Source organism: Corvus kubaryi, unplaced genomic scaffold (assembly GCF_017639235.1).
Source record: "Corvus kubaryi isolate FWS band 111438036 unplaced genomic scaffold, C.kubaryi_AGA036_p1.0 37130, whole genome shotgun sequence".
Classification (NCBI taxonomy): domain Eukaryota; kingdom Metazoa; phylum Chordata; class Aves; order Passeriformes; family Corvidae; genus Corvus; species Corvus kubaryi.
Window position 1 is genome coordinate 471,241 of NW_024581033.1, and position 111,481 is coordinate 582,721.

At 50.2% G+C, this 111,481-nt stretch overlaps 5 protein-coding genes across 11 annotated transcripts; 3 read left to right on the forward strand and 2 right to left on the reverse strand.

The window, feature by feature from the left end:
* Positions 1 to 4,337: 4,337 nt before the first annotated feature.
* On the reverse strand, positions 4,338 to 18,083 carry CDHR5 (cadherin related family member 5). The gene is made up of 14 exons (XM_042021289.1): positions 16,674 to 18,083; positions 16,309 to 16,484; positions 15,290 to 15,340; positions 14,878 to 14,970; positions 14,652 to 14,750; positions 13,414 to 13,524; positions 12,908 to 13,084; positions 12,455 to 12,545; positions 11,176 to 11,273; positions 10,635 to 10,841; positions 10,010 to 10,126; positions 9,420 to 9,492; positions 7,272 to 7,432; positions 4,338 to 6,421 (listed from the first exon to the last, which is right to left on the reverse strand). Exons 1-14 carry the CDS (start codon positions 16,750 to 16,752, stop codon positions 5,837 to 5,839), a joined length of 2,118 nt encoding a protein of 705 aa, XP_041877223.1. The 5' UTR covers positions 16,753 to 18,083; the 3' UTR covers positions 4,338 to 5,836.
* Positions 18,084 to 31,955: 13,872 nt separating this feature from the next.
* Positions 31,956 to 40,455, forward strand: DRD4 (dopamine receptor D4). The gene is made up of 4 exons (XM_042021293.1): positions 31,956 to 32,259; positions 38,747 to 38,859; positions 39,204 to 39,751; positions 40,167 to 40,455. The coding sequence occupies exons 1-4, from the start codon at positions 32,029 to 32,031 to the stop codon at positions 40,367 to 40,369; spliced, it is 1,095 nt and encodes a 364-aa protein (XP_041877227.1). The 5' UTR covers positions 31,956 to 32,028; the 3' UTR covers positions 40,370 to 40,455.
* A 2,104-nt stretch (positions 40,456 to 42,559) lies between these two features.
* Positions 42,560 to 62,305, reverse strand: DEAF1 (DEAF1 transcription factor). 7 transcript variants are annotated; one of them, XR_006014900.1, is made up of 15 exons: positions 61,728 to 61,989; positions 60,849 to 60,946; positions 60,364 to 60,493; positions 59,362 to 59,508; positions 58,428 to 58,567; positions 57,750 to 57,815; positions 56,747 to 56,873; positions 54,723 to 54,851; positions 53,834 to 53,962; positions 51,815 to 52,065; positions 49,936 to 50,014; positions 49,351 to 49,399; positions 46,635 to 49,014; positions 46,027 to 46,092; positions 44,315 to 44,330 (listed from the first exon to the last, which is right to left on the reverse strand). XR_006014900.1 is itself a non-coding variant. In XM_042021292.1 (13 exons), exons 5-13 carry the CDS (start codon positions 58,503 to 58,505, stop codon positions 43,130 to 43,132), a joined length of 1,041 nt encoding a protein of 346 aa, XP_041877226.1. In that variant the 5' UTR covers positions 58,506 to 58,567; positions 59,362 to 59,508; positions 60,364 to 60,493; positions 60,849 to 60,946; positions 62,221 to 62,305; the 3' UTR covers positions 42,560 to 43,129. The 7 variants fall into 7 exon arrangements, 3 of the variants coding, with proteins under 3 accessions (XP_041877226.1, XP_041877224.1, XP_041877225.1); XR_006014901.1 differs by lacking the exon at positions 49,351 to 49,399; XM_042021292.1 differs by lacking the exons at positions 46,635 to 49,014; positions 49,351 to 49,399; positions 49,936 to 50,014; positions 61,728 to 61,989 and adding exons at positions 42,560 to 43,234; positions 62,221 to 62,305 and having other exon boundaries at positions 44,241 to 44,330.
* TMEM80 (transmembrane protein 80) lies at positions 62,178 to 68,416 on the forward strand. Its single transcript, XM_042021294.1, is given in 7 exon segments — positions 62,178 to 62,492; positions 62,494 to 62,550; positions 62,552 to 62,582; positions 64,862 to 64,878; positions 66,076 to 66,169; positions 66,271 to 66,363; positions 67,294 to 68,416. Coding segments are annotated over 7 exon segments (813 nt in total). The 3' UTR covers positions 67,500 to 68,416.
* A 4,043-nt stretch (positions 68,417 to 72,459) lies between these two features.
* EPS8L2 (EPS8 like 2) lies at positions 72,460 to 110,638 on the forward strand (the record flags this gene model as incomplete). The annotated part of the gene is made up of 12 exons (XM_042021208.1): positions 72,460 to 72,772; positions 91,132 to 91,196; positions 92,259 to 92,314; positions 102,495 to 102,559; positions 106,591 to 106,752; positions 107,040 to 107,189; positions 107,316 to 107,395; positions 107,528 to 107,667; positions 109,095 to 109,174; positions 109,648 to 109,774; positions 110,105 to 110,247; positions 110,546 to 110,638. Coding segments are annotated over exons 2-12 (1,140 nt in total), but the record flags the coding sequence as incomplete, so codon positions are not given.
* Between the last annotated feature and the right edge of the window lie 843 nt (positions 110,639 to 111,481).

The following is a 111,481-nucleotide window of genomic DNA, read 5'->3' on the forward strand; positions in this document are numbered from 1 at the left end:
CCCGGGACCGCCCCAGAGCCCCGGCCCCGCCCGGCCCCGGGGCCCGCCCTGCCCGGCACGGGGGCGGCTCCATCGCTCGGGGCCCCGCCCCTCTCTCCCGGGCCGGACCCGCCCCGCGCACCGGGGCCGCACCGGGGCCGCTCCCGGGACGGGGACGGGGAGGAGTCGCTCCGGGACGGGCGCTGGGGCCGAGTCCGCGGCTGCCGCTCCTGCTCCGGCTGCGGCCCCGCCGCGGCCCCGGAACCCCCAAACCCCACCGGTCCTCGCAGCGCCAGCGCAATTTTTTTGGAATTTTTTTGTCCAGCGTAGGCAGGGAATTCTGATGGAGAAACCCCAAAGCTAAAGGATATGGGGTCTGTGGGGGGGAGGGGGGGTGGGTGGGAGATGGTGTGGGTCGGGTCTGGCTTGAATTAAAAACGCATTGGGAAAAATAAATCTGTGGAACAACTCATTTCCTCTTCCAGACTGGCTTCTGTGTGACCGGCTGGGATTCCAACTGCTCCCATGGGATTTGCAACCTGTGGGGCTCTAATGAGCTGAACATAATGGGAAAACTCTGGATCGGGCAGTGTCCCAAAGGTCTGGCAGTACCCAGCATTCCTGGCTGGAATTTGGGGGTCCCAGCACAGCCCCTCTGTAGTGTCCCTGTGGACCTGGCACTGCCTGCCATCCCTGACCAGGGCTTGGGGGTTCCAGCACAGCCCCCCCAGCACATCCTGCTGCTTCCTCAAGTCCTCTTTAACCAGGATAATTTTTTGGGGTGGGGGCACCCAAATCCATCAGAATTGACTTTAACCAATTTGGGGGGAATCTTCCCTCTCCCTTCCTTACTGAATTCCCGCTGCCAAAATGCAGCCTGAGGCTCAGCTCCCCATTTCCTCAATCTCTCCAAGGAATTGCACTTGGATTTCCTAATCCAGCAGGGCAGCAATGCTGTTCTCCTCACTATATATCTTAATTGCAGTAATTGCTTAAGAAATAATTGAAAGAAATTAAAATAATGAAGGGAAAATAAAGAAGAGCTGCCAGCTCCAACCAAGGAGTGCTCAAGCCCCTTCTCAATGATTTGCTTTAATTAACCAATGTAAATGAACCAATTAAAACCACATTGACATGGTTTTATTCTTTTTAATCAGGTTCTAGAGGAAATATTGCAGAATAGTGTCGTGGTTTAGCACAGAAAAAAAAAAACCCAAACCCAACAAATAGAAAAGAACCTTTTTAACCCCAAAACTCTTCTAGGAGATCCACAGGGCTGGGCTGCACTGCACCCCCAAACCGAGGAGAACTGGGAGCAAAGACAAACCCAGACTGAGAGTCCCAGGAGATTAGTGCAGTTTCTGCCAGCCAAAACAATCCTCGGTCTGAACAGACACCTGTGAATCCCAGGAACCTGGGATGTCATCAATATCCTTAGGGACCTTGTTATTAAAAGCAGATTTCCATGGAGAATTAACGAAATACAGAAAATTAAATGGAAATGTAAAGGAACAGCTCTCCCAAGCCAGTAGGTTGCATCATCCAAAAGAAAATGAACAGAAGATTATGGATTGGGACCATCAGCAATCCCAAATCCCTCATGTGGAACACCACTCTGCTTTGGTTTATCAATCACCACTTCTCTTAGTGGACAAGCCCTTCAGCTTTGCTTCCAATTCACCGATTTCCCAGCTGTGGACACTGAGATTCTACTGCACCGTGTCCACGGCGGGTTCCAGGAAAACACGCAGGGTATGCTCCTCTGGGAATGCTGCCCAGGAAGCACACTGACCTCATCTGTGCCTGCAGCCCAGAGGGAATCTCTTCCCAACAGCTCCAGCTGTGCTTGGTGTGTCCTGATGGTTTCCACGCTGACACACCACAGCTTCCTCCGCCTGCTGCCTTAGGAAGTATCCCTAAGGTGACACCAAGAAAGGACTCTCTTATGAACACAGAGTCTTGGGATGCAGGGGAAGAAAAGGAGCTTTCAGTCTTTAGCATCTCCCACCCCGTCGACACTGACAGCAAACACGGCTTCAGCCTTGGCCAGACACGGAGAGCCAGAGGTTTTACAGATCCTGGTCTTATCTCGGCCCTTCCACAGGTACAATCTGACAGGGAGAGGGAAGGAACAGGTCAGGATGGACAGCCTGCTCCCAGAAAATCATCCTAATCCATAAAAGATTAAACAGAGCTGTACGAATTGCCCGGGATGTTCATTTCCCTGCGGACTGAGGGCTCGGAGTGGCACTGAGCTGAAGCACAGGCTGGGCCTGCCATGGACAGACTATGGAAGCCCAAGAAGTAAAAGCTACTCGGCCAATTCCATAAAACATTCCAAAACCAGCCTCCTGGGATATGACCATCTCTTGTCTCACCTGGTGGTGGAAGCACAAGCGATGATCTCCCCTTCAACGGGTTTTTGGGATCTGCAGCGACACGTTAGCTGCCTGCTGTTATTGGGAATGTGATCAATAACAGAGATATTTCTCGTAAAGAAAACTGGATGAGCAAAAAGTGATGTTGTTTCCTCACAACTGCCCTTAACTCACAGAATCTGAAGGCCTTTGTGATGCCTGTGACTCATGAAGCTCATGATGGACCTAGAAGGGATATATGGCCTATATATGGCCTTGTATCTCCCTAAGAAATCTGTTACTTTTACACTGGAACAGTTAGCATACTTATCCTACTATAAAATGCATAACACATGCATAAAGATGTATAAATCCAAGCAGAACCCAAGTATAATATGATGTCTTACATTTTTCAGCTATTCCATTAAGGCTTCTCCCAGAAGTGTTTATCTCAACTTACACAAATCAAGGGGAAACCCAACACTCCAATCTCTGTCCTTCATTACAGCAACCTCTCTGTGCAAAAAGAGCACAGGAATACAATTCCTATCCAAGTATTACTACTGGGCCATTTCTGCAGCCTCAGTCCTTATAGCTCAAAATTTGTTCCTTTCAGTTCGATGGCAAACTGCTGTTACTGTTGATTGGATAAAATATCTATTTATAAAAAGGAAAGACCATAATTTGCTTAAAACCTGTGTGACGGAGTTGCTCCTGTTTCTTTAAAATTCCATTTACTGCTGAGGTCAGCTTTATTTTCATGAAGACTCAGCAATCAACTCATGAAAAAATAAATTGCACCAACTAGAATAAAATCGAATTGACTTTTTTTTTGGAAGGAAAAGGAATCCCTTTTAGAGCTAAGGCTGCTCAATATCCAAGGGGAATCAGGTTAAAACAGATCTTTTGTTTCTGACCATTTATCATTTGGAAGTTTATAAATGCTAGATCATTCTGCTATCCTACATACAAAGAGAAAGGTCTCCAATTCTCTTCCATCCCCTCAAAACTAAACCAACGAGTATCCTCTGCACTCTGGCAAGCCATGTGCCAAAAGCATTTTTCTCTCAGAAGCAAAAAAACCCAAAAGGATGCATTTGCTGTCAGTTATGCCAATGAGACTTGATGAAATCCATGAGGTTATTCAGTTCTAAATGGGAACAGAATTTGAGCAGAAATTAATTTCCAGACACCTGGGAATTTTTCAGTCTGTTTCTGTTACTTCCTGCAGGTAAAATGTCTGTATTTACTTGATTTTTCCAATTCCCTGCTTGCACCTGCTGGTTTCAATTCAGCTTTAGAGTTTCCCCTGGCAGCTGAGAGGGGATTTGGCTTCTTTTCCTTGTAGAGGCCAAAATGAAGGTGAAACAGGCACATGCCAGGTCTGTGTTACATCAGGAGAGGGTGCTCCAAGCTGGAAAGCCGTGAGGATCCTCTCCCTTGGCAACTGTGCGACTCCCACCTGTAAAACCTCAAATCCACACTTACCACGGCCACTCCGAAACTGCTCTTTCTCCCCCTGCAGATTTGTTAGCCAGCAGTTTATAGCTCTGCACCACAAGTATTAAAAAAGTATCATTCTAAGCTGATACAGAAATAAAAACCAGCTTGACTGGGGATGGGGTGAAAGAGATTTCTTAAATCTACCTGCAGAGTTGAACTTCCAAAAGCACTTGAATGTCTTTGGAGTGTAAGGATGAGATTTTCAAGGTGCTTTGATATTTATTTGCCATCAAAAACCACTTAAGCCGATCCAATTTTCTAAAAGCATTTCTAGCCATACATTTTTCTTTCTTATGCAGATGTTTATAAATGAACATGATTGTTGTACAATGATGCAAAAAGTCTGTCACCTGTCCCAGCCTCAGCAGACAAACCAACCCAAACAGATGGAGTGCAAGCTCACATGGACTTGAACTTAAGAGGTTAAATTTTCTTCTTGTTCCTTACATATTTTTCTTCATTTCTTTCCAAAAAGAGAGGAATCAAGAACACAGGATCTGGAGGCTTTAACAGGCAATAGCTGGAAACAGCTGAGCTCTGCCTGCTGCCAAGTTTTATTAGTTCTCCTCACAGCAACAACCACTTCCACAGACACAATATTTACCAAACATCATCTCTGTTGAAATTAAACACCCATAACGCTGAAAACCACCAAATACTGTGGCTGTGTGCACTGAGAAGACCTGGGAGAAAACAAAGACTGGTTTGATGGGACCAGTCCCATTCCAACAGCATGGGAAGCACACTGGTGAGGGGAAGGAAAGCACCACAAGCTGAGCACAGATGGCAGCTGCAGGGAGCTCATAAATCAGTGTGCCAGCAGAAACCCAGAGTACACAGCAGCAGAGGGAAGGCAGACAGACAGCAGAGCACTGACAGGAATGGACCACACACGGCACAGCCACCAAGGAAACCGAGCAGAGGAGAAGCACTCCAGCCTCTCCCCCATCAGCAGCATCAGCACGGGGGGCAGGCAGGCTCGGCCTTGCTGGTGGCCAGAGGGTTGGCAGTGAGCAGCTGCTGGAGAGTTCTCAGAGTCCTGTGGGAAATGCTTCCTGGAGATACCCCAAAGCTGCTGGAAGGACTCTGTTTACACGGCAAACACAGGGCGTGCTCCCCGCCCTCCGTTATCGCACTGTAATTCCCGGGCAAACAGCTTTGCTGCAGGAAGTAGGGAAGCTTCCCAGGTCCTGGGCTTGATCTTCGGCACAAACACAGCTCCTGAAGTCCAGGCAGCCAGGGCAGCATTCCTCAGAGACAGGAGAGCAGGACTGAGCATGGGAGCACTGGGACAGGTATGGCCCAAGAGGATAAAAGCCTCTTTTGCCTGACAGCAGATAGACAGCTAAAGTACTGCACAATTAGTGGGTTTATGACATAGAAAATTGATGACAAAGTCCTTCAGTAAAGAACATGTGATCAGTCCTTGTTTAGCAGTGACAAAGGAAACAGCGGGTCCTGAGCGTGGAACCTCCTGGCTGGCAGGACAAGGACCTGGTGGCACATTCCAGCTGCTTGTGCTGGGAGCACAGGACGGAGCTGAGCCCTGAAGTCAGCTCCTGCATAGTCACAGGAGCACCTGCAGGCTCAGAGGGACTTGCTGACACCCAGCTGCAGCACCCTAAAGGGAAGAGCCAAACAACGCTGGACTGTGCAGCTCAGCTGCTCCTGGTGAGCTGGGCTCGCTGCTGCCAGGCCAGGTCAGTGGCACCTGCAGCCAGTTTGGGAAAGGTGATGTCAAGGGGCCCAGGGGGCACAGGCAGGAAGGTGGAAAGATGAAACGCTTCACCCTGAAAATCCTAAGTGATAGTCCAAGGTCTCACGAAAGGGTTAAATTAGCTGTAATCTCTTCAGGCCTTATTTGCTGCATTCAGACAAGCAGGACAGACAACCTCACCCTTCTGCATTCCAGTTTTCCCCCTGAGCAGAAAGATGGGCTTCATGTCAACAAAGAAGCTGAGATTGTCCCCTTTTTGGGGGTATGTTCCCAATTTCCATTATATCTCAGAATCATCTGTCCCTGCACCGGTGTGAGACGTGTTGACTGTCACCTCTGCTGCAGCGGGTGATGAGCTCTCTGAGGCAAAGGACACTCCCAGCCCCCAGTGGTGACCACCTGTGTCAGAACCTTCTTCCTCCTCCTCCTCATTCTTCTGCAGATCTTGGTCACTCTCATCACCACCATCATCATCTGCTGCATTGTTCTCAATCACTTCAACCCTCTCTCCAGCCTCGGGGTCCACATCAGTCTTAAACCACACAGCTTTGTAGCCATCATCTGCCATGTGCCTGTCTGTCTTGAGGATTGACTTCACTTCTTTCTCCTGTCCAGCCTCTTCTTCCTTTTCTTCCTCTTTCTCTTCCTGGTCGAAGATGACAGTGGAAGCTATGGAGCCTTTTGGGAGACTCTCCATTTCCTCTGCACTGGAGGAGGGCAAGGAAAGTGCTGGCTGCTCTGGCACAGGAGTCTCTGCCTGGACACTGCTGGTTTCTGACGTCTCACACTGCTTGGTGCTCACATCTGGCTGTTCATCTTCCTGGTAATATTTGTTCTGGTGACCCCCAGAGATTTCCTTGGAGAGCTGCAGGAGGAGAGACACACTGTGATTGTAGTGACAGGAAAAGAGATGGGGGGCAGGAGGGGAGGGGCGGCTCCAGTGACTGAGCTCCTGCTCAGGAAAGTTCAGCTTGGTTTGCAGTTAGACCTATTCGAAGCCAGGGAAGATGCAGATCCCTGGAACAGACATTTTTTATTGGCTCCATTTCTGGAGTTTTCTCAGATAAGCGGGCTTGTTCTCCGGGAGGGCTGAGCACCAGCACCACACACTGATCCGTACGCTCCCCACTCTGCAATGGGATTTCCCTCCCTCAGGGTGAAGGATTTTTGTTACCCACCTGAGCTATGTGCTCTGGACTTATGTCCAGGCTCCTGGCAGGCCCAGCCGATGGCACAGACCAACATCTGCTCAGATGAATTACACCCTAAACTTCCCAGTGACTGATCTGCCAGGGACCTGAGAGGTCCAAAATTAAATAGCTCAGGTGCAGACGAGTGTCTGAGCCCAGGCTTTGGGATCAGGTATGAAGGGACTCTCCTCTCCTTTGACTATGGAGGATGAACAGTGGTTTATACCACAGACAGGTGTTTTTCAGAGACCACCCCTAATGTGTACCACATTCATCCCAGCTTTTGTGCTCCGTGGAGCTGTGGTGCTCTCTTTGCCATCATCCACCATTTAGGTCCAGCCTCAGGGGCACAAAGAACAGCAGCAAACACCACCAAAGTGATGCCACCTCTGCAAACTTCATCTCGGGAGTGATTCACCACCTTCACACAAACGTGCAGTACTTGGACAGCCCATCCATACTTTAAACCCTCCTCAGATCCCACTTTCTAACTCTTAGAAGTTCAGGTACAAGCAAGGCACTTACCTTTTTCTTCACCATGTATTTGACAGGTTTTCCATAGCATCTACTGGATTTCCATACCAGCACTCCAAGGAAGACTAAGGCAACTAACAGCAGTGCTGCTAACGTGCCCCCTAAGATAGCCATGTCCTGAGCAGAGTACATCTTGTCAGAGGGAGTTACAGCTGTGAGGAGAACAAACCAGTGTTACAAAGCCTAAAACTGGCAGGCAGCATTTTCCAACACAACCCTTCACTGTGGGAGAAGCTCCGACCGATGTTTGAAGGGCAAGGAAGCATCCTGTGCTGCAGAATGTGACAGTGATATATCTGATACCACAGAAAACCTTCTTTTTTTGCTGTTCTAAAAGCAGAGGACTTCTTTTTTATTGCACAGAAGAGTGCCATTTCCAATAAATTCCATGAAATGGAAATAGCAGCGATTTACAGGACAGTGACTTTTACCCTGTGATTTAACTAAGTTAATAAATACCCGACTGCATCAGGCAAGCAGATGCTACATGGAGTAAAGCTATTTAGGTCTTTGACTTTCCCACTTCACCCTCATACAGCAGAATGCAAAAATGAGGTTTGTTTGTCCATCTGTGTGTGAAAATGCAAAGCTTCCTTTCATCTGGAACATCCCCTCCAATACAGATGAGCACATCAAAATAAGAAACAAAAAAGCAGAAGAGGAAATAGGAAAAGCATTAGAAAGTCCCAGGACAAGGAAAGCTTTCCTTCCCTTTTTGTAGCTGTAACAATATTGTCCAGCCTGCTCAGGGGCAGCTTCTGCTTCCAGCCACTGGTCAGTGTCAGGTATTTGTACAGAGGTTGACACCAGAGTGGGAAGACAGTACCATTCTCAGCTTTGCTTGGTGGTGGTGGGATTCTTTAAGTTTTCCAGCCTCGTTTTGTAGTGTAAGTGACTCTCGTTAATGATTAATGAAACAAGGTTTTTTTCTCCTGCTGCCCTGTTCATGATAATGAAATGGGAGTATTCCCTCCTTCAGTTTATCATTAACACCTTGGAGAGGATTTAGGAGCTCAGCGAATTTTTGCTGCTTAATCCTGTCTCCTGGGGAGCCAGAGCCCACAGAGAGTCACAGAGCTGTGTAATTCTGCACATTCAAAAGCACCATTGCTTTGTGTAGCTTGGGCAGCAAGGGCAACATTTCAAAATTGTCCCGAAGTGTTGGTACATGCTAGGAGCATTTTCAGCTCTGTGTGCTGACACCAGGACTAGTTTTATGCTGAGCGGGGCTGTCCCCTTAAATGGAGTTTAGGTGGTTTTTAGCTGTGAAGTGACACTACCTTTAGGGAATCTGAATTTACACCCAGGAGCCCACTTGTTTTTCCCACCCCATGAGGGTGGTGATAAGAGGGTGAAGCGATGGAATCACTTCAATCACACATCATTGTGTAGAATCCAGTGGAGCCTGGGCATTGTCTGCCTATCCTGAGATGATATTGGTTCATCTTAATCCAAAGCATTAGAAGCTTCATGAACTTCCAACCCAATTTCTTTATAAGACCAATTTAAGAGTCGTTTCTCAGCAGCGTGGAAGTGTGAGCTGTTTTTACACTGACAAGGTTAAACAGTAGCTGGAGGGGTACATAGGAAGCCTCATGTCTATCTTATTACTCATGGGCTGTTTCTCCTGTAAGACCATAAAATCCTGGTGTAAAAGAGCCTGACCTGACCTGAGCAGAAAATGCCTTGGCTCATAGGCAAGCCTGGCTTTGGGGTGTGCCAGCTGCCCTCTGCTCTGCCTAAGACAGGCAAGAACCTTGCAGTTTTCTCTGTGCTTGGCTAAAAAGGAGCAATGATGTACTGAGGTCTCCTTTGCCATGATAAGACATCCTGGGTTATTTCCCAGCATGAACCAACCCCAGACTTGGCTTTGGAACAACAAGAAAAGACACTACAACACACAGCACCACTTAAAGTCTCAGGAGGCTCCTTGAGGCGTGTGGTGACTGAGCTGTGAGGATATTGTTGGGGTGTTTTCTCTCTTAAAGCCACCACGGAACCTCCTATAGGTACGGCGCTGGCCTCAGCCCAGGCCCACAGACTTCAGCAGGTGACCCATCATGGCCAGTTTGCCTCAGAAGTAGAAAAGACTCCCAGTCAACTCCACAGAGCAGAAAACAGGGACTCCCCCCAGCCTACCTGTGGCAAGGATGACCTCCACGACAATTATGGTGCTTGCCTCCTGCAGGCTCAACACATCTTTTCCAACAGCCTATGGGAAGAGGGGAGAGAAATGGCTCAGGGACTTCCAGATCTCCAGCTCACTCTCAAAGTCTGTGGGGGCCCTTGGAGGACAAAGTACCTTGTCCCTGTCCTCACCACAGCCCTTCGCTGCAGCGGTACAGCCTGGTCACAGGGGAACAAGAGCTCTGAAGATTCCCTGCCCTGGGAATGGATGAGCTGAGCCACGTCCCTGCTGTGTGTTCAGCTCCCAGCACAGTGCAGAGCACAGGTTCTGAGGCGGCGTGGGGCAGGAGCAGCAGGTGTTGGTACCTCGCTGTGCCCTGCCCGTGGAGCTCCGGCAGTGCTGTGGGCACGCTGGCTCAGGCAGCTCCACAGGGCTCGGCACTGTGCCAGGCAAGCCTCGGGCAGCACGTGGGCAAAGGGAACATCCAGCTTCTTACAAGTCTAAAGTTATTGACTGCTTTCTTTGACCCAAGCAAAAAGAGGATTTGAATTCCTCCTTCTTTTCCACGCCCCTGCCAAAATACCCAGGAAAGCTGCCCTACCTGGATGGTCACGGTTCCTGGGGACTCCAGCACCCTGTTGGTCAGGATGAGCCCATCCCTCGTTGCGGTGAAATTGGTGCTGTTTTTGAGATAGTACTCGATGTTGGGGTTGACTTTCTGAAAAGCCAGAGAGTGGGTGATCAAACCACACTGTGCTTTACGTGCATCTTCCCAACAACCCCTTGGCAGGACTTGTCCAAAACACCTGAGGTATGAGCGGGTGTGGAGAGCAATAAATAAACCTGGGCTGAGCAGGTGAGAAAGGCTGAACTCAGCTGTGTTCACCCTGTTGCTCAGAGGTCAAGAATGTATCACAAAAACATTTTAAAAATCCCAAGTCTTAACCCAGCTTGTGTTGGTAGCTTTAGTACTTGTCCAAGCAAAACACACCTATGCAAGTGATCTGTGTGGGATTGGCTTTGGAAGAGGGGAGTCCAGCAGCTTCTCCCCATTACATCACACCATAAGAGGTTCTGATCTCTGTGGAATTTCCAAGGGAATATAACACAGAACACTAGAGGACAGCGTGTGTTTGCCTCTCCCCATCGCCCCTCCCTTGTGTTTCCCAAACCTGCTTTAAGCCTGAAGCAGTGAGACAGAACACAGAGCACTTCTAATTTCTTACATCAGGGAAATCGTTATCCATTGCTGTTATCACCAGAGGGGTGGAAGGATCCCCAGCTTGGTAGACGAAGCTTCTCTGGGGCAGCCCAACAAACACTGTCCCGTTGTAGACCCCCTTCTCGAAGTAGGGTGGATAATCACTTTTATTGATGACCTTGATCTCTACAGTGGCTACAGAGTATTTCCTTATGTTGCTGATCTGGGTGGCCTGGAGGGAAAAAGAGAGAGATGCCAGACTTCTCCTGCCCCTGATGAGACATGAAAGGACAGGCTCCATCCCAAGCCCGTTGCAATTCCCAACTCAGCAGAATGTCCCCAGGGTTAATTCCTTTGCTGTCACCACCCACACCTGAGGGGAAACTCTCAACTGCTGCAGGAGCTTTGCATGTGGGTTGGTGTAAGACACAGGTCAAACACTGGGCCCTTCAAAAGAAGGGGAGTCACCGAGTTATTGCTGAGGTCATTGACTCCCATTGAACCCAGGCTGCTGCTCCCTAGAAATCCAGCTGTGCTGGGGGGCTGGCCGTAATGTCATAACTTACCATCACTTGCAACAGAAAGGAATCTGGGGAAGTCACTATCTTGTTCATGGTTAGATTCCCTGTGTCTGCACCCACTGAGAACACTTCGTCTTTATTCCCTAGAGAAAATGCAAAGACCGTTCACCATCAGATTCTTCCATGAAGTGACCTGGAGCTCACAGACTCATTCTTCCACGTCTCAGTGAAAATACCCTCAAAGTATTTCCCTTGGGTAAATACCATTTACCCAAGAAAAAAAGCTGTTTTCCTTGCCTGCCTGGCTGCTCCAAAGGCTGGGAATGCTGGCCAGAGATGCAGAGGGACACATTAGAGGTGTGTGAACCCAATTAAATGAGGTAGGACAACAAAGCTTTGCATTTCCAATGCCTAGGCCCACATATTGTCAGTCTAAGGTACGATAAATGCCCAGAGCTTCTGGTGCAGTTTGAGGACAGAAAATCTCCATCCAGTTCCCACTTAGCTCTGGGAATGCTTATTTCTCTCTACTGAGTATAAGGGGAGCCTAGAGACAAGCCTTGTATTTATGTACAGGTAGAAAGCAGATTCCTACATCTGTGTGAGAATCCTAAAGGCACCTATGTAGGATACATGTTGTAACATAAGCAGAATTTTTAGTTCTCTTCCTCACCCTGAGACATCGTGGGCTCTCTTTTGACAAGGATCTGAGTCATTGACTGTGGGGAGGGAGGCCACGCTCCTTCCAAATGCCAGTGGAATTTCAGGTTCTTTAATACATTTGATATCAGGAGGATATTCACAGCTGAGGTGCCATGAGGCATAATAGGTAAAAGGAGAGGAACACTCCACTTGGCCAATATGATCTTTGCCTTGATCCTTTTGGAATCAAGACTGAAACAGGGCAGATGAGGTAGTGGCAATGTGCTGGGGAATAAAAACATAATTCTGGGCAATGAATGGAAACAAGGCTGATAATGTGGGAATTTTAGGTTCGGCTCAAAGACTGCATGAAAGTAGCATGACCAGGTTGACAAAATCACTTCTAAAAGCTTAAAGATAAAACACGTCTCATCTCGCAAAAAAGCCAAAGTCTTTTTGAAACAGATTTCATTGAGATCAGTTTGTGGGACTGTAAATCTTTTTTTTCTTCCTCTCTGTACAGTCTGTTTCTTCTACTTAATCCACAATGTTCTGTGGATCTAGTTATGTTTCTGTAACAGAAACAGAGGGGCAAATCCCAGGCCTTCCCTCAAGTGCTCTCGGCAGGTACCAGAGGAGACATGAGCCATGTCCCTTGCGGAAGGTGACGAGGTCTACTCACCCCCGACAATACTGTACATGATCTTGTCATTGATGGTGTAGTCAGGGTCAACAGCATAGAGGGGTCCTGGCTCCAGGAGGAGCGGGTCTGTCTGCAACAGCAAGGCAAACAATCACACACCACAAGCCAGCACCAGATCAGCAACTGGAGCTCTCCCATCCCAGCGTGGATCCAGTGGCTCTGCCTGGGCAGAACGGGATTAGCTGCTGAGAGGGGTCTGTGACAGGGTGGAGGTGAGACAGCCTGGAGCTGGTGTTCCAGCTCCTGCCTCTCCTGCGATGTGCTGTAGGAGCTGAGAGAAGCAGTGCTGCTCGGGGCGGGGGCGTGATGAAGGCTCCCTGTTCTGCTGAACCATCTGCATTACAGCTGGAGACCGGCATGAGCTCATGGAAATTATTCAGTGCTTCCCACTGGGAACAGCACCAGGGGCACTGTCTGAGCCCTCCTGCTCACCGACATCTCGGAGATGTTGACCCTGCCGGAGTAGGGGCTGCTGATGCAGACGCTGGTGTCATTGTGGACATGGTTGCAGGGCAGGAACCAGGGTGCCCGGGTGTCACTCTGCTTGATGACGATGGTTATTGTCGCAGTGGCCGTGTTGGTGTGGTCGGGGCTGGTCACAGGCCTGTCCTGCCCGCAAGGCAAAGCACACCGGTGAGACACAAGTTTCACTGCCTAAACAAGGGCTCATCTGCCAAAAGCAGTGGCCTGGTGCCATTTAGCCATTGTCACTCCATTCTGTTTAATTAGCAATCTGTGTGGGGGTAGCTAAAGCAGTGGCTTATCTTGTTCTGCTGACAAAGGTGGGCTGACTGCAGGTCTGTCACTGGAATGATGGAAAGCCTGCTTCAAATGCACACCCCCCCCTCCTGCTATCCCAGAGATCTCCCATCCAGACTCACCCTTCAGGTAAGAGGGACCAGGCAAACGAGGCGTTCTGTTCTTCCCAAACTACTTACCCTCGCATACAGGAGCAACGTTGTTGAATTAAATTTGTCATAGTCCAATGCTTTTTGTAAATAAATTTCTGGGTTATTAACTCCTCTTATGGCAAAATAACCGTCTGTGTCCTGGCAAGGGAAAAGGAAAAATCCTATAGCAGACTCAATCACAGGCACATTCCAAATCCTGCTCATTGCTGTGTTTGTCATCCCAACAGGACCTTTAATCCTGGGGACCTGGATGAGGGGCAGTGTGGGAGTGTCTGAACTACTTAATCTTTGGTACTGCACACTGCAGAAAGGTTTGTTCTTGTGAATTTCCTCTCCCAGACCCCCAGCTTTTCCTGCCCACCTGCTCGGCAGCTTCTGGATGAAGTCAATCACCTCATTTATTTCCTACATTTAGCCAGTTGCCAACAATCCTTGATTTTGGGTCCCTAACAGCCAAGCAATCTCACTTCCATGCACAAAAAAGGTCCAGGATGGCTCAGCCTTTGAGAGCTGGCACGATCACCCACCTTAGCCTAACACAGCTGGACTTTGAAAGAAACTGTAAAGCCAAGTTGAAGTATCATGCGCTGCATTTCACTCTATAACCTTCCTCACCTTGGTTCTCTTTTAATCTTATGCCTCTGAATTTCTAAATCCCTCTGGATTTACACCAATGTGAATGCAAAGTCTGACTCTAGAGCTGAAAAACTGGTGGTTTCTGTTCACAGACACTTAAATTCCCTGGGGATGTAGAGATAACACAGGCACTGTCTGCTCTTGCCACAATGCTTTTCAAAAATGCAAACATACATTTGGTTCTTCTCTTGAATTTCCTTTTGATTTTCGTTTACAGCCAGCCCTTGCACTCTAGGCTGGCATTAGTTTAACTGTGTGCACAATCCATTTCCTGTGCTGCTGTTGCCAGTTAGGGCAAGGACTCCTTTCCCCGTCAGACTCAGCACAATTCTGAGCTCCCTGAGGTACAGAGGTCTCCTGTTATGTTTACAGATTATGCCAACAAGACTTCCCTGAGTCATATGGCTCTGAATATCCTAGATGAAAATTTAATCTATACAGTGCATTAAAAGTGTGAACAATAAAAGAATTCTATACCTGCAGCATTGATGGCTCTGTTCTGCTGACCAAATAAATGTTTGGGTTTTGTAAAAGATGAGAGAGCTAAATGCAGTGACCTTCTCCTGAAAGCTGGGGTTCTTCTGAATCCAGCTTCTCCAGAGCTACTGTTTGTCCCCAGAGATGCTCACCTGCACTGTGGTAGTGAGTTCATAGTAGATGGTGTCCAGGTCAGCATCAGTAGCACTTAATTCTTCACGGGTTACAATGGTTGTGTCCACTTTTGTATCCTGAGAAAACATGTTGTTGTGGCTATTGTCTGTGTGAAATGGATTGAAGTCCTCTCCCTGCTGACCCTTCCTCAGTCCCACAGCACTCAGTGAGGCAGTGCCCTCTTCCCTTCCAAAAACCCCTTACCTCTGGAACGTCCCTGGCGAGGTTTGGCTGTGCAAACACAGGGCTGTTGTCGTTCTCGTTCAGAATGGTGACCAGGATTTCCAAGGAATCACTCTGCAGAATGGGCAAATCAAAGAATCAAACCCAAAAATAGACTGTTGGGGCTGATCCTGCTTTGCAGAGTGACCAGAGGGGATGGTGTAAGGACGGGGGCTGGATGTGGCTGGGGTTTGCAGACAGCCCACATCCTGGGGTGGGATTGTGGGCTTGCTCCCACCTCCCCTCCACTGGCAGAGCCTTGGCGCTCTCTGTGACTATGAGAGCAGCGTGTCTGTCCACAAGGAGAAGGACATCTGCCCATCCCAGCATGGGGATTAGGAAGAGCAGAGGGAAGCAGGTGTATCTCAGGGCTCAGCACTGGGAGAGCACTCACCTGGCCAGCAGGGTCCTTGCAGATCAGGTACACCAGCAGTGCGGGGTCTTCCTGCGTGAAAAACAAACCCACCCACTGTAGGAACAGCCCAGGAGTGCAAACTCTGGCTAAAGCAAATGAGCCAAATTCACACTGTGCTGATTCAGAAATGCTGCTGGGCTTTATCGTATTTTCAGGTGTATCTAGCTTTTCCTTTCTTTCCTTAATGCTTGGATCTTGTTTATGATGACATCAAAGCAGCCCCATCTTCCAGGCTCTCTCCCTGCAATTCCTGTAAGATGTTGGCAGAGCTCATCTGCCATTCCCTGTCACCTCAGGTGAATTCAAACAGATTTCTTTTAAATTTGAATAAATCAGAAACATTCTATGGCAGCAAGTACAGTGGCACCTGCAGGGTGTTAACTCTGGCTGTTGCTCTTTGCTCAAGTAAATGTGGGTTTTTACATTGAAAGGGAACTTAAGGATGCCTGTGGCTGAAACAGAGCACTCCAGGGAGCTAAAATAATTTAGCAGCAACCTAAGTGAACACAATGACCTTTTATACCGCCTTTCTGCTTCACACAAGATGACAGAATCCCAGAATGATTTGGGTTGGAAAGGACCTTAAAGCTCATCTCATTCCAGCCCCCTGCTGTGGGCAGGGACACCTTTCACTATCCCAGGTTGCACCAAGCCCAGTCCAGCCTGGCCTTGGACACTTCCAGGGATGGGGCAGCCACAGCTGCTCTGGGCACCCTGTGCCAGGGCCTGCCCACCCTCACAGGGAAGGATTTCTTCCTGATATCCCACCTAACCCTGCTCTCTGTCAGTTTGAAGTCACTCCCCCTTATCCTGTCATTCCAGGCCCTTATAAATGGTCTCTCTCCATCTTTTTTTGTAGGCTCCCAAGCTCACACAACTGACATAAAACTTATTTCCTTTAGAAACAGGTTAAGAATCACTGGAAGACTACAGGTTAAAACTCATTGCATCCCAGCATTATCCATCCCAACCTTACAGCCTGCCAGTTAAAGGCTTACCTCATAGTCCACACACTTTGTCAGCCACAGCTCGGAGCCCTCAATGGTGAAGAATTGGCCATCGGGGAAATTGGGATCAATTGTTAGGGTGAACCCTGGCTCCATGTGGATGGTGGTCACCACGTAAGGACATGCATTTTCAGGAACGCTTGGTTTGCTGTTACTGACAGAACATCCTGGAAAAACACACAAGTAAGATGCAAAATTGCCCAAGGATTCACATTGTGAAGGAGTTGGGTGAGAGCTGTGGTCACGAGTTGTGGAGCGAAGCTGTCTCGGAGCCTAGCAACCTCCCACCTGTAACAGGGCCACCCCCTCCCAGGGGAGACTTTCCTCGGAGACCAGGACCTCGTGAAAGAGCTTACCTGGTTCCTGTGCCGAAACCTGTGCCAAGAGGGGCAGCAGGAGGAACGCAGACAGGAGGAGCCAGTGAGGAATAGCCATGGTGAGCTGCCAGCTGCTGAAAAATCCCCTTTTCCAACTAAGCTGATCTTCTCCGTGTTCTGCCCTGTGCCCTTGTCTGAGTTCACCACTTTATGGCATCGAAAAACACCAGCTGGCTGTGGATTGCCGTGGTTCAACCTTTGCCTCTTTGCCCCATTGGATGACTTATTGAAGGATTTACCAGTCATGGAACACGATGACGCATAAATCCTTGCCGGGTCTTTCCTAAACCCTAAACTCTCTGCAGAAACAAGGATATCTTTGAAGCAGTTCAGAGCTCACAGTCGAGCCCCTGCCCAGCTGAGCATGAAGGACAAGGGCTGGTACCTCAGAAGCTGCCTGTGTACTCCAGCCCCTCCCACTGGGAAGGGGGCAAATTTGGTTTCTGATGTGCCAGAGATGGGGCCTGTATCCCACAAGTGGATCCCAGCAGTGACAAGGCTCAGCTGCAGCCCAGGGAACGCCCAGCAACTCTGTAGGGAAAACATATCTCCTTCTACCAGTGGCTGCTCCTCGCAGAGATGCTTCCCAGAATCTCCCTCCAGGAGATTCCACACCTGGAAATCTTCAACTATTTGAATCTCAGCAGCTTCCTGAAGTTTTCAGGGGACCTCTGCTCTCACTGATCTTTTCAGGTTCTTTCTGATTTCAGGATGCTGCACCTCAGCCAGGTGGTTATTAGAGGCTTAATGAAATCCAGGTTGTCAACACTCCTTCCAAAACTATTCCAAAAGGAAACTTTCCTAGCAGAGACTTCCTATGGACCAAAATGAACAACTGCCAAGGTTTGTTCAGCTCCTCAGTAAGGGAATGGTGCTTAGGTGAGCATTTGAGTGGGAACGGCTCCTTTTGCAGGTGCCAGGTCCATCACAGATGGTGAAAACTGCTGGAGCAGCATGGGCTGGGCAGGACTGCATTCAGCACAGGATCGCAGGCGAAGATCCTTATTTTAGAATTGCTCTCCAAAATCCATTGGTTTTACAGGAAAGCTGGAGTGGCTGTTCCATCAAAGGGGGGCAATCTGCCTATGTGGCATGGGGACAGCACATAAAACTCATTAAGTGGTGGGAACAAATGATTCCTTGTGGAGCTTTGTCTTTAGTGGCTCTGACAAAGCCGGGCCATCAGCTCCAGGGGCAGAATGGAGCAGAAACAAAGTTTACAGGGAGCATCTCTGTTGTGTAGCTCTCAGAACATTTCTTTGCCATAAAACCTAACATCTGGCTCTGTTCTTGCTACATGGAGCCCTGATTCTGACCTCTGTGCACAGCTGGACTGTAGGCACTCCCCACTCCCAGCCACGTGTCCCACCATGCCTCATGTAGGGGAATCCTGGCAGAATGCTCCTCCCCAGCATTTCTAATGATCCAAGGCCTCGTAATGGAACCACCCTTATTCCCAAAGAGCAGCCAAGGCACAGGCACAGCTAACCATCTTTATTTGGGATCAGCAGCAGGCAGCCAGATGCCAGCACAGAGTGGAAGGGATGTGCTTTACCCAGGCTCCATCTACTGACAGCAGTTCACACCCACGTACATTTAACTTCGGATAATCTCAGAGGTTTCATCGGCTTTTGACTGCTTTCCAGGATTATTTTTATTTATTTGCCTATCTCAAGAGTTTTTCCTAAGCAAGAGCTTCCCTGTTTATTTTCAAGGCCATACATGTGCAAAGCTGTCTCCTTGGCTGTTTCTTTCCCTTCACCTTCACTCAGAACCATCTGTTTCTTCCTTCGTGTCTGCAACCAGCTGCTTAGCGAAAGGGCAAACGTACTGGCTGGTAATGGCAGCAGCCTCCCTGGCATCTCTGGCCGAGCAGCTGTGGGAAGGGAAAAATGAAGGATAGTTCATTATTCCCAGGAGCATGGACTGCAGGAAGTGTGACAAGGCCACCTTGTGACATTCAGAGATGACTCCAAGGAGCAGGTGTATGATAGAGGGATCGTGGCTGCCTGCTGCCAGGCACTCCACAAATGCACAGTGGTGTTTCACCCCCACTGTGGACACAAGAGGTACTAAGGGCCAGGTTATTCCTCCTAATTATAGTGATTTAAGAGTTCGATGTCTAAGGGAAAGTTGTTGGGCACTGGAAAAGACAATACCCAGGTGTGGGACGACCCATCCTGAGGTGTGTGTTTGAATCAGCAGCTGAATCCAGACAGGGTAGCAAAGGCTTTCTTTCAATTTTAACCATCAGATCACATTTCCTAATGGGACGAATAATTGCTTCAATCCAGAATGACAACTCTTAGGAAATGATTAGGAAAAGATATTATTTTGCTTCCCTGGGTTTTACTATTTTTAACGACTGACTTTTCTATGGCCGCTCATGAAAGTCCTCTTTTGGCTCCAGCATTGTGGGGCTCAGGGCCACAGAGGTGACCAATCTCTCCCACCTACCTGGTGTTCAGAAAGCTCTGGTACAACCAGAGAAAGCAGAGTTCCTCAGGGTTGTTTACTCCCTCTCCCCCCTGCACATCTGTGTTGACCGGGCCAGGAGAGCTGGTTTAGATAAAGAAAATTAAAAATAATTAAAACCTCCAAAACACCAATAGTGTAACCATAAACACTTCAGAGCAGCATTTGCACCTTGTGTTGTATCTGCTGCTGTGCTCGCAGACGTGGCCTCGGCGGGGGCTGCTGGCCCAGTGTGGCAGTGAGAGCCACGCCTGGGGACCGGGACACCTGAGGTTTCCTCTCACCTGCGCTTGCGACCCATGAGGTTCTGGATGAACTTCTGAACCTGGGCGTTGCCTCTCATCTTGCTGTACTCGCTGGTGAACAGCCCATCCGAGTGCCTCTGGGACCTGTGTGGGGACAACACGGGACAGTGGCTGCTCCTCCCAGCCACGGCACAGCCATGCCTCTCCTCCCACCTCTACGGGCCCTGTACCCCTGCCCTTCTCCTCCTCATCTTGGGCCGCCGGCGCCGGGGAGGCTCTGCAGCTGGGGAGCTCAGCGCCACGGGCAGCCCCTCAGTGCAGCATGTCCCGCTGGAGACTTCCCTGCCCCAGGAGGGTGGATGTGGCTGCTCCTCACCTGTCCTTGAGGCCCACCAGGTTCTTGACCAGCTGCCGCACGTAGGCGTTGTCGTTCATCTTGCTGAGCTCGCTGTGGAAGAGCCCGTCTGCGCGGCGCTCCGACCTGCCCGGTGGAACAGCGAAGGGGGGTCAGAAGGTATGGCTTAGAACCGCCCAAGAAAAGGCATTAAACACTCCTGCCTCAAGACAAGAGAGTCCCAAACGCACACGGGCAAAGTTCCACAAAACAAGGAAAAACCTTACAGGAGTTTAAAATGTATCTTTGTTAAACATCACACAGGAAAACGACCTGCTCTTGATTTGACTGATGTAATCACCTTGCCACAGGGATGTGGGAATGTGGGGTTATTGCTGACTCAGCACGAAAGAGTAGGGCGAGAGGCTGGAGCGGTAACAAACGAACACCCAGAGACACAAAGCTGAGGAGCACTTAGATAAGGGCTTAGATAAGTCACCTTGCAGGTGACTCCCTTGGTGAACTTACAGGGTTGGCTATTTCCGGTCATGTTTTCATGGGACCGGGCTACTGGAAACAGAAACTTTCACCTCTCTCAGGCTGTGTAAGTGCACAGCAGAAAAACAGACTCAAAAGTGTCTTTGTTTTGGGGTCACAAATCTTCTCCTGAATTAAGTCAAATTAACGTTCCCATTCTTAAGCAAGAAAAAAACATTTCCAGTATTTGGATTCATTTAACTCAATCTGTTTAGGGAAGAAGAAGATCCACAAGCAAGCAGATGCAAGTTCAGGAAGGCAGCTAAAAGGCTGGGTTTACAGCTAGCAGGCTCTTTGAACAAAAACCGTGGAGAAAAGGGAGGCAGAGTCCCAAGAATTGCTTACCTCTCCCAGGATGGCAAAGATGCTGAGAAGTGGGACAGGACAATCATGGGAATAATTACTTGCCACAGAGTTGTCATCATGGAAACCATGTTCTCTCCTGAAATAAAGCGCAAGGTTTTGTGAGCAGCAGGACAAATGACGTTGGTGTGTGCCTGGTGCAGTTCATGTGCCCCACAGAGACAGGGCTGTGGAAACACCACCACTGTAATTAAATGAGGCAGGAATTTCTGCCAGCAGAGATAAACACCTGGAGATATCTGCAAGGGGCTTTCAGACAAAAAAAATTACGTGTGCTAAATAAAATTCATCCGCACACAGAGGAAGGGAAGGGCTCATATGTGTGCTCATATCTACCTATCCTCCAGTCCTTCAAGAAGGAAAATCGAAATAACACACATTTGCAGTCGCAGCACACCCTCCTATTTTGTTCTCTTACTGAAATAAAAAGAAAAGTACATTTCATTTATCACAAGCCATTGCGTGTTTTCCCCCTTTATTCCCAGGTTGTTTCCCCCTTTATTTCCAGGTGCTCACCCTTCCTCAAGGATCACGCAGCAGCTCTTCCTGTAATTTATAATACACTACTTTATTTTTTGCCTTCCTCCTGCAAAAAAGCAAACCTTCATCCCTGTCCTGCAAACTCTCAGACGGCGCTTGCTAACCCCAAATCAAAGTCCTCCCCTTTGGCTTTTACTTTATTCTGAAGCTAAACAGTACAAAGAACATGACAGGACTGTCACAGAATTCTGAACACTTTCTAGCCACCCTTCTGGGACTGTTTGCTGCTCTGGAGGTGCTGCAAGATAAGAAGAGGCACAAGGAGAAAGAACAAGAGCGGGAATTTATACAGAAATTTGTTCACTGTAAACCACAGGGCAAATATTTAAGGGGGCTGCAGAGCAAACAGATGAGAGGATGAAGGAGTCATAAGCTTCATCTCACACACACTTTGAGCTTTAGTGTTGTGTTACCCCTGCCTGATCCAGCTTTGAGGGGACGGAATAGTAAAACAAGAAGGACATTTCAAAGACCAGACTCTTTCTGGAGTTCAAACAAGGCAGACTCCACAGTCCTGGGATGCAGGAGGAGCTGAAAACAGCCACCAAAACCAGAGCATCCTTGGCCAAGGGGAACCTGGATCCTGAGCCTGTCCTTCCATCTGCCCAACAGCTGTCACACACTGCCTTGACCCCAGGATCTCACCTCAGCATTTGGCCTCCCCTGGGCTGGCATTTCTCTGAGAGCACCACATTTAAGAGACCATTTTAAAGCCCATCCCTGGCTCCAGAGTTTCCCCTCTCTTCATAACCTTTCTAGCTGCTAATCTGGTGATCAACTTCTCTTTTCTCTTTCTGGACATAATTTTGTCTCCCCTGGGTAGACCATATTTGCTTGCTGAAGTTCCCAGAAGCAGTGATGGTTGTTGGGGAACTTCTCCTGCCTATCAATAATGATTGCATTGTTTTTTAAATTAGTCAGACCACAAGGAGCAGGTAGATCCCCCGTGTCATCAAAGAAGGGCTGTTTAACCTTCTTAAGATACTTCCAAGCTTTTCATTTCCTCCCCATTGATGCTGGTTTTCGATGACCGCAAACTCTTTGGCCAGCTGGGACCTTCAGCTGAAAGAACTACGCCCCAAGCCAGCCTGGGAGCCCTGAGGAGGGAAATCCAATCCCCCATATTCCAGCCCTGCAGCTCAGAACATGGATGGCCTCGTGGCAGTGGCTCAGTGAGGCATCACGGAGGTCTGAAATCCAGCCCCACAAAGTGAAAGGGGGGAAGGCAGCACGTGCAGCCCCCCTACCCCAGCTGGGACTCACCAGCCCTGGTCGCTCCTGGCTCGCAGCTGATGCTCCACTGCCTGCTCCTCTCGGGGACCCCTATAAATCTGCAGCCTTATCAGCAGCAATTATTTGGATAAAGATATGGATATGAGCAATCATGATTAACAGCAAATAATGCAGCGGGGTTGGAATGTCCTTTTAATTACCTGATCGGGTCATTCAAAGCAATTTGATGGAATATTTCTGCTGATGGATAATAATTCCTGTTTCTGCCTATAATGACATTTGTTGGGCAAACATCCCTGTACCAATTGATTTGCTACGATTGTCATCGTTATTTCCTGGCTTTAATTACCTCTTGATAGGAGCTTAATCTTCTGTTCTTGTCTTTTCATCCTGGCTCGGGCTGTGTTTGCAATTGCCAGGATCTGTCGGTGAGTCCCTGTGTGTACCAGTGATTTGGCTGAACGACGTGTCGCTTTTTAGGGCAAGCATTGCCTGATCAGTAGCATCAGGGCTGACTTTTCCATGAGGGAACAACACCTTCTGAGCTGTGGTTCCACCTGGGAAGGGTCTGCCAAGTACAAATTTTGTCACAGCATCTAAAAAACCAGCATACTTATGCATGCATGGAAAACATCCTGAATATATTCCCTGCCATTGCTGGGGTTTGGAACTGGTTGGTCTCAAGTACTGCAGCTAAAGGTGACATGGAAATGGAGGAAGAAAATAGGATCACCCTTTCTCTCCTTCTTTATATTGTATAAAGTAGCTTAGAAGGAATAATCACCATAAATAATTTTTTAAATCTTCCAACTGGAGAAATTGGAGCTGTATTACACTTTTTATCTACTTATCTTTCCTTTTCTCTCAAAAGCAGAGGGTGTCCCCATGACAAGAGGACAGGGAGGGACAAGATTTTCCCTGTACCTTTCCCTTGGAAGAACACCCCAGGCCCTGATGAGCAGAACCTCAGCCTGTGAATGCAGGCTGCAGCCGGAGCCCTGCAGCAGGGAGGGGGAAAAGAGCAGGGACACTCCAGGTCTCGCTCCAGGGCTGGAGCACTGAGATGTGCCATGGGCAGCACTAGGACAGGGGAGCCCAATTCCTCCTCTGGGACAGCGCAGGTCAGTCCTGTACTGGTCCAGGCATTTCCCAGCCACTTTCCTCTCCTCTCTGTACCTGCTTTCTCCAGCTGCAGCCTTGTGCCTCTGCTTCTGCCTGCAGTGGTGGTGGCAGCTTCGGGTTCATAAAAGAGGCTGAACAACATGGAGGGAGCTGAAAATTACTAAAGTGATTTTCCTTCCTTTGCAAACAACCTCAGCGGGTGTGAAATGCCCCCAAACTCTGGGTAATCTCAGATTGCCATGAGAATCTGGACGAGGACAGAGAAGAGGTTGGAATGACAAAGTGGCCCCACGATGGCAGCAGAGGGTGAATAACAGGACTCTAAAAGCTTCTGGAGATTGTAAGAACATGAAATAAGCAACGCGATCAACCACTTTGTGACAACAAACGGGGTTTGCCTGCAGCAGCAAGGGCAGAGTGAAAAGGTGATGGGGTAAAAAACGGTGTGGCTACGTCCAGCACTGCTGCAACTTGGGGCAGGTGCCAGCCATGGGCTCGAGCTCCAATGCAGCTCTGATGGGAGGCCCCTGATGAGGAAATTCAGGGCCACAAAGAGAATGCAAAAGCATTTGCAAGCTGAAATTTATAATGGAGCAAACCAGAGTCCAACCCAAATCCTCAGTCCTGAAACAACATCTGATTCTCCTTAACCAGAATTAACACCAAACTCTCATCATTATGGAGACACTATGGAAACAGGAGTAATAAAGAATCCTGTTTAACAATATCAGCCGAAAGGAGCTTTGTGAATTTGCACCTTGCTTCTTCCACTCTCCGTTTGTGTGAACACTCCAAGCCCCAGCAGGGGAGTGGAGATTCCCCTTGCCCCCATCCAGCAGGCACAAAGCAGGATTAAATTTAAACCCATTTAGATGGAATCGAACCCATCATCTCTGTGCAGCAACACCACAGAGAAAAGGTTTCAGCTTTTTTCTGGCTCTAAGAATGATACAGAAAATGAGTGGCCTCACCTGATCCCCATGGCTCCTGTACCACTGCCATGCCTGTGGGTGCAGGAAGTCAGGGCTGGACTGATCCCAGCCCCGAGCTCCCTGACTGACCTGCCCACGGCACTTAAGTGTTGTACAGGATTTTAGCAAAGGGCCACAAACGGGTGACACTGAGGAGTGCTGAGGCTATGCAACCACACTCCTTGAAGACAGCAGGGAGAAATGCCCCAGGACAGGATGGAGAAGGGATTGGTGAGCTTTGGGGCCATCCCTGAGCTGCCCTGGGGACGCTGCCAGGTGTAAAGCCAGCAGGATCTTTGTGAAGTCTCTTGTGCTTAGGCTTGACACCGACTGACGTGCCCAGCGTGGAGAGACCTGTGATGGGATGCCTTAAGTAAATCCAGTTGCCATGGGTGCCAGGGCTATTCCCAGTAGCCACGCTGATGGCTGGGGACACCCTTGTGCCGACAGAGAGCAAAGATTATGAAACACAGGGGCCACCCCCCTTCAACACCCAGGTTCTGGTCACTGCTCTGTCTCAAAGGCGTCAGAGCCGAGCCGAGAATAGAATTGAGGAAGGTCTTTTTCCTCCTCTTTACAGTGGGAGGGGTCACCAAATCTGCAGTGTGAAAGGCAGCATCTTAGAACCATGTTGAATGCTTTAGCCCCAAATTTGGCAATACTTGAGAGAGCATGTGAGCCTGGCTTTTTATGACGTTGGAGGTAAAGACAAGAAACTGCATTTTGGAAAAGAGAGGATTTCATCACAGAGCTACCTATCCTGGCCCACAGCACAGGGAGGATGCAGGCACTCTCCAAAACCAGCACTCAGAGCTCTGAGGGGTCATTCTGAGTTCTGAAGGGGAGAAATTCCCTAACCCCTCAAAGTAATTGATACAGGAGATCAGAAAAGAATTTTCCCTGGAGAAGCAGTGTGGATGCATTCAGTGTCCCCCTCCAGAGAGCATTAAGAACAGGCTGGATAAATGCTGCTATTGTCACGTGGACATCGTTGCTCCTGCCTTGGACAAGGAAAGCCCATCCAGACTTTGGGGCTGCTGTTTATTCAGGGCAGTCCTTACAAAGTTTGCCCCGTCCTTGCCAGCCTGTCCAGAATCCAGACCCCAGGATCTGCTGGAGCTGCTTTTCTTCATGGAGACACCTTAGCTGGCCAAAACACATCCCAAAATCTTACAGCCTCTGCTCCATGACTTTGGGATGGCAAAGTGCACAAGGGTCAAGCCAGGCCGAAAAGGCTGTGGAAGGACTATGTCATGCCCCACACGTCCAGCAATGGTGTCCCAAGTCCTGATGGAGCGGTCCAGGTGCAGCTGACCTTTGGGGAGCCCAGCACAGGCTGTGCCCCATGCAATGGCAGGAGCAGCCCATGGCAGGGGAGTTTATTGAGGTCAGATGGTACTAGGAACTGCATGGCTAAATCCTTCCTACGTAAAATACCTTTTAATCAGCTTACGGGGTGTTCAGGAACTTCTACCTCCCCCATTCTTTTTCCCCCTTCCTGTGTCTGTGTGAGGCCATGTGGCAGTGGGGATTGTCTCTGGTGTGTTTGCAGGTGAGCCTGGCCCACACCACGCGATGACGGTGACGCCACTCCTGAGAGCAGATTGGAGGCGATTCCTTGCATCACTCCCAGGTCCCTAAGAGAAAGGACCCTAATTGGAATAAGGGGATTGCAGGATTTAGCCTTCTAAATGCTCCTTTCTTGCACAGGATGCTTTCAGGAGTTGTTTTAATCTTTACCACCTGATTTCCTTATTTTGGCTGCAAGAGTGAAGAGTGGGATGGAAGGAAGAGGCAAGCAGGGCAGCCCAGGTGGGCTTGGGAGAAGAAGGAAAATCACAGTCCCATATGGTCATGGAACCTCAGAAAAACACTTACCCAGTCTCAAAGGGGCAAATTAAGCAAATAAGATGTGTAGATCCAGGATATGTTTGTCTCTCTACCTACCTCAGGAGCTCAGCTCCTGAGCTGCTCCTGAGGTGGCTTGGATTGCCTGTCTCTCCCTTGCTTTGTTTGACTGAAACATGTGGCACCTTTCTGGATTTGCACAAGTTTAAAATGAAAACCAGATGTGAGGGACAAAAGCACTAAGTGTCACATACCTGGAGTTGTGCCTGCTTGCTCTGAAATCAGGAGGCAAGGTGCTGGACACGCTGGTGACATCCATGGCTGGCAGCATTATCCAGGGGCAAGGACAGCGAAACATATGTCAGGAGCTCTGGGTTGTGCTGGAGCAGACCTCAGTCATTTTGGTCAAAGTTGTATCTGCTTCCTGCCAAACCCTTGGCAAACCCTGCAGTAAACCCCACCTCCTTGGAAGGAAAAGATTAAATATTAGGTGTTTGGCTCATATTGGAAAAAAAAGCATCCCCAAATGCTTAAAACATTCTGCTAAGAGTTGGGAAGAACAAGGGGAAAAGTATCCTGTTGGCGCAGGAGTGGTTCCTTGGCTGCTGGCACGGTGCCTTTGGCTCTCCTGAGTACGGGATGAGAGGTGCTTTGCAAGGGAGAACATCCCTTATCCCCCTGCTCTGAAGCAGGGATAGGTGCTAAGCCCCAGGGTCCCCTGGGGTGCCTCCCTAGGGATGCTCTCCCTGGGGATGCTGGATGAGGCAGGCCCATCCTGCAGCAGGAACACCTGTGGCAAGCCTTGAATCTGGACGGGCTGCCATGAGGCACTTCCCTCCTTCAAGCAAGCCACAGAATCATGGAATCATTGAGGTTGGAAAGGACCTCCAAGACCACTCAGTCCAACTGAACATCTCCACATCCAACCTGTGCCCGACCCCCTCCTTGTCACCCAGCCCAGAGCACCGAGTGCCACGTCCGGTCGTTCCTTGGGCACCTCCAGGGGTGGGGACTCCACCACCTCCCAGGGCAGCCCCTTCCATTGCCTGACCACCTTTTCCATGAGGAAATTCTTCCTGAGAAAAAATTCTCCCTGCCTGCTTGGGAATGGTTATTGTAGGGGGAAAGAAGGGTTGGTTTCACTGTGGCTGGCACTGTGATCCAGAAAAGGAAAAGCCAGGCTCAGGGCACGGTCTTTTTACAGGAAGAAGGGAACTCTGTTTTCCCAGCCTGTGAGTGCATCATGGCTGTCTCCCTGTCACCAAGGAAGCCCAAAGGATTTTTAAAGACAAGCTCTCACCCCCATCAATCACCTGCTGGAATTTTACACCCTATGGAACTTCTTACAAAGCTCCCCTGGTTTTCCCTGGGCTGGTTTTTCCGCCCAAGTGGGGAAAAAAATTGCCTGCCCCCAGTAATGTTCCCAGGGTGGAACAACACGTCCCAGTGCAGGTGTCACCAAAACCGCGGGAAAAACAAAGAACTCTCCAACAACATTTTTAGTGTTTAGAGAATCAAGGCATTACTTTATTCTGGCCAGGATGTGCAACAGAAATAATTTCATCCACACATTGCCTGGGTTGTGCAGACAAAATCATGCCTTGATTCTCTAACACAGGGACACAACCACGCAGGACTGGGTGGCTTCCTCCCCAGGCCTGCTCTGGCCATCCTTGCCCTGCTGGCCCAGCACTGCTCCCTGCCCAGCTGGAAGCTCTGAGTGCCCCCACATGTGTCTGGCCTCAACAGGGCTCTGATTGGCATCAGCGCTGTAATCTCAGCCTCCAGCTGTTTGCTGTGTCTGGGGAAGAGGAGAAAGCACTTCGGGGAATTAATTTGAATTAGAAGAACGATGTGCTCTGTGTCCTGGCTGGCAGCACCAAGCACAGAAGCTCCTGACACAGCTGCTCAGGCTGCATTTCGGCTCATCAGGGACCTGAAGGGACTCCGCTTCCAGTGAACGGGAACAGGCTTTGTCAAGATGAGCGTGGAGGGAGGTGCATTTAGGGGTGCTTGCTGCTCCCAGTCACGCCTTTCCTTGCCTTTCCTGCTTGTGTTGTCTTCCACTTCTCCCCCTGCCCAGGAGGTTTTGCCCAACAAGTTGCTCTAATAAGCTCACTGATGTTTTAAACCCAGTAGGAGCTCTTAAGTTATATTATTTTGATCTGTCCTGTGCCACAAGCCCTTGTATGAGATCAATTAAGTGGTTAAGATGAAACCAGGCATCCACAGAAACATCTAGTTTTGACTCCAAGCCAACAGATATGGAAAATCCAGCCATTTTCTCCATAGTTTCACCCCCACAGCTAACTACTAGCCTTAGTTTTAACATCTTACATGGATTTATCATAACTTACTAGAATGGTAAATATCAAGAGATCCATTCAGGGTGTAAATAAATCCCTGCAGCTTCTCAGAGTGGACTGGGAGAGCCTGGAAAGCCCATAGAGCCGTGCCATCCTCTGCCCTCTCTTGCAAAAGTTCACCTGAGAGGGGGGAGGCTGCCTCTGCCTCTTTTCTGAGAAATGCATTACAAGAGATTGGAAAGCAGGATGGCTTTGTTGCCGATGAGTCTCTCGCAGAGAATTGCCCGGCTGAATATGGCAAATGAAAGGAACACGATTGGCCTTGAAAGCTCTTTGTTTTCCTCCCTTTGTCCTGAACCTGAAGGCAGCTGGGAGAGCTGATGCTATCAGGGCACTATTCATGAGTTTGGCATATCTGCCCTGAAACTTTGGCAGCCACATTGTTCCCCTTTTCTCTTTAAATTTGTAGTGCCTCAGATGTGAAAAATTATGGCGATAAAAGCTCCATCTCTTTGTGGAGACTCTGACAGATGTCTCACTTCGCAAACTTCCTGATCCTTTGAACTGGCTGGGAATCAAATGCTCCATTAATTTATCCTGGGGGAGTCTCTGGAGGACTCCTCCTGGCTCTTTGGCAGCTTCTCTTGGTCGGGGACCAGCTCCACCATAGCCACAAACCGCACTGCTTATCTCCCTGAGTTTCTTTTCCAAACACTCCAAAACACTCTGGAAATGCAGATCTCCCACTGGTTTGCTGGTATGGGTGTTTTCCTGGTGCTGCTGTTTCCTGACACAGGGAGCAGCTGTGATGCTTCCACAGCTCCTGTCACAGCGGGATGGGGAATGAGGACACTTTTTTGGCCGTGCATCCAAAAAAGGGTTGTTCCAAAACACCAACCACATCAGGCTCTCTCCAAAAGTGCTCTAAGCATTCCCAGTCCGTCGCTCTGGCATAACTCCTGCTTTCCATGAGGGTGATACATGACTCTGTCCTTTGTCATCTGTTTTTTCGTGCAGTGACGTTACGTGATTTCTTTGGATTTGCTGATGTATGACAGACTTTCCTTCTCCTCTGCTACGAGGGCATTTCCTCTTATCCAAGAAAGGAATTGTGTTTAATGTCTGTAGCCTGTTTGCCATGGAAGCACTGTCCTAATTAGTGGTTTGCGTGGCTACTCACTGTTGGAAGTCAAAAGCATTATTTCACGTTAGTTTAATCCACTCCAGGATTAAACTAGTTTAGGATTAAGGCTCTGTTAGTCTGGAATATGGGTTTCCACACTGAGAATTAAGTCATTCAGCACTAACTCACAGGAAAAATGGAGATAATGAATGTAAATTAACTGTTAAAGGGGATTAGAGGAATGGCACTAATCCCTGTGGGAAGGCAGGATGACAACAGTCACGTTTCCATCCTGCTCTCTTGGCCGCTCAGGTGGTTTAAACATAAAAAAGTTAATAGTATTCTGTCTGCACAGTGTCATTAATGCACTTCAGGGCCTTCTTTGACTAATTTGAGTTGATTTCTCAGAATAAAAAGGGCTCTAGTGAAAGTGGTTCTGCTATCCCAGCTCCTCCCTGAGTGAGGGCTGTGTCAGGGGTCAGGCTTTAGGGACCAAACCCAGATAGGAAAAGCTGTGACCAGATGATGGAAACCATCTCCCTTGTCTGAACTTCCCAGCAGATGAGGTAGCACCAAGCTCCGGACCTGACAGATGTGCAACCATGTTTGTGTTCTCCTGAGTCCAACACAAACCATTCCCAAAAGGAATGTAGAGAAACAGCTTTGTGAGTACCCACTCGAGTGCTGGTGACAGACAGATCTAGAGCAAGACCTGGTCCCACTCAGGCCAGGTGAAATTGTCTCTCCTGTCTTTGCACACAAGAAGAGGGAGATGACTGGAAAAACAAATCCATGGGTATTGGGATCAGCATGAGGATGGGCAACCTTCACTGGGATGGGAGAGAAGAGTGGTACAACTCCGTAGCTACTGAAGACACGGCATTCTTGCTGGCTTTAGAAAAGACCTGGAAGCCGCACCTCTGGAGACAGAATTTAGCCAGCCAGACTGGCATCCGAGTGCTTAAACCGAGGGCACTTTCTCCTACTCGTGTATGAAATTGCAGAGCCCCAGCAGCTGGGCAAAACAGGCTGTGTGGATCAGCTCTGTTGGTCCAGTCCAAGGGAAGGACGGTGCCTGGATCTGTATCCCGTGGCTGACACCAGGGCTGTGCCCTTTCTGTGCTGCACATGCTGAGGGGTAACCATGACCCTTTCCAAAAAAGAGTCAAGGAACTGGAGGCAGCAAGGGCAGGGTTTGAAGAGAGGATTTCTCCCACAGTTCTCAATAGTTTGGATGAAACTCTGATAGCTGCAGCCTATGAACAGACTTTAGAAGCAATTTGTCTCATAAAAAGCTTCCAATTATGTAATTTCCCCCCTCCATTCAGTATAAATGTCCCTTTTCTGCCATGCCTTCTCCTCCCACTGCCTTCCACAAACACCAGCGTGACCTGAATGCTTACCTGGCATTAACATCTGGGCTGAGGTTTGGTGGCACAGCTGCAGAGATGCCCACAGAGTCTGGATCAGCTTTCACATCTCCCAAGTCATCTGGGCTAGAAATGAGAGGTCACACCTCCCTGTCCTTCCTGATCCTCCAGGTGCACAGGTACCCCTAAACCAGCATTTTTCTCTCATTTTCCTCAGTAAGACACCCCAGCCCCTGTGTTCAGCTCATGATCTGCCACCACATCTTTGCTCCCACATTTGCTGCCTATCTGGTTTCTTCCTGCATCCTGCATTTCTGCAGTTGGTTATTGCAGCCCAAGCATGGGTAAAGTGCAAAATTCCTTTTGAGGTACATCCTGCATTTGCCAACTAACCAAGAACATTTTGAATCCCTACTCTGTGCCCCAAGACGCTTGCAGCATCCTGTCTTGGCAGTATCTTCAAATTTCATTATGGACTGTCTGGATCCTCACTCAGTTTAATTACAAACTCCTAAACATTACCAGATTCTACACACATCTTGGAATACAATTTCCCAGTTATTCACTCTGTCTGTACTAATTCCATTTCTCTCCTCTAACATTCCTTAAGAGAACAGCCCCATGTGAGAACACGGCAAGACCTCTGCAGCGCTCGGGACACCGGGACACCGGGACACCGGGAGCCGGGGCACCGGGAGCCTGCCCCCCTCCCGCCACCGCTTTAAGCCGCTTGGTGACCCAGTTGTCCCCGCGGGGCCGGGGCCGGGGCCGGGCGGGGCGGCGGCGGAGGCTCCTCCCGCGGCTGGCGGAGGCTCCCGGCGGCCGGCCCGGCTCCGTGCGGGGGCTGCGGGGCAGCGCCGCGGGGCCATGGGCAACGGCACCGCCGGACCCCCGCCCGCCGCACCCGGCCACAGCATCGCCGCCCTGGTGCTCGGCATCCTCCTCATCCTCCTCATCGTCGGCGGCAACGGGCTCGTCTGTCTGAGCGTCTGCACGGAGCGGGCGCTCAAGACCACCACCAACTACTTCATCGTCAGCCTCGCCGTGGCCGACCTGCTGCTCGCCCTCCTCGTCCTGCCCCTCTACGTCTACTCCGAGGTGAGACAGCCCGGGGACACCGGCGGACGGCGGGCTGGGGCTGTGTGCCCGCCGAGCCTGCTGGTTCCTGGGCTGCGGGGAGGGCAGGAGACCAAGCACCGAAGGTCAGAGCCGCTCTCCGGGCTCGCTCCCCATCGCCACCCCGCCGGCCCGGGGACTGCCCTGCGTCCCGGCATGTGGCGGTCAGACCCCCCGGCTCTTACCTGCGAGCTTCACGGCATCGCACGGCGCTGCGGGACCGCGGGCGGCGGAGCGGAGCCGGCTCCGTGCGAGTCCCTGGGATCCCCGTCCGAACCGCGCCAAGTGGAGATGCCCCGAGGGGAGGCACACCGGGATGGCAGTCTCGGGCCAGGCCGGCAGCTCCGGCAGCCCTTGGCTTGCACACTGTCCCGGCTGCCATCAGCAAATGGATAGGAAGAGACAGGTGCTGTGCTCCGTTTGACATAAAGTGAGCAGATCTTCGTGATAAAGGGAGATCTTTAGCATCTTTAGCCAGGAAACAACTTTCCATGTTGGCTGAGAAGGAGAAGCTGTCTTTTCCGGGAGCTGGATGGGATTTGGTCACCCTGTACCAAGGTGGCTTTGGTTGGCAGGTTGTTGGTTGGCAGAGGCCTGACCCAGTGTGCGATGGTGGTCGTGGAGAGCCAGCTCAGGGACATGGGGCAGAATTGCTGTTCGCCCCCAAAACCTGTTCACCTGTTCCAAGACTGTGATAGCTGAGGGAAAGAACCACAGGCACTCCCAAGGTTGAGTGGTTCTCTCTGTAACACTTACTGCCAGGCATGAATAAACCCTTGTGCTTGCAGGGGGATGTTTTAGAACCTGTTAGTACCAGCTGGTGGCTCTTCCCCGCTCAAGAGGATGAGAGCATCCACTGGGCAAAATAGCGAGTTTTTCCACCCATGCTTGTGGGAGCTGGCAGTGTGGATCTTCTTCCCAGCTGTGGAAGAGCATCTCCCGCCTCTCCCAAGCCATGGGGAGCACCTCATGGCTCAGCAGGCCCTGAGTGTGCAGGCCTGTACTCCTCTAAGCAAGGCAGGCTGCAGTTCAGAGCTTAGAATGGTCTCTACCTGCTCCTAGGATTTTGCAGGACATTGTGACCTCTCTGGAGACAGGTATTGTGGAATGGCAGGTTCAGCAGGGGACAAGAACCAGTGAAGAACCGGAGCATTAGATCCCCTCTTTTTCCACTGTGCTGTTGGTTTTGGTGGATTTGCTTTCCCTTCATTACTTCCATTTTGCTGGTTAGAAAGGCACAATCTTGCTCATTCTTCTCAGCTACTTTTTGCTAATTGGGATCCCTTTCCTTCCTTCCTCTTTCTGTTGTCTCTCAATGCCTTCAGTCCCCAGGTCTATGGGCAGTCACCAACTCCAGAGTGGTTTCCTCTTGCCTGCAGGTGGGAGTTTTGCTGGAATATATAAAACACAGGTTAACATACTCTGGGGTACCTCTGAAAACGCTTCCAGTGGGGCAGGAGTATTGTGGGGCTTTCCTTGGGTACCACAGACATTCCACAAGTTCTGGTTTCTCAGGTAACGGGTGTTCATACCTGTACGAGCCTTAAAAACCGGGGCTGTCCAGCTTGTGGTGACACTTGGTGTGTTCACTTCCACGGCTGTTCACAAACATCAGTTCTGTAAGGGAATTCTTCCATGTCTCTGCTGCTCCCAGGATATTAAACATGGGGAAGGAAGGTGCTGCATGACAGAAATCTTTCCCTCCAACCTCTGCAGCTCCTGCAGCCAGGCAGGTGTTCGGAGGCACAAAACAGCACAGGCAGCAGGATTTGCACTCCTGGCACTTGGAGGGAATGCATGGAGCAGGTGTGGGAAGTGCTGAACAGGTACAGAGAGAGAGAGAGAGAGCACCGTGCAGCAGTCACAGCTCCCTTGAGCAGGCAGTGGGGCTCTGGTGTGTAGAGCAGCTCCAGCACAAGTGTTGCAGCAGTTCCCATTCCATGCCTGGAAGCTTCTCTGTGGGCTCAGAGTCTGCAGGTGCCCATGTTCATTTTAATCATCTCCTGTATGCTGGTGCAGGATTTCCAGCTCATTTTGTTCTGAAATAACATAAGGAAAAGGGAGAGTAACCGCTGAATCCATGCCAGAGGACAGAATTTTTGTGGTTTCTTTTTTTCTTTTTTTTTCTTGGAGGCAAAACTCAGAATTAGAGAATTAGTTGTTGGGATGCAAAATGCAGGAGGTAGTGATTGCTCTTTAAAACTAGCTTGGTTTCAGCTTACACTCTGTATCAACCATAGTAGCCACTGAAAATATGGCCTGGACAGTCCAGAATGTTCACCTCAACCTTCATTCCTGGTGTGGGGTTTTGTTTTGTGGTTTTAAACTTTAGTACAACTCCTGACACAGTAAATGCGGACTCTGAGGGCCTATTGGAAAACTTGAAAACCAGCTGAGGGGTGTTTTTTTGCTTTTTTAGCAGGAACAGAACAATAAGCTCTGAGCATTTTTTCATCCAGCAGAAACCTGCTCACCTTGTGCTGGTTTTCCTGTGAGGTGGCATCTTGTGTTCCAGTTTTGGAAACAGTCCTCCCAGTCAGGGCTTTAGAAGACAGCTGGAGGGACTTAACTTTTGAGGTGACATCTGACATCCTCACACACAACAGATCTCCTCCAAGCCCCAGTGGGGATGGGATTCCTTCCTGTGGGATGCAGATGATCCTCTGCTGCCGTTCACAGGAGCTGGAGCACAGTGGGAGAGTCCTTGATCTTGGCTGTTATTTCTGCTTGTTAAGAAAGCTAATTTCAGCCACTGGCAGCAGTTGTGGACACACACTCTCTTTCTACTGGACTCATCCAAACATGGAACAAAGACATGTTCCAATGTTTTCCTGTTGTAATTACCACACAGCAGCCTGCCCTGGTGGGCAGAAGGCACTTACCTTTCTGCTTGCTTGGGAACCTCAGCAGTATGACAGGGAGAGGTAACGGTAACTTCCACGGGGAAGTTGCACAGCTCTTCTGCCAGCCTTGGCTTTCTGATGATTGTGTCAAGTGCTTTCCTGCAATCAATCCAGTGCCAGAAAGGCAGGGATGATGGGAAGCAAGGGGGAAGGAGATGGCCAGGCATTAACAGCTGTTCCTGAGGAGCAGAGTTCTGCTTTCATGTGAAGAGCGGCCGGGAGATGATCTCAGAGAGTGCCTGGAGCATTGGTAGCACTGAAACAGGGGTTACCTGAGGAAGCAGAGCTTCAGGTGCTGTGGAGTTACTGCAGGATATCACTTGGCTCTGGGTGGCTTTGGGAGGGAGCTGCATGACTCCAAAGGCCTCCCTTGTGTGTAACTGCTTCCTCTTCCCAGACACTGTGACAATGGCAGGAGTCCCAAAGACTCTGGGATACTTGCAGGAGTTTATGCAGTCTTCATTAAGTGGAGGTGTCCCAGCAACTAGGGCAGGCACCAGGACAACCTCCCCACGTGGGCTGTGCTGTGGAGCACACCTGTACCTGCTGCTCCTGTGATCAGCTCTCTGCTAATCCCTGCTGAGCAGCGGAGCTGCGGAACAGGCCCGAGCCAGGAAGCTGCTGGCGGGAGCTGAGGGTGTTGGTTATGTAAACATCTTTGCCACTAAGACCTGTGTAAGTGATTACAGAAAAGAGGAAACAGTTTGAGCAGACTTGCATGTTTACCTGGCTCCTTCTCCAGGCCAGGGAAGATGAGTGTTCCCAGTAGGCACAGCGATGGAGCAGCCAGTCAAAACCACATGAGCTATCTTCTCATCTTGGTGAGGGTGATGGGTTCTGCCTAAAACTTTCAGGGTGTCACTGGTTTGGTATCAAACCATCTCTTTTCTTGCAGTATTTTCTGTGTGCCTGTGATGCAGCTCCTCTAATGAGAGACCAGACCTCTACCCTCTCCAAATTTCCCCAGGCTCTCTGTGAATGCATGTCAGCTTGTTTGCAGCAGGATTCAGGATTAGTCTTTCTTAGAATGTTACAGCTTTAGTGGAAATAGATGTTATTCTGGGCCTGGCTGATGTCTGAGCCACACAAAGTACGAGGGAGGTGAGACAGGCCAGCGGTGACAAACCAGTGCTTAGGGGTTTATTTCCAGAGACCGGTAACTGGGGAGAGGTGTCTTGGAATTTTAGGCCCTCATAATGTCTCAGGTGGATGACCAGACTTGCTCCTCATCTCTGAAGAACCTTGACCTCAATGATTTAAGTTAAGAAAGAACATCAGAGCAGGCGTGAGGGACCTCTGTCTTATGTCCCACTCCCTCTCCTTCCTCTCCCCTTGCAGGCTGCATTGTGTCTTCTGGGGACTGGGACAGTTGTCACAACTCATGACAAAAGGCCCCAAGTCAGCTTCTGGTGGACATGGGGACAGTTCTTTGGTTCTGATGCTGGACTTTGCCCACTGGAAAGGACTATTCCTCTTCCAGCTGGTGTCACAGCCCTCTCACTCCATGCCATGTCCTTGAGCCATGGCTGCAGATGCTTGCTCAAAGTCCAGCCATGCATCTCCTAATTCCCTTTCAGGCTCCTGCTGTTCCCTGCATGTGGCAGGACTGAGACAAGAGCTGGTGGAGGGTGGAGGAAATAGGACTAAAACCTTTGGCTCTGTCCTGGCTCCTGCCCTCAGGAGCTCTTCTGGCATCAGGCTGGTTTAGAAGGCAGAGTTTTCCTCACAAATCAGCTGTGCTTAGGAATAAAGATACCGGAGTGGGCTGACTAGGAAGGCAGCTGCAAGGGTGTTCAAGAAGCCAAGTCTGTCTCCTGCCAGCCACCATCCTATAAAATCTTCTGCATTGTATTCTGGAAAACTGGAGAACCCAAAGAGCCACTGAAGGTGGAGTTGCTCTGGAGCACTTCTTAAAGGAAGCTTGAGCTGTTTGTGATCCCTAAATCTTTACACTGTGTACCTTGACGGGCTAATCTGCTGCAGTCTCCCGGAATTAGGTACTCCTTAATCACGTGGCCTAGCAAAGCCCCTAATCTGAAGTCACTCTCCCGTCAGAGAGATGGAGGGGTCCTTGGCACGTCAGAGGGGTCCTTGGCACGTTTTGCCAAGGTGGGCAGGTGACAAACACCACGGAATGGGAAGTTCTCTCCTAGCACCTTCCCCAAAGCCAGAGTCTTGGGCGTTGGTGGGGAAAGTGTTTATAGCATTTTCCAAGTGCCCAACTTCAATCTCACATACTCCAAAGGTGCTGCAGCCCAAGAGCCCTCGTCCTTGCCAGAATCAGTTAGTTCCCCCAGTTCACAAATAGGTTTGGAAAACTGCAGCCCAAAATCAAATTTTCTCTTTCATAAGCTGAACTGAACTTGTCAAGATCCCAGTGAGCTTGGCAGAAATTTGTTTTTTGGTGATTCAGGTCCCAAATTCAGTTTGGGGTGGCTGCTCTGTGCTAGAGAAGAGGCTGAATGAAGCACTCAGGTCTGACTCCAGAGCTCCCCTGGAGGTATCTCAAGGGGATGCTGTACAGAAATAGCCAAACAGTTACTTCAGAGACTCCTTTGGCTTTACAGCTCCTCTAATCATAATCCTGCGCTTGACATCATTACTGGCTGATATTAATCCCTGCAGAGCTGCCTGCCCTGTTGCTGGCAGGGGCTGGGGCTCGCCACCTTCCCAGCGTTCCATGGAGTGTGTTCCCCATGTGGCTCCACTCTGTGCTGGGATGAATGAAACCAGAACCTGTTGTTTAGCACCAGTACAGGAACAAATCCATACCTGCTTCCTGAAACCTGCAACATTAGAGGGCAGCAGCATTAAACTCTATGAGTACTGGCTGACTATTGCTATAGACAAAAAACTTCCTGGGATTTTTATATAAATATATATATATATATAATGTTTATGTAGCACATTTTCTATAGATAAAACTATAAAGTAAATTACATACAGTAGATGATGCACATTATCTATAGATAAACATACAGAGTAAAAATATATATATATATATATATATATATATATATATATATATTTTGCCTGGCAGGATGGAACAGTTGTGTAACACAGGGAAACCATTCATCTGCAAACAGGGGTTTGGAATGGCTGGGACACAGAAGTGAAAGAGGAGCTTTGTGCTCTGTCTCTTGCTTGCTTGGGGACCAAGCTCAGGATGCTGTGCAGCCAACACTGCCTTGTTGGGGAGATCCTGGGGTGCTGAACTGGGGGGTTTGAGGAGTTTGGGGGTTCCTGCCCTCACCCAAGGCAGCACAATGTCCTGTGTCCATGTCTCTCTGCCCAGCATGACTCACTTGGCTGTGCTGATGGTCTGAGGGCTCAGTTCTCCAGTCAGGCCAGAACCACAAGCCCTGAGCAGGCTGCGGACTCTGTGTGAGGCTGATTCCCATGTTCTGCTGCTGCGCTGGGAAGGATGCTGCACACTGTGCCATGGGAGAAGCACTCAGCTTCGGGCTGCTTGTTCGGAGGAAACGAGTGGCTGAGGCACCCAGGCATGGCCATGTTCCTGTCATCTTAAAGGACACAGCATCTCCTGATCCCAGGGATCTTTTCAGTTCCAGGGAGGAGTGTGGTCCCTCAGCACGGCGCTGTGCGATGCCCTGATGACCATGGACGTGATGCTATGCACGGCCTCTATCTTCAACCTGTGCGCTATCAGCGTGGATCGGTGAGTGGCTTCCTGCTCTGGCTGTGCCTGGGCAGCACGCTGGTTCCATAGGCCCTTGCCACAGTCCCAAGCTGGGAGGATCCTGCTGTCCCCTAAGGAGCGTGTTCTGCCCTCATGTCCTCCACCACTAGGTTTGTGTCCCATCAGTGGTGGCCAAGCTGAAAGGTCGTTGTGTGACGAGCCAGAGCTGTCCATTGGCTGCTCTGGCTGTAGCCCAGGCCTCAGCTGTGTAAAGTAAATTAATGGGGAGAGGACAGTGACAAGGAGCTTGGGGCCCCTCGGGTTACATTACCAATGGTGCCGCCACCACACCAGGACTGACTCACCCGGGGCTGTGTTGGCAGGTTCATCGCTGTTCAAATCCCGCTCAACTACAACCGGCGACAGATCGACCTGCGGCAGCTCATCCTTATATCCACCACCTGGATACTCGCCTTTGCTGTGGCATCCCCAGTCATATTTGGCCTCAACAACGTCCCAGACCGCGACCCCAGCTTGTGCCAGCTGGAGGATGACAACTACATCGTGTATTCCTCCATCTGCTCCTTCTTCATCCCATGCCCCGTCATGCTGGTGCTGTACTGTGGCATGTTCCAAGGACTCAAGCGCTGGGAAGAAGCCCGGAAGGCCAAGCTGAGGGGCTGCATCTATGGAGCCAACAGGAAGCTCTATCATCCCCCAACCTTGATGGAGAGAGAGCAGAGCCGGCTGGGGCCACCGGCGTGCAGCCCCTACACCCGTGCCAGCCTCCCTGGGGAGTGTGGGATGAACAATGGGATCCAGACTGTGTCCTACCCACACCTCAGCTACCCGCACCCAGGGCACGGGCGCAAGCGGGCCAAGATCAACGGCCGGGAGCGCAAGGCCATGCGGGTGCTGCCAGTCGTCGTTGGTGAGTGGCTGTCAGGGATGGCTGGGGAGGTTGGGAAATGTGCCACCTTGTCCCACCACAGTGCTCAGACTGGCAGGACCTGGGTGAATCCAGAGCAGTGCCAAAAACCACCACCCTTGGGAAAGAACACGTGCAGTGTTTATAACCCAACCTCCCTTCAAGGCAAACCTGTGACTCCCAATATCTTAACATTCAAAGCCAAAGCGAGACTAACTCAAGACTTTTCATCAATGGTTAGGATAGGAAAGACATCCCAATTTTTTGTCTGGGCATAAGCCCAGCTCCACATGTCAGCACAGCTGCTGCCTTTTCCCTGAGTGCCTGAGCTGTGTCTGTCTTGTTTGGCTCAGGCTTTGTTAAATTAAACCCTTTTGAACATTCACGTCACCTTTTCTCTTTATTGTCCTCCTGGCAGGTGCTTTCCTGTTCTGCTGGACACCTTTTTTTGTGGTGCACATTACCAGGGCTCTCTGCAAGGCCTGCTCCATCCCCCCTCAAGTCACCAGCACTGTCACTTGGCTGGGCTACGTCAACAGTGCTCTCAACCCCATCATTTACACCGTGTTCAATGCCGAGTTCAGGAACTTCTTCCGCAAAGTCTTGCAGCTTTTCTGCTGAGCCCTCCATGCAGGAGGAACCACCAGGCAGGAGGAACCACTGGGTGATTTTTTGTATAGTTCATTAAAGATCTATTTCTGCCTCTATCTGCTGTCTTTGTTGGGGATGAAGGGAGGATGAGGAGAGCTGGCAGCTGAAGGAAGGGGCTGCCCAGGTCCTTGTAGTAAGGTGTTACAGGTGAGGGCCAGTGGATACAGCTCAGATCCTCCACCCACTGGAAATTGCAAGTGTAGCCATTTCTTCAACACTTGGTGCTTGAGCTAAGCAGGGATGATAATAACAGTAATTTCTAATCTTCTGGCTTCTGGGGTGGTATTAAACAGGGCTGTGAGATGACATGGACACAAGCCTGGGGGAAAAAAGGCTGTTAAGCTAACTTCCCAGATGTCCACATACCAGACGAGGGTACCAAGCTCATTTCCAGATGTCCATATGCCAGGTGAGGGTGAATCTACCTAGGCAACCTCCTTTCCCCTGATCCTTGATAATTTTAAACCCAAAACCTGATTTCACTCATGTTTAACAAGGGTCTTACAAAGGCACCATAATGTTATTGCTGGTGCTCCAGAATTTCCTGTGAAGCCACATGATTCCTGCCAGGAACCATTACCAGCCTCAGGAAAAATTCCTTCATACCTTTAGATGAACCTCCATGCAGCAACAGCCACAGCAGCCAGTGGGACAGGTGATGCTTGTCGCTGAGGCTCGGAGGGGAGAAAAAGAATATTGCAGAAAATTACAGTCTTCCAAGTACTGGTTTTGTATGGGATTGTTGCTTTCCAGGGGGGAATTTGCTTGGAAGCAGAACAGAAGAAGGATGTCTTGAGTGTTCCTTTGACTAAAAATAGCAAATGCTCAGTTTCTCATCAGCAAACAGACTCAATTCCCACATGACTGTACTGTGCATTTCTGAGCTGTCACTTGGTGGGTCGGGGCACGGCTGCCCCAGGTACCGGGGCACCCTGAGCTTTCTCAGGTCCCCGAGAGCTCTAATGACAGCTGAGTCACATCTACTGTTCTGTCATTCAGGGAAGTTGCCCAACACCCTTACAGATTTTTTCCTCTTAAAAGGTGCAGTAAAGCCAGAATTCAGTGACTTAGGCTTGGCTATACCTGGCCAGAAGCTACTGGTAGTGGACGGTGGGGGACTCAGCTGCTGCCCAGTCACCTACACAAGCAGGAGGCCTGGCAAACTAGTGCCCAGTGCCCAGCTCACCTGTCCGTGGAGCTGTGCTCGTCCTGAATCCAGGCAGAGCCCCACTGCTCACACCAGCCAGGCTGGACAGGGATGGCTCTGGGGAGTGAAGCAACAGGAATAATTTCCAACCAGAAGCTGCATTTGACGCTGGAAGTGCAGCTTTAGCACTCCAGAGGTGCTGTTTTGGAGGTGTCTTTGCTGCATCCGAACGCGGGATGCAAGAAACCTTGTAAATGAGCTGCGTTACTGTGGGCTCAATTAAGACTGTCTTCTCAATTAACTGTCTCCACGTTCTAGACAACAGGCAATCAGCATTTAACTGTGAGCAGAAACCATTGCCAACGCTCAAGTATTACTTTGGGAAGCAGGAGTGAGCATTTTGCTATAGGGATGGAAGGAGTTGCCTGTTGTTTCCTTCCCAGGAGTATCACAGATAATTTCTGTTCCCATCCTGCCTCAGTTCCTGCTTGGCTTTCACTGGAAGCACAGCTCCTTCTGGAGGAGCCGCACGCTGTGGCCACCAGCTCCTCACCCTCAATGGCACCACAGTGCTGCCCCCCAGGCCTGCTCAGCTCTGCGTTACGAGGAATAACTTTTCCCAGGAAACAGCCAGGAAGCGACACTCACCACCTGCCACCGACTGCGGGAGCCCCGTCACCTCCCTCCATGGGAGACATGTTTGCAGTGAACAAGGCAAGTAACTCCCTCATTGGTCAGCACATCTCTCATTAGCAGCTCCTAGTCAGGGACAGGACAGCTCCATGTCCACATGTGCTCACCTTGGGCTTGATCCCATCTGATTCTGGTCAGCTGGATGCTATGAGTGACATTCCAGGCACGCCATGGAATAAGGCTGTGCTTCCCTGTGGAGAAAACACCTCCCAAGTAGACAGGGAGTACAGACATACGTGTACCTGTTGGTGCACCCACCTGTGCAGTTACCTGTACCCCAAAGTGCTACCCTGGGAACTAAAGGGAACTGCTGGGCACACTCATGCTTTCACCGCATTTTATTTAACAACATGTTATTTTTCAACTATATTTAACTGGAGACGCTCCAGTGTGTTCCAAATTTGCCCAGCACAGACGGAACACAAGGAAAACAAAAATCCTTTCAATGCCAAACTAAGAACTTGTACTGACTTTGTCAAGGCAATTAAATAAACCAAACAAAGATTCATTTCTCTAACAAGAGGTAGGGAGGCCCTGGCAGGAGGAAGCACTGGCAGATCTTGCAGCACCTGCTTTAGATCCATCTCAAGAGAGATGAGGAGACTGCTGTAATCCACATGGTGGAGGATCCAGTCAGGCAAAGGCAAAGCCTCCCAAAGCCAGTCAGGGCTGGGACGGAAGAGAAAGGGTTCCAAATGAAGTTTTCACAGTCTGTATTATCCAAAGCTTTGGAAGGGGATTGGGAGTAGACAAATGCTGTCACAGTATCAAAAAGTCAATGAAAAATGAGTCTGCTAGTGAGGAGAGTGCTGTTGGCACAGGAGAGACCGTTCCTGCCGGTCGCCGATCCAGCCGGCCCCGTGTGTCCACGAGCTGCAGAGGTAGAACCCTCACACGGTGACCTTCTCCATGACATTGTCTGGGACGTGCACCTCATCCCCTTGCACCGTCACCGTGGCTGACTGGCCACAGATGTGCTGGTGGTCCTTCCAGTCCTGCCAGGGGAGAGCAGAGGGAAAGGCTGTGAGCAGAACAGACCCTTGGAGAAGGGCCCTCACTGTGTGAGAAGCACCTTCTCTCCACGAACCAGACCAGTGATGGAGGGCAAAGGAGCCACGCATTGGATTAGTATAAGAGGTGGAATCGGACTAAGCAGAATGCTGCCATCTCCACACAAACCGAAGTCCAGGATACCAGTGCCAGGTGGAAAATTTACTGAGTCAGAACCTTGACTTAAAGCCTCTCCTGGAGGGCAGCTCATGACACTCAGCGCTCCTGAAGGACAGTGCTGTGCCAGGATCTTAGTTCAGCTAGGAGAAGAGATTCCTCCTGTAACTGACTAAATTCAGGACAGCTGACTCAGCTGAACCACCCAGCAGAGCTGTGACTGGCCATCCTCTGCAAGCAGGGGCCAAGGCTCACTGTAAGGGACTGGTCTGAAACATGACACACAGCAGCTTCCTCCACTGTACTTCACACCCGTTCCCACCTCCCAAGTTCACAATTGTAGAGTCTGTCCCACTGTATCACCTGCAGCCATCACAAATAATGGAAAGGAGAACTATGTCCTCGGTACCATGGTAGGAGCAGTAGGGAAGGAAGGAAGCAGCTCACCAGGACGCAGCAGGAAGGGGCTGTAAAAGTGCTCCCAGCTCCCCACAGTTCCCAGAGAGGTGTCCATGCTTCATTTCTGCTGTTGCTCGGATTTTTTGCATCACCTTTGGGAAGGTGTCCACAAATCTGGGGACCTTCTCTACCCTTTTAACCCTGTCCTGACTTGCAGACCTGCCCCATCACTACAGCCTTGCTGGTGATCGCACTGGCAGCGTGGGTTTGGAATGCCTGACCCACACAAGGTTCTGCTCTGACTGAATGGCTGTGCTGCCCGTTTCTACCTCCGTGCTGACACCCATCAGGTGACAGCCTGAGCTGCCTGGCTGTCCCCAAGGTCACGCAGCCCTGTCCAGGGAACTGAATCCCAAGTCACAAGCAGGCTGATACCTTCCGCTGGCAGAACGTGGAGCAGTAGTTGACTTTGTGGCATCCTGTGCACTCGTTGGTGGCCTCCCGACCGCAGTTGACGCAGGATTGCTGTGGGAAGGGATGGAAAGGGACATGTCACACAGAGACAAACCAGGGGCGTCACCGAGGTGCAACAGAGGTGCTGTGACCGGCTGGAATGCCAGAGCAGTGGGAAAAGCTCCCGTTTTCCAAAATACCCTCAGCACACCAACCCACAACAAACAGGCCCAGCAGCCTCTGGATACACCCTCAGAGACCCACTCTCCTTGCTCTTTTAGCAGGGATCACTTTGGAAAATGGAATGCACCTCTGTTTTCCTTTCTGTTGGGAAGGAAGCTCTCCAAAACTGTGGGTGGACACTGAGTGGTCACAGAAATCCATCTCCACCACCCCAGGCAAACCTCCCTCCAGATAGGTCAGGTATCCATCAGCCAGGTAACTGCAGGAGTCGGGTGTATCCCAACCAGACATGTCAGGCTGTGCACAGGCTGTTGACAGACAAGCTCTGAGTTTATCCCAAATTTAAAGGTTTAAAGGCAGATTTCATTGGTGCTTTTGTTGGGTTCATAAGCCCGTGTATGTCTGAGAGAGAGAGACTGAGGAAGGACAACAGACTGGGAATACAGATGGGACCTTCAGGTAATTTTCCCCTGGTTTTAGAGAGGAAAAAGGGATCTGCTCCTATGTTCCTTGGTCCTTTCCCAGTTATGACTATGTAAGGAGTGTACCAAGAGGGAAACAGGAGTCAAATTAAGAAGGCTCTAACAGGACCAAGGATTTAAATCCAAAAGCAAGGCAAGATAGGATACACAGGTGAAAAATCACACCTGCTTTTTAAGGGATGTTTTTGTGTCTATCGCTTTCATCTTATCTTGGTGACATCAATTAACATAACCTGTATATTTAGGTGGAAACAGCATTGAACTGCCACCAAAATAAGCACTTCACAGAGCATTCCACTTCCAGCTCATTAAACTCCTGACAATTCATTAGCACGTCAGCAGCAGTGACAGGAAGCGTTGCTGGGCTGTGAAAAGTATCGTGGGCTCTTGAGTTCCTCCAGGCTCCTTCTCTCTTTGAGCACAACCACCCCAAAAATCAGTGCTCTGATTAACACCCCTTCTCACACCTTTCCATGTACCTGAAGTGAACAGCTGGTGAGACTGAACTGTGCTTGTGCTCCTGATGTGCAGCTGGGGATTTGGGACACCAAAAATGGCTTAAAGCTGTGATTTGGGACTTGCAAAGCCTGCCCTGAGGGGACACTTGACTGGGGCTGTTTGTAACCTGTACAGCTACTGGAAAATGTGGAAAATACACGGGGCATGGTTGTACCTGAAGATCTGAAAGAGAACTGAGCAACACAGCTCTAAGGGCTTCAGTCATGGGTCCAGAACTAACTCTCATTCCAAAAGCCAGAGGAAATCGTGGAGTTATGAAAACCAGCTGACAGGACAGAAAGGAAGCGAGTTCTCTTCCTGTCGCAGCTCTGTGACAGCCACCCACCAGAGCTGCAGCACCACCACTCAGAGGTGAGGGAGACTGATGAACCTGGCCAGGTGACACTGAAGGAGCATAGAAAACTGCGTGGGAAACGGGAGACACTGCTTGGAGCACTGGCCCTACTAGGAAGGGCTCAGATCCCTTGCCAGAAGGCCAGACACAGAGCACAGGATTCCATAGCAATGACAAAACCTCTGTGTCTTTAAATGGACTGAGACAAAGACCAAAAGGCTCTTCACAACACCAGACATCCCCAGCCTACCTTGATGATGATTTCTGTCTTCCCGTCCACATCCTCTGTTTGTTGGAATAACTGGCTCTGGTATTGCTGCAAGGAAAACACACCAGACGTGTCATTTCCCAGCCAGAGCATGACGTGAGGGGCTGGAAAGGGCGCTGGGATGGAGGCTCCCCACGCTGAGCTGTGTCTGCCCAGCCCCACACTGCAGTTGCAAGAGGACAGGGCGGCCCCTCACTCCTCCCTTCTAGGAGAGGGACACTGTCACCTGATGCGGAGACAGGGCAAGGAGCAGGTTGCCTGAGGTGGCAAACTGCCAGCTCAGTACAGCATGTCCTCCAAGCCCAGCTTCCCACTCCATCCAGCCACAAACTTGTCCTTAAAATGGGGGGTTTAACTGCAACCCCCCCCCACATGGGAACTGGGAAATTGGCACAGGAAACATGAGGAAAATGCCAAGGTAACAGGGACAAGTGGCACATTCCGGGGACAAATTTTGGGTCAAGTCCAGTGATCCTAATCCACTAAGAGGCAAAGGAGTCTGGAGAGAAGGCGCAGCCCAACAGATGGGATTAGGGGGAAAAATACCCAGACAAAATCAACACACCTAAGACTTTAGGAACAGCACTAACCATAACCATTACTCCTCCTTGCAACAGAAGAGTGAGAGGGCTGTAGAACAAGTTGTGACTCCATCACTTCTCTGGAGGTGATGTTCACAGCCTGCTTTGGGCCCGCTTTGGCTGCCTGGCAGAGTCACTTCACATCAGCTCAAGCCCAACCAGGTGCTGCTGTACCTGTTGTAGCAGCAATACACTCAACAGTGGGGGACAGGAGTCCCAAACCAACAACACCCAAACACAATCACAAATTAATTATGTGCTAACCCTGTCTTAAACGTATTTGGAACAGTTAAAAACTCTGAAAAAAGTTGAACCCCATCCTCCAGGCCAAGCAGGTTCATCCAGGAGTTCACTCAACCCATAAGGAGATAAAAGGCTTAATTTACAAGTGTATGACCTGAGAGCACAGTATTTATTCTCCTGTGAAACCACAACCTTCAAAACCTTTATATAACCATGACAGAAATTAAGTTAAAAAAATCCAGGCAGATGGAGGCGGAGGCAGGGAAACTTCTTGCTGTGGCCTGCCAGGGGTGTGATTTGGTTCTGGCCTATTTGACATGGCAATTCCAGCCATGCACCAACCATGGAGAAGGAAAAGGTGTGACAAGAGAGAGGAACGAGCCAGACACATTCAGATCTCTCACAAAAACAGCTCCACAAAACCCAGAACCTCCAATTCCCAAGAGTATCGCTTGCTAGTTTGGAGTACACAAGGCACTGTTTGCTGACCAGAGACATATTTCTTAACTGTCCAACCCTTTTTAAATTAATTTCATACTCTCCAGTCCTGAATTGGTTTAATCCTTCTAAAAAAGCATTCAGATGCCCCAGCTGTTTGCTGATTTAATTTTCCACCTTGCTTTCAAATGAGCAGGGCTCCGGAAGTATCCCTGCTTTACAGAGGGATATTCCAATTAAAACACTTGTCAGATTTCAACACTGATTCTCTTCAATTTATACAGAAAATCCATTTAACACAGCTCCTGAATATCTTTATTATCCCCCAGCAATGCTGGCACAGAATTTGGTGAGCATGTGTAATCTCCCCATCCTAAAGTTTATCTGATATAAACAATGGATTAATGCACACTCAAAAAAATTACACTGCCCAAGCACACCAACACATGTCAGTCCTGTCCTTAAACTCTTCATTTTGGGCCTGATCTGCAAATGTCAAATATCCATTGCAAGAGACACTGAATCTTTGTTACCCCACTCACCCTGAATTCCTAAATGTCTTTCCTTTACCAAAAAATGCAGTAAATCCAACATGGACATACTAACCTAAGGATCAGATACTCAGCTACAACCTAATTATAATTACTAATGATACTCAAGAACTGTTTTCTTAACAGCCACACGAGATTCCACCAAAGCAGTTGTATTTAACTAATCCCACATAAAATGCCGCAATTCGGAAAAACCTTGTAAATATCTCAACATTTCAATTTCTTGCAATATCATGACACATTTTGGAAGTTCATACATATAACATGGTGCTGGAGGGCTCATGGTTTGCTTTTCTTTCAGGATGTCGTTCCCCAGGACTTCTAAGTAACACAAATGTAACCTTACTCAGAGAATCCTAACACTTTGCAAACTTGCGCACGAGCTGTCTGGGAAGGGTTATTTTCATCTGAGGCACAGTGAGGCCAAGGACTTACCCAGGGGCATCAAAATGACTTGTGGGAAAGATGGAAATAAAATTTGAAGGAGGTCCTCAGTCTTGAAATTTGCCCAACAAACCATGACCCTTGAACAAATTTACAGAAATTAGGAAGTGCAAAGAGAGCAACTGAGTGCATGTCAGAACTGCCAAAACACTAAATTATGTGCTAAAACACCTCCCTGCTGGTGAAGCCTTTAGCTCCAGCACTTGGAACAGTTCCTTCAGAAGGGATAAGGATGTCCCCAGCCCCTGGCACAGGGCTGAGATCCTATGAGTAGGGAGGCAGAGTGCAAAACCCTCATGTCAGACACACTTCTGAGCTGCGTGAGTCCCACAAGCACCAACACAGCCCAGTACAGAGCACAGCTCCTGCTATTTAAAGCTAAGGCAACCAAACTGCTGCTTTATGGGAGCAGGACAGCTCATTTGTGATATTTAATGACTCCAAAGCACATCAGATAATAAATATCATACCGAAACACATTATAGTGAGTGATGTGTAACATACAACAAGGCACCTAAGTTTGTGTATCCACTTGGGAACCAGCCTGTTTCTATCAGGTCTCTACAATCCTGCTCTGTACTAAGTCACTCCTCCAGGAAGAGCTGAGTCTGCGTCTCTGTTATCATCTCATCTGTGGTCCAGCCTTGCTCTGCAGCTCTGACACAACGACGCCACCAGGAAAGGTGCCCCCTGTTTGCTCACCCTCGGAAGGTCTGTCAGTGGAACAAACACAAAGTGGTGATAAAGCACCAGTTTCCTTTGTATTAAACTGGTTCAGAAAAAATCCCCCACCTTAAGGGCAGGAAGACCCCCCCCCAATCTGTCTCTCATACACCTTAACTGCCCAAAAAGCCATGGGATCACACACACAGAGTAGGAAAGAGACTCATGTTACAAACCACAAGGAATTTGGGAAAGGCCCTTTGACCAACACAAAAGCAGTGAGCCAATTCTTTGACCTCTAGTGTAATTGCTTCCCTGTATCCAGGAACACAGAGTTTTGTCCAAATATGGAATTCACAAGCAGGAATTAATTCAGAGATAGCTACCTGTGATACTGCCCAGATGGTTCCAGGAGCCAGCACAGCTCAGAATTGTCTGGATGATAAAAAATACCACCATGAGCACACAGTTCTACCAAAATGCACAAGTGTGCAGACCCCATTACACACAGAATGATGAGACACAAGTGCTGTAACTGGGGATGCAGTAGATCCTGGGAAAGGGGTTTTCTCTGGAAACAATCACGTGCTCATCCTTCCCATGTCAAGTCAGCTTTAATCCATACACAGGAGGGATTTTAACTCCCATTCCCAGGACAAGAAGTAACTAGAAGAACATCAAAGAGAGCTGGCTTTGGATCAGAGGGTGTGGAGAAGGGATTGAACAACCATTCCAGAAACCACTGTGAGGATAAACACAAGGGAAGATGCACACAGACTGGAAAAAGAGCAGAGTGAAGTTAAATGAAAGCAGATGTTTATCTCTGAACTGTGCCAAAGCTTCCAATGTTTCAGTGTCCCACACTCTGTGCAGCTTTCCAGCAGCAGCCAGCCCAAACCTGGCCAGCAGCACTGGCACCTGTTCTGCAGGAGGAAGGCAGGGAAGGATTACACTCCCAACATATCACACACCTGCACATCAAGGATGCAGCGTATGGGAGAGTTTAGCAGAGCCCACGTGGCAAAGAATATCAAAGAGGCAGCTGTGGATCTGTGGGAGAGGGAGAGCACATTCAGTATGGAGCCATACTTGGGTGCATACATGAGCTGGTGGTCAGAAGGATCCAAGATCTGTACTGTGCATCAGTTACAGAGAAGAAAAGCAGCGAGAAGAGGGCAGTCGTTGTGGGTAATCCCTGTCCACAAGAGAGAGAATATGGGAACCAGCCAGGGCTCCTGTGAGGCCAGGCAGCCTGCCAGTCCTACCACAGGACTCCTGTGAGATCAGCTTTGCTTGCACAGTTATCAGCAAGACACCTCTAAACGTTACTGCTCATCTTCCTGAGAGGGATCTGTCTGATTTTTACTTATGCCTCAACATATGCTACACATGAGGTGAAAGATTCCTACAGGGGCTGGACACGTTCTGGCAACCCTGTTCAAGGGGCAGCTTCGCCTGGCAGCCCATCAGGGCAGAGAAGGTTTCCACGATGGGGCTGTGAACAGCCCCCGCACCCGCCCGTAGGGCAAATGCCCGGATGCCCGCGAAAAAATGCCCGGGAAATCGGGCTGTGAGAGAAGCCTTAGCACATAAAAGCAGCTAACTGCGACACACCGGGGAGCTTGGGCTTTCTTGGAGGGCTCAGGGGCTCGCTCGGAGGGTCAGCCTGGCCCTTCTTTCCCTCCCCATGCCTTTTCTTTCCTGTGGTCCTGCTTCCCTGCCCATACCTGCTTTGCCCTGCTTCACCGTTTCCGCGAACCAGCTCGTTGCCGTGGCGACCTCGCGCTCCGCCGCCTCCCCGACCGAGCGGCTGCCGCCGCAGCCAGCCACCTCCGCCGCGGCTCCTGCGCCGCCCGCCGCACCGGCCCGCCGCAGCACTAGCCCGTAGCGACCGGCCTGTGGCCGCCGCCCGCACCCAGCCGAGCCCGCAGTCGCAGCCTGCGGCCGCCGCCAGCCGCTCACAAGAGCCGCGCAAGGCAGCTTGAGCCGACGCCGGAGGCACGCTGCTGCTGCTGCTGCCGCTGCTGCCGCTGCCGCTGCCGCTGCCGCTGCCGCCGCTGCTGCTGCCGCTGCTGCCGCTGCCGCTGCTGCTGCCGCTGCTGCTGCTCCTGCTGCCGCCGCTTGAAGATCGTGCCCTGAACCACTGAACGAACGCCGCGGGGGCTCGCTGCGGATTGCAACTCGCACGCTCCGCCTGCTGAGCTGACCCTGACAGAGCGCCGGGGTTCTTGTGGTAACGCTGTCCCTGTCTTCTGTTTCTTTCTCCATCTCTCTTTTCCCCTCTCTGCTCTCTTTTCCATCCCACTTCGGTAGGACACTTACCCTTCTTTATGAAGAAACGGTTCTCAGATATAATATTGTCGCATTTGTACTTTATTTTTGTCGGAGAAGTCTGTCAAGACGACTCCTCCCTGACTCCCTCTTTTACACTGGGACAGAACACTTCCCCATACACTCTGGGATAAGCTGTTCCATATATCCCATCGAAAGCCTCCAACAGGCTCACCTGACAGCAGCCACTGCACTGCTGAACACTCATCAGCTTTCTCAGACCAGGACCCAGTGCCCACATCCCATAAATTTATGGACAGCTGATGGAAGAGCTCAGGATCGTGACACCAAACAGTCTGTACAACCAGCCTGCTGCCCACAGCTCCTGGAATCCCAGAGCACTCTATTCCTTTCCCCATGATACAAATAACTTGGGAAGATCTCTCTCACTAACACTGCTCTCAAGGCTTGGAGAAACAATTTCCAAGACCACTGCTTCAGCCGGGAATTGCTCTGCTCACCAATTCAGCCCCAAAGGTGCCCATGGCTGAGCCCCCTCAGCCCCTGTGGCACAGTTACCTCTTTCCTCTCCACATCAGCCTGGATCTTGGCCTGTGTGACAGCGGCCTCGCGGAAGGAGGAGCTGGCCTGCTTGGCCTGCTCAATCAGAGTCTTCAGCTGCTGTGCTGTGCTGAGCAGGGAATTGACCATCTCCTCCAGGTAGAGCCAGCTCCGCTGCTCCGTCACCTCCAGCCCATTCACCACCGACGGCGACATGGCTTTGGTGGGCGTCGTGGGGGGCACCGCCAGGGCAGGCAGAGAGGTCAACACTGGACATCAGGAACAAAAGAGAATATACAGACAGTCAGGGCATTTCATTTCCATAAAGGGGGGGTGGGGGGGAGTTGGGTTTTGGTTTTTTTCTGTGTTGATTTCTTTCTTAAAACATCGTTTGCAAAATTTCCAATCCAGGAAAGTTTTTGCTAAACAGATCATTCCTTCTGCAACATCAAGTGCAGGTCTGTGCAGAACAAGCCCATGGGCACTCTCAAACCACAGGACAAGAACTCCTCCTGACCTGGATGCTCTGGGAACAGTTAACACCTCCCAGCAATATTGTGGAGAAGCACCATGATGCCACTGTGAAAGCGGCATTCCCAGGAACTCCTCCACCACCGCCAACAACATTTCCTTCAGCCATGGCTAGGTAAGGTTAGAGTAAGTCACTCAGTGACCCAATACTTTACAGAAACATCCTGATGTTCCTACCAAGATGTCAGTTCTCATGTTGCGAACCACAAAACTCAGGCACTGATCCACATCTGTGCTTCCTGAATTCTGACCTTTACATAACCCTGGCCAGACACTGGACTTAACCCCAAACAGTCACCATTACCTCCAAGTGAGCGTATTCCAAACATGCACTTCCCAAAACCATGGGTTGGGAAGCCCTTTAATAACCCAGCAGTTGCTGTGTCACTGAAGCAGCTACTTTTCATATTAGATGTGCATGTACACTGGGAGATCAAGCTATGAGGAAATTAAATGCAGACCCAGGAACTCCACCATACACAGTGTCAGCTCAGCTTAGGTAACATTCCGGGAAGAAATGTTATCTGGCTTTACTTTTCCAAAATGCAATAAATACCATCTGCCATAAAACTCAGTCCAAGACATTCACATCTACCAACACTGACCTCGACATTCCTCACTGAATTCTTTACCAGTAAAAAGAAGGTACTATCAGGCTCAGGGCTGTGCAGACTTCTTACCTCAAAATGTCCTTAATTAAAACAGTAATTTTAATGAATTTGCACACAAGTAGCGTGGAACTATTTGCACTTAGATATGAGTATGAGATAAACCGGTCTTTTTTATCAGTGTCTGTTTGCACAAGAGCCTTTCCCACTCTCCATTTCCAGCACAATATTTATCCCTGCATGCCATTTGATAACATATCAAACAGGAATTACTTCCGATTCCTCATTTTGGCACAAGCACCTCAGGCAAGCGAAAGTATTCACCGGGGAAAAAATAATCAATGTTTAATTAGTAACATCAAGATCTGACTAAGTCTTAACACAAGAAGATCTGACTCTGGAGACCAGGAACATCCTGTGCTGGTCCAAATAAATAAATAAATAAAGGTCATACAGAGGGGATTGAAAACTGACACCAAACCTGCCCAGAAGTACCTCCAGCACGCACCACTGGAGTCATAAAGCCATGTGAGGATGTCTAGAAAAGCTTCTATGACATGATTTTAAAGGGGTTCATTCTCCTCAGACCAAACACTAAATAAATGTTCAGCCACAGAGCCCAAAGAGGACAAAAGCCCGGAAGCAAGAACTTTAGGGAAGGCAGGGAATGCAAGATGACTCACGATGCAGAATCACAGCAGCTGCCTCCGGCAGAACCAACAAATCAAAGTTCCCAATAAAGAGTGACAAACTTCCCACAGAGTGGAAACATGCTTGTCCAAATCTTAGTAACTGTAAAACTCACAAGCAAAATAGAGCAAAGTTTAATTTTCTGCCCTAATCTGCCCTTTGCTGAGAAAGATGTGAAGAAATTCAAGCACAGTGAGAGCAAACATACCGATTTTCGGATGAGATGTTGGCAGTGCAGCCTCAGGGAAAGGTGAGATCTGGCAGTTGTCCTGGTAACTGGGATAGTGAGGCTCTGGATGAGACACTCGGCAAGGCTGCTGGACGTTGGTGTCCTGAACTGCAGGAGAACAAGGGCCATGGGAATCACTAACACACCTCGCAGGTGGTTCTTATGCTGCTTTCACCCCCATTTCTTTACATTTTATACAAGTTCCTCACTCTGTGGTAATTCCCAAGGGTTGGAAATGCGAAACAGCAGCATGATCTCTCACAGTCAGCAAGCAAGGAAGCCTGGTTCTGGCTCCACCATGCTCTGCTTTCACGTTTAGAGCCACAGGTTCCTTGGTTCCCTCCCACACATTGAAATATCCACGATCATATCCACGATCATCACAGGGCTCCAAACTCCGGTTCTCGGAGCAGGATCATTCCCCCAGGAGAGCTCACAACCCAAAGCATGACTCAGATTGAGAGAACTGAAATGTATGTCATGCATTTATATTTTGTTTGATTTTTTCTGGCATTTTTCACTCAGTTTCAACCCTCACCTAGTATGGGATTTTTTTTTTTTTTGGTAGTATTTTAGGTTAAATGAGGAGTAAAGAAAAATAAATTACAGAGATGAACATAAATCCCAGGAACTCAGCAGAGGTGAACACTAGCAGCTGCCACACCTGGGCAAAGTTTCTCCTTTGGTGCAACTGCTAGGATTTCAAGCTGCTGAAATGACTCCACAGGAAGGACAGTGCCTTACGGAGTGGCTCCCTTGAGAAATAAATCCTTTGTGTTGCATTCAAAATGTTCCTTCCTCCAGCAGTGGGCATCCAACCCTCTTTTCCTCCTCCCCATGGCTGTCTGGGAGACGCCTCAGCTCTTACCAGCGGCTCCAGTGAAAACATCCCCCTGTGCCGGGCTCTCCGAGATGATGGCCGTGGCCTCCACGGTGGACGCCCGGTCGAAGGTCAGTGCCCCGGAGGTTGTGATCTGTCCAGAGGGAGTCACGGTGACTGAAAACATTAAAGCACGTTCATAATTAACACTCAGCATGGAGGACACACCCGTCCAGCTGTTGATATCCCTGTGCTGCACCATCCAAGCTCAGGGTACTCACAGACCACCAGCCTGGGATAACCCAGTTTGGATCACGCCTGTGACCAGTGCGGTTGGAAACAGGAATAAAAGCCCCAAAGGGCTTCTGAAGGCTCTACTGTCCTTCCAAGGCTCTGGGGGCACGAGGCCAAAACATTAATTTACAACCTAACACCTCCCAAATCACCACCTTTTCAGTTATTTTACGAACCATAACTTAGCACCTCCCATAAAGGTTCAGTGATGTCACATACCCCATCAATTTGTGGCTGCTTTATGACAATTTTAGCAAGAATGATTGTTGCTACTTAAATCAACATAACAACCTGTGGACTACTGCTAATTCCATGACATTCCAGAACAGTTTTAGCTGTTTACCTACACAAAGTGATAGAATGTGCTTGGCCAATGCAAGGAACAGGGCACAAAATCCTTCTGGATAATTACACCTCAGTGGCTTCAGAATGTTTAAAACCCTTTTTAGAGAGGATTATTTAACTGGCACCATTAATTGGTGATGGGCTGATTCTGTGGCACACAAAAATTAAATTTTAAAATACGGTAGCTACAAATTCCTGGCTGGTGAAATATGTGGCCACCAAAACAAGAAGGTCCCTCTCCCAGTGCCAGCATAAGAGAACGAGCAGCCTCACAGCACCTCACAGAACAAACCAATACAGATTAAACCTATCTGGGGCCTAAAAAACCCAAAGCCACTGGGTTTCTGCCTCTGCAGAATCCTTGCGTGTTTCTCCTCCTACTGCTGCTGATGATCTAATCTTACGGGTTTTGTTATTTTTTTACATTTCTGTTGCTTCCTCCTCAACTCACTTTGTACTGTTACTGTCCAAATGATGCCAGTGTGCCAAGAGCAGGAGGACACATGGATGTGACGGGGGATGTGTGAGCTGGATCAGCTTGCAAATTAATTCCTGTTCTCACACAGATGGTTTGCCAATCAAACCAGTAAGTAACAAAGTGCGTGCTGAATGTTGGAGAGGGATGTGCAGATCAAAGCATCACCTTCTGCCTCCTTCATTAACAACTTTCAGGCTGGGGGTTTCGTTCCAGCTGCTTCCAGATGTTTTTTCTACGTATTGCAAGGAATAGCAAAAACCTTGCTCCAGTTTCTAAGGGACACAAAGAAGCTCAGGGGATGGAATGGGGATTTCTGCAGAGCAGAGAAGAGCCAGCCTTCCCCAAAATCTAATTCCAGCAGGAAATTTCCCAATTGTTATTTGTGAAAAATCTACCTGAAATCCACTATGGATCCAGGCCAGGACTCCGTAGTTCTCCCCCCACTGAGAGCTAGTACAGGGGGCAATATAATCATAGACTATAACCATACAATCCTGGAATGCTTGGGCTTCAAAGGGACCTTAAGGTCATCTCTTTCCACCACCCTGCCATGGGCAGGGGCATCTTCTACTAAGCCAGGTTGCTCCAAGCCCCGTCCATCCTGGCCTTGAACACTTCCAGGCATAGGACATAATCCAAACCTCTCTCAGCACAAAATATGAAACCTACTGTTCACTGCACAAGCATGTCATGATGCTTAAGCCTGAGTTTCCTGGAAGTCTAGAGCTGCACTTTTTCCCATTCAACTTGTGTCCAGATGTGGCAACACTGCTACTTTCTGTAAAATAGGAAGTGACACTGAGCCAATAAAACCATCCAATGAAAAAAATGTGACCAAAAAAAGGACATTTTTCTCAGTTGGACAGTTCCAAGGAGCCACTAACAGACATAAAACACCTAGTGGGGCAACTCTCCAAAGAAAGGGAGCAATTTTTACCAGGAGAAAAGAACCTACACGTAGTTGCAGCAGTGGCTGGAAGCAGAGTGATGTTTTTGGAGCAATTCTTCTTCACTGGAGTTGCAGGTATTTCATTTTCTTTTTTCCGCCTTTTATATGGCACAAAGAGTCGTATAGGGCCGCTCTGGGCAGAACAACACCGGAAAGAAAATGAAAAGAAAAAAGGAGAAGGCATTAGCTGAGGCACCTCTTTGAAGACTTTGGGTTTACTCTCATCTTTCCAGGAACAGCAGCACGGATCCCCATGGATGATGTGTGGTTTGCAACAATTGACCAAAACACCTGAAAGTTTTCCAAACAAAAAGAACTTTGGAAAAAAAAAAAGTTAAACCCGGCTCCCTCCATTTGAAGAGGCACAAATTCAACCTCTTCCCACTATTATTTAAGGAGTAGAACTGGGCAGATAATCAGCTGCTGGCCAAAATGGTGGAAAGAAAAGAGAAAAGGAGGGAGGAGAAGAGAGGAAGAAGTTCCAGGCTAGGAAACAAGCACATGAGTCAGTTCTTAGCAGAAAAGAAAGGCAAAGCACCAGCTCAAGCTAAAGTCTTCTGCTTTCAGGACTTAAACCTCACTTTTGAAACAAAAAAACCAAACCCCAAATCAACTAAGCAGTTTTAATATGATAATATTGATCTGTCATAAGATTATGATGTTACTTCTTTACAAAAATATTTTTCCAAATCAAAACATTGTGAAATTTGAGTGAAAAATCACAAATAGCATTGACATCCCCAAAAGGCATTTTGCATAGATATATTAATTAGGAGAAAGAAAATAAGAAAAAAGCAGTATGATCCAGTTTTACTGAGGCTGTTCTACAATAATGCCAGCAGTTCCTTATCTCCTTTCTCCGTGGGGCAGAGACACTCACGTGTCAGGGCACTCAATTCCCAGGACACCCATTACCTGCTCGCCCAAGGGCTGCGGCAGCTTGACCGGTTAGTTTTTCCAACAAAAATAATTAGTTCCTAAAGTAATGGATGTAAAGCCCCCCACTCACCAGTGTCATGTCATCACAGCAAGCGGCACAAGTACACGAGGCAGCGTGGGGATTTAAAATCCCATCCTGGAATCAGAAGTGACCAGTTCAGCATGAGAGTCACCAAAATCACCCAGAGCACACCTTGATCCTGCTAAAAAATGTGGATGGCTCCCATAGTGGTACCCATTCCCTCCTGGATGCTGTACAGTAACAGAGAGGCCAGTTCACCACACCAGAGCAATGGGGTGAGAGGGTCAGAGGAGAGCAAAGGAAAACCAAACCTTTTCCACACCCAAATGCCAGGAAATATGAATTTGAAACTTGATTTCTGCCCAAACAGAAACTGTCAGCCTAGTGGCAATGCCAAGTTCTCCAGGAGACTCAAATAAAGGACCCAAATAATGGATGGTGAAAGTGAAGAATATGTGTCAGGCAAAGACACGGAAGGAGATCAGGTTACTGAATTACAGTATCATGGGTGAGAGCTCAGTTCCTGTGGCACAGCTCAAGGCTGGGCTTCACCCTGCAGAAACTCTTTCCAGTATAAGCAGGATTCCCAGTGTGCTATTTGAGACACACTGAAAACAATTCCCTACGTCACTGACTCTCAACCAAAGCGAGCGCTGCTCCTGCGCCATCAGCACCTGGCGCCAGCTGCCCCTTCCTGCAGAAAGGAGGGAGCAAACTTAACCTTACGTGGATAAGGCACTGCAGGGGCCGCCCGGCATAGCGGATGCTCCTCTTCCAGTCCTTGCTGCTGGCTCGCCCTGCCATGGCTTCAAACTCCGTGGGGCTGTACCAGTTGTCCCCTTGCTTAATGCACCTGCCACGGCCTCCTGAAGTAAAGCACCACAACACGCTGTTAGTCCTGGTTAAGGATAATTTTGCCACTTCCCTGAAGAAGAAAATATGGAAATTGCTGGACAAAATAGCAGTTAATCTGTGAGAACCACCAAATCTGCCCATTGGCTGCTTCCCATTGCTCTGAGATAACTATGTCCATTTATTATCATGGCTGTGACAACGACTGGGCATGGTCAGAGCTCCAACTCTGGGCCTCAAAAGGCTATAAAAATTACTCCTCCACATGAAAGAGAAGTCTTTATTGGATAAACACCACAAATTTAAGTCTTTCCTCAATTTGCACTTAAATTTCTGATCTTTTTTGTGTTGAAGAAAACTTTCTGTCCATGAAGCAAGCACTGCACTGGGCAGCCAAGCTGGCTGGCAATTTCTGCTGCTGCTTCCCCAGCTTCCCCACAGGGATAAAAGACAAGAGGAGGAGCTCAGGAGCCCCGTGAAGAGACAAACTCTCTATTCGCATTCCAGCAGGGATTCTTCAGAGCTTTGCAGAAACACAAGTCTACTCATGAGACAAAAATTAAGAGGAGTCGGCCTGTTGCTGAGGAGACACACTGCATGGCAGCCTGGATATTTGCAGGCTTAAGAAAAAGTTAAAAAGCCTCTGAAGAAAAAGCAAAACAAAAGGAAACAATAATATCAAAAGGAACTGGGCTGGCTTGGAAATTCTCTTGGCTTTTTTCCTCTCATGATCAGCCCTTAAGAGTAGCCTGATTAAAAGAAGAGTACAGAAGGAGCTGTGCCACTCCTCAGCCTGGGTGGCAGTTACCTGAGCCGAGCCTGTTCTTGTACAGAATGCCACTGATATTCCGACACCGCACCGGGAGCTCGTTCTCATACACAGACGGGTCCCAGTTGTACTTGGTTCCGCTTTTCCCCTGGACGGCTGTCAAAGGGGTAGGAGGAGACTGTGGTCCTTGGAGAAAAGAGAAAAGAAAGGTGACAGCAACCAAAAGGCAGAGTGGCTGTTCCATCCCATGCTCGGCTGGGTGATATGCCAAGGGGTTGACTGGAGCAGCTGGAACCCCCCCTGCCACAACGGAGCAGCCTGAACGATCCGAGAAGGGCTGGTAATTAAGCAAAGAGGACCTGAGGAAACAGGCTCTAATAGGGAATTCATGCTGAGATTGTGACCTGATCCTTACACCACCTGTAAGCCACGGCGTAAGGAGCTGGCTGGAGATTCTCCTTCCCAGAGCACATCCTGTGGGCAGTTTTAGAGCACTGAAGGTTTGCTGTGCCATCTTGTGGGCAGCAAGGAAACTGCCAGGCAGCCCTGAACAAAACCTCACCAATAGAGACACTGAAGTATCAGCCAGTGACCTGAATGGACATGAAAATGTGGTCCAGGAGCCTTGGAAAGAACACGTGCAGAACTGGGACACTAGGATTTTTATTACCCATGTTAAAATGATTCGTGTGCCCTTGGGGGTGGGATGGGTGTAGAAAGCCCAGTAGCAAGGCAAGGTTTTTCAAGCAGCTTCTTTGCCAGGATTAGGGCAAAGAATGAGGAAATTAAACACATTTCTGACAGGAAAAAATTTTAAAAAATAATAAGCATTCTTGTACTCCCAAGAAAAACACAAAATACTGTGTGAAGACTTGGTATCTTAAAGGTCTTTTCCAATCTGAACAACTTTATGGTTTTAAGAGAGGGCAAACTATCGTTATAATATTATGCACATATTTTTAGATTCTAGAAAGACAATTAGGGGGGAGAAGAACCCATCCCTCTGGGAGAGTGACCCACCACAAGCAGACTGTCTTATACCTGGTGTGAGAGGTGCCGAAGGCCCCTTGATCCCGGTGGTTTCGACGATGCTGCCATCCGTGTGCACCACTATCAGAGTGGCTTTTTCAGGGTTCAAGCTGTCACCAATTTGGAGGGCTGTTCTCCCAGACTACAGAAGAAATAAAGAGTTTAAATTGATTAAAATACTTCAACACAAATAGATTTCAATAACCCACAGAAACCCAAAGTTCCAATCAGTATGGCAGTTATTAGGTCAATTTTTGAGTGTTCGGACAAGCAAATTCAAAGATTTCATGTTCCAGGCCATCAGTTCTGTTACAAAATGAGTACGCGGGGGTGGAAAGGTGAAAAAGCTAAGAATAAAACCCCTGTATGTCCCCCAGCTAATGAGTTTGTGGCTTAAAGCCTGGATGTTACAATGAAAACAAGTCTTCGACCTTACTACAGCTTTTCATTTACCTGAGAAACTTTGTCAAGGCCCTCAAATGAAAGGACGGACTTACCAACACATGTCCTGAAATTGAAGCTGCATTGGCCACAGATGTGGTGAAAACATTGTCTGCAGAGGCCCCCACGTTGGCTACTGTCACTGTGGTGACTTCTGGAATGTAAAACAGGGTTAATTTAATGTTCTACTGCATGCAGAGAGCCCGATGAACAGCTGAACAACAACAAAAAAGTTCCTTCTTCCTTCCTACTCGAAATTAATTTTATTTTTCATGGCACCTTTGTTATGAACACAATCATTCTAATTTTTATTCATCTCTGAGTTCAACAGGCTTTAACCTCCTTGAAACCAGGGCAGTCACTATCAGCATGTGATGAACTAAGGGAAAAATAAGTATTGCACCTATACTAGGGATACTCCGAGCTGCGGTGCTTTTATTTAAACAGGGGCGACGGGCAAACATCAGGATAAATTGAACAACTAACTGACTGCCTCTGTCACGTATTAATTCCAATGGTGCCATGACCTGTGCGCTCCGTCCAGTTAAGAACTGCCCAAATTTACAGTCCAGCGTTTCTGTGGTGTTCAGCGCTTGGACTGGCTCGAACCTCTGGGTTTTCACGTGGGGTGAGGGTGAAAGAATAACTCCGGAGACACCCGGGCGGGCGCCGGGCTCTCTGGGCTCTGCGGCACCGCAGTTGGGCTGCACCACCCTGCGTGACCCGGGCCCCGGGGCCGTGTGGCTCAGGTGCACGGGGCGGCTCCCGCCCTTTACTGTGTGTGAAGGGGCGGAGTGTGGGATTCGGTGAGGGGGTGGGAGCGCTCCCTGAGGGAGCTCGCTGTCGTCCCAGCCCGAGCCCCGGGGGCTGTGTGGGGGCAGGAGGCCGGGCTGGGGGAGCCCCGGGCGGGCTGAGGGAGCGCTGCCCGCCCTGACCTGCGAAGGCAGCGGCGGCGGCGGCCTCGTCGGCGCTTGGCATTGGCGGTGCTCCCATCTCGATGTGCTCGGCGTCTGCCGCCATCACCGTTACCGCCTCCTCCTCCTCCTCGGGCTCCGCCTCCCCCTCCGCTGCCTGCGGTGGCTCCTGCTGCTGCCCGGGTCCCGCAGGCAAGCCGAGCTGTCCGGCGGCCGGGTCGCCGTCGCTGTGCTCCATGCGCAGGGCCGGCGGTGGCCGAGCCCGCCCCGCCGCCCCCCCCGGGCGCGCCTGAGGGGGGCCCTGCGGGCGGGTGGGGGGGGGCCGGCGAGCCGAGCGGCGCCGAGTCTGCCCGAACGCTGACGAGCCGGTTCGGGGCCTTCCGACCGACTTCCGATGAGGCCCGAAGCGGCCCGAGCCGCTCGGGCCCCTTGCGAAGGCGGCCGGCGCGCGCGCTCCCTGCCGGCTGGCCAATGGGGCGCGGCCGAGTCCGCGCGGCGCGGCCCGAAGCGGTACCTGACGGATCGGGTGAGACCCGAGCCCGCCCGAGCGCGGCCGAGTTCCCGAGCGGTGCGGCCCGGCGAGGCGAAGAGTCCCGAGCGCGCTCGAGCCGTTTCCGAGCTCTGCCGAAGGCGGTAGCGAGGAGCGCCGATGTGTGCCGAGTCCTCTCCGATCGCACCCGAGCTCCGATCGCCGGCCCGAACGGAGACGCCCGAACGGGCAGCGCCCGAATCCGCCCGAAAGAGACCGAACCGGGCCGAACGCTCCGATCGCGCCCGAAGGCGGGTTGGGCGGGGCGAGCGGCCGCGCGCGGCCTGCCGGGACGGCGGAGGACCGGCGGGCGGGGCGGGGTGCCAAGATGGCGGTGCCGAGCCGAGGTGAGCGGTGTCGCGATAGCGGCGCGACAGCGGCACGACAGCCCTTTCCGGGGCACCGGGGAGGGCTATCTCCCACCGTGCTAGAGGTCATGTCCCCCTCTTGCAGGGGACATGACTAGAGCGAGGCGGGGCCGAGGTCGAGCCCAGCCCCGGTGGCATATCGCGACAGCCCCGACACGCTGAGGCAGATCCCGGTGGCGCGTGAGCAGAGCCTTGGCGCATGTGCGGGCTGAGGAGGCACCTTGACCCCGGGAAGGACGCTTTCCTGAGACCGAGAGACGCCGCATAAAAATCCACATTTTTGCTTCAAATTAGGAACTGCTGGGATCCAGAGGGGAAAAAATTCATCCTTAGTGTGGTCAAAATCATTAATTTCCAAATCTTTCACAGAGGTCAAAGTTTTTTCCCAAAAATGTAAGTTTCTGCCCTGAGTAGATATGGGTGGTTTAGAAAATTTTTGCCGAATTCGTAAAAAAAAAAATTGTAATCCCAAGTGTGCAGTGAGGTGCTCTGGGTGATGTTCACCACAGCTGCTGCCTTTAATACAGTTTTATGTTAAAAATGAAGCCATTTTGTTAGAAAATGGGCCATGCTCCACCTCAAATCCCCATTGTCAATGTCACTCACTCTAAAATCAGCATCAGCCTGGATAAATAACCATAATACGTAAGATTTTGTTGGGTGAAGCACTGAAATGATATACTCAGGTGGTTTAATAATCCCTCTTGACTCCAGAGTCCCTCTCCCGGGTGTGCTGTGGGGTTTCAGGGTTTATCCCTGAATGTCCCGGTCGCTCTGGGGGAGGCAGCACATCCTCAGGAACAGTGGCTGCCATCCCAGCCTGGAGCGGCTGCAGGAGGCTCACTGCCCTCTCCTGGGAAAGGATTAAGGAGAGTTCAGATACAAAGCTGGGGAACTGCCCTGAGGGAATTCACTCAGAGTTGCCTATGGGAATTGTATGACTCCAACCATCATACAATTCAGCATCAGTGGTGTAGCTGCACTTTTGGATATTGAATGAACGTGGAATCCTGGAATGGTTTGGGTTGGAAGAGACCTTAAAGCCCGTCCAGTGCCACCCCCTGCCAGGGCCAGGGACACCTTCCACTGTCCCAGGCTGCTCCAAGCTCTGTCCAGCCTGGCCTTGGGCACTGCCAGGGATCCAGGGGCAGCCACAGCTTCTCTGGGCACCCTGTGCCAGGGCCTGCCCACCCTCACAGGGAAGGATTTCTTCCATTATCAGAGCCATTCTCCCTTGTCGTGTCACTCCTAAGTAACAGGATGAGTTTTGGAGCCCCCAGTCCCAGTACAGAGAGCTGAGAGGAGAGGATCAGGTCCAGGAGACATTTCAGGTCATGGACACGTTAATCACCTAAAATCATGTGCCTGTTTCCACTGTGTTCCCAAACTGGACACCTTAATTAGCTGCCTGGAGTTAGGGGGAATTAATTTGGGCCTAAGTGCATAAAAATCTGAGGTGAAGAGGACATTGACTTCAGGAATCCGGGGATGAGGATGGCGGCGTGACAATGATGAGCTGTCCCTGAGCAGACAGATGAAATGGCCTTTCACAGGTTTTACTCTCCCTGGAACAGAAATCCCAACTGTGTCTCAGAGAGGCTGAGAATATTAATGAGGAACTCAAGAGGTGCTCCAGTAGGTCGGTGCTGTCATGTTGCATGGCAATTTTATGTGATTTTTTCAGAAAATAATAAGAAAGTGAAATGTGTTGGTTGGGTCATTGGAAATACTTGGTTTGATTCCTGTGGGCAGTCAGAACACACTGAGGTTGGACGTGGAATGACTTTGTGAAGGGTTGGACTGGTTTGGACAGATGACATTTGGAGGGATGGTATTTAGAGGAACCCTGGAGCTCTGTGTTCTCCACAAACTTTCTCACAATTTACAAGCAAATGGTCCCTTCTGGTTCCCATGTTCACCTCCTTCCTGCATAGTTAGAGGGGATGAAGTGTCATCTGCTGGGAAAGGACAGGATGAACAAGTTCTGGGTAATGCCTGTGCACTCCTTCAGGCTTAGAAAGAGCCTAAAGTTCCTCACTGAAAGTGGCTTTTCCCAGTAGGGATTTCCCCCAAATTGTTTTAGGCTTCATCTAGGTGAAAAGGTTATTTTTGGAACCTGAGCTCCACTATCTGGAAAACAATAAATGTTCCTGGAAGGTGAAAAAAGAGATTCCTCCCAGCATTTAGATACCATTGTTAGAATGTTTCAGGATTTAGACTTATTTTCTTCTCTTTATTTTCTCCTTCTCCATGCAAAGGAAGAACATCAGAGATTGTATCCTTTCTGTACCACTGCTCCCTGCATGCGGGAATCCTCAAGAAGGCTGCCTCAAGTGGATTCCTATCTTCTCCCCAGTAGCTCTGCACAGTGCTGGGGCTGTGCTCCTGAGCTTTCCATCAGCGTCATCCACAGGAAGCACAACCCCATTGCTTCCAAGGGAAGATGTTTTGTGCAGGTTTAGCTGGGATTTGGCCCTGATGGGCTCCTGCTCCTGCAGAAACCCCTTTAGCCCCCCTGCAGTCATGACTTAACTCATTTTCTTAGGAAAGGAGGCTAAAAATTGCATATATGGACTGCTGGACACACCCCCGGCATCACAGCTCACAGACAGCTGACACAGCTGACAAGAGGTAGTAAAAGCAGCTCTCAGTAGTAACTTCCTCCTCTCTTACGGTAAGTCACCCCACCTTTACTCCTGCCAAGATCCAAGTAACTTCCTAGGAGGAGACACCCTTGGCTCTGGAGATTTCCATGCTTAGAACCTATCTAGTAATTTTTTGCTCCACCTTCCTTCAACTGGAAAAACCCCAAAACCTGGTTCTGTGTTAATAAAATGAGCTGCTCTGGGAACTGGAATCCATCCATGGTGCGTGGGTGGGTTTAGAAACGGGATGGGCAGTTCCTGTAAAAGATGCCTGGGCTGACCCTGCTTGGAGATATTTGTAGGATTTGAAACGGGCTGGGGGAAAGAGGGGAGTGAATTAAGGCTGTTTCTTAGGAATTTGCATCTCAAAGCTGAGCTCAGACAGGTATGGAGGACAGCTTTTCCATGCTGTGGGGACGAACAAGGCCTGGCTGCTGCACAGAGCCACCTCCAAACACAAGGTTGATGGAGTGTGCCAACTCTCTGTCAACTTCCTTAAGGCTGACTAAGAGGTCAGTAGAAGTAGTCTGGGGCAATGTACATATGCATCCCCCCCACTTCCTCAGGCTAATGGGTGCCCCACTACAGACCAAATAAAATTCCTTTAAAAAGGAACTAAAGCCAAGCCTGAAACAGCAAGCTTTTATCCCAGCCTGTGGTGTTTGCAGCCTCAAGTTCCTTCCTGAACCCTCCCCATAGGCCAGGCATAGCTGAACCATTCAGTATGGAGAGAGAGTGCAGTATATTTTGGGGTTACTGGGAAATGGTGATTTTATGGAATAGATCCCACCTCATCACTATGAGAAATCCTTAACAACAGTTCTCAGCTGTCATCACTTCCCTTACAGATCCTGCTTTATGTAAATGGGATTTATTACATCTTCTACTTCCTGGCAACTCTTGCAATGATCATTTTCAAAAGTAAGTCGTAGGTATTTTCCGCAGAGCAGGCCGTGCCGATGCACAGCTGGGCTTTGTCCTGCTGTGTTTTCCTGCTTTATTTACTCTGGTTTATTCTCCAGGTCAAGTTTTCAGTTATCCAGATGATTTTTTGGCTCCTGATCTTGCTGTGCTTTTCCTTTTGGCCATTCTGGAAGTGCTTCGATTGTACTTGGGTAGGTCATGTTATCAGTGCACCTGGATTGTAATCTGTAAACATGAATCATTTGGAAATGGAGTCTGTTAGTTGAGCAGATATTTGGAGACCCCTACACCTTTCCTTTCACTCCTGAGGACACCTGCAAGCACCACCAACACCTTCCTGTCACTAAGATGGAAGGGCAGGAAGGGCCTCCTGACCCTGTCCAGAGCATGCTAAAACTTCTTCAAGTCCAATTTTTAAAAAACCCAAATCACCATTAAAATCTGCTCAATATTCCCAAGACATCTATGCACGGTGAGGCTCTTGAATCAATCTGAGTGTCTTTAGGGGTGGATTTGTTCTGCTGCCTTAAAGCTCTCTGCGTATTTGCTTGGAGCCCGATCCATGAATAAAGAAGCAGGTTTCAACTCTAATGTAGTTAAACACCAAAATCTACTGAGCTGAGCTTGGAAATAAGCTGCAAGGAAGAGAGAAGGACAGCTTCTCCACAATGACAGTCATTTGAAACAGGAATAGATTAGCAGGGAATAAGACTTGAAAATGAGGATTGGACTCCTGGAGTGCACCAAGGTCACCATGTGTGAGTGCGGGGCTGGGGGCTCAGGGAGGTTGAAGATGAGTGCTCAGAACGGTGCAGCTTCAGAAGTGATTCTCTGTGGTAAGAAGAGGTGCCCTGGCTGTGACTATCAACTGATGAGCTGGTGGCTCTCTTGTTTAGATTAACCTTGGTTCATTTTCCTGTTTCGAAATGGATTGTCTTTGGTGTTGGGTTTGTTGTTTGCTGGCAGAGCCTTGATTTAGGCTGGTATTTCAATGTATTTTGAGCTTTTTTAGGACTCGGTAAGAGCAAGGTCCAGGGCCTTTTTTGAGCAGAAATCTTCTCGAGTTACAGCTTGAGCTCTTGTCAGAACAAATCGGACCTCTGGTTTCTGTTTCCTTGCAGGTTTCAAGGGTAACCTGACAGAAGCAGAGGCCCCGCTGGGGCTGAGCCTGGGGCTCACGGTGGGCAGCGTGGTGCTGTGCGTGTACCTGCTGCTGTGGCAGACCTACGTGCTGTGGGCAGACGTGCTCCTCAACGCGGTGCTGCTCTCGGCCTACGGGCTCGAGTCGGGGCTCAAGGTCATGGCCATCGCTGCCTTTGTCAGCTGAGCCTGGCCCCTTCCCACAAGCCTGCCACACATTCCTTCTCTGAAAGAGTGGGGCTTCACTTCCACTATTGAATTCCTTTGTATATAAAAACCCTGTAAAGCTTCTCTCTGTTTAAATTAGAAGTTTTGGGGACAGAGGCGTCCTGCCCAGCAGATGTGTGACGCTGTCCCACCGTTGGCTTATTTATGGGCAAAGGCAAGGGATAAATCAGCAAAACCCATCATGCTCTGGCATTCACCAGGGATCAGTACTAATTACCCACTCCTAACACAGGGTAGGAGCCAGTGCTGCTGGCATGGTGGGAGTTTTCATGGCACAGCAACAACATGCAGCCCAAGTGACACAGAAATGAATCAGGCCAGGGCTCACTTGTGCCTTGCCACGCACACGTCCATGTTTGAGGGCACAGCTGCTCTCCTGCTCTCATTTGTGTTTCTAGACCTCAGTGGTAATTTCCCTGACTTTAGTAGGGCAGAACCTGATGTATCCCAGTCGGGGAGAGTGGAACTGGGTTTTGTGCATACCTGGAGAGCCAAGCCACAAGGTTTGGCAGCCAATTCTTACTGACACACTGCGTGAGGGGATGTTTGGTTAAACAGGATGGCTTTTAAATTAACAAAACCATTCACCATTCATTTTCCCTTCTGTCCTGTTTAAAAGTCCAACAGCATGTTGGCAGGCTTATTTCTGCTTGGTGTTAAATGTGCTTATTTCTGCTATTCTGCAAAAATTACTACATTCAAGCCTGTCTTTTACCTTCTAACTGGTGCAAGTGCACAGTTTTTTACTGTATCAAAAATATATGTTAATGGAAAGCTTTGGGAGTTTCTGGGTTTTTGAAGAAGCCGATTTTGTATTCAGAATTTCCTATTTTTGTATTTATTTATTCATTCAAATAAATAGTGGTTTAGATCTAAGGAGTGTTTGAAGTGCAGAGCATCTTGTTCAGATCTTGGGCTCCAGCTAAGTCACCCAAAGGAAGACTTGGGCAAGCCTGGATGTGTGTGAAAGCCTCTTCTCAGCCTGATCCTGATCCTGCTGTTGTGTGTAGCCCCTTCTCCTGCCCTGAGAAGGTCTGAGCTAATTTGGACTCGCCAGGGGCTGAAAATAGTGGGGTGCAGACCTGTGGCACCTCAGCCATGCTGCTCTTTGCTTTCTGGTGGGGGACAAAAGACACAGAAGTTCTGTGGAAGGGCCCAGTTTCATCCCTCAGTCATTCAGTGGTTGGACTTGATCATCATGGAGGGCTTTTCCAACCTTAAGGATTCCAGTACCTAAAGGGGGCTTACAAGAAGGCTGGAGAGGGACCTTTCACAAGGGCATGTAGTGACAGGATGAGGGGGAGTGGCATCAAGCCAAAGGAGGATAGGTTTGGATGAGATGAGATAATTTGTGACTCAGAGGGTGCTGAGGCCCTGGCACAGGTTGCCCAGAGTGGCTGCCCCATCCCTGGAAGTGTCCAAGGTCAGGTTGGACATGGCTTGCAGCAGCCTGGTCTAGTGGAAGGTATCCCTGCCCTTGGCAGGGGATGGAAGGAGATGAGCTTTAAAGTCCCTTGCACCCCAATCTTTCTACTCCCAGGCCAGGTAACAGCAAGTTCTGTCCACATTTCACCACCTGACAGTCATAATCAAAGTACCCACTGGCACAAATCCCCTTGGACAGGTCCTGCTAAGCCAGGGCACAGCCGGCCCTTTGCTGCTCCCATGGAAATGTCACAGCAGCAGAACTGGGGCTAAGGAGCACCCAGGAAACTGAACGACCAAATGTTCCTGTGCTTAATCTGCCTGAATGGAGCCCCCACCTATTTGTCCTCCCAGATTTGTTTGGCATGATGGAATGTGCCATCACATGCTTGTTCTGAGGAGTGACCAACATACCAAGCTGTCCCTGCCCCGTTAACGATCAAAGCACACAAGCAAAACTTCCTGGATGGGCACAAAAAAAAGCACAAACTTTTCCTGGTGTTTGCATATGCCTTACACAAAGGTCTGCCCACAGAACAACTGACAGGCTTTAAAGGGAATATTGCAAAGTAGGATATTTACCTGAATGCAGGTGAAATGGTAAACAGGGTCACATAGGTTAACGTTGATTCACAGCCCCTGTGCTTCACCTTCTTGGGGTGATCAGCACAAACAAAATAAATACAAAATATGTATTATAAAACATGGTGAACCCTTTGCGCCCTCCTCATCACCCAGGTGAAAAACAAGGATCAGCAGAGAGTGCCAATACTTGCTGATAGTGAGCCATGAGCACATAGGATAACACACATGACTTTTTGGGCTTGTTTCAGAGCAGGGCCTGATGGCTCCAACTGCTCAGAGCCCTGGCTGGCTGTTGGTGCCTGCTGGGGTCAGCTGGCACCAACCTAGACTTGCATCTTCCCAAGAGCAGGACAGCTCTGGTTTCAGTTTTCCAATTTCAGATAAAATTGTCCATGAACTCTTTTGTGGGATACTGCTGCTGCTGACAGCCCTGTGCTTCGTGATGAAGGATGAAGCCTGGAAGTTTCAAACAGCTCATTCCTCCCAAGTACTTCTGGACTTTCAATGGGAATTGTCACTGTGTTGGTGTCCCTGATTCCATGGTGGCATCTCTCGATGCTGAGCTGGTACAAAGACCCAAAGTGAATCAGCTTCAGAGAGTTCCCCTAACCAGGAGCTCCTTTCCAAACCGTTCCCACTGCTTGGAGAAGCAGGGCACACATAGTGAAGCCATTGATGACATTTGCCAGACATAAAATCGCTGGAGCTTTTAATTACGAGGCCCAGCCCTTCTGAAACAGGACAAGCAAGTTGGATGCAAACAGCATTAAAAATTTAGAGGAACACATATTTTGAGGAGCTGGGTTTGGGTGGTGTTTACTTAACAAGTCTTTGTTCTTGAGCCATCACAGGGGTGTCTGCCGCCAAGCTGATTTAAAAGGCTGATCCTGAGAGGCAAGTCAGCCTCCTGTGATTTCCAAATTGGAGATACTGGGAGATAGGGTGTTATGGGTCCATGACTTTATGAAGTCCCTCTGGAGTGGCCTGGTGCTGTGGTGAAGGAGGGAGGCCAAGGACATGCACTCAGTTGGTTCCACACGTGGGAGCCACGCCAGGAACCGCCACCATGCCACAGGATGATTCACTCATGCCAAACCATTCCATGATTCTACAGTTGCCTCTGGCCCACCCCCACCGGCACCAGCTGTCAGGTGGGACAGCAGGGAAGGTGTAATAAGCTCTGCTGTGGTTTTCTTCCCTGCCCAGAGGAAAAGTTGCTGCCTCTGCAGAGCAGTTAAGAGATTTGCTGTGGGGCACAGCAGCTCACAGTAGCCCTGTCTTCATTGTGAATGTGGAGCTGGATAGGAAGCAGTGCCTTAGAACACCATCCTGGCAACTCCCCGTTTGCATCCCAGGAAAGTCAGTCCAGTCCAGCAGTCCTCCTGAAATACCCCAGTGATGCATTTCAGGGAGTAGGGATCTCCTGCACAAAACCTTCCAGCTGCTGAGGCTCACCAGGCTCCAGCACAGCTGACATTCCCACTGCATTTCCCTTGTTTTGGACTGATATCCCTTCTCCTGCCTGGTACGGCAGGCATTCCCTAAATCCCGCTTTTCCTAGGGCTGGCCGTGTTTTCACAATGTATCCCATGGGATCCCGGCGAGGAGGATGACGGGGCACTGGGCGGGAATGTCACACCGAGTATCGGTTCGTGTTCTCCCGCTGCAGGAGAGGTCGTGTTCCTGTCAAACCCGAGCTGCCGACATCCCGACTGTCAGGCAGGGAGCTGCTCTCCGCCTGCCCACCCGGCTCACCCGGCCGCATTCCTCCCACAGGAACTCACCGGGGCGGCTCCTCCGTGCGGCGCCTGGACCCGGGCCAGCCCCTGCGCTGGGCACAAGCCCCTCAAAGAAACCCACAGCAGCGGGGAACTCAGCATATGTCGAGCTAAGGAATTTGGGCTTCTCCCAGACCGCTGTCCTGAAGGGGAAGCTTTTCCTTGATTCTTTCCCTAGTGTCACAGTTACAGCTGTTTCCTCCCAGGGCCAGCGACACGGGGTCTCACTTCACATGTACACGGCGGGGATTCAACACGGAGCGTGGGCATGGTAGGGAGGCCTGCAGGCACTTGCACTTCAGTAAAACACTCTTAAAAGCCTCCGTTTTGGGAGAGGAATGGCTAACCAGAAGGATCCCACCCTGCCATGGACACGTCTGTATGACCCAGCTGATATTTTCCCTGCCGGGGACACCTTCCACTAGCCCAAGTTGTTCCAAGCTCTGTCTAAACTGGCCTTGAACAATTCCAGGGATGGGGCAGCCACAGCTTCTCTGGGCAACCTGTGCCAGAGCCTCAGCACCCTCACAGGGAAGGCTTTGTTCCCAGTATCCCATCTAAACCTTTCATGGAAGAGCTGGGACAAAATGAGGGGCTTTATGGCCACGTAACCCCAAGGAGCACAGTGCCACAGAGGGGGTACCCCGAAGGGGACTCTGCTCTGCACCCCAATTGCTTTGGGGAATGTGAGAGAGAGGACGCTTTGCCTTCTCCCTCCATCTCCCGACACCTTTCCTTGCTGCAGACGTCGGGACAGAGAGCAGGCAGGAGCGATGCTGGAGGAAAACAACCCGCGAGCCAGCGCGGAGGAGAGCCCTGGGCTGCACAAAAGGTGCCTTGTTCCCCCTATGAGGCGGTCGGGCAGCACGTCCCCTCTCTCACCGGCGATGGAAAACTGAGCTCCAAGCACTCCTTCACTTCCCCTCGCCACCTTCAACTTTCCCATTGGGTACAAAATGTTCTCGGGAGCAGGAAACCCGAAGTTTAACACGTCCCTCCTGAGCTCTTGGTCGCCTTGCCCGGGGAGTGGGCGAAGGGTGCAGCCGCCCCCGGCGCTCCCGGGGCCACCGGCTCCTGGTTATACAGTAACCTGTTGCTCCGGGTCCCAGCTCCACCTCTCGCTGCCTCCACATCCCTCCCCTCCTCTCTCCTCTGCCAAGAAACCTCTGTCACCTGCTCTCAGACACTCGGGGCGAGCGGCACCAGGAGGAAAGGGCAGAGGGGAACCACAGCACGGGGACCCCAGGCCGGGCTGCCGGGTGGGCTCTGCCTCCCACTCTCCTTCAGCGTTCGGGGCACCGGGCTCACAGCCTGTGCAGGGAGGACAGGGAGCTTGGCTGCTGGAGAATGGCAGCAGGATTTAAGTAGGAGGGCACGGAAAACTGGGAGAGAACTCACGGGAGCTGAGCGAACTGCGGGAGACGAGAGCGGCTTCTCAGCACCGGTGAGTCCTTCTTTGCAAGCCCTAAAACTTGACACCCCCCTCCCCAGCTTTTATCCACTTCAAAAGTCTGTCTGATTCTGCTGTGGAGGGAGCACGGCTGGAGAGGGGCTGTGGCTGGGAGAACTATCAGTGTAGTTTTCTGTTGTTTTAGTTTAAAAAGATGAAAAAACGTACTTTTCCCAGCATTGTGTTTTCTGAGTTTGTTTCCCGTCCTGGTGATTCCCCACCAGGTGAGATCCAGTAGGTGGCACTTTCTTGGCAGCAAAATGTCCATTTGGCACAGAACGAGGCTTTTTTTCTGTTCGTAATGAAGTCTGGAGACGTAGCTTTGAGCAGCTGTTTGTTTGCAAACCTCGGGGTTTCCTCTTTTGGGGACATGTGTAGAACTTCTGGCCGTTCTCCGCCGGGCCCCTCAAGGACCTGCTGCTCTTGGTGGGTGAGATCTCCCTACCCCTGATCCTGGCAGGATTCACCACCCGATTTCAGCACGGAGGGAAGCTCGGAGCTGCCCTGTTCCCTCTCGTGACAGCTCTGCCTCCTGATGAGCTTTCATCCACGTTAACGAGTCACAGCATTCCTGTCCCCTTTCTCTTATTTTCCTGGAAAATGCTGGTGCAAACTCCACCGAGGACAAGGCTCAGGGACAAATGATGTGACCAACATTATTTTCAAATACTGGAAATAACTGTGACACAGCACAGTAGTAAAATCCGGTGACTGCCCCGCTGTAATTAGGGCAACAGGGAGTTAACACTTGTGTTGCTGGGCTGCTCCAAAAGCACGGATCAGATCCATCAGTAGCTGCTCATCCAGGAGTACCAGAGCTTGGCTGGGATGTGCCCCTAAAAAGGACTTTGTCTGAGGAAAAGATGTGACAGCCAGAGGCTCAGCCCCCAGCTGATACAGCAGGGACCCACACAGGGTTTCACCTGCGGATGCTGCAGGCAGCAGCACATTCCTTGCTCTATTTTGCTCTGTGATCCGAGTTTTCAGTTGATTCTGTCCTTCACAGACAGAAAGGGCAGGCAGCAGTGCTGAATCAAGGAGCCCTTTAAAACAGGACTGGGAAGAGGGACTTGGGATTCACTGTGGGAAGGTGTCTGTGAGAGGTCGTTGGTTGGCCCTGTTTAAAACAAAGGCTTGAACTGGTGTTTGGGACAACACTACAGCTCAGTTCCACTGTGGTCAGGCCTGCGTTGCTCCTGCTGGTGGTTTCCATAGCTGAAGCCTTGGGAAGGCTGGCCAAGGAACTGGTGCTCTTCCAGCTGTATTCCAGCCCTCCAGGTGGTCTAGAGCAGGATCTACTCCACTGTACTCAGCAGGGCAGGGTGGGTTTGTCATATAATCATAGAGCTTAGAGGAACTGGGAGTGGTTTTAGGCACCTGAGGAAAAGTTTAGCACCAGCATTGTTGAACTGGCTGTTGGTGAAGTCCTGGGAAGGGAACAGCTGTGAGTGACGCTGGAGAACGGCTGTGATGTGCACACACCACTGGGAGCAGTTTGCCAAGACAAGCTTTGAGTCCTTGGCTTTCTGCCTCTCTGCCATCAACCCTGATGTCAGGATGGGCACAGGCACCATGACAGAGGTGGGCAGCCTGGATGCTGCTCAGCACCAGCAGGAAATGTCTTCTGAGCCACAGGATAGGTATCGCAGGGACAGACAGAATGTGCCTTCAGTGCCCACCTTTGCTGATGGCAAACCACTCGCCATCAGTCGGAGTGACAAAGCCCAGCCCTGAGCCTGAAATAGCCCTGCAGATCCTAGGGCTCCATCTGCCCAACTCCCATGGATGGTGTCGAGGGTAGGACTACATGATCTCGAAGGTCTCTTCCAACCATGATGATTCTGTGAGGGACATTGCAGAGCAGATGCTGTCTATGGTAATGTCACAGTAGCCACCATTTTGCCAGGCTATGACAAATTGTCATGGCTGCCTGCCTGGATTCATCCAAGGGCATGAAGAGACAGGGAGGGGTCGCACAGGAGGAACCCTGGCCTGCTTGCTCCACTCTGGTCATTCAACCGGGCTGTAGGTCCTGAGAGGAGACCCTGCTGAGGCATGGCTGCAGGTCCAAACCTGCCAGAGGTTTGCTGGCATCTGCCCCTGGATGAGATGGCTTGGAATGTGCTGGAAAACAAAATGCTTTTCATAGGCTCACAGGATCATTCTGGAACAGAAAGATTCAGAAGAGACACTAATGTGCTGTAGGAATTGGGAGGTTTCAGCCCTTGTAGCAAAAAAGAAAGGAGTGAAACAGGGAGAACAAATGCGTTGGCTTGCGTGGGCTTGAGAAACATCCATATGAAATAAATCCTGAGTGCGTGGGGAACTCTTGGAGTATTATTCCCAGAGGGCTGCAGCCGGGGGTGCTGACTCTCCGTCATACTCTTGGCTTTCTCCCTTCCATGCCATGGTCTCCCTGAAGTGCTGGGTCAGGGCAGGTTTGTGGTTTTGAAGAAGACTTTACGTTTTTGTCCTTGCATGGGGCTGGTCAGGGCTCATGACTCCTTTCCACGAATGCAGTCAGCAGTGCTGCCCTTCCCTCCAGGGCAGACAGGAATGCACGGCCTTTAGCCTGCGAGTTTGGTGTCATTGGCAATAAAACAATCACCCTTGGAAAATACTTGAGCCTAGCCTAGTGATCCCCAAGCAGAAGTGCCAAGTAAAGTCCACAGACTTCCTGGAGTGACAGGGATGATCTCCTGCACTGCGCTAGAGCTTTACCAGCAGCTCAGTATCTGCCTGGCATGGCAGCTCTCGTAGAGCACCGGCAGATCCAGCAGCACTTAGCTCTGCCAGCACGGCCTGCTGAACCACCTGTTTGGCCAAGACCCTCAGAAAGTGCCCAGAAAAATACCCATCTGCCTGTCCAGGAGGTATTCATGTTTCCCACTCCAAGGGAGGGGAAGGGTCGTACTCCAGAAACCCTCTCTGCTCATCCACCCGCATTGTAGGAGAGTCCTTGCACCATCAGAAATGGTGCCAGGCACTGTACAACACCTGAGAGACACAGGAGACAAGATCCAAGGAGGCCCAGGAGGCCTGAGAGCACAGTTTGGCTCTGGATCCCCACCTGCTGACAAGACCACAGTCAGGAATGGAGTAGAGCAGAAGGATTTTCATGGAGTGGGGAGGCTGTGAACAGTATCTCTGTCTGCTTGCAGTGGGTTTGAAAGGTCAAGCTCAGGGAAAAAAATGCTATCACCCATCCCTAAAATATTTAGGTGTCAAGAGGGAAAGGAAGGGGACCCAGGGAGAGCTGCTTCCACATGGACATGGCCGCCTCTGCACATAGGTGATGGTTTGTCTTTTCCCAAGGCAGCGAGAGTTTTCCTTTCTCCTGGGCTGGCGACAGTACCGCCTCCAAAATTGAAATGCACAATGCCAGGGGGGTAACCAAAAGAGTCCTGGCATTTTACTTCCTGGTAATCCAGATAAATTAGGAAGAATTGCAATTAAGAAGGGAGGGAAGGGTGTGTAGCTGAGCTGGACCGGTTTGGAGATATTTCCCATTCACCTGAACTGCAATTCCCCAGGAGAGCCCAGCCCTTGTTCCCATTATCCGAGTGCTCCCAAGGGCATTACTGCAACGTGCTTACTGCCACTGAGCATCTGCTGAGGAACAGAACAAAAGCTTCCAACCCCCGGGAAGAAGTGAGGAGTCACAGTCTCTGTCTGCTCAGCTGCCCTGGGACCGGGACTGAAGTGCCCAGACAAGCTGCTGGGGCCCTGATTTGGTTGAAAGCACCAAGCGAGGCCTGGAGGTGCCTGTTCCTGCAGGCACAGTGGGATCAGGGGACCCTCACACGGCAAGAGGCTGATGGCAGGGGCTGGGCTGCTCCAGCCCATCTGGCACGGAGCTAGACCCTGCTTGGGATGCTCTGTGCCCTTACATCCATCCCTGCCTTCAGAGCAGGGCCCAAATCAACCCCTCTCACCAGCACCTCCCACGAAGGCTCTCCTTGTCCTGCTGAGACAGGCAAACACATCTCAAATGCGAGAAATCCTCATCTCCAGAGCCAGGGGTGCATTTCCCCCATCCAGTCCACACTTGGGGTTTCACCTGTAGAGGCATTAGCCCACCTATTTACCTCTTCTTTCCCACTCCCTGGACACTACCACAGCTTCTAGCAGCAATTTCAGCTGGAATGGAGGAGCTGAGCACCCTCAGGGTGATGGGATAGGATTTTGCAACAGCCTTGGCTCTCATGATGGGCAGGTGTGGCAAAAATGAGCCCTCACGGCTCATGATCCTACAACCCAGCCTTGCCCCAGGTGAAGGCAGATCTTTCCATGGCTGATGGAACAGGAACACTCCACATTTGTGAGCTGGGGTCTTTCAGCACTGCCTTGGAATGGAACAAAAAATTCTTTCCTATTTTTGGTTTCTGGTTGGGACACTGACCCCCAGAAGCTTTTCATAATTCGAATTCAAGTTTAGTCCTTTCTGCTTCCTTTTTCATTTTTTCTTCTTCTGTCTTATCAGTCTCAACGTGTCCAGATTTATATCCTACAAAGGTAAAGTGCAGCCCATCCAAATGGCAATAAAGCAAAGTTCAGGCACCACAGCTGATTCAGAAAGTGAAATAGTGCTGCTGGTGGGATGGCGATTAGGATCAGGCTGAGTCAACACTACCCTCCCCCAGACTGTTTACACCTAACTTCCCTCTCTCTCAAGACGGACAGAAGTGGGAACCAGCTGGGAGCTGAGAATCTCTTCATGCCTTACAGGTGTTGGCTGCTGGAACCAGAGCTGACACCTAAAATCATGGGCAACCCCAGGTTCCCTCACTGGCAAATACAAAATGAATCCCAAACCTGACCCACCTCACTGCTGTGGAAATGCCAGTGGCTTGTCCTAGTCAGTCACGCACTCCTCACTGCCACCATCAGGACTCCCTTGGGTCACTCCTTGTCCCACTGCTGCTGCCAGCCAGAACCTGACTCTGTGGACACAGACTCCTCCAAGTCCTCCAAACTTCTCCATGCACAAGGGCATGGAGTGACGGGACAAGGAGAAATGGCCTTAAGCTGAAGGAGGGTGGCTTTACATTAAATATTGGGAAGAAATTCTTCCCTGTGGGTGTGCTGAGGCCCTGGCACAGGTTGCCCAGAGAAGCTGTGGCTGCCCCATCCTTGGGAGTGTTCAAGGCCAGGCTGGACGGAGCTTGCAGCAACCTGGGATAGTGGAAAGCAGGGACAGGGCAGGTCCCTGTTCATGACAGGGAAATGGAACTTTTTCCAACCCAAACCAATCCATTTATGACATTATGATAAGTCACATTTGAGGCTTTCAGTGGTGACTGTATGGAGGCAAAAGAGTGCCTTCGCTGTTGGTGCTGAGATAAACACAGAGGTGTCCATTTGCCTGAGCCCGAGATAATAATTTCATCAGTAAATTCACTTCATAAAAACACCAGGGAGAGGAGAAGAGAGAAAGGTAATTGCACCCACGATATCCCTTAATAAATCATAGGCTGGAGCCTACTCTCATTCCTGACACTACTGCCTCTTAATTATAGCTGTGTTCAGCTGAGGAGACAGAGGAGGAGTGCCAGGCTCTATGCAGAAGGGAGCACTAATTAAAACCTCTTTTCTCTGGGAAGATATTAATGTCTTCCTCTGGGGCAGAAGCGAATGGCCTTGTTTGTGGCCATTCCCGCGAGTTAACCTGTAACTCTGACTTTCACCCAGCCAGGCAGTTCGTCCTGCTTTCGGTACTTGGTGCTCCCAGCATTGCTTCTGGGCTGAGATACGGGACTTTCAAAAGCCCTTGAAAAAGGAAGAGGAATAACATGTACCCAGGCAGACTGTGCAGGTGTGGAGGTAAGGTTAGGTAGTAGGGTTGGCTCCTCAGTCCAGGTACACTGACCACAAAAGGGACTGCCCCTTGATATGTGACACAGGCAGGATTTCTGTGATGGAGAGGGTATCCCAGACTGCACCCAAACAAATCCTCTCATTTGAGTTACGTGGACTTTAACAGGCTTGATCCTGTTCCCCACGAGAAGAGAGTCCCGTCTGTCAGGCTGGTGGGGGAAGGAATCTTGTACCACCAGGCACCTGCACGCCAGCATCTCTGCCTGATCTCCTGATGGCTTTGGGACCTGGGCATGCAGGCAGGTGGATTCCTGATTCACCTCTTTTTCCAGCTCAGGAGAACAGAAACCCTGCCAAACTGTGGGAGGGGAGTGGTACATCTGGGCCATGGAAATGACAGTTTGATCCATTGAAGTCAAAGGGCTGATTCTGTGATTCTATCTATTTATTCTGTGTTTCCATGATTCCTGAAGAGAATCTCCAGCTGCCCCTGCAGAGTTTCCATAGCAGGGAACCCAACTGGTGAAGGAAAGCTCTAGTCCAGCATCCAGGCACATGCCCACTCCAACCTGGCGTTCAAGCCATAGTCAAAACACAAGGAAAATATTGGGTTGGATTTTTCCACCTTTTTTTTTTGCAATAGAAGGTACAGGGCAGGAGTGTGAAAGTGGCATGAAAGGCTCTCAGGGATAACTCCAAGACTGTCAGGTGTGCTGTGAGTTGCTGCTGCTTGGAAAATAAGTTGATAAAAGTTTTAGCAGCTAAAAGAAAGGCAGAAAAGCTGCGCCTCTGTCAGAGAAGCTGCTGCACGGAGCGAGGCAGGAGCAGGTTCAACAGGATAAACTGAGAGCAAATGTACCAGAGCTGTGCTCATAGCTGGCCTCTGCCAGAACCAGCAGGTAACACCCAAGGTGTGGCTGGGCCATCGGCTGCCTGAGCAATCTCTTGACAAGGAAGCACCTCTTGCCACTGCTGCATCTGCTCCAGGCTTAAAAACAAACCAGGAACAGCCCCTATGTCTGTTACTTCAGCCATGAAACTTCCAGTGTTCTTCAGCATGGGAGAGGGACACTGAGGTGCTGCTCTCCTTGAGATCTGTGCTACAGCCTATGGCACAGAGACAGGGAATGAGGGAACAGCTGCTTCCTGCTGACAGAGCTGGGGGGCATCCTATGAAACCAGCAGCTGGCGAGTGCAGCATGAACAAAAGGAGGTGGCTGAGAACACCCTGCAGAGCCGAGCACAGAGCATCTTGCCACAGGCCATTCAGGATGTCTAAGGTTTACACAGCTTGGCCAAAAGCTGGAGAAATTCAGGGATGGAAAAGGGTACCAGGAGCTCTTCGCTCCCATTGCTGGGGGCTGGGAAAATTTGCAGAGAGGCGTCCCGTGCTCCTGTCCTGTTCCTGGCTTCTCCTCCAGGTATCCATGAGTGCTGCAGCCATGTGTGCCCCAACCTGCTACCAAGCAGAACTGAGGGCAGGTGATGGGAGAGGCGATGGACCACCCCACATCCAGGCAGCTGTCCCTGGTTCCTCTGAGCCAAGGGGAGGATGGAAGGGAGGAGAGGAGCTCTGGCCTCAGTGACTGCTCAGCAGAAGGAAACGTTGTACAGGTTTAGTCACAGCCCAGGAAGGGAGGCCTGAAACCAGCCAGGCAGCCAAAGCCCTGCCACAGCCACGTGCAAACTAAACCAGACAGGTCCCAGAACATCTGCTTCACACTTGGCACGAGCCTCAAGACACTCCTGCTCCCTGCCTGCCAACACCTGGTGAGCAAACAGTCAGGTGAGAAGGACGATGTGAAGCAGGAGAAAGTTGCAGGGGAGATCTGAGCTGCCACCATCCTTGGCAGTCCCTGGTATTTTCCCGGAGCTGCCTCCGACACGATCCGCCCTTGCCAGCTGCCTGTGGCTGCCAGGATGCTGCTCAGAGAGGCCGTGCTCCAATCCAGCGCCACGTGGGTGATGGGCACGCAGGTTCTTCTCTAGGAATCCTGTCCCAACAACTCAAGCTAAAGGAGCATTTGGGTAGCTCATGATATCCCTGAGCATCCATGAGCTCAGCAGCAGGCCCCTGGGGCAGGATTCAGGAACACCTGGCTGGGGAGCACCAGGAACAGCCCTTTATCCTTCCCAAACCACAGGTATTCCTGTGCTCTCAGGGCTGCCTGCCCCTTCCTTCAGAATGACCTTCCCAGAATATGCCAGGTTCTCCAGTGTGCATGCTTAGGCACAATTCTGCTTCTGACAATTTTCTCTGCTCCAGAGGGGACCCATAAACCTGTGGCTCATTTAAGGATCAGACCCTAATGACAGTCAGACCAGCAAGGAGAGTTCAGTGTTTTAAACCCCAGGTCACGGTAAGCACCACCTGGCTCCCCTTTGGCTGCTCGAGCATCCACGTGGCCTGTGTTGGACCCACTGCGTGCCAACAGCCCTGATCCTTCCACACACACCTTGCCCACCTGGCATAAAAGGGCTTTATTGCTCCTTTCCCCCTCTCCTCTCAGGATTGCAAGGTTATCTGGGCCACAAGGGACCTCAGGAGGTCTCCAGTCCAACCTGAAGCAGGGTCAGCTCTGAAATCAGAACAGGCTGCACAGTTCACTCCTGCTGTTCTTGAAAATCTCCAAGAATGAGATGGCACAACCTCTCTGGGCAAACCTGTTCCACAGTGCTGTGATTCCCACAGCAGAAACCCTCTCTTCATGTGCCCTGCACAGCTTTAGCCTTTTGGGACTGGAAATCTCTGCACCAAAGACCCTGTGGGCACACAGGAGTGGCCAAGGAAGCCTTTCCTCTTTAAGGCGCTGCAGGAAACTCTTCTCTCCCCTTCCCAGCCCTGGAATCAGTCTGGCTCCTCCTAGGCCAGCTCAGACTCCCATCCCAGCCTCTGCAGGGACCAATTGTGTGCTTTTTCCTCCTCACCCTCGCAAGAGATTAATTTTTTTTTTGTGGCAAGATTGTTAAAACATTTCTGCACCGCAAGATTAGAAACTGCCATTTGAATTATTTTGATAAACCCAGCCTCACACATCCTTCTATTCTATACAAAACAAAGGGCAAAGGGAATGGGGTTTATTTTGGTTTTGGAATGATCTCTCCTGGGACTGTTCTGGTCACTGGGTAACTGGATGTTCAGGCTGCAAAACCCTCCTGTGGTCTCATCCACAGCTTCACTGAAAGCCCAAACACTGGAAATCAACCCAGTGATTTCCTGTGACTGTACATCTTGTCTTCTGACCCCAGAATCCTTCAGCTGGTTGGGTTGAGTATTTTGAAGCAGAACATGTTTTGTACCAGCAATGAATATTGTGGTTCCTATAAGGACTCTGTGAAAATCCAGAAATCTCAGCATTTTTCATGCAAAATGAATCAATGATGGGCAGCAAAAGTTCCTTTGGATGAACCCCCATTTCTGCCTTTCAGAGGTGACTGGTAAGGGATAGATCACCATTTTTCCATTTATAATTTTATCTACCATGATAATATATATGAAAATACCAACCACAGAAGGAAATAGCTACATTAGACTACTACTCAAAAAGCTCAAGTGATGTTGTCAGACCAAAATCTGATCTGAGCCCTGCCACATCTCTGGGAGCCACCACTGAGCTGGTTAAACTGGTGTCAGGCTGTTTTCCTGCAGTGACACTCAGAGCTGAGTTCCCATGTGCCAAGTTTTAGCTCAAATGAATTGTTACAAATGGCCAAAAATACCCGGACAGGATATGAGTAGGAAGCACAAAATAGGATGGGAAGAGATGGCAATGAATGTTGTCATGATTAGCTTAAAAAGGCTGGGAAAGCCTTAAATATCAACTGGGATTTTAAAGAGATGAATCTCCTGCCTTAAATCTTCTGCCCCACCCTCCCATCAAAAAGCCTGGGGTGAGTTTTACAACAGGAAATAAAAATTGCTGATGCTTCCCAAGCCCCAAGCCCCTACTGCTGTGGGCAGAGATTTGGAACAGGAGCAGAGTGGAATAGCTCCTCACTGGTATAGGCAGAGGGAGATGGGTTGCAGCCCTCTCCCTTTCTTTGAGGAAAGATAGGATGCTGTGACCTTCCTACACAGGCAGAGAAGGATTTTTAGTTCAGATTGACCAATTACTTGGTGCAGATTTACCCATCCTCATCTAACCCCAGAGACTTTGAGCTGACATTGCTGGAGACAAACTGAAGCTAAGCGTGGCCCCAAAGTGGCTCTCAGCCTAATAACAGCTTTTCTCTGCTGGAGAAAAAAGCTCTTGGCACACCAACTGCCCTGCTACATGCCTGAATTTCTGCCAGGGAAGTGAATCAGCATTTCAGGGAGTGACCAAAAATGCCCTTCCTTTAGGAGGAGGTGGTGGAAAGGTCCCTTGGATCTCAGCAGCTCTGTCTTGCTCATGAACCAGTCAGCATGGGGGAGTGCACTGACAAACAAGACTCCCTCTGCTCCTCCCGAGGGGGTGAGGGACCAGCCACATCCCCCAGCTTTGCTTGATGCATTTCAGCCCAGTTTGGGCTGGCAGTAGCCAGGCAAGGATGGTCAGGTGTATCATGCTCCACCTGGGGCTAAAGGTTGGGAATTACTGTGGAAAATGAATTTGCCTGCCAAATGCATCTGTTAGGTTTTACAGCTGTCCTGTTAGAGGTAAGGAAGCAGGAATGCTGAGGCTGGCTCGTAGGGATTGCACAGGATTGATGCGAGGAGGGTGCCGTGTACTTACACGTTACAGCAATCATTTAATGAAAATTAAGACACTCGAATGATTAGGTCAAACAGCGAAGCCAATCTGTCCCCTACCTGCACACCCACACCTGGTGAGAAATGACTGATCCCCACCAGACAAACCAGGACCACCCAGGGGATATCAGCATGGTCCCTGTTGGACCAGGCAGCTTTGAAGCTTCTGAAAGAAGCATTTTTGCTGTGGGTGCTTTGCATAAACACAGTACCACCTTCCAGCCCTGAGCTTTGTTCCTTGAAATCCGAGCATGACAAACACCACTCTGCTGTGCTTCTCTCCATCAGAACTATGACATTACTGCGGGAAGCAGCAGGGACGCAACAGGAACCCTCACAACTCCATCCCAGCTTTAGCTCATCCTCACAGAATCTGGGATGGTTTGGGTTGGAAGGGACCGTAAGGACCATCCAACTCACCCCCTGCCATGGGCAGGGACACCTTCCCTCAGACCAGGTTGCTCCAAGCCCCGTCCAACCTGGCCCTGGACACTTCCAGGGATGGGCAGTCCACAACCACCATTAGTGCCAGCCTTTCACCGAGTCTCCCAGCTGTTCCACAAATGCCTTCAAGCTTGGAAAAGCCATCAGAGAAATATTCCAGCTCTACAGGAGGTGCACGTGAGGAACAGCTGTGGGAGCTGGTGCCTGCAGCCAGGGACACGAGCACACAGCCCGTTTCAGGATTTTGGTGTTTTGCCTGAACACAGAGGCAATTCAATGCCCTGCTCCAGTCTGGGCTCAGCCGTTATCTGTCCTGCTCTGGAATATGACACACACAGGCAGAGTCACTCCCTATTTTTACTGGCCTGATCTCTGAGTCCTGATTTTTACACAGAGCAAAGAAAAAGCTTCCCTTTCATCAATAGTGTGAAATCCTTCCCATGTTTAAAAATCACAGCTTTAAACCCCTTGCTGCTGGTGATCCAGTGCCCAGAGTACAGCACCAGGCTGGGAAAAGGGGATAGTTTTTGGGGGTTGTGGGGTGAATAAGGATGCAGGGCAGAGAAACCTTCAGCATGACAACTACCAGTGCTTTCTTCAGCAAACTTTTTGGATACCAGGCATGCTACACTCACAGGTCCTGGCAGCACTGGAGCCATTCAGCCCTTCCCTTGCATCCTGCCCAGACAGTCCCACGGCCAGCTCCGGCCTCCCACAGCTCCTTGGCTCCCACCTCCCAGAAGCTGGGTGGTGCTAAGGACAGGATTAGCTCACAGAAGGTGTGGGAACAAAACAAAAACAGGACAGAGGGAAAAAGCTACAAAATTCCACACAACACTCCTCTCTTCCCAGGAAGCCAAGGAAACACTTAATGCTGGTTTTTCTTCCTGGGGAGTACAAGTGACTCACATGACACTTTCTACCAGTTGGGTAGTTTTGAACTGGGGTCTTTTAATTTAAACCGTTTAATAAGCTTTTATGTAAGGATGCTCATCCATCTCCCTCCACCTTTCCAAAAGCATCCATTAATATTTAATGCGCTGTTCCTGGGCCTGGCTCCCCAGCTTTCTAAACTGCAGCCCAAGCATAGATAATGCTCACCTTGGAACCCCTGGCAAGACACACAGCAAGTCCAAACCTGCTCCCTGTTTTCCTTCCATCCAGCTTCTGCAGAATTCCTCCAACAGAGAGGAAAAATGTAAATCCAGGAGCTGAGACTCGGCACCAGGACTCTGCAAACAAGTCTTTCGGAGGGGTACTGGAGCCAGCTTCCAGTTTTTTCCCAAGATCTTGGAGACTGTGGCTATTCGTGCATTTTCTCTGGGTATTTATAGAGCAGGGTGCTGTCTAGACTTGCTTTTGGTTGTAGTTCTGGGAGGAAGGTTTTATTTTCTGGCAGGAATATAAAAGCTCCTCATTTTAGGTTCAGATCTTTCCTTTCCCACTCCAGCCTGTGGGCACCAAGGGCCTCCAGTGCTGCTGGACTCCAGACTGGGACCTAAATTAAGGTCTGTCTGCGGATCACCATGGACACATTCCCTCTCTAGGTAGTTCATGAATCTCCCATCAGGAATCTGTAAATATTGGCACTTTTGCTCTGTAGTGCCAGTTTGTGTTTCTGAGCTCCCAAGGCTCCATTTCAGCCCCTTGGAGACCAACAGTAAATCCAGATGGGATTCAAAGGCGGGCCAGGGTCCACCAAAGCTGGTATGGGGGTGGCTGTAGGTCTGAGATGCCTCAGTCCAAAAGAGCTGCTGCCACTTCTGCCGTGCAGCCTGAAGAACACTTGGTTCCTCTCTGCCCAGACCTGTTGGGCTGGGTTATATTTATCCAGGTGCTCGTCTTCCGGAGAATCTCCACAATGTGAACAATTTGATGTGCAGAACAGGGAGTGTTTCCTCCAGACACCTGGCAGGTTGTACCTGGGGACTGCCTCTGCTGGAACATGGCACGTGCCACGCACACCCCAGAGCTCCACACACACACGCCCCTCTTCCATAGGCTTATGTCTTTCCAAAGGGATCCATGATCCTGAGTAGGTCTGCCACTGTAAAGATAACTTGAAAGGGTGGAAGAAGGAAAAAACCAGAGGACTTGCCACTTTCCCAGACTTGGGGTGTTGTGAAGGCATCTCAAACAACACAGATAACAATGGGGACTCCTATGGCCACCAGACTCTCCAGGCGGTGTCATCTGGATGTGTTCCCCTTTCCGAAGCAGGAATCATCACCATTAAAACAGAGTGGTGAGGTTCTGACTTGGTCAACCAAGGCCTGATTTTGCAAATTTTTGGAAATTTTGGATGGGACAAGATCCTGGCTTGCTTCTCCATGGAGAAACAACAACCTGTTCCTCTGTTTGGCTGTCAGCCTCTCTGCTCTGGCTTTGCATTTCCTGATGCTTTCTGACTAACCCAAATATTATTTTTTTTTATGAGTGCATGTTCCTGGCAGAGACCCTGAGTTTCTCCTGGTGAGCCCTGAAGCCATCCTTACGGGCAGGTTCAGAAAAGCAACTAAAAGCAGGAGAAGGGTGGTTCCAGGAGGCTGGACTGGGAGACCAGAGACCCATGTGAAGTTCTCAAGTCAACCACAGGCTCACAGGGTCCCTCTCACAACCACATTGAGAGATCTAAACCAGTTTGTGTGAATTTAGGACTCTTGATGCCTCATGAGGAGCCCTGAGCACACATATCCCAGTGCCTCACTAATGCCCGAAAGCTGTTTTGTTTGTGGATTGATGTGAGATTGTGGCCTTCCCTACCTGCCAGCTCCTTCCATACCATCAGAGAGGGTAGGATGGATTGTGGGAGCTGGTGGGATACTCCCAGGGGCTGGGGGAGCTGTCTGGAGCAGGAACAGTGCAGGATACGCACACCACAGTGCCTGTGCTCCCTCTGCTCTCCTGTGAGTCCAAACAGCCCAAGCTTTGCAGCACAGCCCATCAAACAGCTTTCTCCAGACTGACATTCCCATAGGAAAACATCCAGCAGCCCTAACAGACGGCACTTTGTGGGCCTGGGAAGTCTAAGAGATAACATCGTGTGGTGGCCAGCTCATGTTTCTCCCTGACGCTTTATGTTACTCCCCAAGGCTGCTGCCAACCCAGCATTTCTGCCTGGCCCATCCCCCTGGCGCAGGATACACGCACAGACAGCAGGGTTACACTGGACCCCTCACTCCGGGCAGGACCCCTGGGAGCGTTTCCATCCCAGGGATCTCACCAGCGCCCAAGCGCCTTCACCTCTTGGTGCAGAGAGTCCCTTCACCATGGCTGATGGGCAATTCGGAAGTCCTGTTGCCCCAGACAGATTTCGGTGGGATGACTGATGGAAACACAGACAAGGTCTGTTAGAACTGGGTTAGAACATGCTTGGAAAAACTTGTTTTTACTCCTAGGTCACTTAGCTTAAGGTTTTGGGGGGTTTTGCCATATTCTTCTTCTGTTCCAGCAAAAACTGTTCTGTTTTGACCAGCCTAAGTCCCTGCTGCTACAATCACATCCTAATATTCTCTGATACCAACGAACCCAGTCTGAGTCTTAAAGGTCTTAGACCCATGAAGAGAAAAAACCACAAACACCAGATGCTGCTGTTATTAACAGTGATGATAATAATAATAGCCCTAAAAACCCCACTAGTATTTCACATTTGCAAGCTGTCCAATCTTTAGCCAAATCCAGAATTTTTCATGTCCTTTCCATGCCCTATAAGAAGTCTGACCACGGCAGATAAGGGAGAACTATACCCAACAAAACCAAAATACAACAATAGCTGAGATCAGCCCAGAGAGGAGAAGAGATGTTACTCTTTCCCTTCACAAAGTGCTTCTCCACCCTTGGAGAGGAGGGATCTATGTCACAGCTCCCTCTTCAAAGAGACTCAGAGAAAGCCAAAACAATGCATGGCCAGCTTCCATTTGCTATTAAAGTACAGAAATGTGGTGCAGACAATGCCAGGCTCCTGTCATGGCTCCGTGTGTCTTCGGGAGGATATCTGACCTCCAAGGATAAGACTGGCTAGAAAGTTAGGGAGTGGGATTTCCTGTGCTTTAAAAGTACAACATATCTTCACCCACCTTCATGGCCTTCAGCACTGATTTGTGCTGGCCTTCCTAAGTCCCTCTGGGACCTCCTGGCCTGGGCCAGATCAAGGTACCAGGCTTTAGCCATGCAGTTTAGCTTCCCTGCAGCTGCTCCAGCAGCAGAGGACAGAATTTGAGCCTGCTGTAGCTCCTGGAGTCCCTGTCCCTTTCCACACCATACACATGTGCAAGGCTTAGCTGCCTTGCTTGGTGACCCATGCAGAGCCAGTGCCCTGCACCAGCAAAGGGGCAGGTGATGGTCTTGAAATTGGCTTTGATTAGGCTGAGCCAAAAGCGACACCTGCACAGCCACACACTGTGTGGTGACATTTGTGTCTCGTCTCCCTCCTTACGCTCATCCCGCTGCGGAAGGAGGAGGCAGCAGCCACACCTGCTGGGAGATAAGAGGGAGCTGAGAACCCTCTAATCAGGGCAGGGAGAAGACAACATCTGGCTGAGGCTGCAGACTGTGGGAGCTCTTAAGGATGTTCCCAAGGGGAGAGAGAACCTAGGGAAGGCCAGCCCACAGCTTCATCTCTCATGTCTTCGGCTCTGTCCACATTTCAGGTGAAGTGCTCTTAGCCCTCCTTCACCTTTCACAAGCCCAGCTGTCTCTTGATTTAGCAGATTAATTAGAAAGTCTCCAACCCCTTAGAAATGTGCCCTTCCCCCTTGCAATCTTCCAGTTCGGATTCAATTAATATCAGGCAATTGAGGCTGAATTAAAAGCTTTGGCATGAGGCTCCATCTTGGTTTCACTTGGCCAGCACCACACCATGCCCTCGCTGTCACCAGCACAAGGCCAAACACAGCCCCGGCCGGAATGCAGCGGGGAGAGCCGAGCAAAGGGCAAATAGGAAAATAGAAGGAATAAACAAAGAAAAGGGAGCCCAGCATGATAAGGACCTGCTGACTTGGCAGGTGTATGCACTGCTTCCAGTTTCATGGCCTCTTTGGGACACAGGCACCCTGGAAGAGAGGACAGCCTTCCAGGTTATCTTATTCTTTGGGGACCCCAGCTGATCCCATCAGTATTTTATTAACCACCACGAGATGAAGAATTCAGGGCTGGTCCTGCTTCGCCCACGAAGCCAGACTCCTCTGCCACCGCCATGGAGTCTGCACCTCTGTCAGCCACCTTGGGTTGCACCAGATGGGCTCCTCACAGAGCAGATCCCAGAGGTTTATTTTTTGGACACAGCTTGGGAAGGAGAAATAAAAACCAGAGTGACCTCAGCTGGATCCCTGGTTCCTCCTAGTGTTTCACAGCTGGGGCTGGGAGCAGGTCTGAGCTCCACAGGCCAAACCTGGTGACACATTCCTGCTGGAATAACCTGGATTTCAGTACATTAGGACATGGCCCTGGGGCAGTGAGAGAAAGGGGGTGAGAATATGACACTAATATGCAGAAACACTCCCAGCTGTCATCAGCTGTGGGACTCAAGTGATTGGGTGGTGCACAGTAAACAGAGCAGAGTGGGGTTTTTAAAAGCCCCAGTTCTCTTTTCCAGGTATCTTATGCTAATGCACAAAGAGATCCAGGAGATAGGAACAGTCTGAGGACTGTAAAAGGAAACCAGCAGACAGCTATTACCAGAGGAAAAATTCACAGGTACCCAAGCTTGGGCACAGCGATGGGTTTTATTACACTCTGAGGTGCTGGCAAACCCACCAAGTTTCTATTCTAATGTGGATATGGATTTATACCTCTTATAGGTGTGCATAGGGATTTCAGTATCGACCACAAGAGAGACAAAAAAGGGTGAATTTAACATACTAGCTACTAAAATGCACTTGAGAGTCCTTTCTGTCAGTGTCTCCATGCTGAGTGTGTTACTGTGACAGAAAACAGGCTGGAAGTTGTAAGGCTGAGCCTAAAACCTGCTGGGGTTCTCCATGCAGTCTGTGTACAGCCAGGTACTTCACCTGCATCCCCATAAGTGCATCCCTCTGACATCCCACTGACAGTTCTGATAAGATCAGTGAGAGAACTGTCTCTGCCCTCACCTCAGGGTGAAACACATGGAGCAAAATACCACAAGTGTTCCAATACGAGGAATAAAAACGGATATGTAAGGAATCTAGGGCAGCTCTGCTGACGATACAACAAACCCTGCAGCACATAGTCAGCCTCCAGAGGGGAAATCCCAGGTGTCAGGGATGACTCCAAAGTATTCCCTGGGGATTACACACACTTCAGCCTAGATTCAGTGAAGACAAACCCTTGGAGGAAGTTCCACGGCCTGCCCATGGCTGTCATGGCAGACCTTGGCACACGCCAAGCACACTCAGTGGTTCCCTTGCAGGAAATCCCACTGAGGACACTGAGGAATTTCTTCCTTTAGGCCAGCAATGAGTATTTCTAAGCCAAACCTCTGAATTCTGACAACCTTATAATGAGGTGAGCAGGGTCTGACCCAGGCACAGAAGTGCCCCTGAACTTTCCAAGAGACTTAAAAAAACTTTAGGACTTCACCTTGGCTTCCCTTGAGCTCACACATGGAGCACAGGTGAAGAGCTTGGATACCAAAACAAATCATTCCCTGAGATCTTATTATACCCTGTTTGCTGGTTTTGTTTCTTTTCCCTTGCAGTTCTGCTGTCAGAGCAGTCCCTGGATCTCTCTCACATCTCCTCCCACATTCTAATTCTCATTGGTAAGAGGAGGAAAAAAAATAAGTGCTGATCCTGGCTACCTTTCACTAACCACTCAGACACCACAGTACATTTTCCTTATCCTTGTGCTGCCAGTGGAGCAGCATTCAGTTATCACATTTTTCTTTATGTGGGCAGTCCCCTTGTAAAGATGCTTTCACAGCTGGTGTAGAGCTTAAAATTACCACATAACAGAAGCTAACAGCACTCTAGGCATGAAAAATGACTTGGGACACACAGCCACAAGCACAGAGGCACAGGGAGCTGGGACAGACCATGAAGGCAAAGGCCACCTCAGTCCCTGTTTAACTCTAGGCAGGACAGTGCTGCTGGAAAAAGATGTGCTGAAAAGCCACGAAGCTGGGGTGTGCCTGGAATGGAAGGGCAAGAGGGAGGGGTGGAAGTAGGTTTTGAAAAAGCATCCTGGGATGTGTCACCTTCAGCCCGGGTCAGAGCAGTGAGAGGTGACTGAGAGCAGGGAGGAAACACCCTTGTGCTCACATGACTGCTCCATCTGCTTGGAGACCCCAGCTTGGAGGCAGGGAGGGCAGGGTGCACATGGATAAATCACCTGAGAGCCTGTTCTATAACCACTGACCCTGTCTCTTGTGCTTCTGCTGCAGTTGCCCGGCCTGTGAAGCAACATGAGTCACAAAGGAACCCTCAGCAGCAACCCCGGCCCATCAAAGTAAGGATCTTCCTGCACCAATCCTTCCTACCGTCCAGGGGATACTCTAAGCAGTCCCACTCATCCCCAAAGTCCTTGGTGTTTGTTTCACCCCTCCTGGGCACCTCACAAGCTGGGACTGCTTCACACATCACCTGCCCTGTGCACTGGGGTTTGATAATGGCACGTTAGGTGGAGAGAGCAGAGGGACACCAGGAGCCTCTCCACAGGAGGGACACCAGGAGCCTCGGGCTACAGCAGCCCATGGCAACTTCCCAACGGAGCCAGAGCCACCAGCTCTCTCTCTCCCTCCTTCCTGCAATGGCTATGAGCACCTGAACCACTGCCTGCCCTCAGGGGACATGGTGACAGAGCACAAAGCAGCCCCTGAGCGCCCGTGCGCTCACTGCTCCATGCAGGACAGCCTGACCACAGTGCCTCAGATCTCGCTTGGATCCTCCTCTGCCAGAGACAACACCGTTATCTCCTGGCTGCTCATTCCTACCCATAACCCAGGCATGGGGGGTGGCCCTACATGTGGTGCTTAGAGACCTGACACTCCAAAATTCAACTGTTTACACACGATTCCACCCTCTCACATTCTTACATGGGATATGTTCTATATCGGAGCACCTGCTTTCAAGGGGCACATCTCCAACATGTCCATTGAGAAGTGATCATCACCTTGGCTCTTACACTGCCTCAGGTTCAGGTGGACTCAGGTATAACATGGAGGTCTCCCTGTAACAACCCCACTTATGGCACACTGGGAGCCGCTGTCCTTAACCCAGCCCCTCCAGAGTGCTGCCCTTCCAGGGGACACTGCAAAGGTAACTCTAGTGGGGACAGGCCTGACTGGGCTGCTCCGTGTCCTGTTTCCACTGCTGGGTTCAGTGACATGTGCCTGTGGTGTGGATAGCAGATAGGGTTGCACAGGGAGCCGCTGGCACGGCCCACAAGGAAACGCTTTGCAAGGAAGGGAAGGGCTGGTCCCTCTGGGACAGCTGCAGTGCTGCTGTGTGAAAACTGATGTTAAAAATATTTGAGAGCTGACGATTGATTTGTACCTTCTTTCTTCTCCAGTGGCAGCATGGGCAAAGCCGACGGAGCCTCCAAGCTGAGCGCAAAGGACCTGTACGGTGAGTCGTGCCTGCAAACATACCCAAAGTTTCCCATGGCAAAGGCACCTCTGGAGAGCTGGATGCGGACGTTGGGGAGCTTTAGGCTGGAACTCAACCAAAGCCTCATGAATCCAGGGTTCCATATGCAACAGGCTGGCCTGACCTGGCAGCAAAAACACACCTCACATCTGTGCTGACAACTCCCACGCTGGGGACAGTTGGGATTTTGTGGGAACAGAACGGCTGCTTCCCCCACCCAGATCCTCCCCAGGTCTGTTAGCAAGATCACCTGATAAAGGGCCTCACAAAAGAAAGACTGTCCTCGGCAGGTTAATGATTATCCTCTTTTAACTACTCAGTGAACTATGAAAATTCTGTGCCCTTTGGCTCTTTGGAAATGCAGGGAATGGGCAGGATGGGTGTTCCTTCACAGTCCTAGAGTCAGCTTGTTTGGGTTGAGCACATTTAGGTATCAATAACAGTTATTCCTGATCTCAGCAGATCCAGGTACCCCAGGTGAAAATGTGGCCTCTGGGATGGGCAGAGCAAGCATAAATCATGTGAGAAATCACCTCCCTCAGTTATTTCTTGGATAAGAAGTTGGGGGTTGTCTGGGGGAACTCAAGCAGCTTTCGGAGAGTCTGAGCCTGCCAGCTCTCCCACCTGAGAGCTGTGGATTTACCTGGTCGATGTTTAATTGGGAAGGAACAGGCTGCGTGTGCTTCTCCTTGGAGATCTTCTATTTGATCAGTGATGCCCTGCCATAGCTGGGCAGCTTATGAACTGCCAAGGTGGTTTATTTGTCCCTGGGAAGTGACTCTGCCCAAGGGTTTTGGCTGGAGGTTTATCCGTGTGGGATGGCCTGGAGCAGTGTCCAGAGAGACCGATCTCACCTGGGGAGAAGCGGGATGGCAGGGGCTGTACTTGGTGTTAAACAAAGTCGTTGTTAACTTCAATTAGCTGCCAAGAAATGAAACATGGGGATAATGACAGAGCAGAAATTTGGGCTGTTTGTGGCCTGGATGCTGCAGGGTGGGCAGGTGCCAAGCAGGGGTTTGAATTGTGTCAGTTGCTTCTGAAGATGGAAAGACACATGATAAAGAAGCAAGAGGATGAGGTGTGGAAATTTCGGGTGCACAGAGGGCTGCTAGTGCAACAAACTCCTGCCTCCAAGGCAATGCACATTCCTTTGGCTGTGCACTGAAATTGTGGCACATCCCGTCAGGGGCAGGAGGGCTGTAGTTGCCAGGTAAACAGCCCTACAGAGATGTGTAAAAATGAACCTGGGAGCTCACAACGGCGTTAAAGTCAAGCAGATTTGCAGGCTGGCACCCATGGGTGCCATCAGAGTTCTAGGGGGGAATCTAATGGTGCCATGGCACAGGGAGCACCCCTCAATCCCATGCCATGAAAGCCAGAGCAGGTAAAGGTTGACAGACTGCCTTGGAAACAAACACAGCTTTCAAATAAGCACTTTTCAGCACAGAATTTAATCTTCTACATTTTTTTGCATGAACACACCTCAAAAGCAAATTCATCAGGGTTGGGATCTCTCTGACCAAATTCCAGCAAACCTGAAATGAGGACTGGATGTCCCTGGGCCAAATCCTCAGGAGGAGTAAAGCAGCTGCCTGTTATTTCCCTGCCACCACTGAAATGCAGAACGAGCTCTGCAGGCATTCCCTGCACAAATCAGTGGCTCTTGGCCAGCCCAGCCCCTGGCATGAGCACATCCAGAGGGATTTTGCTTAGCAGCACTTGAAACCCACCCGCTAATTCAGTAAAGGACATTCAGCACGCATAAACCAGTATTTAAATGTCTTGGTCCCTTTCCCACTCGGATCCTTCCTCCCCCAGCATTAATTTCTGCTGTGAGCTGGCACATTTGGGGGTAGAGGGCAGGCAAGAACTAAAATTCCAGGGAGAATTATGTTTCATAATGAAACAAATCACACCAAGCCAAGCTGGCCTTGATTATGTGATTACAACACTGCTGAGGGACATTTGGAGCTGACAAGACTTTTCATATCTCCATTTTCCTCCAGTGCAATCAGGCTGGACCCTCAGCCTGTGTACACTGCCGGACCTCCAAGAAGCAAGTGCAGTGACTTCCAAATTCCCAGCTCACAGGCATCCACTGCATTTAAGGCGCGCTGGGTAATGACCACAGATACTCCAATGCACACAGGTGTCTAAATATTATTTCTTGGTGAACAAGGCCTTGGGTTTAGCTTTCCAAAGATGCTTTTCCTACAGTAATACTGGCCTAATCTGACTGGGTGCCAGTCGAGGGTACACTGGGAATATTAAACCCACCTCAGGGGGAGACCCTGAAGAGGGATATTTAAAATTGTCATGGTGAAGCTGGAACACAGCAGCAGCTTCAGGCTGTGCACAGGAAGGCACCCGGATGATGAAGGTGGGGGACCACTCTGGGGGGCTCCAGGGCATAGTGTGAAGGTCCTCACAGGACACAGCCTCATCACATGGCTGTTGATGGGTGGGGAAGGCTCTGGTGTCACACTTGGCCCGCTGAAATTGCTTTAATCACCAAATATGTTGCCTACCATAGTGTCTGTGGTGAGCACAGAGGGATGTGGAGAGATGACCAAAGGGAATTCTACAACTAAATTGGCTTAAAGTGTCAAGATACCCTCCCATGCTCTATCCCTGCCAGAGTTGGATGTGTTTTCCAGCTGCTCTGCCATCCTCGGTGGAGTTTTCTGGCTCTCATGGGAGCAGAACACTCATCCTTTCCTACCCCCTTAGTAAAACAGCACCACATTCGTTCAGCTTCACATTCTGGAGAGGTCTGTGGCTGCAGGGAGCAGTCCTGCCTCAGCTGGCAGCAGGCAATGGCTAGCCCCTCTCAGGTTGCCACCTCTCTCCCTACACAGCCACCAGCTGAATAAATATTAATGCACACCATAAATAATTAGGCTGCTTCTCTGCTTACAGGCGTCGGTTCCAAGCCCAGATGAAAGCCTGTGGCGGGGGGGGAAACCAGGCTCCAGCAGAACCCACAGGAAGGGCTGGCAGGCAGCATTTCTGCACAGCACTTCCCACAGCAGGAAAGCTGCTGCCACACCTTTCTGAGGTGACTCCAGGTGGACTTCTGCAGGTGTTCCCCTCAGCTGTTTCCAGGGCTGTCAAACAGCGCTGGCTGGCTCTCCTGATGGATTAGGCAGCATAGCTGGAGAAGTTGAGGGCAGTTTGATGATGGCAGTGATTTCTCATGGGGCACTGGCGAGGAGCAGCTCATTTCTGTTTGGCTGCTGTCTGTCCCTGCGGTGCTCAGCCTCCTTCCAGCGCCCCAGGCCAAGAGGGACACAGCCAGTTGGTTCCAGCCTGCCCACCCATCCTCGATGCACTCATTTCTGGGAGAGAACCAGACTTGATAGGGCACAGGGCTGGAAAAGGGGTTTTGGAGCAATAGGTTAGGCTGGAGAAGCGCAGTGCTAACACCGATCACTTGACACTGCACACCCGTAACCCAAGCCAGGCTGCGGCGCTGTAACAGGACACGAGGCACTATCACAAAGAGAAGAGCCACTTCCTGCCTGGCGTGGCCCTGGACAGGGATCATCTCCCTGGGGAGCCACAGGCAGAGGCTGCACTGGCACCAGCATCACCCCTGAGCCACGGGCAGCTGCTTGGCGCTGGCCAGGCAGAACACACCAATGGAGAAGGAGTAAATTACGTTTAATGGTCATGAACCAACTCCTGGGGGTCTCCACAGATCTCCCTTGTATCCCAATGGGGCTTCCAGCCCAGCCACATGGAGGGGTCTCTGAGATGAGACCCGCCAGCCCTGAGCACAGTGCCCAGTCTGTAATTCCCTGCTGCTGGCTCTGCCACACCCTGCTCAAACCATGAGCTTCTTCACAATTCCAGCTGGAGGCCACACGGCTGTCACACCATTACTGACAGGAGCACAGAGGGACTGTTCCTTCCCCACAACCTTTAGGAGAGGATGTGTGCAGGATTTAACACACACTGGTATTGTCTGCAAGAGACAACCCTGGCAGGAGCGGTGGCTAAACCCGAGCCTGCTCAGCTGCACTGCTGGGTCAAGAGGGCCGTGTCCATACCTAAATCCACAGGGATTTGGGCAACATCTGAACAGTGACACTCACTGTCATGTCTTTAAAGGCTTCATCATACTGGAGAAAAAGCCTGAGGTTCAGCAGAGGTCCAGCCTCCTTGCCCAGACCATTAATTGCTCATCTCCTCTGCTGCCAGTCCTGAATAACTCCCTTGTCCTCCCCCACTGCTCCCTCGGTGCCATTCCAGCACCCTTTTTCACATCCCCTTTCCCACCCAAGATTCCAGCTTCAGATTATCCGGCTCCCCTTGGCACTCTGTGTGTGGGTGACCCGTTTATTCAACGCCTTGGACATTTAATACACCAACTGCAAACAGGGCTGGAAGAAAAACTGGAAGCCAACAATCCTGTTGGTTCCTGCAGATCAAACCCCAGTGGTGGGTGAGACAGGGAACACATTGGCTCAGTTCAGCCCTGACTGGAGCTACTGGGAGGAGCAGACACTGCTCCAGGTGCTGCTGGCCGGGAGTTTGGGAAGGCAGTTAGTGACAGGGATGCTGTGGAGAGGGATCTCCCACCTCTAATGCCACTCGGCATCTACAGTGACCCTTTTTCTTTGCCACCTTGAAACTGCTGAGCACAAGTTCTCTCCTTGCATGGAGTAACTGCTCAGAGCTCACACAGAGGAACCTTTTCCTAAATGGAAATGGGGTTTTGGATATGCCCAAGTAGCTTGGGAGCTAAAGCTGTGGTAGTTCATAAAAATAACAACAAAAAAACAAGGGGGAACTTTTCATTACAAATTTTTTTCAAGACTCAAATAAAGCGAATTAATTAAATCAGGATTCCCCCAATCTTACTAACTATGTTCTGACATTCAAAAATGTCATTACCAGCTACAGGAAGTTGAGAAAACACCACTTTGGGTTTTTTGGTGAAAAATAATTTGCAGGTTTCTTCCAGGTCTGGTTGTAAAGGCGAAAGGGAACATCTCTACCAGTGAGCTGCAACTCCTCAATGCCCTGATTATCCTGCTCCAAGCAGCCCGGTGGACACCGTGCCGCCAGACATACTGGACACAAACACACACTGTTCCTCCATGTACTCAGTCCTTGCACAACCCAGGAGCTGCGCCAGGTTTTTATTTGCTTTCCTAGAGTGGGTTGTGTCTTCAGCTAATAAACCAGGAATGTGAGCACTTGGGGCTGAGCTGTGGCAAATATGAAGTGTGCCAAGCAGGAATTCAGCCGTGTGACACCCAGAGCAGCTGCTCCCTGCTGCCACAGCCCATTCACACCTCAGTGAGAGCTGTTCATTCACTCCAAGAGCTTCCAGAGCCATCCGCACACACCAGCCGTGAGTGAGAGCTGGCCAGGCAGACATTCCCAGTGCCACAGGCGCTGGTACAGACCAGTTCCAGCACGTCAGCAAGTACCATGGATCTAACAGCAAACCCAGGGAGCTTGATGCTCCCTAATCTGCAAAGATATCCCAAAATCGAGGTCTTCCTGTGCTGGCCGTAGAGAACAAGGAAGGAGCAAGGCAGGACCTGCAGATTTTCCCGTCGGGAGCTCAGGCACAGCAGGTCTGTGCAAGGCCCAAAACCAGATCCTTGATTAGCCACGGGTAACCTGGAGCATCCCATCCTCCTACCTGGCGAGGAAGCTGGAACCTGGCAGATGCTGAGTTCAACTGCCACATCTGGCCCCATGCAGGGATCCTGGAATGGAGGTTATTCCATACTGCTGCTCTGTAATCCAGCCTGGCAGGTTTCTGTGGCTGCCATGAGCACACAGAGCATTTGCTGCCCCATTTCTCCTTGGGAGGCTGGTCCTGATCTGCCATTTGGCACAGAGCAGCTCACACTGCGCTGGCAGGTTCCTATAAACAGCATGTGCACTGCTAGATAACATATAGATAATGTGAAGATTATATAAGGAACTGGCAAGCTCCAGAAGGCACCGCCAGGACTTCCCTTAGGCTGCTGTAATGGATGTGGAGGCTGGGGAGGTCGGCAGTGTGATTCAGGGAATGGAGGAGAGATCCTTGGTATGGCACTGGCAAGGAAAACAAATCCAATACCTCTCATTCCTCACAGACTGCTCCGTACTTGTCTGTACATCCCCCCGTCTTCTGCTGTGCCTTCTGCCCAGCAACAGCTGGAAACAAATGGGGGAGGGACAGGGAGGATCAGGTAGTTTCCTGTGGGATCTTGTGTGGGGAAACTAATTAATCAGAGAATGATATGCATAGAGGCGGGGCAGGGGCCCACTGTCACATTGTACTGGGGTGCTGTGCCCCTCTGGCTTGGCAGAAGCCGTGCATGGAGAAAGACAAGCCTGCTCTTGCCGTCCTTGGCACTGTTCCAACATTCCCAGAGATCTTAACCAATTATCCCAGCTCTAAGCTGGCAGTTTTATCCCGCTAGTTGATCTCCTGTGCTCACTGAACGGAGCGTTCACAGCCACGTCCCAGCTCCCTGCAAAATAAGGTTTTGCATGGAAATGGGGAGGGAACTTGGCACTAAAGACATGCTTTGGCTTCCTGGACCAAGCTGATAACCCCAGCCCTCCAGGATGTGCATCGATACTGCTTTTTTTTCCTCATTTAGTGCTCTCTTTCATCCCTTCTGCTCCTTAACATAAAGCCGAACAGGACTCTTTCCCTGCCAGCCAAGATTTTAGTATCATCACTGGGATTTCAGCCCAGCACTGTTTTGAGCCCTCAGGTACCACCTTGTACCTCCGCAGTGGTCTCAGCTCTTCCCATTTCCTCACTGGTGCCAGTGGTAAACACCATTCCTACAGCACTGTTTAGCTGTAAGGTAACAGTGGTAGATAACATACATTGCACGCCTCTGGGTGAGAGGCAAGATTAAAGCTACCTGGTTAGGAGAGAACTGAAGTGAATTCTGTTAAAGAACCATTTATAGGGCTTTTTCCCCTCAAAGGATTGTCTTAGGGATCACTGGGCCAGACCCTGAGAGGCAAGAGATTAGACAGTTTACCAGAAGTTGCGCATGCCCCACGTGTTATCCATGCTCAAGGCATTCAAAGGTTTCTGGATTCCCCATCCCATTCATACAGCAAGTGTCTGGGATCAGCACGACGGCTCCTCAGGCCACAGGGGATCACAACAGCACCTGCCAGGATACCCATGCTATGAGCTGGGTTTTTTCCTTGCCAGAGACAAAAAGGACAGGACAAAGCTGTATTGTTTTCCCATCTCTTTGGTTCTCTTGGCAGACAAAAGGGAAAAAGGACAGTGGTGGTCACTGTGTGCTCATGCCAGTTTTATCACCTCTGGATGTTTGCTGCACCAGTGCCACAGCCCTGGAGCTCTCCCTGCCCTTTGCATGTGTTATATCCAGAGTCCTCCACTCCCACAGACTCTGAAGGTCACAGCAGGAGATAAACAGAGATGCAGATGGGTGTCTGAGCTAATTTGGGGAAATCATCACTGTATTCCTGCAGTGCTCATCTATCACATGGGGATTATGCAAATTCTCCACATCCTGGGGCCAGGTTAGGGGTCAGATAACACCTGAAGGTGCCGAGGTCCTGTTGCAGGATGCTGTAGAAATGCCAAGTGTCCTGATGTGAGGTGTCAGATGAAGCCAGAGGAAATGAGCTGCTGCTGCTAACAGGCCAGCATGCACTCATACAAAATTCAGCAGGTCAGGGACAAGGCTGTGCAGAAGGGCAGGGTGGAGCCACACAGGACAGCTGACCTGCCTTCTGAGGTATATGGCTGGCCAAGGGAGTTCACCTGGGCAAAGGAAAGGATCCCCCTTGATCCAGGAGTCAAACAGCCACAGATCTTGCTCTAAGCATCATTCACAGAATGCCAGAATGGTTTGGGTTGGAAGGGACCTTAAAGCCCATCTCATTCCATCCCCTGCCACAGACAGGGACACCTTCCACTATCCCAGGTTACTCCAAGTCCAGTCCAGCCTGGCCTTGGACACTACCAGGGAGGGGCAGCCACAGCTGCTCTGGGCAACCTGTTCCAGGGCCTCACCACCCTTACAGGGAAGAATTTCTTCCTAAAAGCATTTTGGGATCAGCCCAGCCAGAGCCAGATTTAATCAAAGACAAATAATGATGCATCTTGGAAAGCCCTGCAGTGTTTCACCACATTGCTTTGAGTATATAAACCAAACACCACTCTTTTTCTTTAAAGCACCCACACTCCTTGGATACATGTGGCCCAAACCTGACTCTTCTGTGATCTGCAGTCTGGATCTTTAATTCTTCCTGTGTTTAAATCAAAACTAAGCGCTAGGAAAGAAGGAGATTTCGGTGTTTTCACACCCCGCTGTCCCCAGAAAGCCTGTCTGGTTCCAGACCTCGTGGTCTTCTTTGCAGATGCCAGCAGGAAACACAAAAATAAAAGTTTCCATGGGTGTGGGGGCCAGGTAGAAGCCAAGGAGACAGAAGGGATTTCAGAACATGCAGAAACACCCCATTTCTTGCCCTGGGCAGCTTCTGGGACATCACTTGGATGACATCGGGAGACAAAATAGAGGCACTTTGTTCTAGTTCTGTGACTCCTGGAGGTAATGCAGAAATTCCCCCTGGGAAAAATCAACAGAGGGAGGGGAAACATCTGCGTTTCTCCCTGTCCCAGGGCTTGCTGCTGTCTGAACAAGGCTATAAAGGGCTAAAGGGGCCTTTGCTCTCTTGCACTCATGGAGTGCAGGCAATGGGAAGCTGGGCTATGCAGAGTTCTGAGGTTTTGATCAGTCCCTAAAACTTCTCCAAATATTTTCTCAGCGGTGATGCTGAGATCTCCCCTGACTGTGACACGTGCAGCTTCTTTGAGCTTGGAGGATGGGGAAAAGGCATTGGAGGGGATCCCAGAGGGTCTGAGGGCAACCAGCTGTCGCCCTGACCACTGATACAGCTCCATGGGCTGTTTTCCTAATAGGAACACAGACCTGTGCTAGCCTCCCACTGGAAACCTCATCCCCCTGCTATTCCTTCCTTCCCTCAGGGACTACCAGTTCCCAACACAACTCCGCACCCTTCCTCTCAGGGCTGGAGACACTTGCCTGTCCGAATGTAAACTCCCTTTGTTTCCAGACCACCCACTTCAGCCTTTTCCACTCCCTTTGGAAAAGGAGGAGATGGGATGTCTTAAAACCCAAATCTGTCTCCATCCCACATGAATGCGGTGTTCTCATTTCCATCAGTGTCATCTATTTACACAAGAAATGCTCAGGGAGGAAATTGAGGTTACTGAGAGGAAAAAAGTGCCTCACATCAGCCCCGAATCCCTGCGGGATGCACTGCCTGTGCCCTACCCCAGACCTTGCCCCATATTTCAAGTAGGACAGACTGCAATTAAAGCCCCCAGCAACCAGAAAGTGCCACTGAGCCTTTCCTGCCAGCCTGAGGTGGGAAGGGGCTGTGCTGCAATGTTAATTTGTTCATTCAAGGTCGCTCTGGAATGGCTGAGCAGGGAGCTGGGCTGGGTGTCTGAGGTCTTTCCCCTGAACCATCCTCACTCCACCTCTGAGCTGGTGCTGGTGGTGTATGAGACACAGGCTCAGAGCCCTGCAGTCTCCATTAATGCCTCTGACAATGTTCCCACCAATAAATCAATAAATCATTTCTACTGGGCAACAGCCACCATTCCAGGGCTGTCAGCAGTCAGGTGCAGAGGCAAAACACTGCCGTGTTTTCAGCCACAGGCGCAGAGCTACAAGGTATGAAGTACTCGTGTGTCCTGCCAGGCTGATGGTGCAGCCTAAAGAGTGTTAGAATAAGTGTTAAAAAGCTTTAGAAATCGGCTTGAATCAGCTTCTACCCACCCTTGCCAGGCTCCAAACAAGAGCAGCGGCATCTTTCCACGATCCTTATCTCTGGAATATCTCCGGGTGCTCAGTATGCTCCCCAAGCCGTGGGCAGGATTGTGCTCAGCCCTGTGCACCAAGAGGAGCTCGATTTAAAAGCTCTTGGCTGGCCAAGGAGGAAGGCGAAATCCCCAAGGCAAATCTCAAGGAAAGGCAATGCTTGTTCTGGAGAGACACCTGCTGGTAATGCCCATGGAGCCCAAGCTGGAAAGCTCAGAGACCACGAGAAAGACTCGGAGTTGTAATTCTCAGATCCAAAGAAAAACAACCAATGCTTGTTTTCTTGTTTCTTACAGAACAAAGGAAAAAATACTCCAACTCCAACGTCATCATGCACGAGACTTCCCAGTACCACGTCCAGGTGAGCACACACATGCAATGGAGTGCTAAGGGGCTGAGAGGCCAAGGTCAGTGATAGGTGCCAGTAGTGCAGTGTGTTCTGTGTGTCCTGGACCTTCAGGAGGCCAAGGTGGAGTTGGGAACCTCCCTACCAATAAAGTCCCAAGTCACTGAGTAAAGGAGAATGGGGGAAAAAAGATTTAAATAAACAAGGGGAACCCTGTACAAGGAGAGAGGAAATGGAGAAGCTGTGGTCCTCTCCCTCCTCTGTGTCTGAAGGAGACCAGGAAATGTTGTCCCTCCTCTCACCCTGTGTTTCAAACCCTTCTGATCAGTATAGACAGGTTAAAAGCAGAGCTCCCATGGTGGTCACCAGAACTCAGCTTTCCAAACAACAGAGACCACATGGACTATCAGCTTTCAGCTCTCCCCAGCTACTGTGTCCTCTCTGGTAACACAAACCCCTTCACACAAGACAGGCAATAAGCCAAATCCATCTCCCACTGCCACAGACACCCACCCCAAAAAGAGGAGCCAGCCTGGCCATCCCGGCCATCCTGAGCTCAGCGATTCCTGTAGCGCAACTCGCTGGTGCAGAACTCCATGGAGGAGGTGGGGCCATTCATCACCGAAAACGGAGGGAGGCAAGACAGGAAAACACTTCCTGAGGTTCATATTTAGGAGAGGGGGCCCCTTAAAAGTCTAAATTCAGACTTGTAAAATGCCTGTTTGGAAAGAGGTCCTGGTTTCCATCAGAGAAACCAACTCCATGGCTCAGAAGTCACTCATGGATGCAGAGAAGGGACCTTAAATGGTGACATGTAAATGAATTCTTCATTAGTTATGCCATAAGCCGCCTGTTTGTGAGTCTCTCCCCTGAACTTTGACCAAGGCAAACAGGACTGCGGTGGCAGGCAGTGAGATAGAATGCGGTTTCCTCGCGGGAAGCATTTTACACCCTTTGAAGTAATCTGATCAAAGTTTAATGGTGGATGGACTCATTGCCCGTTCTAGTAAAAGCTGCTGTATTTGAATATCCATGTGGGTGAAAAGGGGTTTTAAGGGATAAAACAAAGACAGCAGCAAGCTTCTCCCTCTCAATCCACCCATATCTATGGAAAATGGAAAGCAGAAAAATATTTTAATGACTGAGTCAGACAAGTAGCTTCCCCTCCATGAAAACTAACTGAACAATAAACAGCAAAGGAATTTATGAAGCTTGTAAAGGTGGTGGATAAAATAATAGCAGAGATAAAAATGCCTGTCATTTTGAGTAAACCCATTCTCCTCACTGCTCTGAAAGCAGAGGGCTTGTCACCTCTGCACAGATAAGACTGACTTGGCAAATACCTTCCCATGCACTATTTTACAATTACAGTAACATACACCCAGCATGTTTTTCATTCGTGATTGCATTGCTAATCTCAGCTTTCGGCTCACACACCTGCCTGGAGTTTTATTTAGATAGTGCCTCACCCCATACCTTTGCTTGACGAACACAGGAATGGGCCTTGCACTCTGAAGTGTTTGCCCTCTTCTCTGCTCCTTCCTCCCGTCTTTGGGAATCATCTAAGAGCAAATGGGACACCACAAACCCTATCCACCCCTAATGCCCAAGAGCACGTTTCAAGACTTTCTGCCAGTGAGGTGCACCAGTGCTTTAAATCTGAGGCTTTCCCTGCATCCACCTTGTGTGGAGCCAACTGCAACAACAGTTCTTGCCTGTGCTTCCTTACAACCGCCCAAGACTGTGTGCTCTGAGTGCACACATCCCTCTCGGGTCCACCTGGTCTGTGTCAGACCCCGAGATCCACAGCTTCTCCAAGGTTCCAGTTCCCATGGCAGGACACGCTGGAGCAGCATCAGCTTTTGCTGCCTCCTAATCTGCTTCCCACTTAGCATTTACCTGGGCTTTTACAGGGAGAAAGGAATTCTTTCTCAGCAGCTCTCTCATCCTCCTCCATGGCCCACTGACACACATGTCGACTGTGGACACAACCCACCGGGTTACTGAATCAGCTCATGAGTACATCAGCACCAGAAAGAAGCTACCTGATCCCTTACTTCTCCTAGGAGAAGGCAGGAAGATATGGTATCAAAGGGAGAAAAGCCAGGCAAAACTCATCCCCTTACAACAAATTTCCTATCCATTTAGGACTTGCTTTAAAACACCCCCCCGGTTTTCCAGCTCTTGCTTTGAAACCAGACTACAGGATGTCTGCATCAGAGAGAAGCAGGCATTCCACTGCTGCCCTCCCCACAAACTCTGAACGCCCAGCAGGACAATTTGGGGTGGCCACACTGCTGTCCCTGGCCCCCCAGGGCAGCTCTGCCTGCAGCACCTGGGTGTCCCTGCTCCAAGGCTTAATCTGCTCCTGGTTCTCCAGCTTAGCCACCGCTGCTGAAGCGCCTGTTCTGTACCCTACTGAGCAAGGAAACCAGGATGAGAGGGTCATGCTGGTGGACAGGCCTTCAATATTCCAGGGACAAGAGAAAAAGCTGGGATCTGGCCCAATAAGCCTCCAAGGGCTCCAGGCCCTTGGACTGCACAGATGCCTTGGTCAGGCCTGAAACTTATCCATCCAAAAACCTCCTGCCTTTCTCTCCTGGAAAAGTTGGTAAAGACAGGGAAAAGCTTCAGCTGCTTTTTGCCAGTCAGGCACGTTCCCCTTCCCATCTCACCGGGAACACAGCTGGGCAACAAAAGGAACAAGATGAAAGAGGACCATCTCCTTTTCCCTCCTGATTTTTTTCCTTCCCTGTTGTCACCTGAACATGTGGCCTGGCTGTGCTGCCACTGGCACAGGGATAACAGCTGGGCAAACAGCCCGGCTGCTCTGAGTCGCAGCTTTTCTTGCTTTGCAGTCCCCTCTGCTGGCAGACACAGCAGGTTCTTCCATCCGCAGGGAGCAGCACTTACTCACCTGAATTTTTGGAGTGGCCTTCACCCACTGCTGGTGAGCATACATTTGGATGCGACACACCTCTCCTTTCCACAGCTGCCTCCCTGCCCAGCATTCCCTTCCCATGGAGGCCCACCCAGGAGCAGACCAAAGCTGCAAGTGCTGCCCCATTACACAAACTCTGGTCATGCAGGTGCCAAGTGCAAGGCCTGAATCACCACATGCTTCAGTATGTAGCTGGAGCAGGGATGGGAAAGCAGCTTGGATGGTTACGCTGTAGCTGAGCTGCTCCTGGCCCAAGTGCACACACGGGACAGCAAAGGAGGGGAGAACAACACGGAAGCCTGGCTGATGGGAGAAGAGTATGGGCTGGGTTTATAGGACAGGTGGAGGGAGGTACAAAAACCAGGATAACCAAGCAAAGCCACAGGGCAGGACAGAGGCAAGCAGCAAAAAATCCTTTCTTACAGTCAGCAACACCCATTTTCACTACCGTGAGGACCGAGCTGGGTATTTTTGGGGGGAAGGTAACCCCAGCCCTAAGGGGGGCTTAAAGGGCTGATGTAGAGTGAGCTGCCAGGTTTGGAGCTCCAGCAGGCTTTGCAGCATAGAAGCTCTCCAGAGTTGCTGTTCCCAAAGCACGGGACCCCACACATTACATGGATCCCACTTGGCACAGAGCACCAACACTTGCCCATGGCTTCTGTGAGCACTTTGCCTGGCACAAATCCCACACAAGCAGCTTTGCTACACAAGACAAGCAAAACACAAGTGCTTTTATAGCTTGGCAAGCAAAGTGTAACTTTCACAGTCTGACTTCCAAGCCAGGTTCAGAGGGGCCCAGGGAGTAACTCGTGTGTGTGAGGCATTTGCCCTGCTGGACGGGGATCAGAGCTGCTGGAATTGATGAGAGTAATATGCAGATGGTGAAACTGGTTATGAGAACCCATTATGAAACCCAAATCTTTCACTGCCATGGCCAGGCTGGTGCCGACAACCAGAATTGTTTTGTGCAGCACCTCCTTCACGCCTGAGCTCTGAGGAACTACAAACAATAATTGTAGCCTCTAGAGATGCTTTCACCACTGATTTACACCCCCCAACAAACATTTTCCACCTGTTTTTATCTCCTCTCTCTCCTCAACTTCAGCACTTGGCCACCTTCATCATGGACAAGAGCGAGTCCATCACGACAGTGGATGACGCAATCCGGAAACTCATCCTGCTCAACTCCAAAGAGAAGATCTGGACACAAGAGATGCTGCTGCAAGTGAACGACAAGTCCATCCGGCTGCTGGACTGTGAGACACAGGTACCAAAGCCCTGTGGGACTGACCCCAGACTGAAGTGTGGGGTGCAGTGAGTACCCTTCCCATTCTGCCTGGGAGAGGGCAAGTTCTAAGGAACACAAACAAGGGTGAATCACTACCAAAATACTCTCCTGGATTAGAGTCAGCCCTGCAGTATGGGAGCAGGATGTTTTTAGCAATGACAAACTAAGGAATATGAGCCCATGGATCCCAGGAGTTCCTGCACAGGACCATTCCCCCTCAGTCTAATAGTTCCCCATTGCCTGACACCTTCCCCCTTCTCTTGCAGGAGGAGCTGGAGGACTTCCCCCTGCCGACAGTGCAGCACTGTCAGACAGTGCTCAATCAGATGCGCTACTCCTCCATCCTCCTGCTCGTGTGTCAGGATTCCGAGCAGCACAAACCTGACATCCACTTCTTCAACTGTGACGAGGTGGAGGTGAGCAAAGCCTTCCTGCTTGGTGTGAAACAGAATAAAACATATTTCTTGCTGTCTGCCCTTTCCCCCTTCCTCCAATCCTTCCTAAAGCCAAGCCCTTAAAAACATTCCTGTTTTATCCTTGAGGCTGAGATGGTTCATGAGGACATAGAAAGTGCCCTGGCAGACCACAAGCACGGGAAGAAGATACGGCCACAGACACTCAAGTAAGTAGTGTGGGATACAGCTGGGAGTAACAGCAATAAACCCCTGCTTCCAGTGGTTTAGTCACGCTCCAGTCTCTTGGAAACGGGATCCACAGCCACTGATGGGGTTGGTCTGTGCCACTTTCCTTGCAGGGCAAACCAGGAAAAGATCAAGCAGAGACAATCCATCCTCCCCCCACCTCAAGGACCAGCTCCCATCCCGATCCAGCACGACATGAGAGGCTCAGCGATGAACAGGAACAGGGTGGCACCTCCTTCCCAGCATGATCCAGGTACCGGGAACACTCATGAAGTCTGTCCTGGGGACGGGAGACTAGTTAATCCAGACAGCCAACCTTCCTGAAGTGATCTGTGATGAGAATAAGTGTTGTACCCACTGGGCATCTTCTGCTCTGCTCAACAAAGAAAAGCTCCCAGAAACTCCTTGTAACAACACCTGTATTTGGGGGATAGAGAAATTCCCAAAAAAGCAAAAGCCCCTCATAAGCCATCACATGAAATTTGAACCAGGCACTGGTGATCTTAAAAGGTACAGACAAGACATTTGGTCAGAAAGACAAATTCCTGGCTCTGCTGACTTCACAGGAGCCAAGATTTCACCCTCTAAAATCAACTGTTTTTCATGAATTCTTGTAAAGTCGAGTGTGGAAATGCAGGTCTGAACTCATCCCTCTTATGCACTCATCTAAAGACTGATTCCAAAACCATCCTGACTTCACCCCGTTTGAGTTGGCTTGGAAAAACTTGATATTTTCCTTTGGAGAAAGAAGTAACAGAAGTAAGTTCCTAGGAACAGAAACAAGCTCTTTCTCTGACAAAAAATCAATCTGATGAACAAACTGTAAGCATTTTTCACCCCTGCCTATCATACCACCTTCTCTTAGCATTCATTTCTAATTTCAAGGAAAACATGTAATAGGATACTGTAACACATCCAAAACACTCCTTTCCTGGGATGGCATCTGAAGCCGATCAACTGCTCTGGCTGCTGAACGGAGAACTTATTTCAGGTCCAGTTCTGCATCATAAAAGGAATATCTCTATTTCTGAGCTGGACCATGAACAAATATCTCTATTCTGATGAAAAGCAGCCACTCTTACCTCTGCCCTTCACAGAGTGCTCACACCAGCAGAGCTGGGAGTTCCCCCCGGCAGGATTTCTGGCTCTCAGTGCACAGAGCCTGGCAGGAGAGCAGATGACAGGAGAAAGCCTTGAGCGATGCCTGTTTGCTGAGGTCCCTTCTCCATGAAATGCCTTCCCGCTTTTCCTACAAAACCTGTCCCAATGGGGCATCTCATCCCCACACTCACAGGTGCCGCGGGCTTGTCATGGTCCTTTGCCAAAACACGGTCCCCAGTTCTCCCACTTGGCAGATCCTGCTCTGCCGGCCCTTTCCAAGCCCTTGCCCTGAACTGACGCCATTTTCTTTGCACGAGGGGCCACCCCAGAGATTGCTCCCGCTGGAATATCCCCCCCACACTGGGTGTGTGGCTTTTGGAAACCAGGAGGTGCCTCCGGCTTGGGTTTTTTCCAGGATGATTGGAATTTAGCACCTATTACAAACATTATTCCTAAGGTCCTCTCACAACCCAGAACAAACACCCAAGCTGGGAATTACCATCCCATGGATCCCTGCCTTTCGTGGAGCCTATTTCCAGCCTCTGATAGTTACTCTATTTTTCTCTCCCTTGGCTGCAGACTATGAACGACGAAGCTCTGGCTCTCACGACCATGAGGAATCCCGAGCCATGTTAGCACAGAAGATTGAAAAGGAAACGGTGGGTGACAAGGACACTGCACAGCCCATTTGCAGGAGCAGAGGCAGGGAGCAAGGGGCTCCTCCGTGAGCAGACATTTAATGCATCATCTGGGCATTTTTCCAATTGATACCTGCTGTGCATAAAGATAAGGTGGCCAAAAGCAAATCTCCATCACCGGGTCAGTGACAATGTCCTCTGACCTGAGGCAGCTCTGCTGATTCCAGCTCTGCTCCTCCCCATCCTGTTAAAACTTGGGTTATTTTCCAGCCGCCCATCAGTAGGGATCACCTGTTACATTGGTAAGGGCAGCACACAGTCAGGCCCAGCAGCTCTGTCCTTGCAAAGGGATGCATTCAGCTCCATTTGATGCCTGGATTGCCCACTCCTGTGCATTCGCCTGGGAAATGCAGCAGGCCCTGGGATTTGGGCTCACAGCCATGCACAGCCCGGGCTCACTTTCACCTCGGTCCTTTGGGTATCTGTCCTCACAGCAAATCCTGAACTGCACCCTGGATGACATCGAAGTGTTTGTCGCCCGGCTCCAGAAGGCTGCAGAGGCATTCCGACAGCTCAACCAAAGGAAGAAAGGGAAGAAGAACAAGAAGAAAGGGCCAGCAGGTGCAGTGCAGCAGCCGGAACAAATGGGGAGCACGGGGGGGCATGGATGAAGGTGGGGGGGACACCTCAGCTCCCAGCCCAGCAAGGCCAGATCGATGCCCTGGCACAGCCACGGATCCAGGCACACCAGTTTGGGAGGTGCCGCTGCTCTGTGGGGACCTCTGGTAGATCACATGGAGCCTCTGGCACACAGAGGGAGTTTGCCTTTCCCTGAACCCCTGATTTTCAGTAGTTCTGGTCTCAACACCCATTTCTGCTGTGCCTTCTGCATGGCAGGCAGATGGAACCATCCCAAAGGTGTCCTAATTAACGTGCCCCTTCTCCTGGCAGAGGGAATGCTGACCCTCCGAGCAAGACCCCCCAGTGAGGCCGAGTTCATCGACTGCTTCCAGAAAACCAAACTGGCTTTTAACCTCTTGGTAAGACACGGAGGAATTTCCATCCCATGCAGGGACAGCAGGGCTTTCCCCCATGTATCCCAGCAGTGAGTGTTTAGAGTGAATTTTGAACGGAAAACACTGCCAAGGGACAAAGGTGTGAATTCCAGGTTCTTCAGAACCCAGGACAAACATTGTGTCAGGCTTGTGCAGGTTTTCTGGGCCAAGCTGTTAAACCAAAACTTGAAGCATCAAGACCAGGATGGGACAGACCAGCCAGAGGGTTGCAACGCCTGGATCTTTTCTGATCCAGGCCTGGGAAGTCTCTGGTTGACAGTAACTGAAGTCCCCCATTGCTCCGATAGTCCTGGCTCCTCTCTTTCTCCCCTGTCAGACCCTCTGGATTAAGGAGGGGATGAAAAGGAGGAGCATAAAGATGTTCCCAGTGTTGCCAGCTCTGCTCAGTGAAACACTAGAGGCCAAGAGGGTAACGAGGCAGCAGGAATTCTGTCAGTTGTGACCAAACTTGTCCAGCGAACGCATCCTACAAGCTCCTTCCTGGGCAGTTATTAATAAGGAAAACCAAGAGACTGTAAACAACCTTAAAGCAGGATACCAAGCTCCAGCCTTTTCTTTGAGAAGCAAATATGGCTAATTTGTGCCTGCTCAGGATCAGAGGGAGCAGCTGATCTCCTGGCAAGAGCCCAGGGTGGAGCACGGAGCAGAGCTGGGACACTGTGCTGGGGTCCTGCCACGTTCCTCACCATGGGGCTGCCGAGTCCCTGGGAAGTGCCCGTTCATTGGGTCACCCTGCTGCCAGCAGTTGGTTCCCACTTCCCACTCCACATTAATGTTTCATCTCCGGCATTTCAAATGCTTTGCATTTCGGTAGGAGCAGGGAGCCTGTCTCCCATGGCAACAGTGCCAGGAGTCCAGGACAGGAGAAGGAGCTGAATGGGAGCACAAACTGGAGAGGTTTCTCACCACAGCTCAGCTGATTGCTGTTACTGAAACCCAGTTCTTGCAGTAAATTAATCCCAAGTGTTTGCTCCTCCATTCTGCCACAGCTCACCTCAAATACCACTGGATTTGGAGCCTTTCAGTGGCCAGGGCAGCTCCGGGTGCCACAGGCAAGACCTTGGTGGAGACTTTCCCTTGTCAGCAGTTTGCCAGGGGACCCTCAGAACACCTATCCTGTTGTTTTCATCCATGGAACTAGTGGGATTCTCAACCCTGCAAGAGGCAGAAGCACCAATAATCCTGGCCCTTCCTCACTAGGACTTTCAAAATAAGCCAAGGTCTTCTGTGTCTGTTCAAATTAGCTTTAAAG

What these genes read in the sequence shown, in the direction of transcription:
- DRD4 (XM_042021293.1), top strand. Translation starts at nt 32,029, where the DNA reads ATGGGCAACGGCACCGCCGGACCCCCGCCCGCCGCACCCGGCCACAGC. An exon ending in CCCTCTACGTCTACTCCGAG is followed by an intron (nt 32,260 to 38,746) that starts GTGAGACAGCCC and finishes GGATCTTTTCAG; the next exon opens with TTCCAGGGAGGAGTGTGGTC. An exon ending in GGTGCTGCCAGTCGTCGTTG is followed by an intron (nt 39,752 to 40,166) that starts GTGAGTGGCTGT and finishes TCCTCCTGGCAG; the next exon opens with GTGCTTTCCTGTTCTGCTGG.
- CDHR5 (XM_042021289.1), bottom strand. Translation starts at nt 16,752, where the DNA reads ATGGCTATTCCTCACTGGCTCCTCCTGTCTGCGTTCCTCCTGCTGCCC. An exon ending in GCAAGGACCCTGCTGGCCAG is followed by an intron (nt 14,971 to 15,289) that starts GTGAGTGCTCTC and finishes CCCATTCTGCAG; the next exon opens with AGTGATTCCTTGGAAATCCT. An exon ending in TCAACATCTCCGAGATGTCG is followed by an intron (nt 12,546 to 12,907) that starts GTGAGCAGGAGG and finishes TTGCTGTTGCAG; the next exon opens with ACAGACCCGCTCCTCCTGGA.
- DEAF1 (XM_042021290.1), bottom strand. Translation starts at nt 61,944, where the DNA reads ATGGAGCACAGCGACGGCGACCCGGCCGCCGGACAGCTCGGCTTGCCT. An exon ending in CGCCGCCGCTGCCTTCGCAG is followed by an intron (nt 60,947 to 61,727) that starts GTCAGGGCGGGC and finishes TTTACATTCCAG; the next exon opens with AAGTCACCACAGTGACAGTA. An exon ending in TTCGGCACCTCTCACACCAG is followed by an intron (nt 59,509 to 60,363) that starts GTATAAGACAGT and finishes CTTTTCTCCAAG; the next exon opens with GACCACAGTCTCCTCCTACC.